The sequence below is a fragment of the Lacerta agilis genome, chromosome 17 (genome assembly GCF_009819535.1).
Source record: "Lacerta agilis isolate rLacAgi1 chromosome 17, rLacAgi1.pri, whole genome shotgun sequence".
Taxonomy (NCBI): domain Eukaryota; kingdom Metazoa; phylum Chordata; class Lepidosauria; order Squamata; family Lacertidae; genus Lacerta; species Lacerta agilis.
In genome coordinates, this window is record NC_046328.1 from 16,747,626 (window position 1) to 16,878,450 (window position 130,825).

General features: G+C 45.8%; 2 protein-coding genes across 3 annotated transcripts; one reads left to right on the forward strand and one right to left on the reverse strand.

Moving 5' to 3' along the window:
- Window positions 1–25,816: 25,816 nt before the first annotated feature.
- MORC2 (MORC family CW-type zinc finger 2) lies at window positions 25,817–81,729 on the forward strand. 2 transcript variants are annotated; one of them, XM_033174162.1, is made up of 26 exons: window positions 25,818–25,975; window positions 33,465–33,518; window positions 35,690–35,724; window positions 38,566–38,634; window positions 48,053–48,143; window positions 54,982–55,090; window positions 55,753–55,912; window positions 56,079–56,190; window positions 57,538–57,663; window positions 58,927–59,006; window positions 59,503–59,585; window positions 68,673–68,758; window positions 69,494–69,634; window positions 70,914–71,068; window positions 71,227–71,355; window positions 72,691–72,796; window positions 73,583–73,712; window positions 74,317–74,391; window positions 74,482–74,880; window positions 76,037–76,180; window positions 77,671–77,725; window positions 78,191–78,332; window positions 78,655–78,849; window positions 79,293–79,386; window positions 80,902–81,090; window positions 81,492–81,729. In XM_033174162.1, exons 1-26 carry the CDS (start codon window positions 25,908–25,910, stop codon window positions 81,558–81,560), a joined length of 3,096 nt encoding a protein of 1,031 aa, XP_033030053.1. In that variant the 5' UTR covers window positions 25,818–25,907; the 3' UTR covers window positions 81,561–81,729. The 2 variants fall into 2 exon arrangements, with proteins under 2 accessions (XP_033030054.1, XP_033030053.1); XM_033174163.1 differs by lacking the exon at window positions 57,538–57,663 and having other exon boundaries at window positions 25,817–25,975.
- Window positions 81,730–98,019: 16,290 nt separating this feature from the next.
- LOC117038913 (apelin receptor-like) lies at window positions 98,020–99,793 on the reverse strand. Its single transcript, XM_033135890.1, has one exon. It carries the CDS (start codon window positions 99,706–99,708, stop codon window positions 98,491–98,493), a length of 1,218 nt encoding a protein of 405 aa, XP_032991781.1. The 5' UTR covers window positions 99,709–99,793; the 3' UTR covers window positions 98,020–98,490.
- Window positions 99,794–130,825: the final 31,032 nt, after the last annotated feature.

The following is a 130,825-nucleotide window of genomic DNA, read 5'->3' on the forward strand; positions in this document are numbered from 1 at the left end:
ACTATAACAGCAGCCCTGTTTAGGAAAGTTTTTAATGTTTTATCTTTTATTGTGTTTTTAATATTCTGTTGGGAGCTGCCCAGAATGGCTGGGGTATAAATAAATTGTTGTTGTTGTTGTTGTTGTTGTTATGTAGCTGCATGAATGCTATGTCAGGGCAGGAAGTCCCCATCTAGTCACCCCATGGGCTGTTCAGTAGGGAGCAGCTGAAAGGACGGAAAGGCTTTGGTATTGTACAAAAGCCTGCAATAGCAGCTCACTCTTCTGCAAAAAGATCTCTTGCAGGACTGTTGAAGCAAGAGAGGGAAACTTGGTTCCTTTCAAACCTGTTACAAGCATCCACTTTGCAATTACAAGCAAGCAATTTTGGGACCGCAATTACATTTTGAAGTCTGAGGATTTGAAAAGCTATAAGGCTGGGCTTGCCGTTCACCTGTGCACTGACGTTATTGGCACTCTTCTTCTGCAATTACGGAGTTCTTTTCCCAGACAGATAATGGGTGTTGCAGAGATTTATTTATTTTTTAAACTAAACTTTGTAAAACGTGGAACTTGAGCGGAGTGACTAACAACTCAATGTTTGCTTCTCTTTTGGTGGGAACTAATTCTGTCCTTGTGGGTTGAGAGTGTGCAACTCTGTGTGGATCTAGCTCTGTGCACTATTTGAATTCGGCCCCTGTGAGTTTTCCAACTGGGTAATATGGCTCTCAGTTAAGGGAGAAAACATAAATCCTCACCTCACCTTGATATGAAATTCTATAAGAACTGCCTTGCTGGATCAATGTCAGAAGTGTGGGGATAGCCAGCAGATGGGACGACCAGTAATCCCGGAGTTCCTGCTCCCACTGGCCGTGAAAGGGTCCGCTGGCTATGATCTGAAGGTAGTTGTCGTGAGTTCTGGAGGTTACTGAAGATTCTGGAGGTTTCCGAATAGGAAAGATAGGCTAAACTAAGTAGTGGCCAAAACTTAGAAGGCCAAATAAACGTTTTGAAATAAAAGAAATAAAGACTAAGAGACTGCAGTCAATGGTGAAGAAGCTCTCAACTGCTCTGTGCGGCTTGGTTTCACTTTCGGTTTCTCTCTGGCTTGTCTCGCACTGATGTTCTCTCTGGCTTGTCTCGCGCGTTCTCCACACACGCTACAGAGAGCAGAGGCTATTTATTAGGAAGTCAAACATCATCATAACATTAACAACAACCAATCACAACGTTGTTTCTATGCTAGTTTCTGGGCGGGAAACTTTTAACTGACCATTAATGAAACTTAATTGGTGCACTCTGCTAACAGCGTGAAGGGATCCAGGCAGCAAACCTCTGCCGGATCTTCTTATCTTCCTTGCAATGTGCGGAAGATTACTTCAAAGAAAACAAGTGCAGGAGCACTTTAAAACATATTCGCACACAGAAGTATCACCTGGCCCAGTCCTCTGTCTCCAACAGTGTTCAGCCAGATGCCTCTCGGAACGTTGCAAGCAGAGTTAGCCACGTTCCAGTGCTTGTCCTCAGCATCTGCTAATGAGGAACATGGAAACTCTATTTTCATTTATCGCTGTTGGTGGTCATGGATAGAATCACAGAATTGTAGAGTAGGAAGGGACCCCAAGGGTCATCTAGTCCAACCCACTGCAATGCAGGAATCTCAGCTAAAGCATCCATGACAGGTGGCCATCCAACCTCTGCTTAAAAACCTCCAAGGAAGGAGAGTCCACAACCTCCCAAGGGAGACCATTCCACTTTGAACCGCTCTTACTATCATAAAGTTCTTCCTGATGTTCAGTTGGAATCTCCTTTCTTTTAATTTGAAGCCATTGGTTCGAGTCCTGTCCCCCAGAGCAGGAGAAAACAAGCTTGCTCTTATCTTCCATATGACAACCCTTGAGATATTTGAAGATGACTATCATAACTCCTCTCAGTCTCCTCTTTTCCGGGCTAAACATGCCCAGCTCCTTCAACATTTCCTCATAAGGCCTGGTTTTCAGAACCTGCCTTGATCATCTTGGTTGCCCTCCTCTGCACACATTCCAGCTTGTCAACATCCTTCTTAAATTGTGATGCCCAGAACTGGACACAGTATTCTAGGTGAGGTCTGACCAAGGCAAAAAAAAGGGGGGGGGGGTCCTATGACTTCCTTTGGTCTGGACACTATACTTCTATTGATGCAGCCTAGAATAGCATTAGCGCTCTCTCTCTCTCTCTCTCTCTCTTTCTCTTGCTCTCTCTCTCCCCGCCCCCCATGCACCATACTGTTGATAAAGGTAAAGGGACCCCTGACCATCAGGTCCAGTCGTGTCCAACTCTGGGGTTGCGGCGCTCATCTCGCTCTATAGGCCGAGGGAGCCGGCGTTTGTCCGCAGACAGCTTCCGGGTCATGTGGCCAGCATGACTAAGCCGCTTCTGGTGAACCATGGCAGCGCACGGAAACGCCATTTACCTTCCCACCGGAGCGGTCCCTATTTATCTACTTGCACTTTGAGGTGCTTTCGAACTGCTAGGTGGGCAGGAGATACTGTTGATAACCTAGCCTAAACAGTAATTTGCCTAATTCATTTGCAAGTTTCTGGACCTAACAAGGAGCATGGATCATCCAACCTCCAGGTTAACAACTTAATAGCTGAATAGCACTGGGGCTCACACTTGTCTGAAACATCATGTCCTTTGAGCTGGAAGCTTTTGAATTCTAATTCTCGAAGGGAGACCTGCCTGTACATGCAAGCCTGTCTATCTCAAATGCAGGGTGCACAGAGAAAGTTTGCATCCTCCAGAAGCCCCTGCAAAATACGACCCCTTCTCCTGTCACATGCATCCCATCCTGACGTTTTTTTTGCTAGTCAGGCAATACTTAGGAACTTGTTTTAATGCGCTGGGTCTGTAGCAGCCTTGCACCTAGTATGCGGCCATTCCTTTTGCTGATCCAAAGTGAGGAGCTCCACCTACTGGCTTAGCAGCCATGATGCAGTTCCCAACCATTCATTGCCACTGAGTTTAAGGGCATTTCCAGACTCCTGCTGGGTGGGATTCCATCACGTGATATTGTTAAAGGAATTCTAAGGTCTCAAATATAGAATAAATGTTGATGATTGCACAAGGTAAACATGGCTTTTTGATTGACCCCCAAGGCGTTCGGGAGCCGAGGTACGACTGTATAGAATAACTGTTGATAATTGCACAAGGTAAACACACATACGTAAGTATAAAAGCCACATGTCTAAAATAGTACAGGAGAGCAATCCAAAAACCATCTTGGCTCTCCTAAAGACTAAATATTTCCTCTGCCTCCTTAGTTCTCCTTGCCTGAGAACAGGTAGGCAGATAGCAAACAGGGGAAGTTCCTGAAGGGATTCCTCTCCTATATCTATGAACCTCCTCTGTTTTGTCATTACAAAATATAAAATCAAAAAATCAAAAAATCCTTCCAGTAGCACCTTAGAGACCAACTGGTAAGTTTGTTCTTAGTTGGTCATTGTTTGCCCAGATGCTCTGCATCCAGGGACGTCTGCTGGCATCCCCAATTGTCTTATCAAATGCTAATGTTTTGTGTAAACTGTGCCTGGAACAATGTAAAACTTGCTAAATCCTCAGGAATAGCACACCTTGCCCTGCCTGAGCCACAGCAACCCCACTTTATGTGAGATGTAATTTCTGACTGTTTGTAGAGAGGATGTCCTTCTCCACGCCAAAATGCAAACGCTTAAAAGAGATGTTTCTTCTGGGCTCTGGGTCTCTCTTGCCTCCTTGCTAGGAGGGGAGGGAACTCTGTTGCAACAGAAAAATAAAAGATCTGGCTTGCTTTCACTGCCTCCTGCCTCCATCTATTCATCTCTGACAGTTCATGGACTTAGGGGACTCAGTCCCTTGGGGAGTTGGGCAGCAAAAGCCAACCACCCCTATTTTTCCTATATCACTGGCAATTTCAGTCTGTGCAATTATAGTGAGTTGGGAGGTATTGCACAACAAACCCACTACCCTAAAGTATCAGACTATTTGCTATAAGGAAGGTGACAGGAAATTGCACTGGATAACACAAGAAGAGAAGAGCCCAGGTGGTCTAGAATCCTGTTCTCACAGTGGCCAACCAGATGCCATCGAGTGTGTTCTCCTCCTCCGTGTATTTGTCCAAAACACTGTTAAAGCCATCCAAGTTGGTGACCATCACTGCCTCCTGCAGTTCCACAGGTTAACTACGCATAAATGTACTTTTATCTGTCCTGAATCTTCCAACATTTGTTAGTTAAATATCCAGAGAACTGTTGTTCGCTGTCCCCTACATCTCAGAGACCCCAGTGGCTTCAACTAGAAGTAAAGAAACGTCATGGGAGGGGTATTTCCAGCTATCTCACCCTTTGCTCTTTGAAGCCTTCCAAGGAGCTGCTGCAGGAAAGGGACTGTGATCAGCATCCTTGGAGGGGTGTTCCTAGGACTAAGGTGAAACTGTGAAGCTCCCTTACTATTTTTGCTATTGGATGTTGCTTGCTGTTTAACACTGTGGAATACTGTCCCGGCAGAGAGTTAGTAGAGACCTCCTAGCTGCTAATCGTCAAACACATCTCTTGGGTGTGTGTGTGTGTGTGTGTGAGAGAGAGAGAGAGAGAGAGAGAGAGAGAGAGAGAGAATTTTAACATTACATCTCTTGTTGACTTTTTACACCAGGTATTTAATTTCCTTTATAGATTTTGTGATATTTTGTATTTTTTTCTACGGGATCAGATGTTGTGCGGGCCCTTGATATTTTATGAGAGTGGATAGTACAGTGGTACCTCGGGTTACATACGCTTCAGGTTACAGACTCCGCTGACCCAGAAATAACGCTTCAGGTTAAGAACTTTGCTTCAGGAAAAGAACAGAAATCGTGCTCTGGCATCGCAGCGGCAGCGGGAGGCCCCATTAGCTAAAGTGGTGCTTCAGGTTAAGAACAGTTTCATCTTAAGAACAGACCTCTGGAACGAATTAAGTACTTAACCAGAGGTACCACTGTATATAGATAATTTTATAAGTAAGTGATGATGAGGAACCTTTAGTGGCCCAAAAATGGGACATAACAGTGTGGGTCGGCTCATGCACACTCCACAAATATGTGGGGGGGGGGCAGGAGCACAACACCCCCCCCCCCACTAACAGGGATTTGTCTATAAATAAACAATAGCCAGCATCATCTATCCTGCCTGCATGCAATTCAGAGTAAATGTTCAATAAACAGGGTGATAAGGAAAATTCTGGGGTGGGAGACTACTCAACAGGGGTCCATGCGGTCAGTAAAAGAAGGACATTCCAGTCAAGTAATTTGGAGCAAAACAGTGGTCAGTAGACCATGCTATTTATTGTTGCGCAACAGGTCCCCACAGGAGTAAGCAGGGCTGGTGCTAGGGTTCTTTGCGCCCTAGGTGAGATCACCTTCTGGCGCCACCCCCCCCCCAATTGAAGGAAGGAAGGGTGAGAGAGGGGGGGAAGGAAGAAAGGAAGGGGGGAGAGAGAGAGAGAGAGAGAGAGAGAGAGAGAGAGAGAGAGAGAAGGAAGGAAGGAAGGAAGGAAGGAAGGAAGGAAGGAAGGAAGGAAGGAAGGAAGGAAGGGTGAGAGAGAGGGAAGGAAGGAAGGAAGGAAGGAAGGAAGGAAGGAAGGAAGGAAGGAAGAAGGGTGTGTGAGAGAGAGAGAAGGAAGGAAGGAAGGAAGGGTGAGATAGAGAGAGCGAGAGAGAGAGAGAGAGAGAGAGAGAGAGAAAGGGGGAAGGAAGGAAGGGGGGAGAGAGAGAGAGAGAGAGAGAGAGAGAGAGAGATTGAGAGAAAGAGAGAGAAGGAAGGAAGGGGTGACAGAGAGGGAGGAGTGAGGGAGTGAGGGAAGGAGGGAGGGAGGGAGGGAGGGAGGGAAGAGAGAGGGGGGAAGGAAGCCTGCTCTTGCAAGAGGCGGTGGCAGGATGAGCGCCCCCAAGGGAGCGTTTTCGGGGCGCTGATTGCATCACCACCTCTTGTAGGGGCAACCACATCTCCCTTCTCCCAGGCTCTTTGTAGGGTGGGCAGAAGGAAAGCGGCTCAGACAGAGCCCTCCCTTGCCGCTTGCCCCAAAGCAGCGGGGCTAGGCAGGAGCTAAGCGTCTCCTGCGCAGCCCTGCTGCTCCAAAGCAAACTGCAAGAGAGGTAAACGGAGCCCTCCTTCGAGGCTTTGAAGCAGCGAAGCTGGACAGGAGCATCTCCTGCTCAGCCCTGCTGCTCCAAAGCAAGCCGTGAGAGAGGGAAACAGAGCCCTCCCTCGCAGTTCGCCCCAAAGCAGCGGTGCTGGGCAGGAGCTAACCCGGCTGCTGCCCAGCCCCACTACTCTGCAGCTGGCGGCGGAGGGGGGCGGAGAAGCCCGATTTTGGGCTGCTCGCCACTCTGCCGCTGGCGGAAGGGGCAGAGAAGCCTGATTTTGGGCTGCTCCCCCCTCCCCTGCCACTCTGCCGCTTGCGGAGCGGTGTCGGGGTGCAGCGGGGCAGGCTGGCCAGTGCCCCCTCCATTTTGGCGCCCTAGGCAATTGCCTAGTTTGCCTAAATGGACACCTAAATGGAGTAAGGAACCCAGAGCATGGGGTGACATTGGCTTTTTAAACTTCCCACAATCTTCCAGAATACAGTTCGTACAGCATCATTGATAGATCATCTTTACATCACTGACATGTCACAAAGGGGAGGGGTAGACAGGGGTTACTGTGCTGGGCCCAGGGTTAATCCAAGAAACGAGATCCTGGTCTGGTCCAGAATCCAAAGGTTCAGCGAGGGGTCAGTCCAACAGAGCCAAGGCAGGACACGGGGCAGGAAACCAGTTGAGGACAGGTACAGGCTCTCAGGCAGGATCTGGCTTACAGCAATGTTGCTCCTGCAACCTGGGGCGGGGTCTGCCAGCCTTTTATCTTCGTCAGGGCAACGGCCGGTTCCAATCCCCTGGCGACTCACCTCCCTGTTTCGCCCGAAGGCGAGCACTCCTCCTGCGAGTACTCGGGTCTCTCCTTCTCTCAGACCTGAGTCTCTGCAGCTTGGGAGACGCTGGTGGGTTACTGGACCCTGGGGCCACCTCAGCCTCCCCTGACCTGACCAAATCGGTGGTGGAACAGCTGTAAGTGATGGCCCAGCTGAAGGCAACGAGGTAATCTCCGCATCTGGAGCCAGGACAGGCTCAGGCCCGTGACTCGGACCAGCTGGTGTTTGCTGCAGGGGGATCTGTGCAGATTGGGACTCTTCAGGATCAGGCCCCGGACGTGGCTCAGATGATGTCTGAGGCAGAGGATCCGGTGCAGACTGAGACTCCTCTGGTTCTGAGTCCGAGCCCGAGTCCCAGGCCATCACAGTAACAATAGCTCAACCTTGGCAAACATGTCCAGACAAGTCCTTGGTACGACATTAGCATAGGCAAAACATGTCCAGTGTTGTAAGAGTTTATGGGAATTATCCCGGTAAAGGGTCCGATTCTGGGTGGAATCCTGAACCCCAGCAGGACGTTGTTTGAAACCCCTGCTTGCATACAAATAACAGAGACCAGGCCAGAGCTCTAACGAAAAGCAAGGCGGCTAATTAAGCCTGATCAGTTTATTTTTAAAGTATAGAACTGTTGGCAACAGAGTTCTTGCTCACACGACAGACGATGGAGAAGAAGCCAGAACAAAAGAGCAGGCGAACTTTTATACACTTTTGACACAGTACAGAAAAGGGAAAATAGCATTACGTGGGTGATTTGACCAGGTGTCTGAAGGGAGGGGGTCCTTCTGGTGGAGAGTCACATTTAGATACAAAAGGTGTTTTCCAGGTGGTCCTTGTCCTTGGGAGTGTCCATTAATGATGATGTCCCTTCCCTGACAGGATTTTATTTTGTGTGCGCAAGGATACAGAGAGTCACAAAAAGTTTAACACACAGTTTGAGATACAAAGGTTACAAAGGAGAAAGGGGGGAGGGCTGTGGGGGTGCAGACACAGTTGTGTTTTTCATTTCTTCCATTAATAAGCCCCCCCCACACACACACACACAACACCAGGAACCTCTCAAGTACCCACCATCAAAGGACAATAGAGCTCCCTTTGCACATCCATAGCCTGGGACAAGTCCGGTGATGGGCTTTTGGAAACCAACTGCTCAGCAATTGTCACCCCTTGGCACTTCCCTGGGCAGGGTGTGTATACATGTCCTCACGCTTGGGGAGGTGGCAGGGAAAGGAGTCATTTTTCCAAAGGTCAAATGGCATTGGAATGGAGGCAATTGGCAAAGGGGTTGATTTCATATGATTTATAAAGCTAGGTATCTTCCCTGAGCTGTCAAGTCGAAAGGATACATTCAGGCAGCATAATATTTGTAACATTTAACAACTTTAAAGATCCACCCCCCCTGTACTTTCCGTAGAGTGGAAGCACTCTAAGAACATAAGATGGGCCCTGCTGGATTAGGCCAAAGGAGCACAGCTGTCAAGTTTCGGATTTGAAAATAAGGGATCACATGGAGTAACACATGACTGGAAAGGTTTGCAGTTCCACAAACATAGGTGTGCACTGCCTCGAAATAAAAAGAAATGAACAAAAGAAGGCTCACGGGGGGGGGGGGGGCATTGCTAAAAAAATTGTCAACTTTGTAACCAGAGGTTCAACTGAATAGAAGCTGAATCACATGCACCACAAGGGTCTCTGACGCGGCTCTCTCCTCGCTCCTCACACTCGGCGCGCGCTCAGCAGCCGGATGTTGAGGAACGTGGGGCAGGAAGTTTGGGAAGCGTGGCCTCTTTCCCTAGCATGGTCCTCCAGCTGCGCGGGCGGGGAGGTGGGTGGGTGGTGGACTCTCCTCCTCCTCTGGCTCCTCCTTCTCCCTCAGCGGCGCTCTAGAATTGCAGAGGGGGAGCAGCTCTGCTCTCCCCGGACTCCAACTCTCCTTCCCGGACACTCAGCTTGCCGCCCGGCCCTGGTTCCCCGTGCCACTGGCGCCACAGGGTAGAGATGTGCCTGGAGAGAGGAATATTCCCTTTGAAATAAGGGAAATTTAAGGGATATAAAAAATCAGGGATAGCAGCTTGGAATAAGGGAGTTTCCCGCAAAAAAGGGAGAATTGACAGCTATGCAAAGGAGGCTCATCTAATCCAGCATCCTGTTCTCATTGTGGCCAACGAGATGCCTCTTCTGGGAAGCCTGAAAGCAGAACCCGTGCGCATTAGCGGTGCTCTCCCTACTTGCGGCAACTAGTATTACTGCCTCTGACCATGGAGGCAGAGCATTGCCTCCATTGTGGCTAGTAGCAATTGGGTATTGCATACGTTGTTGGACTCCAACTCCCATCGTTCCCAAGCAGCATGCCCAGGAGTCAGGGATGATGGGAGCTGGAAGCTGAGCAAGATATGGAGAGCCACAGACATTCCCCAATCCTAGTCTAAAGGCTTAACTGCTTCTGACTTGGTATAAGACATCCTCCTGTGATTGGGGACAGGCCATATCTAGGTGGGAGAGCATCTGCTTTGCATGGAGAAGGGCCCAGGTTCAATCACCAATACATATCCAGGTAGGGCTGGAAATGTCCCCTTCCTGAAAACCCAGGAGAGCTGTTGCCAGTCACTGACCACTGAGCCAAGGGGACCAATGGCCTGACTTCCTGCTAATCCCACAATTTGTATATTGACAAGCTGGAATGTATACAGAGGAGAGTACCGTAAATAATATGATCAAGGGTCTAGAAGACAAGCCTTATGAGGACCAGTTGAAGGAGCTGGGTATGTTTAGCCTGGAGAAAAGGAGATTGAGAGGAGATATTGTTATAAGAAAAACGGCTCCCTTTCCAGAGCCCGCAAAGAGTCCTTAAGTGGGTTCCCTATCGGTAGGAGAAAATAACAGAGGCCAACCAGAGTATATTGAGAAGCAAAGTGACTAGTAAGCCTGATCTTTATTCAAGAAACTGTTGCAACAGGGTCCCCACTCACCACACGCAGGGGGGAGGAGAACCCTGAAAAATGGTGCGCAAGCCCTTATATAGAATTTTGAAATTGCCCACCATGTAGCCCAAGACCACCCCCAAAACATCATACATACATCACAGAAGGAGGCAGTCTACAACAGAAATCACAGTAGGTGGTCTAAAGCAGAAATTCTGTCTGCCAGGATACCTGGTAATGGTCACTGATTGCATTACCTGGGCTGTCTGTCCATTTATACACAAATATGCCCTTAAGACAGGATTTGCAAGCAAAAAGAGGATGGGAAGGCTTTCCCCATTTGCCCCCCCTTACTGCAGAAGAATATCTGAGGTCATTGGGACAGTCAAAATCGCTTCAGGATTGCTCTCCTGTACTATAGTTACAGACACTTCAGGTTACAGACACTTTGGGTTATAGACACTTCAGGTTACAGACACTTCGGGTTACAGACTCCGCTAACCCAGAAATAACGCTTCAGGTTAAGAACTTTGCTTCAGGATAAGAACAGAAATCGTGCTCTGGCAGTGCAGCGGCAGTGGGAGGCCCCATTAGCTAAAGTGGTGCTTCAGGTTAAGAACAGTTTCAGGTTAAGAACGGACCTCTGGAACGAATTAAGTACATAACCTGAGGTACCACTGTATTTCAGACACATGGTTCATATATTTAGATATGTGTGCATTTGTGAACATTTATTCTATATTTGGGACCTTAAAATTATTATAACAATATGATAGCCATCTTCAAATATCTGAAGAGCTGCCACATGGAAGAGGGAACAAGCTTGTTTCCCCCTGCTCTGGAGGGTAGAACTCAAACCAATGGCTTCAAGTTACAATAAATGAAATTCTGACTAAACACTACAATTCTATTATTCTATATATATATACGTTTCTTTGATTTCCTTCCTGCCATGCCACACCACTTCTAATCATCACTAACTCCACTTCTCCCTCCACTCTATAATGCAAGAACACAGCTCTGGAGAGCAACAATTGGCAAGTTCTATGTCTCTCTCTCCAGCTGTTGTTGTCATTGACCTCGGATGCATGATGAGCACAGCGCAGTGCACATGTGCTCAACCTTTTCTGCCTGTGTTGCAACTGAACATTGTCCTCCTTTTCTGGTTCCCCGTTCCCTCCCTTGCCTCTTCCCTCCATGCTCATAAATTTGCAGGCTGGAGAGGCAGCTGTGCCCAAGAAAGGAAGGGCAGCTTGGTGGTTCAAGGGGGCCAGAGGATGAAACTGGTCCAAGTTCGGCCCCCCTTCCTGCATCCTGAGACAACACAGGCCCAGCTGTCCACTCCAGACATCTTCCTGGCTCTGCTATGAAAGTTTGACAACCCCAAGCCAGCACCCCCTGCCCAGAGCAGACATCACCCCATGGACAACTGGTGTTACGCTGCAAGGGTTGGCTATGAGAACCTGACAAGGAGACAGTAGATAAGCTCCTTTCAGCAGAACGTGAAGTATGCAATAAACATCTATCTGTCTGCATCGGGGAGAGGAGGAAATTGCTTTTCTGAGAGGCAGCTGGGGTAAACATACAGGAGTCGTTCGCAGTTTATGAGGACAACCAATTATCTGGCCACCTCACCATGAAAAGGTTATTGTAGAGTTGGAAAATGTTCACAAAAGGGCAACCCAAATGGTCAAGGGAAAAGAGAGACTCCCCTACAAGGAAAGGTTGCAATGTTTGGGACTTTTGGTGGAGAGGTGACATGATAGAAGTTTATAAGATTATGCATGGCATGGAGAAAATGGATAGAGGAAAGCTTTTATCCTTGGACTCAGCTAGATTGGTAAAGAAAAAGCGTTTTATGACATCCCAAAGGATCAGAAAAGACTTTTTTATGTATGCGACAAAAAAAAATAAAAAAAAATATGTATGCGACAACAGCCACACAGATGTTACTAGCCCAGAGATGGAAAGAAGAAAGAGTCCCCACCAGAGAGGAATGGCAAACTAAGCTGTTGGCCTATGCTGAAATGGCAAAACTGACTGGAAAGCTCAGGAACCAAGAAGACAAAAACTTGAAGAAAGAATGGGGAAAATTTATAATTTATTTAGGAGGCCCCTGTAAGCAGAGGAAAACATCAGCAGGATTCTAATAACACTTGTAATGTAACAAATACTGCAGACAACATGGACAGATACAAACCATAGATAATGAAATAATATGCAGTTGAAAATGTTGACAATAGGACCCACGGAGGGGATGGTGGGAACTCCCAATATTCAGATAAATCTCTCTGTATGGATATGTATTTGGTATTGTTACAACTTTACATTTGTAAAATCAGATAAAAACGATTTCAAAAAAGAAAAGAAAAAGTGTTTTATATGTGTTGTATATGCGATACAGTACTGTGACACCAGATGTTGTTGTGGAATCCCATCTTTCCCTTCTGGATTTCCCTGTACAGTATGAGATTACAACGTGTTTAATTGAATCGCTTCTTTGGCATGTCTAGATCCAGCCCCTCTCTCACGACACCAGAATTCATGGGCATCCAATGACGCTGAATGTCAGACAAATAAAAGAAATGACTTGTTCACACAGCATATAGTTAATAGAACTCACTCCCATATTCTTCCCTCCTGCAGATATTCCAGCAGCTAGTATTCAGAAGCATTAGTGTCCCTGACTGTGGATGTAGAACACAGTCATTGATAGCTTTCTTCTCCATAAATTCATCCAATCCACGTTGATGGCCACCACTGCCTGCTGTTGGAGGGAGTTCTGTCCTTCAAGTACGGACTTCTTCTCCTTAGAGAACACACATGACATGTTGACATATCTGCATATTGCAAAGGGCTATGGGTATTTGTGAGGGCACACACTCAGTTGGCATGACCCATAGGCCATAAACTAGAGCACACCCAGTGTTCCTCCACTCTTGTGAATGCAAGCCAACTTTCAGGGATGTCCTCCCCACCACCACGACGGCTGTCCTCCATGAGAACCTCATCAGCACCTAGTAAAACTGGGACTCCTCCAAGCAGAGTTTGAAAGCCCCTGGAATGAACGAACATGCCCCTCAGCATGTGCAGAGTGCACTGTCCTCACCACTGAGGAGCCCCAAATGTCACAAGTTAAAATGCCTTTCAGATTCTGTTTCTAGACCAACTTGAGTCCATGTGTCTCCTTCCTCCTACTTAGGAATGAAGCCCTGGTTTCCTGGGATTAAGAACCTTCTTCAAAAAGTGCAGCTGTGCACAGCCCTCCTGTGGTTTTATTTCTTTTTGGGTGGTGGTGGAAATATTTGAAAATTTGGAACCGTCTAAAAAGAAATGGACATTCTCCAATAATCCAATGATTATATATATTCCACTGAAGCAAATGTATGCTTATGTTTCGGAGGCTGGAGTAACTCGTTTTGAAGCCATGACATCATCTGCCAAATTCCTCCAGGATCTCATCCAAAAAACACCATGAAGTCCCGATCTATGTTTCTCCAGTGTGGGTTTTATTTCATCTTTTTTTGGGGGGGGGGGGTTTGAGATGTGCTCTGCTCCTAAGGTTTCCTTCTAAGGAGAGATAATTTTGAAGTTTCAGTGTTTGTCAAAAAAAAAAAAAAAGATGAGAGAGAGAAGTCCGCATGCGTCGTTCTTTTCTTGTGACAGAGTACCATCTTCCATGCCGACTAGTCCAGTGTGCAACATACTGTAATAGCTTAGTGAGCCAATTCAAGTCTGCAGCTTTTTAAAAATCCCCTGTAACTCTCCCTTTAACAGCCGTTCTGGGTCTGCAGCAATTAACAGGGGATTCTGCTAGCAGAACCGGTGCTAGGGCTTCTTGCGCCCTAGGCGAACCACCTTCTGCCCCCCCCCCGCCAAAGCCTGTTTTAGCGGGAGGTGGGGGTGGTGGAGAGGCAAGCAGCAGTTTCTCCGCTGTAGCGGAGAGCTGCTGCTCGCCCGCCCTGCTACCCGCCGCTGCCGCCAAAGCCTGCTTTAGCGGGAGCAGGGGGTGATGGTGTAGGGGGCAAGCAGCACCTCTCTGCTACAGCGGAGAAGCTGCTGCTAGCCTGTCCCGCCCAAGCCTGGCCAGTGCCCCCTCCATTTTGGCGCCCTAGGCAATTGCCTAGTTCGCCTAAATGGACGCGCCGGCCCTGTCTGCTAGTCGCTTTTCCATTAGCAGCTTCTCCTGCTGATTTCTGCAGCTCAGAACTTGGCTCAAGACAAAGCAGAGCAATCTGGGTTTTCTTGATTTGGCATTCCTATCAGCAGACACTTATGGGTGAGGGAGAAGAGGCGCCTGTCTCCAATAGACCCTCCCTGTTTTGCTTTCTAGCAGCAAGTGGCTGGCCACTGAACTAGGAACACAGGGAGCTGTTTTATGCTGAGGGTTCATCCAGCTAGTGTACAGTGGTACCTCGGGTTACGTACTTAATTCGTTCCGGAGGTCTGTTCTTAACCTGAAACTGTTCTTAACCTGAAGCACCACTTTAGCTAATGGGGCCTCCCGCTGCCGCTGCGCCGCCAGGGCACGATTTCTGTTCTTATCCTGAAGCAAAGTTCTTAACCTGAAGCGTTATTTCTGGGTTAGCAGAGTACATAACCTGAAGCGTATGTAACCTGAAGCGTATGTAACCTGAGGTACCACTGTATTGTCTACACTGACTGGCAGCAAGTCTCCAGGTATTCAGGCAGGTGTGGTGTCTCTCCCAGCCCTTCCTGGAGGTGCCAGGGAGTGAACCTGGCCCTGAGGTGAGTTAAATGCCTCACTTACTTGAGCCATTTGGATTTGTTCAATTTTTGAAGGCACTTTTTGATACAAACTTTGAAAGACTGCGCCAGGAAAAAACCCATTATGGTGTTTTAGAGCAAAGGAAAAACCTTGTAATGTAAACCACAGCAAGAGACCACCACTGTTAAATGCCACATTTAGAACTTGAAGGAAAGCTGCGATTATACTACTCACTGAATGAGACTTCCTCTTGAGTAAATTGGGAAGAATGGAAGCAGGCCTACACCACTGGCTGTGATGAGCAATAAGCAACTTTCAACTCTTCTCCTTTAAGCTTTCCCCATTCCAGCTGGTCATTCTAAGAAAGTGTGACTAAGAATATCTGCCTCACTTTGATTTTGTTTCCCCCTCCTCCCTCCCAATCCCTTTTCCTTCTGTGTTGTCACTTAAATATTCTAAGACTGAAGACAGACACTAAATTTTTGATCTCCATTAAGTCGTTATCAGATCCCCTTTTAAGGGATGATAGACAAGGTAAAGGTAAAGGTAAAGGGACCCCTGACCATTAGGTCCAGTCGTGTCCGACTCTGGGGTTGCGGCGCTCATCTCGCTCTATAGGCCAAGGGAGCCGGCGTTTGTCCGCAGACAGCTTCCGGGTCATGTGGCCAGCATGACAAAGCTGCTTTCTGGCGAACCAGAGCAGCGCACGGAAACGCCGTTTACCTTCCCGCCAGAGCGGTCCCTATTTATCTACTTGCACTTTGATGTGCTTTCGAACTGCTAGGTGGGCAGGAGCTGGGACCGAACAACAGGAGCTCACCCCGTTGCAGGGATTCGAACCGCCGACCTTCTGATCAGCAAGCCCTAGACCCTGTGGTTTAACCCACAGCGCCACCTAGAAATACCTTAATACTGTATGTATTTAGGAACAGAGCATTAATGTGAAAAATGTGAAATATGTCACTGCTTTTGTTTAGGAAAGTTTAAATATATGAGATAGATGCCCTACTAGAATTTATCCTGGCTTTTCCCCTCCCCCAGCCCTATGCTTTTTTAATGCTCCTGCATTCATCATTATATCAAGGATGGTTTAGAAGAGATTGGTAAGTAATTTCCACTCTCCCTTCCCCAGGTGGGTGGGGTTTGTGGCACCGAGCGGGGGTCACCTGGGCGGGTGCCATCCACCAGCTTAGGTCGGCCCCTTTGACCCGCCCTCGGCCAGGTAGGGCAAATACAGCCAGCCAGGGGTGGGGTCAATGGCCAGTTAAGAGAAGCTGAGCCGTTCAGCCAGGCCCCTTTTGGTCCTTTTCTTACCAGGGGACCAGGGGAACTTCCAAGCTAAGGGCAAACAGAGCTGTAGAAATCTGGCTTCCCCAATCTATAAAGCACAATTCTATACCTTTCTATTCAACTGACTCTCAGGTAGCTGCTGAGGCTTACAGACTACGTGCAAATATAATTTTGAAGAAGAAATGTAATATATAAGATGAATTAGGAATGGCACTTGGGACATGCTTTGATACCATTGTTAGAGTATCTCTTTGTATTTTCTGTGTATAGATGAAAAAGAAAGTTTTTATTTTTTTATGTGGCCTACATTGCAACATAACCTGAATTCCTGGCTGGCCCTAACTGACATTTTCACTTGTTTCATCTTATTATAAATATAAAAAGGGGTAAATCAAACATTTGAAGCATAGATATAAATCCTGAACTATTTTCTTCTGCAGGCTGCACACTTTTCTTTTTATAACAGAGGACATAAATATTTTCTCAGTTTTTCAATAAACGGTTTAACTATGTCACTTTTCTTCCTAAGAAAAGGAAAATGGATCACAAGCAAGTTCCTTAAAATGGAAGTCTTAAAATGGCACTGGAAGCCTTTTTTCACACATTTTTAGAAGGGGACTATGTAAGTTACAAGATATGGTTATAGGTTATGGCTACAATTCATGATTTGTCTGAAGCAAGAGAAATCATAAGCCGGGGTTCAGACAACATCCTAAGTCAAACCATGGCTTAGCTCAAAGAAACATGATGGCAGCAGGATTGGAGGAGCAAAATTGCACCATCACCTCTCTTGGGAATCTGCACGTTCACACCAAGCCATGGTAACAAGCCAGGGGTTGTATCCAATGTTGCATTAAGATAGTCTCTTAATAGTAGATTCGTTCCACTGGCAAAATGATTGCACCAGCAGAACACTGTTGCACGAGAAAATGCATAAGCAGGTTGCTACTACTTTTGTTGTGCAATACAGTACTTCTTGCTATATGTTGCACAACGAATTTCTGCTAGCGCAACTGCTGCATTGGATTTCTAAGTGTGCAACGTTAGAACTCACTTGTCCACTAGTGCAACAGCCCTTGCAGACAGGGAATGTTGGAGGAGGCAGCCCAAAGCCTTCTGAACAGCATTGTGGTAAAGGAGGCAGGGCTGTTCTATTGACTGTTTAAGGACCAGTTCAGTTTGGCTCTCACTGGTGTGTTTCCATCCAGAGGCGTACCTAAGGAGTTGGCAAAACCAGCTTCTGCCATGGGCATAACCCTGGAGGGGTACAAAGATCACCTATCAGACTATGGCATGTATGACATACGGTATATGTGTATGGTGACACAGCAACACTGTGGTAGCGAGATCAAACATGGGAGAAGCTTCGTGCCCTTCTCATGCCACAACACAAAGGCATGCGGTAAAGTGGCTCCTTTGGGTGGCTGGGGGCAATGCTGATATAGCTCCTTGAAAAGGGTGAAAGGAATCTGGGTACATTTCTGTTTCCATCATCTATGTAAGAACTTTGAAGAGTTGGTGCTTTTCTTTTGTTATAAGAATTTTAAGGTCTCAAATACAGAATAAATATTAATAAATGCACACATATCTACATATATCAACTGTGTGTCTAAAATAGTACAGGAGGGCAACCATGAAGCCATTTTCACTCTGCCAATGACCTCAGATATTCCTCTGCAGTAAGGGAGGCAAATGGGGAAAGCCTTCCCATTGTCTTTTCGCTTACAAATCCTATCTTAAGGGCGTATTTGTGTATGAATAGGGAGGGCACAAGAAGATGGGGACAACAGAGGACCAGTACTTTGGCCACCTCATGAGAAGAGAAGACTCCCTGGAAAAGACCCTGATGTTGGGAAAGATGGAGGGCAGAAGGAGAAGGGGACGACAGAGGATGAGATGGTTGGACAGTGTTCTCAAAGCTACTAACATGAGTTTGACCAAACTGTGGAGGCAATGGAAGACAGGAGTGCCTGGCGTGCTCTGGTCCATGGGGTCATGAAGAGTCGGACACGACTAAACAACTAAACAACAATAAGGGTAAGTCTGTGACCTGGATTCAGGAACTATAGTATTAACCATCACATAATAATGGCCAAGCTGCCCAGGTAATGCAATCAATGACCATTATCGGGTATCCTGGCAGAGTAGACCACCTCCTATGATGTATGTATGATGATTGGGGGGTGGTGGTCTTTGGCTAAGGGGGTTGGGCAATGTCAAGTCTTCAAAGGTTCCTGCACGGTTTTGTTCAGGGTCTCTCCCTCCTTGGAAGGAGAGGACGGAACTCTGTTGCAACAGAAAAATAAACATCTGCCTTGCTTTCCACTGGATCCAGTCTCCATCCATTTTTCTCTGACCGATCGTGGACTTAGGGGACTCAAGAGTCCCATGGGGAGTTGGGCAGCAAAAGCCAAACCCCGATTTTTACATCACCTTCTCCCTCCTCACCTCTCTCTCTGTTGTGCCTATTGTAAGCCAAAGGATTCAGACCTTTTTTCCAACTGATCTGGAAGCTTGTTCTGGAACAGTAGGGTAAAAATGCTCTAAATAAAGATTACAATGATATTTTTTTATTACTCGAAGTACTGTTTATTTTAAAAATTCACTTATCTATTTGATTATGACATGTGTATGCTGGCCCATAATAAAGTTCTTTCAACATCTTACAATCAGTAAGTTAAAATAAACTCTAAATACAGAGAAATGCAAAACCATTAAAAAAGAGGAAAAACAAAAACTTGCTGCACCTCAAAAATTAATAAAAGCTAATAAAATCTTATCCCAGGTTGGCTTAGAATAATGTAAAACACAATAATATCAAGAACAAACAAAAGGAAAAAATAACAAAAATGGGAAAATAGAAAATGTTCTAACAGCCAATCATTTAAGATAGGAAATATTAAAATGTCCAAGATGAAAACTTCAACCAGGCCTATAAAAGACAGTAAAGTGGGTGTCCAGCAAGATTTAGTGAAGATCTCTCAAAAGTAGTGAGTTTAAGAGGCTGGTGAGCTATTGGAGAAATCCTTGCCCATTGGCCATGCAACATCAGGGGCAAAGGTTTTCCACACCTGGACAAGTGCCTTAATTCATAATCAGAATGTACAATGTCTCTAACATGCTGTAGCCAGATTGACATGGGCATCCTCAGGGTTGTGGCTGCAGACATTTTGTAAGATTACTTGGGTAAAACCTCTTTAGCTGCTGGTGGCTTGCTCTGTTCTTAAGAGCCCAATAAGCAACAAGATCTCATTGGGCCCAGCTGTGGCAGCATCTCAAACTACAGACACTGCCAGTGTTCCACAGCTGGGCTTAAAAACCACTTGGGCTCTTGAAAATCCTGGCCAACTCTGTTTGCCTTCAAACAAAACATTTACAAGCATATAAAAACTAAACATTTGAGGTTCTGATACCAAAGCTCTGAATCATGGAGGACAATTAAGATTTCTCCCAGACCCTAAATGGGGAAATTGTTTGGGCAGAGAAGTGCTGTTTGCTATGAATAACGTCCTGTTTAGCGTTGAGTAATTGCAGCCTCCCAAAGTGTGCACTCAACTTTACAGCCGGTGTGTGGATCATGCAGAAGTAGCCAAGGGTTTTAGGGCGTTACCTTCAATGCTCAATTTTAGGTGTAGAGTGCTGGATATTAGATACCAAAGAGATGAGAAGACTTTGACCAAAAGGTATAGCAATAATTTTTTTTTTAGTTTCGGATATCAGCAACAATTTGCAAGCATGCCAAGCTTTTGGAAAGGCAAAAGAGTGTCTCTCCCCCATCCCCCATGCTTGCTGGATTTTATTAATCTTAGGAACTCTAAACCACAGGGCTCACACTGGCTCTTGCAATGGAAAAAAAAAATTAAGAAATGGAGCCTCGGCATATGCTCTTCATAAATCTTTCACTCTCAACTCCCCCTCCTTCTCTAATTCCTATCCTAATAACTTGCGTAAGAGAGGAGGCCTGTCAGGGATGGGGTCCTCCTGTAAAGGGCAGGAGGGTAAATGTGCTCCCTCCTATACACACACACACACAGAGCGCTTGAGGTTTTTCTCTTGGTAATTCTGGAAATCCCAGTCGCTTTCCACTTTACTGCCACATTAAAAAATGCAGGGCTGAAGTGTCACAGATGAAAGCACAGAAAGGAACTCTCTTCTCCATCCCTGAAGTTCTTGCTCACCATTAGGAGAGTGATTTCCAACACAGGTATGGCCCTTTCCAATTGTAGTATTTTCCTGTGCAACCTGGAGGGCTCTACATTATCCCTGGGCTGTGTACACACCATAAACTTAATGCACATGACCCAAAGAATTCTGGGAAATGTAGTTTGCTGAGGGTATTGGAGATTGTAGCTCTGTGAGGGGTAAACTATAGTTCCCATGATTTTTTGGGGGGAAAGCCATGTGCATTAAATGGGTGTTGTGTTCCGAACCCTAATCTTGCTGGGGTAGAATGTCACAAAAATAAAGTTTTCATAGAAGCTGTGGTGCTGTTCTTTCAAACTGCGACAAGTGATATCTTGGTTCCGACTGAGTAACTGTAAATCCATTGTTCTATTGCAAGTGCAGTTTCTTTCCCCATTATTTGTTGAAAAGTCAGCCCTTAGGATTTCATTAATATACCTTAGATGATGCTTGGTAAAGGTACTTTTTATTTTTAAGAACAAGATAAGAACACAATTGATAATAAAAATTGGTTGTGTAGAAAACCAAAACTAAAAGCATGAGTCAGAATCCAGGAAAGATTGGGTAAACATTTATGCTTTTAAGAGGCATTTAAAGGTCATTAATATCTCAGCCTCTTGAATCAACCAAGGGAGGGCATTCTAGAGGGAGAGGGACTATGGAATGACAGGTCTCCTCAGAAAATCTTAAAATGCTGCTTGGTCAGTGTCGTTGTACCAAGGAAAGATTTTTGGGGCCTACAAAAAGTGACAGCAGATTGACTAGGAAAGGCAGAAGGCAGTCATCGTGGTAATGGCAGTTGGTGAAACAGAACCCGCCATCTTTCTTCGAAGATTTCAATTTGCTCAGCTTGATACTTCACCAGGATGTGGATGTCTGACAACAGTCCGTAGACTTATCGAAAAATGACAGGAGGGTGAAAAGCCATCAGTATAAACTGAATTTCTCAGTAGATGATGCTGTATCTTGAATTATGCAGTCATAATCCTGTCAGCCAACGGAAGCAGCTTTCAATCTCTGCTGTTGCCAGGCTAACTTTAAAGTACATTTTCTTGGAAACTTTTAACAGCTATGTTAACAATTCTTGTTCCTCTACCTATTGAATGTATAACTGAATGTCAATTATGAGATGGATGCTGAAATCTAGGCGTCGAGACACAAATCCCCTAACACCTTTCTGTAGCCAGAAATGAGCTTGGTCTACTTCCAATCAGACCCATCCAACTCATTTGGCATAGCTCTGTACAAGTTAGTATATTTCTCTGCAGATCACCCCAAAATACAGACTGGATGATAGCGTAGCTCCTCAAGGTACTAATGTACTGCATTCCTTCTGGTTGTATTTTGGGGTTCTACAAACAGCAGTTCTTACACACAAAACTTGTGTGGGTGTATTTTTTCCATAAGTCTTAAGCAACACCAGCTGCCAACACATACCCCCCTTCAGGAATGATTTGGGCATAAGCTGTAGAAGACACACACAATATCTAATAGATTTAAATCACGTGTACACACATGAACGTTTGAACTGTAGAATCTGTTTCACCTTCAGCAGCTAGAAATTTTGACTATCATCAAGGAGTCATCACATCATGCAGTCCCTGGACTGGTCTCTGCAATGTTCAAAACTCCCAAGGAATTTCATTAGCGCAAGCAGTTTCTGAGTTCTAAGCACAGTACTGTTTTGTTTTTTGGTCTTCAGAGGACTAGACCATGTGAAAAAGAAAATTTTTAGATGCAGTTCATTTTCATCTTTGTATTCTTGTTATTAAAAAGTGTGCTTAAGACATTCAGTTGTTGTGCCCATAACCTAAGCTTAAGGTGCCATTTAGCTCCTAGCTTTCATATCTGTTTCCAACACTGGGTGTCTGGAAACAGTGGCGAGATGAATGAGGAAAACAAAGGTGAGTTTCAATCCCGGGCAAAACAGAGGTACTGAGGATGTGTGGTTTCCTTGTCTGAGAAATTGGTAACTTGTCTATCCTGGATGGGGTTGCGCTCCCCCTGGAGGTTTGCAGGTTGGGTGTACTTCTGGATCCAGCTTTGACATTGGAGGCCCGGGTAGTTTCAGTGGCTAGTTGTACCAGTTATAGCTGGTAAAAGGTACAACAGCTATGGCCTTTCCTGGGTCAGGAAAGCTTGGTCACAGTAGTTCATGTAGGTTACTTCAAGATTGAATTACTGCAATGGACTCGTATCAGCTTCCCTAGCACTTAATCCAGAAGCGGTTGTGCAGAATGCTGCAGCATTAATTCTGACAGGATTGAGACTATGCCAACATATAACAGCTCTGTTCAGAGACCTGTAAAGGTAAAGGAACCCTTACAGTTGTCCACTTGCAGATGACTCGGGGGTTGCAGTGCTCATCTCGCTTTACAGGCTGAGGGAGCCGGCGTTTGTCTGCAGACAGTTTTTCCGGGTCATGTGGCCAGCATGACTTAGGCGCTTCTTTCACAATGGGACACAGAAACCAGAGCAGTGCACGAAAACATTGTTTACCTTTCCGCCGGAGCGTTACCTATTTATCTACTTGCACTTTTTGGTGTGCTTTCAAACTGCTAGGTTGGCAGGAGCTGGGACCAAGCAACGGGAGCTCACCCCGTCAACCTTCCAATCAGCAAGCCCGAGGCTCCACGGTTTAGACTACAGCACCACCTGCATCCCTTCAGAGACCTGTACCAGTTGCCAATTTGACAAATTCAAATTGTTACCAGTTGCCAAGTTCAAGTGTTACTATTAGTATATACAGCCCTTAACACCTTGGGACCAGTTTACTTGTGAGATCGACTTACCCCATATATGCCCCCCCAACTAATTCAAAATGCAGAAAGGGCTACAAGCTGTACAATAATACCCATTCCACATTCATAAGAAATCAGTCTTTATAATCCAGTTACAAGAATGCTTTATATGCCCTAAAGATAGAAATAGGTCCTATGCTTTGTATATGTTCTTAAGCTTAGCAATATTTTTAAATTACAGGCAACAACCGATTTACACAGGTTCAGTATCTGCACAACCTTGCACATCATGATGACCTGGAAGTGGCTGGAAAAGCAGATATAATGTCGGGCAGGAGTGTAGGTTTATGCATGTTCTGCCGTCTCACATTGACACAGAATGCAACCCCCACACATATTGGGGACTGCCTGTATTGAGTATTTTGATTTTCAGTCCCAGAGCTGTTCTCAAGGCAACTCAACATGGGTACTGTCAATAAATGTAAACAGTAATGACCTGAATAATGAAAAATAATCAGAGCATTAAAAGTGATTATAATCAAGAATTTCAATAAGCCTAAGAAAATAAAAAGGTCCTATGAAAGGTATCAGTGCCAGGCACGTCTCCCTAGAGATAGTATTCCAAGATTAGAACACAAGAAGCTGCAATGCTGAGTTCAACGAATAGACCAGAAACTAAATACGCTATTTGTTAGCAGATTAAACAAACTCTTAACTTGAAATCTAGTTCTTCACATACAGGTTCTCAGCCCACAAGCTTTAATTTCTTCACGAGGCCACCTGGAGTCTTTGCATATTCTTGGATATAAAATGTAAGGCTTCTTGGATAAACAGGTGTGTCGAATTCTTCTGCAGTCTTTTATGGGTGGTCCAGAAGTTCCGCAGTCATGCAGTCCATCAAGTGAGAGCCAGTTTTCAGTTCAAATTATTTTATTATATTGTACATCCTTGAATACACGGTTAGCCTTTTGTTCTTCCACAAGATCCAGAGCCTCAAGAATAAAACTGGATATAGGTCAATGATCTAATGTAGCTTATACCAACATTCTAAACATGTTTGACAGTGGTACATCTTATGCTAAATCTTTTTTAAAAATCATCCTATTTCTTCCTGTGATGTCTACACCACTGAAAAATATTTACTTACCTAGTCTTGCTACAAGCATATTTTCCAGCTTTTCCGAATGTATTATTTTGCCCCGAGTCATTCACACACCAAGTGATTTCTCCCTCCTTCTCTGAACTCTTTCAGCATGTATCTTTCCAATATATTTCAGGTACTCTCAAAGTGGTGAAAACAATTTGTTGTCAAATTCATTTGTAAAACATTCATTTCTCAATTTATTAAAAAACAAGAGGCAAAAAAAGTTTCTCTAACACAATTCTAACAAAAACAGGCAAAGGTATAAAATGTATTTTGAGCTAAAGTTCCACATCTACTCAACTTTTTTTATTTTTTGCTATTTAGCATTTCTACTATTAAACAGTGACACTTCTGACAGTTCTTAGCACAGACTCCAACCCAATACTGTATTTATTTCAATTAGCAGCAGATTCAACTCTCCGTACTTTTCCTATATGTCTCTTTTTAGCCATTTTGTAGTAAGATGCTGGCCGATTGTTCTGAACTATCGCTGTTCTCCTGAGAAAGGTTGGTGCCATTATCTAGTCGATATTTTGTTCCTTAAGTGGTCTGGAATACCTGACAAGCAGACGAAAACAACTCGAGAAAAAGCACACTATTTTAATTCAAAGGACGACACAGAAACAGATCGATATTTTAATGCCAAGTGCGACACGGGAACGTTAACCAAATACTATTCATCTGAACCTTAAGAGCACACAGAGTCCAATAAAAGGTGCTGAAATGCATCTTGAAAAAACCAATTCATCTTTAATGACATTTAATTAGGCAAGAAAAATATATGAACGCGAGTTTTTTTACACAAAACAACACACCCAGGGAAAGACTTAAGTACATCCACCCATCTAAAAATAAGGCATGAGGGGGGTGAACCCCCTGAGAGCAAGGAGGCGTTAATTGACGAGAGAAAGACGCGGCCGACGCCATTTTAAATCGGCGTCTTCTTCATGCAGCCGATTAGGAAAATGGCTTCTGGGCGAAGCAGCAAGCGGCGCGGCTTCGGAATGACGAGCACATGCGCCCTGGTCCGAGGGAGAGCGGGAGGAAAGGGGGAGAAGGAGGGTCCCAGTCGTCAATCAGGAGAAGGGGGAAGGGAAAAAGAGCGCGCGGTCGCACCTCGCTCGACTGACGATCCCGCGAACGCCGCATCAAGGCTTCTATGTACTGTACACTGCGTTGTCTGAAGAAAACCCCAGAATTTCCCAACGCGCACGCGCAGCAATCTAACGCCCCGCCTCTCCCCCAACGGTTTAAAACGGTCACGCGGGGGTAGGAGGGAAGGAGAGAAGAATGCGTCCGGAAACGGTGGGGGAGGGGAAGGGAAGCCGCTTTCTTTCACTACCTCACGCGGTGCAAACAGCGCCGTCGGGTCACGCAGCTCTCATCCGCTGTCGTTATATCTCTTCTCTCTACACTCCCCTCCCCTCTTTGTGTCGTGGGGCCAAGGCTTAATTGTCACGTGGGGCGGCGCCGCCCAATGGCGGAGAAGCGGCGACGGCTCGCTTCTCCGCCTTTCCCTCACCGCAGTGTGTGAGGGAAGGCGAAGCCGTGTAGCGAGGGAGAAGGCGGAGGAGGAGGGCGGGAGACGTGGTGAAGGAACAAAGGACGCGGCGCCTGTCGGCGGGTTCTCTTCGTAGGCATATTGTGATAAAGAAGAGAACGAACGAACGCGGGCGGAGGTTGACGGCCGTTGGCGGCGTCGGGAGAGAAAGGGGAACGAGCACGACGGAAGAAACTCCTCGCTTTCAGGGGCGAGCAAAAGGGGGAAAAGAAGAAAAATACGGGGGGGGCTGGGGGGAGTCATTGAGCGCGCTCGTGCGCGCGCCTGTCAATAGGCAAGCTTTCAAAAGCTTCGTTAGTGAAGAAAAGTGGTCAGAGCGATTGGGACACCTCAAGCTTGTTTTTCCCTCACACCTGGAAATTGGCGGGAGGGGTGTGGGCGGGGCGTCGTCTTTATCAGCATCATGGCGTTCAGCAATTACAGCAGCCTTCAGCGTGCTCAACTGACCTTCGAGTATCTGCACACCAACTCGTGAGTAGGAATGGAGGTTGTGGGGCTCGGTGTATCTGTAGGCGTTCTTTTTTTCACTGCTTCTTGCACGTTGGCAGCAGCTGCTAATCCAGAAAAAAATGAACCGGTAATTGGATTCCCTGGAAAGGAAGGAAAGCTGAGCATCGTCGCCTTTGGGAAGAAAGAAAAATACTGGAGAAAATTGAGCAAGGAAGGAACAGTGCGTGATATGCCAGTAAAAACAGGGGGCATTCAGTGAAACACAGATCGAAAATATGTTTACCCACAACTTGCCTGTGGAATTTTTGCTGCTCAGAAGAGCAACATACTGTTCGACGACGCTTGAAAAAGAATGCAGCAAAATTATGAAAAGCAAGAAGTGTTAGGAGCTGTTAGGAAAGATTGTATATTTGCATATTCTCTGCGTTTTAATTTGTTGGAATATTATAAGCTAGCAGCCTTGTCCCTGGCATTGTTCATGAATTCAAAGAAACCGGGAAGATTAATGCAATGTTGAAATGTTCTGCCACCTTGATTCAAAGTGGAGTCCATAGATTTAACTATTATAATATGCTTGTAAAAACGTTTGTCTAGACTAGATTTGGGGGCAATTTTCCTTCATTTTGACAATTGTACAAAAAGCTTGGCTGAATTTACCTTTTGATTTTCATGTCACAAATAGCCTTCTCACTGGTGACAAATACCATTTAATTAGAGAAGACTGTTAATAGTGACAGATAATCAGGGAGGGAATGGTACTATGGTACCAGCCAATATATGTCTCAGAAAATGGGCATCATTCAGCCTGCAGTATGATTTTGTCCAGTGCCTGTAACCCTGCTGGTTCTTCGATATTCCAGCAGGATTGGACTTCATTGCAGTAAGGCATGCAATAGGAAATTATTTGGTTTCTTCTTCACCACAGGGTTGTCTTTTGTTGGAACTGGAAGGTACAACACTACCCTTCCCCAAGTACAAGCTAGGTTCATCATAGTCTTGAGTCTGCAGCTTTTAAAATGCTTGCTATCTAATCTATAATATAGGAATGGAAGAAGATACAGCTAGCCCTTGAGAGACATCAATAACACATGGGCTGAAGAATGGCTGACATAATCATTCTCCCAGACTTTGCAGTGGCACTGTGATCTAAACCACTGAGCCTCTTGGGCTTACTGATTGGAAGGTTGGCTGTTTGAATCCCTGTGATGGAGTGAGCTCTCGTTGCTCTGTTCCAGCTCCTGCCAACCTAGCAGTTCGAAAGCACGCCAGTGCAAGTAGATAAATAGGTATCGCTGTGGCAGGAAGGTAAAAGGCATTTCTGTGCACTCTGGCTTCTGTCCCTGTCTTCTGTTGCGCCAGAAGCAGATTAGTCATGCTGGTCACATGACCCGGAAAGCTGTCTGTGGACAAACGCTGGCTCCCTTGGCCTGAAAGCGAGATGAGCGCCGCAACCCCATAGTCGCCTTTGACAGGACTTAACTGTCCAGGGGTCCTATACCTTATTTTACCTATAGTCTTGAATCTGCAGCTTTTAAAATTCTTGCTACCTATTCCCATAATATAGGAATGGAAGAAGATTCAATTTGCCCTTGAGAGAGATCAGCAGTCCATCGAGGGCACATGGGCTGAAGAATGGCTGACATCATCATTCTCCCAGTCTTTGCAGCTACCAGAGAGTCACTAGCTGGACTTGTGTGACATCAGCACCAGAGTGAGAGAAAGCGCTGCCCCCTTGGCAGCTGTAGCAACAGATCTCTGGCGGTTCACTGGGTTTGCCACTTGGCCCAAAAGAGAGATCAGCAGTACAGCTTGGACACGTGTGCTTATGTGAAGGCTGACATGACATCTTAATCACCCCAGCCCTTTGTTGGGACAACTGCTACCAAGAGAGAGCCCAGGAGCATATGGTTAACTTTCCAAATCCCCAGCATTTAGTAGCACCATGTTGATGGCATTTTCTACCTTTATTGTTTCTTGTAAGACACTAAATAATTCATTATTATTATTATTATTAAAAATGATTTTAAGCTGCTCTGGATACTTCACAGCCAGACGTGAGATAATAAACTGAAATACGTACAACAGGTTCAGCTATTTTAAGCACAGTTAAGTGTTTCCCTAGCTAGTTTGGAACCTGAATTTGAAAGTCTTGAATTTCCATTTTTTAAATGATAGAATTGAGCAAAGTTAATGGTATTGACTTAGTTTACCAGTTTATATGATGTGTATTATAATGGGACTGGGAACATCTGCATATCAACACTTTTACAGATTTTTAATAATCCAGATTATAGTGTACTTTGTACAGACTAGGATTCAATATGCACTTTGGTGTGCTGGCAGAGAATGAGTAGTTTGGTAAAATAGGTGACTTGAACTAACAAAATAATCCAAAGCACGGACGTTCCATCTATGAAAGCAACACTGTTTTGGAATGAAATTACAATTTTTCAATTTATAAGAAAACAGATAGCTTTTGCAGTATTGTGACAAAGTGACATATCAAATGGTACCTTAAGCCTTGGTTACAGTTGCCACAACAGAATGTTTAGTCACAATTTTTTAACATGCTTTTTAACAATTTAATCACACATTCTACCAATTGGAAGGCATTACAAAGGATAGAAATTTTGCTTTGTATTCAACAAAGGAATGAATCTCTGGTAGGCGAAATCACAATATTTATTTTACTCTCGCACTGCAACACCTGCCAGCTGGCTCGTGGTGCAGCCAGATGGTGAAGATGTCCGTCACCATACCTGTGACAAGACTTCTCAAATTGGTCGCAAGTAGACCATTCCCAGTCAAAATGTACCTGGTGACCAGGGAATTTTGAACACTGCTTAGAATTATAGAATTGTAGAGTTGGAATCTCAAATAGATCATACAGGACAGATGGTTATCCAACCTCTGTTTAAAAACCTCCAATGAAGGAGAGTTCACAACCTCCCAAGGGAGTCTGTTCCACTGTCGAACAGTTCTTACTGTTAAAAAGTTCTTCCTCATGTTTAGTTTGAATCTCCTTTCCTGTATCTTGAATCCACTGGTTTGGGTCCTACCCTCCAAAGTAGTAGAAAACAGGCTTGTTCCATCTTCCATGTGACAGTGCTTTACTTATTTGATACTGTATCTCATCTTAGTCTCCTCTTTACCAGGTTAAACATACCCAATTCCCTCATCCATTCCTCATAAGGCTTGGTTTCCAGACCCTTGATAATCTTGGTTGCCATCCGTTGCAATATCCTTAAATGATGGTGCACAGAACTGGATACAGTACTCCAGGTTTAGTCTGACCAAGACAGAACAGAGCAGTACTATTACATCCCTTGATCAGGAAACTATACTTCTGTTGATGCATCACACTGTTGACTGATGTTAAGCTTGTGGTCTAGTAACGTCCCTGAATCCTTTTCATATGTACTGGCAATACAGGTAAAATGGTAAAGGACCCCTGACAGTTAAGTACAGTCGTGAACGACTCTGGGGTTGCAGCGCTCATTTCGCTTTACTGGCCGAGGGAGCCAACGTTTGTCTGCAGACAGTTTTTCTGGGTCATGTGGCCAGCATGACTAAGCCGCTTCTGGTGAAACCAGAGCAGCGCACGGAAATGCCATTTACCTTCCCACCGGAGCAGTACATATTTGTTTACTCGCACTTTGATGTGCTTTCGAACTGCTAGGTTGGCAGGAGCAGGGACCGAGCAATGGGAGCTCACCCCATTGCGGGGATTCAAACTGCCGACCTTCCGACCAGCAAGCCCTAGGCTCAGTGGTTTAGACCACAGCACCACTCGTGTCCCAAGACGAGTATCTCCCATCTTATATTGGCTATCCCTCCTAGTCTGCTGTCATTGCAAGTTTGATTAGCATCTCAGTAGCTTCATCCAAGATGTTAAAAAGATGTTGAACGTGAACAGGTCCAGGGAAGAACCATGCAGCAGCCTGCTTAACACTTTTTCCCAGGATGATGAGGAAGCATTAGTGAGTACTCTATGTTCAGTCAGTCAACCAGCTGCAAATCTACTTAACAGTTACCTTGTCCAGTCCACATTTTACCAGCTTCTCCGCAAGAATATCCTGGGGGACTTCGTCAAAAGCCTTACTTAAATCAAGATTCACTTCATCCACAGCATTCCCCTGATCCAACAGGCTTGTAACATTATCAAAAAGAGAAATGAGATTTGTCTGGCAAAACTTTGTTTAGTCTTTTCTAAGTGCTCACAGATTAACTGTTGAACTACCTGTTATAGGATCTTTCCTGGTATCAAACTTAAGCTTACCCATTGGTAGTTACCTGGGTCTTCTCTTCTCCCCCCCCCCCTTTGAAGACGGGAACAAAGTTTACCCACCTCCAGTCCGCAGGGACTTCACTTGTTCTCCAAGAATGCTCAAAGATTATAGACAGAGGCTCTTATATCGCATCTGCAAACGCTTTTAGTACCCTTGGGTGCAGCTCATCAGGCCCTGGAAATCTGAATTTATTTAAAGTAGCTAAGTGTGCGTTTACCACCTCTTTTCCTATCTTGCACTTTAGCTTCTCCCTTGCATCATTATTCTGTTACTACCAGGTTGAGCACTGCTTTCCTTTTAGGTGAAGTCAGAAGCAAAGGAGGTATTGAGCAGTTCCGCCTTCTCTATCACATAATAGTATTTCTCCATTTTCTGCACTCAATGGATATACTACTTTATCTTACTTTGAATACGGCTGAAGAAATTATGATTGACCTCTCTTGCAAGCCTGAGTTCATTTTGAGCTTTGGTCCACCTGCAACTGTTGGCAACTTGTGTACACTCTTCCTTCATGATTTCTACTTCAATTTCTTATATATTCTCTTCTTACAACTTAAATCAGGTTTTTAAAAAGCACATCACCAGAAGGAAACAAGATTATTTCTGTAGTGCTATTGGGTTTCATGGTGATAAAAGCAAAATAATGTTGCTTTACAGATCTTACAATCTTGGTACTAACTGGATGGAAGTACAGCTCAAAGCATATATTGAAATTTCTTGAAGAGAATCAGGGAAATGAGAAATCATCCTCAGGAACACTGATAGGGAGAAATTGCCCAGGGTGTGATCCAGCAGGGAGGAAACCTAGCTGAGAACAGGCAGTAAAGGTCGATCTGAGATAATGACCTATCTGAGATACAGTAAAGATAATTAGGTCCATGTGCTTGTTTATTTATTTCACATTCAGGTTTGCATTATGCAAAACTCTGGGTAGAGGCATCTGCATTTGCACGTTGTTGAGTTACTGGAGTAGATGACACCTTGGTGCAAGTAGGGATGAGAAAGCAACAACTTCCCAACAGGCATGAACAGTATGTTCTTGTGGGACGCTAATCCTTTATCTTCAGTGGTGTGGATGTCATACCGGTAATTGAACCTAGCTGTACTGTTGCTCAAAGAGGTTTAATGTGCCTGTTGCTTGCTCATGGTCACCTTCATTTATCTCTGCTTTTAATTACTTTGATGTAAGCAAGTAATCGCTATTTGAGTCCTACAAGAAAATAGTTTATTAGAGAAAAGAGATCTTACTAGTTAGACACTAAATTCTGGATTTTAACCTGGAGACAGTAAAAACAAACATCACTTTATTGATGTAATATTTAAGGCTTGTTTTCACATATGATTTTGTGATTTTTAAAACAAAATAGTAAAAGTACTGGTCCTTTTGTTGCCAAATGTTGCAATCTATGCACAGTAACAGTACAGTGGTACCTTGGTTGTCGAACTTAATCAGTTCCGGCAGTCTGTTCGACTCCTGAAACTTCGAAAACCAAGGCATGGCTTCTGATTGGCTGCAGGAGTTTTCTGAACTCATTTGGAAGCTGCGTTGGATGTTAAACTTCCGAAAAATGTTTGCGGCGTTCGGGAGCCAATTTGTTCGCGAGCCAAGCCATTTGAGTACCAAGGTACTACTGTGTTAGTAGAAGCTAAAGGAGAGGGTGGTGGACTCTAAGGGGCAGAGATCAGCCAAATGAGGACTTCATGTTTCGTGTCAACAGAATGATTGCTGTCTTGAAGAGGAAAATTACAAAATTTGGAAGAAGAAGGAATAGAATGAAGTGTATTGGAAGACGGCATGGCTGAGTTAACACCTTGAATATGAGTATTAAACACTGCCAGGATTTGTTGCAGGTCCAACTTATTAATGCCAGTAGTATGTATGCTGGATATTAATGCCAGTAGTATGTATACTGTTGAACCTTCATGTTGTAGTTTGTCTTTCACTTGAAATAGTGTTACTCAACCGAGGCACATCTGGATAATTTCATCTTAACATGTGCTGATGGAGAGAAAATAATTGGAGAATTCCCATACCAATACCAGAATTTTGTGCATAGGCAAACGTGTTCAGACCTGACAAGATACTGAACTTTTCCTGAGAAATAAATTGCTTTCAGGACTCAAGAATTCTTGCTCTATAATACTTCAGAAATAAAAAATACCGTGGCAACTTTGAAGACAATGTATTGGAATTGCTGTACGCGTTTGGGTGGCCTAGATGAGAAGAAATGTCAAGAAAATAATGTTTTTGCTTGTTTATCATGTGTTATGAAACTAATATTTCAGCAGTCGAAAACTTCACATTTCCCTTTGTATTTAAATCCTGTAAGGTGATGCCAAACAGTCATAGAGTAAGCCCACTGAAAAAATTATTTCGGAGGGTCTAATGTAATTTTGACTTCGATATTGCTCTTTATTCTCTACTTATGAAGCATATTTGTGAATAATGATCTAATGTACTGAAAAGTTAATACAATTTAGTTCCAAGCAGGTCAGTGGAACTATTGTTTCAATTATTCTGACAAATATCTCAAAGCCAATAAACTAGTCAAACATCTTCAAAACGTTCATGCAACAATATATGCTCAGATGAACAGTTAAAGATGGTACAATCCTGGAAATCAACCTAGTGCACCCAGCATGGAGGATATGTGCAAATGTCAATAGTTCCAGTACAGATTCAACATTCTTTTTTAAAACGTTCTGGATTAGCAGCAGCTGCCAGCATGCATCACTAGATAGATGGAGCACCAAAAAGTTGTATTTTGTTGCGGAATTCCCATTTATTGAAAGCTGATCTATGAAATCGGAAGAGCTGCTTTCATGAAAAAAGCCTCTAATGTTGCATATGTTAAGAACTGATATCAATAATGCCTGATCACAAATTATCCATTACAAGCTGTGAAACTCCAGTTAACAATTTCCTCTTTTGGGGTGTGGAGACTATTGTTGTTTAACTGATACTCACGTTTTAATTTGCTATATTGGTAATAGGGTTGCAATGCCCCAAGCAGACTGTGGCCTTGAATATATAAAATTTGTTTTGTGTTGTTTGGTTCATATGGGCTGATTATTTTCTGATCTTTGCTTTGGGTAAGAATCTCTGTTACCAGTAAGAAGACTTAATTGTTCAGTTTGAAATATATAATTTTGTAGAAAAGGACAGTACCTGTATGTATAATAGTTCCCAAAGTAACCACTTGCTCTCTTTGACCTTGCAGAACCACACATGAATTCTTATTTGGGGCTCTTGCTGAGCTCGTAGATAATGCCAGGTATGTAGTCATAATCATAACTGCAATAGGTTCTTGTTACATTGTTTAACCATTTAACATAATTGAGAAAATGATGTGAATATAGGGCTTGCTAGGAAGATGGATGCTGTTTAATTGTGATTTTATTCAGCTTCGTGCAATAGATTTTCTACTTTGTCAGTGCTATTTTTACTTTACATTAGTTCTTTTAAACTAAAAAATGTGTTTGAAACTAGGAAGATAAGAACATAAGAATCACAATTGTAGAATTGGAAGTGATTCCAAGGGTCATCTAGTCCAACTCCCACAATCACAGCTAAAGAAGCTCTGACAGATGGCCATCCCACCTATATTCAGCAGTGTAAACCACACAAACAGAAGAGGCGGAGGCTGTGGATACATACTAACACTATGGATTTATTTTACATAAATCAGGACAAAGAAACACGTTGTCTCTCCTTGCCGTCTACTCAGAGAGAGAAAGAGAGTCAAAGCAAAAGCAATACAGTGGAAGTTTTGCTTATGCCAGCAAACTGTGCTGGAATGTAAACAGACATGTGACACGTAATAATCCCATGTCTGCAACTAAAGGTGGATTGGGAAATCCCAACAAGATGGCCATCCAACCTATGTTTAAAAATCGTCAATGAAGGAGAGTCCACCATCTTCCAAGGTAGACCATTCCAATGTTGATCAGCTCTCATCGACAGAAAGTTATTCCTAATGTTTAGTCTGAATCTTTCTTTGAATCTGTTGGTTGGGGTCCTACCCTCTGGAGCAACAGAAAACAAGCTTGCTCCATCTTCCATGTGACAGCCCTACAGATATTTGAAGATGGGTATCAATTTTCTCTTTGTCATGCTAAACATGCCCAACTCAACCAATTAAAGTAGAGCCCTACTAGATCAGACCATAGGACATCTAGCCCAGCATCGTTCCACCAGAGGACTATGGAAAGCTTGTTGCCACAAGCACGTCTGGGCATGGAATCTGTCCTATAAATATACAAAGGACTGAATAAAGGTTTGATACAACATAGTTCAGTTTCTCTATTTTATAGGGACAGCTGCTAAACAGAATGTACTCTCATGGAGCTAAAAAGACACAATAATAGAAAGCTACTTTTAAAATTATGAATTATGGTGCTGGAGGAGACTCTTGAGAGTCCTATGGACTGCAAGAAGATCAAATCTATCCATTCTGAAGCAAATCAGCCCTGAGTGCTCACTGGAAGGACAGATCCTGAAGCTGAGGCTCCAATACTTTGGCCACCTCATGAGAAGAGAAGACTCCCTGGAAAAGACCCTGATGTTGGGAAAGACTGAGGGTACAAGGAGAAGGGGACGACAGAGGACGAGATGGTTGGACAGTGTTCTTGAAGCTACCAACATGAGTGACCAAACTGCGGGAGGCAGTGGAAGACAGGAATGCTTGGTGTGCTCTGGTCCATGGGGTCACGAAGAGTCAGACATGACTAAATGACTAAACAACAACACTTCTAAAAAATCTGGAAAGGATACTACTAGCAACACCCATAGAGGGCATTTTAACCAATTTTGTTAGTAAGATATTAACCATTTAAGTTGCAATCCTATATCCACTGACCTGGGAATATGTCCCATTGACCTCAGCAGGGCTTGCTTTTGCATAATAAATTGTAATAATAATAATAGTAATAGAAGATATGGATAGGATTGTGCTGTTACATTGTGAAACTTCATATAAAAAGCATGCTAGCAAAATAACTGACAGAAATAGCTTGATATCTCTCTGTTTGATTCTAGTATATGATGAATACTGTGCCCTATGCACAGAACTGTTAAATGATCTTGCAGTTGTCTGTGCCTGTGTATGAGATCCGCCATTTTCATGGCAGGGCTGTTCATAAGATCCAGTCCAGATGGGACACCAATTTTATTTTTCATTTTTGTGCTGTATAGTGATCTAATAGTAATGTGTTTGATGAACTGTACACCTGCTTTTAAATCAATACTACATAGTATAGGCGGTGCTCATAGGGAAGAAATACATGAAAGCCTCCTTCCGGAGTATTGGCATTTCAACCATCTAAAGATTTTTATCCATGCTCTCAGTTGTTTCTGGAATTAGCACCCAGGCATGCTTTTCTACTATGATTGCATCATTTTCACTCCCCACTTTGAATGTTGATTTTAATGTCTGCTGTTTTATAGAGATGCTGATGCCACAAGAATAGATATCTTTCCTGGTAAGTTTTTTCTTTTCTACAGTTGCCATATTTGCTCATAAGCCTAGAGTATGACTGTGGAAAGGAGAAATGATAGATTTGTTACGTTGATAGCTACATGAAGTGTTTATGTGCTGATATAATGCCCTGACCAATGGGCCATTCCATTGTCACGGGTGGGACACTTGGACCATGGTTTTTGGTATTCACACGTGTAACAATGTAAATTACATAAAAATTAACAACCAAAATTTAAACTATGTTCTTAATAAGATACTGAACATTTTACTAATTTTTTATTATTTTTATAGATATTTTTGACAGTTTTATTAAATGTAGAAGTATTGTCACGGGTGGGACAAAAAAAGGACATGGAGCTTGAGATAAGTTTGATTTATGGAAAAACTCTGTGAGTTGGGAGGTGAATCAATGATAAACTCAGCATATCTGTTTAAATCAATGTTTATTGGTTACAACTATGCAATCAGAAATTAAGTTTAAGAAATTTAATGATACAAAATTAAGGAAAAAATGCTGTCACGGGTGGGACAATCGTCAGAAAACTTTTAACTTGGAACACTTCTGTGAAGACTACGTGGGTGGACTTTTGAAAAGAAGGTCCATAAACTACCGTATTTTTCGCTCCATAGGACGCTCCGGACCATAGGGCGCACCTCATTTTTAGAGGAGGAAACAAGAAAAAAAAATATTTTTCTGGTTTTCCTCCTCTAAAAGCCCTGTTTTGTTTTGTTTTTTGTTTTGTTTTTGAGGATCAGCTAAAAGTTTTGCAGCTTTTTTTGCAAAGGGAAAAGCCCTGGGGTTTTGGGTTGTTTTTTTTTTTTTTGGAGGATCAGCTAAAGGTTTTGCTGCTGTTTTTGCAAAGGCAAAAGGCCTTTTTTGAGAATCAGCTAAACGTTTTGCAGCTTTTTTTGCAAAGGGAAAAGCCCTAGGGTTTTTTTTTTTTTTTTTTGAGGATCAGCTAAAGGTTTTGCAGCTTTTTTTGCAAAGGGGGAAAAGCAAAGCTCCTTTTGCAAAGGGGGAAAAGCAAAGAGGAAAAGCCCCATTTTTATGGGGTTTAACTCACATTTCTGAAAAATCCTAAGGAAAGGGAGCCATTTCTACTGTTTTCAGACAGATAATCTAATCAGCCAGTCACATGTCCTGGGGAAACAAACAACCTCCCTCTGCAGCACATTCAACAAAGGAGGGCGGGGCTGAAAGGGAGCCGGGGACTCTTATCTCTCTCCCGATCTCTTGCTGATCAGCTGCTGAGCGGGTCCTTTCAACACTCCCTTTTCTCTTTGTAAAATAAAAAGCACAATTTGCTTTTGGCCCCCGGGCAATTCAGCTCCAGGGACCACCATTCGCTCCATAAGACGCACAGGTATTTCCCCTTGCTTTTTAGGAGGAAAAAAGTGCGTCTTATGGAGCAAAAAATACGGTAAACTTCTTTTGTCTTTAGCTTTAAAAAAATGGTTAGACTGCACGTTTGGAATCTTCCTCACCAAAGTCCAGTGCTCATCTAGCATTCTTATCAGGCTCATTTTTCATGGAATGGCCCCAATACCTTGGCCAAAAAAGAAAGGCATAATGGAAGAATTGTTTTCTTCTTTAGTAGTTCCTGATGTAAATATGCTGTTATATGTCCGGATAATAGGAAATAATTTATTAGCAGTTTACAACAAAATTAAGTAGCTCAGTTCTTTCTTTGTTTTAAAGCTGCATTACCATTTTAGGGTGTTGATACTGGTTCAAAGGGGAATAGCTGCAAGTTTGAAATATACTTCCTGGTAATGTAACAGTTCAGATCTGACTGTTGTCCAGGGTGCGGTATGCATGGGTAAAGTAAGTGAAAAGATCAGCAGATAATATTTTTTTTAATGGACCATGTTTTGAAAAGGCAAAGCACAAGATAATATTCAATCTTTTGTACTACTGTATTAAAATTTTCACTATGAAATGGCAGGGTTCCATGTTTGGGATCAAATAATTTAATGATTTGCAATTTTATTTTAGAGCATTGTTAAAAGGCTTTTCCTGCCCTACAGTTTGTGGATGCAGAACTGAGAAATTTTTTCTATCCTGTTCAACTCGTACTTGTTTTGCCATAAAAAGGATCTGTGCCCTGTTCTCATGTTACTCTTCCAGCATGAGAACAGCATCCATGTTATCTCAGGATATGGTCTGAAGACACGTAACACCAACACCTAGCCGAAGTTATGCAGGTGTGGGTGTTGTCAATGCCTGCATGGGTTACCACCTGGGACCTACATGTACACTTCTCTGCATTGAATTGCTAGCTTTGGGACATAAGTATCACATGGATCAGGCAACTGAGATGTCCACACCAGCATTGCTTATGGCTAGTGACCATCCTATTTAATTTTATTATTGAATATATGGACTTCGTTTTTATCCAACTAACTTACTCAGAGTAAATTCAGTGAGAGTAATGGGCCTAAGATAGTCATATCCATTAATTTCAATGAGCCTACTCTTGAGTATGATTAACATTGGGTGGAACACACAACTTCCTGTGCTTCATTACCAATCCAATGCAATTTTATATTTTCTTGGTTCTTCAAGTTTGGCACTTACTGAGCTCCACAGTTCCACTTGCCGTGACAAGTATTCCATCACCCATTAGAAAGGAGCTTTTTTCTCTATCTTGGACCTGGGAAAGGAGTAGGAATTGTTCTCCAGTTGTACTCTTGGAGTTGGAAGGGGATTTTGCCCTTGCTTGAAGATGCAGCTTGAGGTCAAGGATAAGCAGACGGGCAGGAACCATAGTTTTGGGCTCGGCTACCAAGGCTAGCCAAAAATGATGTACCTTTGACATTGGTAATATTTCTCTTTTTGTAGTACATCAAGAGAACTTGAGAGGTGGCTTCATGCTGTGTTTTTTGGATGACGGAGCAGGAATGGACTCAAGTAAGTGAAAAGAGAATGGAGAAAAACTGGAAATGTGAACCTTGAAGATACTATTTTACAGCTGTAACTATGATGATTAGGAAAAATTCATTCTACATTAACATACACTAGTGGCCAAAATTGTGGAAACCTTTTGGGAAAAGTGTATTTCCAAGATTTGATGGCTCATAACACCACCTTTTTTGAAGTAGTACCATAAAATTATATATCAGTGGAAAGATAATTTAATGAAGAATGTAATAAAACAAAGTTTGTTCAGTTTTCTGTATTCTGTCAAAAGTTATAGCCAAATAACCAGAAAAAGGAAGCACAACTTGCTTAGGTTGATATGCAGTAGCTGTCCTTCATTTGAATGTAGCCGATGAGCATGAGTGTTTAGAGAGCCAATCAGGTGTCATCTGGTTTTGCAATGATTCAATCTGATCACAGTAGGATTCAGCTATTGATGTTATGTGATTGCTATCAAGTTGGTTGGGTTTTTTGTGTTCTTTCATTTAGTGAGCTTGTAAAATTAATAAAATTAAATAAATGGCATAAAGAGTTGACTGGTCACCCAGAAAGTGATATAAAATAGTACTATTAAGTGAACAAGGCTACAGTTATGAAGAAATTAGAAGAAAAATTGGTGGAAACTTAACCAAAGGTGGCATTTCTGAATTTTTGAAGAGGTATAAGGAGACTCAATCACTACAAAATCAGACTGGTAAAGGCAGGAAAAGGTGCACAACAGCAAGTGACGATAGAAGAATTGAGAGACTGCCTACACGACAGAAGAAAATCATCTGGATGTATACAAGATGACATGGCACAATGTAATGTGAAGTTGAGTGCAAGGACTGTTCAGTGCAGACTGTAAGAATATTTTCTAAATGCTAGAATTCCAAGAAAAAAAGCTATTATCTCTCAAACAAAGGTTGAAAAGATTAAACTGGGCTAAAACCCATGTTAACTGAATAGTGGAACAACAGGGCTGTGTTATTAGGAATGATGAGACCAAAATCTCCTTGCTTGGTAGTGATGGCATGAAATATGTGAGAAGTATCAGAGAAGATTTACATCCTATTTGCATTACACCTATCGTGAAACACTCAGTGTTATGATCTGAGGTTGTATGAGAGCAAAAGGTGTGGGCAGAATTTGAGTCATTAATGAGAATGTAAATGCCCTAAAATACATATCCCAGACCTTAACCCAACTGAAAATCTATGGAGCCGACTAAAGAAACTTGTTAGTCAGAAGCAACCCAGCAATAAAACCCAATTAATAGAGGCAATAATTCAATCTTGGTTTCACATTATTACAGCTCATGGTTCACTCCATGAGAAGGCATTGTAAAGCTATAATTAAAGCTAAAGGTTACCCAACTAAGTATTAACTGATGTAGTGAGAATTTTTGTGTATCTCATTTTTTCTATGTGTTTCATGTTTATAACTGCTGTTGTAATATATAATCCTTCATAAAAGTTATTGCATTACAGTCTTCATTATCTTTCCATTGATATATAATTTTATGGTATTACTCCAAAAAAGTGGTGTTATGAGCCACCAGACCTTGGAAATACACTTTTCCCAAAAGGTTTCCACAATTTTGGCCACTAGTGTAGTTAGAAGGATGTGGGTGTAAGTTCATGCAAAGTAGCCTTCAAGTGATAATGTTTTGCTTTTTATTCTGAACAACTATCAACAAAACAGTAAAAGCAGTACAATAAAACATCATTTCCCAGAAGCACGAAAACAAAATTTCTGAATTCCGCTATTTAATTAGGCAATCTGATACTGCTTCCAGACGATCTTGAAGATTACGGAGATTCTTCAGAAGAAATTACTCTTGTGTCAGACACAGGAACCGAGCAACTAGTACAGTGCCTTTCACCTCTGTTGTTGTTTTTGCAGTTGGATTTAAAACTATGCCTACTTGATCTCTTGAGGGACATTAGACTATTAGAAGATCCCCACAGATCTTGTAGAATTCTGATGACTGAGTACTTGAACTTGCAGGGTTCAGAGGACTGAGAACACTAGCCGTTGTGTCTTTCATCATGGTATTTTTATCACATCCAGAAGAAAATCCAATTGCTGTTGGATTACCTGACAAATTCTGATCTACTTAAATATCTCACCTGTCAAACCAAGAGAAGTATGTTGCAATCAGAGTTGCAAACTTCGTTGCAGTCTCAGAGAAAATAAGAAAAAAGTAACAGCTAAATGCTGTTAGCTGGCAAGGTGTACATTTGCTTACCCACACATCAACTGGGTTTATGTACACTGCTTCCATATTTATTTTTGATCATGAAATAAGTAGAGTACAGCATTATGTCCAGATGTATGAGAACTATTTCACTGCAGATTGCAGGATGGCCTAGCTGCTTATGGCCTAGTTATTTAACTTCCAGGCATTTGTCTGGATCCTGTGCCACAAATTGGAGAAAAATGAATGTGTGAAAATACCCAGAAAGGTCCTCAATGGCTTCAGGTTGGTGGAGAATACAAGGTTGTTTGACAACTAATTTTTCTAAGTCTTTTAAACACCTTGCCAACTACACCAGTGTGGAATTTGGCCTGGAATCTGTATCAGCAGGAGCAGAGAGGCCTCCCAGCTGTCATCTTCTAGAATGGGTACTGTGAGCCTCAAACTATACACTCTGACAGATTATTAAAACTGAGGTTAACATTGAATATTACATTTGCAGCACTTCAGACTCCTTTTCTGGTTGGCACACTCCTTTTCTATTCAGTTGACATATTAAAACCTGCTATTCTCTTGTCCAGTCACTTCATCCGTGATAATGATGTCTTCACTATTGCCAGGTGTATACCGTTATATATATTCCTGCAAAGTCAATGCACTCATTTTATCAGAATACTACTGTGCCACGTTGGCTGCTGCAAACTCTTCGAATCTAGCATTGCCAATTGAGAGCAAAATACAAAAAAACAGCTAAGTTGTAGTGCAGTAGAAAGACTATTAACATCTGAAGAGTGTGACCTAGACCATGAGACTATTTAAACTTCCCATCTTCCCAGCATGTTTTCAAAGTGATCATGGACAAAATAGTAAAACTATGGCAGTATTAAAAATTAACTTTTGAAAATGTTAAAAATATAATAGAGTAAAGGTAAAGGACCCCTGACAGTGAAGTCCAGTCGTGAACGACTCAGGTTGTGGCACTCATCTCTCTTTACTGGCCGAGGGAGTCAACGTTTGTCCGCAGACAGTTTTTCTGGTTAATGTGGCCAGCATGACTATGCCGCTTCTGGCGAAACTAGAGCAGCACACGGAAATGCCGTTTACCTTCCTGCCGGAGCGGTACCTATTTATCTACTTGCACTTTGACGTGTTTTCGAACTGCTAGGTTGGCAGGAGCAGGGACCGAGCAACGGGAGCACACCCCGTTGCGGGGATTCGAACAGCTGACCTTTTGATCAGCAAGCCCTAGGCTCAGTGGTTTAGACCACCGCCACCTGCGTCCCTATATAATAGATTACTAAATACCGTAATAAATCCATTGAAAAAGTTGCTCTATCCCAACACAAATTCCACTTAACAGCAGCAAGTTTTATATTCTTGGGGGGGGGGGGACTGATAGCAATCTTCAAACATTAGTGAAAATGGTGGAATCCATCGACTACATCAAGTGATCTGATCGTGTCTCTTTCCTCAAGTCATATATAAGCCTGCTGGATGATGCTAATAGCTTATTAGTCCTGCATCCTGTTCTCACAGTGGCCAGCCAGGTGCCTGTAGGAAACCCTCAAGCAGGATATGTGTGGCTACCTTTGAAAGTCACTCTGAAACTACAATTAATCCAGAATGTGGCTGCCAGATTGGTGACTAGGAGTGGCTGCTGGGACCATTTGACACCAGTTTAAAATACCTACATTGGCTCACAGTTCAGTTCTGAGCACAATTCAATGCATTTGTGATGTCCTGAATGAATGAACGAATCTTTATTTGCATCAGCCATCGGCCATAGCAATAAAACAATACGATATACAAAGAATAGAAATAAAAAAATCAGTTATATAAAATACATTTTAGGGTTTTGAATCATTAGTCAAATAGTGGGTCTTATTCTGATTGCCCCAGCTAAAAACCTTGCAACCTTGGATGTCACCTGCTCATCTTGATCTGCCAAGAGAAAGGACCCTGGCAGTGGTTGGGTGACCCGGAATGGACAAGAGAGGTGATGACCTTTAAAGCCCTAAATTGCTTTGGCCCTGTATACCTGAAGGGAGCATCTGCACCCCCGTCATTCAGCCTGGACACTGAGGTCCAGTTCTGAGGGCCTTCTGGCAGTTCCCTCATTTCAAGAAGTGAAGTTACAGGGAACCAGGCAGAGGGCCTTCTCAATAGTGGTACCAACCCTTCGGAATGCCCTCCTGTCAGATGTCAAAGAATTAACCAATTATACAGCCTCCTGTAGACAGCTGAAGGCAGCTCTGTATCGGGAAGCATTTAATATTTAATGTATTGTGTCTCATATCCTGCTGGAAGCTGCCCAGAGTGGCTGGGGCAACCCAGTCAGATGGGCAGGGTACAAGTAATAAATAATAATTATTACTATTATTATGAATGCAGCTGTACTCTTCCCACCTGTGATTCCCAGCATCTGATATTCAGAGGTGCAATGCCTCTGGCAGTGGAGTTAGAACATCATGGCTAGTAGTTATTGATAGCCTCTGTGAATTTTTCTAATCCTCTTTTAAAGCCATCCAGGTTGGTGGATATCACAGCCTCCTGCAGGAGTGATTTCCATAGTTTAACTATGTACAGTACTGCTGTATTTTGTACCTTAGCTAGAAAAAAATGACTTGAATGACCTGCAATTTTGTATTTTATGATATAGTTGTACCTTGGATTTCAAATGCTTTAGCTACCAAACAAATTGGCTCCATTCAACCACAACTTCCAAAGTCTAGTTAAAGAAACATTGTAACTCCTACATGCTTAATTAAAGTGATGTAGAAGGATGTATAAATCAGTAGACTGACAGCACCTGGGTGAGATATGAAAGCTTGGAGCTAAATGGCACCTTAAACCTAGGTTATGGGAAAAACGGAATGTCTAGGTGCGCTTTTTTAATAACAAGAATACAAAGCTGAAAACGCATGAACTGCAGCTAAAATATTGTTTTCATTTTTCACATGGTCTAGTCCTTCCCCTGCCCACACCCTAATATTGTCTCTTCTCCAATCTGGAAGTGGGGAGGCAGAAAAAGGTCCTCCTTTCCTTCCACTCTGCAGTTTTAATCTGAAATCTTAGGTGCAGTATTGTGCCCAGAGCTCAGAAACTGCTTGCGCTAATGTTGTAAACTGTGCCTAGAACAGGGGTCAGCAACCTTTTCCAGCCGTGGGCCGGTCCACCATCCCTCAGACCATGTGGTGGACCGGACTATATTATGGGAAAAAATGAACGAGTTCCTATGCCCCACAAATAACCCAGAGATGCATTTTAAATAAAAGGACACATTCTACTCAGGCAAAAACACACTGATTCCCAGACTGTCCGCGGGCCGGATTTAGAAGGCGATTGGGCTTCATGCCTACCCCTGGCCTAGAACAATGGGAGTTTCAAACACTGGATCTTTCCCAGTGGCTTTGTGCAGATACTAAAGAGCAGTGGAGAGGGCTTTGACCTTTGCAGCATCACATGCCAGCTTCCCCATGACTTACCATGGCTCTCCAGTGATCAAACTCTTGAGTATAATAAACTGAAAGAATGAAACTTTCTGACCAAATGTTTGAAATGGTTGAGGAGCTACAGTGGTGTAATCCACTGTATCAAAAGCTATTATAAGATGAGAAAGAAGCATTATCCTTTTTCTCCAGTTTGATATGATTAATTAGACTACTATTCCTATCTCTGTTCCAAACATAGACCTAAAGTCACATCTGTGAAGGAAGTAGTTCTAAAACCTTACAAGCTCCATGTAATTACACCTTCAACCCCATGGAAAAAACATTGACCCTATGACCCATCAACTGTCAGACTGGAGCAAACCTTCAGTATGGGCACATTTCTGCCCCAGAGTTCAAGGTCTTGTAGGAATATCTCCAGGACAACCTGGAAAGGAGGTTTATGAGCCACGTATCTCCCCAGCCAGTGCATCTATATTCCCTAACTTATTCCCTAACTCTTTGCAGAGGGTTCCCAATAGTTTACTAAATTGACCTGGTATGAACCCTGGAAGTGGATAAATGGAAGACCATGTCTCACACCCTCTGCAACCATTTCAAGTAATTTACCTATGCATTGTTTCTGAAACTTTCCAGCACTTTGCCAACAATGTGGTTAGACTTTCTTGACTAGCTCGTGATGGCAAATGTAGATGATATATTGAGTTTCTGTGAGTAGCCTGAGGAAAATAGACAGCATGTCTGCTTAGTCTTGGAGTGACTATGTGAACACAAGCTTTCCCAGGGACCTTCAAATGGTTTAATGGAAAATGGTGTTCCTCCATGGATATACAAAGATCCTAGCAGTGTTTGGGGCTTTGCCAACTTCTTCTGCAGACTTGTTTTTATCACCTCCCATCTTATTTCAGCTTTCACTGTGCTTCTGAGAAAGCAGACCCTGTTGCAGGGGTGCAATATGCATTCAAAAAGCTGAAGGCTGTCTTCATCTCTGACCCCGTTCTGGTTCACCCTCACCCAAGTCAACCATTATAATAACAGCAGATGCATCCAGTCAGGTTGTGGGGGCCATTCTGTCCCAGCGCCAGAACCTCATATTTACATGCAGCATTTTATTTGCAGCAACAGGCCCCCACTGAAGAAAATGATGCTTCTAGGATTGGGAGCTACTGGCCATCAAGGCGGGATCTGATAACAGAAACGTATCATACATTTGGATCATAAAATGTACAAAACCTCAACAGGTCTATTTGTTATCCTCTTACACTTGGTAGTTGCAAACCAATACTGCAGGAAGAATGGCAAGGTTGATTATTATTATTTTTTAATCTTGAAAATATGGGCTCTGTTCCTGTGAATAGATCCTACTATCCTTAATGCTTACCCCTCCACGGAACCATCAATGTGGACTTCCCTCCCAGGCTGAGAGAGCCCTGCCAACTGATGCATATGCCATTTAGCATCTGATTGGTGTAGCAGCCGATGTTAATTGATCTCATGTCTATATAAGGGCTACTACCTGTTCCACCACCAGAGATACTACTTTCCTGAGTGTCCACTTAAGCTTGAGACCCTCCATGGCTACCATCTTGCTCCTGCTGGGACACTGTGCATTCCTGAGAAGCTCCTGACTTCTGGTGCCTATCCATATGAAAGGATGTAAAACACTATGTCTAGTTCTGTGATGTTGGTACCTGGAACAAGACCCCACACCAGAGACCCCAGGGTTTACCCCTTGGAGACTATGAGTCAACAACTCTTTGGCCTTCATTGTTAAACTCCTATCTTCATGAGGAAATGCTGGTGATCTTAATTGTGATGGATATGCAGCTCAAAATGGGGCATTTCATTCTAAATTGGGGTCTACTGTCTCGCCCCCTGACACACACACTGTAAACCAGGCATTCCACTTCTGTGAGCTTCCAGATAAATGTAATCTCAGACCACTGGTTTCAGTTCATCTCTTTGTTTCTGCAAGGCATTAATGGAGCTGCTGGAAATAATGTGGGTATGTCTGTCCATGGCATATCACCCATAAATCAGTCAGCAAACAGTGGATAAACCAATTCCTGGAGCAATATCTCTGCTGCTCCCTCAACTGTCATCAGGATGAATAGGTCTTCTTTTGTCATGCACAGAATTCACCTGTAACTACACCACTCGTGTATACCAGACCCCGTTTTATACCAGTTACGGATACCACCCCGGGGACCTTCCAACAATCCCCACTTTATCCTTGGTCCATGCTGCTGGAGTTGAACTCGTACATCTGTACAAGGTTCAGACAGCTGATCCAGCAACTGGACTTAATAATTTCTTGGAGTATAGGCAGCAACCATTTTAGGTACGTCCGATATGTGTGCCACTGCACACACGTGCATTGTACTGAATCCAGAAGTGACACAAAAATGTCACAAAAAGAGGTGGGGCACAGTCTTTTCAAGCTTTTTCAATGGTGTTTCATATAAATGCAATTTCACATAAATGGGTGGTGCCTTGGAACGTAACCCCCTGCATAAATTGGAAGTTGCCTGTATTGAATTTCAGAAAGGCTGGATGTTTTTGCACGTTTCCACCACATGTGGAGATATTTACCAGGTATGGGGCAGCCTCTCCAGCAATATGGTATGGCACTGGGATAGATCATTGCCAGATTCTTAGGTGTTAGGTACCGCCTATATATGAGTTTTAAGGTTAATTCTCTATTGCTTGCTGAAATAGACTTATTTTTATTTTTTGTCCAAAGTCTGTTCCATTGACCTGGGTCTGGTTCATAGCTGAAATCACATTCCCTTGGATGTTTTAGGATGAAGTAAACCCACTGATGCACTGACTAGAATTTTACAGATTGTGAATGTTATACCTGGGCCTTGTCCTGTGTATATTGTAATACTTTCAAATGAGGTTAGTGGTCTTGTGGCAGTCTTACTGTTAATTGGGTTAGACATAAAACTGGATTTGGTGAATTAGCAGCCGAGGGGTTTGTAAATTTACTAGTTTAGTCTGTATTTCTTGGTCTGATAGTGGTGTATTTCTGTTATAAAAGTGACTTAACTGATATAGTAGGGCTGCTATACGTCCGGAATTTTAGCCGGGATTCGTCTGTCGAAAATGGCGTCTGAGTGGAATTTTCACAAATTGTCTGAAATTCCCTCCTAGACGTCTCATAATTTGCCTCCTAAATTATATACCTCACAATCCACAAGCAAAAAAAAGATATCCGCAATAGTAACCTTACCTATACCATCATTAATCCTGATGAGGAAACCTTTTAAGATAGCTCTATCTCCCCAGAAGAAATTGACAATGTTTTTAAAAAACTGAAACTACGTAAAGCTTCAGGACCAGATGGCTGCTCTCATTGGTGAAAGCTTATATCTAACCCCCGAAGGCACCTCCTGGAGGGTGACAGGCACCCTCCTTGTTGAACTAAAAGTTGTTGACTTTCTTTTTTCCAGAAGGCATTTTAAGGCAGTGTTTAGATTTAAGTTTGGTTTTATGATTATTTTTATTTTTCTGTAAGGCTATGCTTCATATATATGCCGCTTAAAAATGCTAACAACCAAGCTGTACATAAGTGCCTTGAATGAATGAATGAATAATCCCATACAAAGTAGACCCATTGAAATTATTGGACCTAAATTGTTCATGTCCATTAATTTCAGTGGGTCTATTCAGTGTAGGACTAGCATTGGCTGCAACCTGTATATTATGACATGGAAGTAAAGAAAATTAGGGAGACACATATTTTAAGTAACAACCCCCCTGTTTCTGTTGTTTTTAGATGATGCTGCAAGTGTGATTCAGTTTGGTAAATCTGCTAAACGGTCACCAGAATCTACTCAGATCGGACAGTATGGGAATGGCTTGAAATCGTAGGTATTTGGACCCCAACCTCCTGAAACCTTTTGGTTTGGCTAAGGAGGTATAAGAAGCAAGAAAAATAGAGTTTTGCTTTTGCAAATCATTCAGGATTTTTGCATTGACTTGGCTTGCTTCCTAGCACTACTTATATCCTTTGTGTATGTCCTTTAACCTTATTTCAGAAATCAAGTTTAAGTTGTAGACCAACAGCATTCCATGTTTTTATTCTCTCAAGGCAATTTTGTATAAGACAAGACACACACCCCCATACCCTTAGCACTTTATAGGTAATAATCAAACTAAGATCCTACGAAACACTGGGTGATCCCACCCAGCAGTTGCTGCATGTTAAGTGGGGACAATATAGGAATATGTGGGCACATCTCCTGATTCTCCCAGTGTGTGCGGGCAGCGAAGCCATTGTACAGCACAACTTTAAAGAGCAACTCATACAAAAAGCAATCTTCTGGTCTGGCTAAGAAGAATTTGATTGTCTTCTGTATCAGATAGTCCTTGTAGATTTTCATGAACAAGCATGTGTCTACTCCCAGTTGGCTGTCTGTAGCTACAAACATTGGAACAGAAATTACTTGAATACAGCCTGAAATCCTGATTTCGTATGAAAACTATTGTTGCATGCCACCCCAATCTCAGAGCGGTGCAAGATTCCAGGGGATCCAGGTGCTTACCCGGAGTTTGTGTTTTCTTTTGGGAATGAAGCACAGTGGAAACTGAGATGGTCTTTATGATATATGGTTTGTTCACATATACCTATATACAACCTGAGCCTGATGGAGGGGCTCACTGTATTAACACCCCAAAGTGTCTTCTTTCTCCCATAGCTGCAGCCTTGGATTCAAGCAGAAATCGGCCATGGCACACTCTCTCTATTTCCTGTCTGCAGCTTTCTCCCTCTAGGTCACAAACTCTGACCTCAAACTTTGTCCTTCTAGCTATCTAAGAGCTGGAGGAGGGTCCCCCTCCCATTTGTAATCTGGCACAGAGCCCCCTCTCTTTTGCTCTCTTAATAGTAATCACCCAGGTGATTGCCTCAACACAGGGATCTAGCCTGACTTACATTCTAACATTTGGGGGGGGGCGGGTTATAGCTGGCTGGCACCCACAAACTCATAACAGTATATTTCAGCCAGGTATGCCAGGAGTTTGTTGGCAATTACACTCAGGTACGTTGCTCATGAATCAAGCAATAGAGTTTGAGCAAAAATCAGCTGACTTGGGACTGAGTAATGGCTCCCTTGAGGCAACTGACGCTTGACACTATAGACATTAATAAAGACAGAAATCACAGGAACCAGTCTCTGCTGAACAAACAAGTTGCAGACGGAATTATTCTAATTATCTTGCTCATGTCTTTGTGTGATGTGAGTGATTAATGAGATGAGACCTGCTAAATCCTTTGGAGTGTCTTATGAAACCATTTCATCACCATCATTATTTTTTTACTGAGAATTTGTATTGCAGATAAGAGTTAAGCAGCAACTGTTGGTAAGGTTTCTGCTGAGTCTTCTATGCCATTGCATCTGAAAGCAAAAGAAAATGCACAGTGTGAGTTCTTGAGGGAACAAGTAACTTCAGCCAAGGAGGATTTAATGCCCTTGGGGACTGAACCCTGAATCCAAATGAACTGTGCCCTTTCCCAAACTTAGAATCATAGAATCTTAAGAGTTGGAAGGGATCCAAAGGTCATCTAGTCCAACCCTCTGCAATCTCAGCTAAAGCATCCATGACAGATGGCCATTCAACCTTCTGGCAAGCCATCTTCAAATTTTATTTTATCTATTAAATTTGTATATCATTCTTCATCCAAAGATCTCAACCTCCATGGGGAGAGCATTCCACAAAGGGGAGCTGCTGAAGAAAAGGTGTATTCTCGTGTTGCCACCATCCAGATTTCTCATGAAGGAAGCACACAAAGAAGGACCCAAGCTGATATTTGCAGGGTCTGATTCAGTTCATATGGGGAGGAGCAGTCCTTAAGGTATTGTGGCTCTGTTCAGTTTAAGGCTTTATAGTTCAAAACCAGCTCTTTGAATTGGGCCCAGAAACTAATTGGCAGCCAGTGCAGTCAGGCCAGGATTGGTGCGATATGCTTAAATTATCTTGCCCTGGTGAGCAACCTGGCCACTGAATTCTGCACCAACTGAAATTTCTGTATCGTGTGCAGAGGCAGCCCAATGCATAAATTGCATAATCTAACCTAGTGGTTACCAGAGCATAGACAACAGAAGTTAGGCTATCCCTGTCCAGGTAGGAGTGCAGCTGGGCCATCGGCTGAAGTTTATGGAAGGCACTTGGCGCCACTGAAGCCACCTGAGCCTCAAGCAACAGCAAAGGATCCAGATGTTCTCACAATCTGCGTACCTGCTCCTTCAAAGGGAGTGTGACACCATCAAGAGCAGGCAACCTCTCCACCCACTTATCTGGTCTTATCTGGATTGAGCTTCAGTTTGTTGGCTCTCATCTAGTTCATTACCAAGGCAAGACAACAGTCCAGCATATCCACTGTCACACCTGCAGATGTAAAGGAGATGTAGAGCTGTGTGTCATCAGCATATTTTTGACAACGTATTCCAAAACGCCAGATAACCTCAGCAGTTTCATGTAGAGGGAATAAAATTGAACCCTAAGGAACTCTATGTTGAAGCTTCCACGGAGGTGAAGAGCACTCCCGAAGCATCTCCCTCTGGAAATGGCCATCCAAGTAAGACTGGAGCCACTGCAAAGCAGTGCCAGCCATTCCTGACTCCGACAGCTATTTGAGAAGGATAGCATGGTTAGTGGCATCAAGCCGCTGAGAGGTCGAGGAGCATTAACAGGGACACATTTCCCCTGTCTCCCAATAGAGCTCATCATACAGGGCGACCAAAGGAGTTTCTGTGCCAAAACCGGGACTAAACCCCAATTGAAAAGGTTCCCAACTTGTCCCCCCTCCCTAAGCTCTGGAATATACCAGGGAGCCAAGTGGGCTCCACAAAGCAGGAGAGGGCACTGGATTTGCACATTTATCCAAATACAGTCATACCTTGGGTTACAGATGCTTCAGGTTGTGCGTTTTCAGGTTGTGCCAGAACGGGTTACTTCTGAATTTCGTTGCTCGTGCTTTGCGCATGCGCAGAAGTGTTGAATCTCAACCTGCGCATGCGCAGATGAGGCGCTGCGGGTTGCGAATGTGCCTCCCGCACGGATCACGTTCGCAACCCGAGCATCCACTGTGAAACCAGGAAGTATTGCTTCCTGCATGTCATCAGTGGGATTTCATAGTCTGGAGACGGCGAAATCTAAACTCATGGTGGTAAACAAGTTTGTCTGAGAAAAAGTTACAAGCTGGTTTGTTGGAGTTACATCTAAAAGCTCATGCTGTCATGTGATCCCATGACAGTTGATACCCAAAATCTATAGTGGGTAGAGAGCACCATTAATACCTGTTGGCAGACCTTGCAGCTTTGGTGAATTAGATTGAAGTAATCAGTTGAAGTAATGACAAGTTCTTAAAGAAATGGGAGTGCCTGATCACCTCATCTGTCTCCTGAGAAATCTCTACGTGGGACAAGAAGCTACAATTAGAACTGGATATGGAACAACTGATTGGTTCAAAATTGGGAAAGTATGACAAGGCTGTATATTGTCTCCCTGCTTATTTAACTTATATGCAAAATTCATCATGCGAAAGGCTGGACTGGATGAATCCCAAGCCGGAGTTAAGATTGCTGGAAGAAATATCAACAGCCTCAAATATGCAGATGACACAACTTTGATGGTAGAAAGTGAGGAGGAATTAAAGAACCTCTTAATGAGGGTGAAAGAGGAGAGTGTAAAATAGGTCTGAAGCTCAACATAAAAAAAACTTAGACCATGGCCACTGGTCCCATCACCACCTGGCAAATAGAAGGGGAAGAAATTGAGGCAGTGAGAGATTTTACTTTCTTGGGCTCCATGATCACTGCAGATGGTGACAGCAGTCAAGAATTAAAACTCCTGCTCCTTGGGAGAAAACTGATGACAAACCTAGACAGCATCTTAAAAAGCAGAGACATCACCTTGCCGACAAAGGTCCGTATAGTTAAAGCTATGGTTTTTCCAGTAGTGATCTATGGAAGCTGGACCATAAAGAAGGCTGATTGCTGACTAATTGATGCTTTTGAGTTATAGTGCTGGAGGAGACTCTTAAGAGTCCCATGGACTGCAAGAAGATCAGACCTATCCATTCTTAAGTGCTCATTGGAAGGACAGATCCTGAAGCTGAGGCTCCAATACTTTGGCCACCTCATGAGAAGAGAAGACTCCCTGGAAAAGACCCTGATGTTGGGAAAGATGGAGGGCAGAAGGAGAAGGGGATGACAGAGGATGGGATGGTTGGACAGTGTTCTCAAAGCTACTAACATGAGTTTGACCAGACTGCAGGAGGCAGTGTAAGACAGGAATGCCTGGCATGGTCTGGTCCATGGGGTCACAAAGAGTCGGACACGACTAAATGACTAAACAACAATCACTTGGAGCTTCTGGAGTTCTAATGCTTTATTCATGCAGGAACTATTATAGGATGAGTTAAGATAGAAAAATAGCAGACATCTTTTCTGGAGAGAACAACAAGCAAAATTGCTAAGCTTTTAGGGTGGAGTTAACTTAGAGAAGTTACAAGTAAGTGCTGGCTGGGTTGTTACACAAACAGTGCCCTCTAGTGGTTTAAAGCTACATGCACCAACTAGAAGTTTTAAAGTAGGTAATGTATTCGCTTTCCTCCAACAATATTAGGTGTTTCCTGTGGTCTATCTCCTTGGATTTTCACAAAATGCATAATAATAGTTGCAGAATATTTATAAAGTTACAGCTCTAGATGGAGATCTAGTTTCTTTCCAATTCTTCCAAAGGAAGATGTCCTTGTTCATGGCCTCGCAGAAAACTCTTATAGCAAATATGGACAAACTGGACAGTTCAACAAACTAAAACAATAAAACTATCCATAAAACTCTAAAAGCAATGAAACAATTTATCAGATAGACAATTCACTGGGTTGACCTTAAAGCCTTCATAAACAAAAAATGTCTTCAGTAGGTACCTAAACATCTTCACTCAAGGCATCTTTCTGATTTTTTCTGGTAATTTGTTCCAGTGAGCTAGACTTGCAACACTAAAAGCCCAGTTTCTAACACAGGCTAAGTGTGCCTGTGGGCAACCCTTTCACATGCATGATTTACAGAATATGGGCTCCATTTTGTACTTTAAACTGGCATCAACTCGGGTTGTCATTAGCTCTTCTCTCCTTCAGAATGATCTTGTGATGAAAGACAACCCCAAGTCTTCACAGGATAGCCTGTCTATGAACTTGTAGAAATGGAACAAAAGGAAAGAGCTGAGACAAATAGAAACTTACTTGTCACTAAGCTGCCTCATACCGAATCAAACCATTGATCATCTAGCAAACACATCATTGTCTATGGTGGCAGTAGCACCTCTCCAGAGTTCCAGATGAGGATATTTCCCAGCCCTACCTGGAGATGCTGATTGTTGAATTTGAGACTGTCTATAAGCAAAGCATGTTTACCATTGAGCCACAGCTCCCTCTTCAAAAGGACTAGGGCAACAAATTGTGTGTTGAAATCTAAGTTTCTTGTCAACAAGAAGTTTCACTTCTGAAACTAAGTAGGAGAGCATTCCTCTGTTGTGCATTTATATATTTTACTCCATAGCTACATGTAATCAAACTGCCATGGACACTCCGAGGCACAGAAGCTACTTGAACTCTGGTATATGGGAAGAATCTGGATTATGGTGTCTACTCTGTTATTTTACACCTTCATATAATTATTACTGATGAATTTTAATGCCAGAGTAGGACAGGACAATTGGGTTATTTGTAGGAAAAGTCTTATCCATTGAAAAATGGGTGCCATATTTTGAAACATCAGTTGGAAGTATGACATATTTTCAATGCTGTCATGCATTAGAAATATTTTTTTAAAATTTTCATATTGGAAGTGTGAGAGTGTGTGAGCTTTCAGGGTTAAAGCACAGCAGATGTGTGTCGCAGCTAAAATGCCGGTGGTCATGGAGGTTTTTTCATCTCATGACTGCTGGCTGCGTCGTTAACTAGAACGTTAACCCACACAGGAAGTAACACACCAAAAGCAAAATAGTCTCAGAAGTAAGCAAATGTGTCTCTACCAACTAGGGTTTCAAGCTTTATTAATGATGTAACTACATATCAGAAGTCCTATAAACAGGAAATGTGGCAGAAAGTTTGGTGGTATTATTCACGCAAGTGCCCAGATTATGAATGTGTTGCATTACAATTTATACAACAGAGGTGCTTATTGGATGTGAAGTATCACTCAATTTAGTTAGGGGGTTGCTGGTTTTTGCTGTGCCGTTATGAACAAGTCAGTATCTTGGTCACACCGGAGTATGACTTAAGTGTCGGGTACTTGCTTCAAGTTGGAACAGTAAACAAGTTTACATCTTTGGTTATCAGAAAAAAATGCTCTTTATTAGGACACGGATAGCAGAGTATTTTAATGTTGCTACTAAGCTGTACAGTGGTACCTTGGTTTGCAACTGTTTTGGATTACAACCGTTTTGGATTACAACTACTTCAAACTTGGAAGTGCATGTCCCCCCCTTTTTTATTGCAACCCCTTTTTTAATTGCAACCCCCCCTTTTTTTGAGGCCCCATTTCGGTTTACAACTGGACCTCCGGAATGGATTATGGTTGTAAACAAAGGTACCACTGTACTCCGCTTCTGCTTCAAATCTGTGATTAGCTATAATAAGTGTATTGATCTTGAGTAAGACTTGTTGGTATGTACCTTAACACTGAAATCTCCCCATAGGGGTTCCATGCGTATTGGCAAGGATTTTATCCTCTTCACGAAGAAGGAGAACAGTCTCACTTGTCTCTTCTTGTCTCGCACATTTCATGAGGAAGAAGGAATTGATGAGGTTTGCAAACATTTTGTGACTTTTAGAAATCAAACAGTATATACAACCGTATTAACTTAAGCCATGCTCTTAAATATGAGGTCCTTCCTCCGTTGTTTTTTTTTTTTTTTTTTTACTATTTTACACTATCTTAAATTTGTTTCAACTTTTTGCAATATACAAATTACTGCTACTACTACCAAGATTATTAGCCAGGTGAATCAATAATGGAAAATCTTGGAGTTTCTTGAAAGCTTGTTGGAGATGACCTTCATTAGACGCTCATTAGTTTTGGATTGTCTACTGCAGAGATGAGGAAGCATTTTCAGCCCAAAGGCCACATACTTTCTGGGAAACCTGAGGCCCACATGTCAAAAGCAGGCAGCACATTTAATATGAATTTTACCTTTGTGCAATAGGGTAGTTTCTACGTTGTCTCTCAATACATCCCTTTCTGCCCTCAGCCCAGGCAAGCCAAAAGCATCATCCAAGTTCAAGGACACATTCCAGCTAGCCAAAACATTCAAGGATCCAAAGCAGGGTTGATTAGCCCTTGGCGGGGTGGAGTGCCTTTTTAGTGGAGGATTAGTTTTATAAATTGGGATCTTTTAGAAGCTGCAACCTTACTGAATAACTTTGAAAGTATCCATTTCAAGTCTTATTTTTTTCTTTTTAAATGGTAGGTAATTGTTCCACTGCCCACCTGGAATGCTCATACTGGGGAACCCTGGACAGACAACATGGAGAAATTCTCCATTGAGACTGAACTAATTTACAAGTATTCTCCCTTTAAATCAGAGCAGGAAATAATGGAACAGTTTAACAAGATCTCTGGGGACAAAGGTGAGAATATAATCTTCATAAGGTCAGAGATTTGTGCCCCAAAAGGCACTATATATGCCAAATTTGATGCTTGTGTATATGATAAGAGCCTGATGCTTATGGGTTTTTCTTACCCAAAGAAGGAACAGGTATGACAGAGTTAATATTGTTGTATCTGATGCCTCAGGAACTCTGGTGATAATCTTCAACCTCAAACTGATGGATAATGGTGAACCTGAGCTGGATGTGACCTCAGATCCCCGAGACATCCAGATGGCTGAAACACCACCTGAGGGAACGTAAGCTTGATGCAACCTAAGCTTCATATCTAAGACAGTTTCTAGGAAGCAAACTACTTCATAGGGAAGGGCATCCCTTGCTTGTAGTAGCTGAATTATTTTTGTGCTTTGGTGGAAGTAGAGGTTCTCTGTCTTCATTTACCATATTTTTCGCTCCATAAGATGCACTTTTTTCCTCCTAAAAAGTAAGGGGAAATATCTGCGTCTTATGGAGCGAATGGTGGTCCCTGGAGCTGAATTCCCCAGGGGCCAAAAGAGGATCATGCTTTTTATTTTACAAAGAGAAAAGGGGGTGTTGAAAGGACCCCACTCAGCAGCTGATCAGCATGGAGGAGATTGTGGGTTAAAATGACTCAGATATAGGAAGTAGAATTTTACGGGCTTGTGAGCACTCTGAGACACGGGGGAGTCACGGCTGGCTCTTGAGGAATGTTTAAATTCAAGGCTGTTTCTAGCTGACACAATCTAAAATTGAGACACTGGTCAATCACAGGTTTCACTTGAGAAACAGAAAGTTGGGAATGTGTGGATGTTGACACATGGAATGTAGTCTTAAAGCCATATCCACATTTAATCCTCTTTCAAGGAAAGCTAACTTCGGAGTTCTCTTAACGGGCTTCCTGAAGAATCCTACCAAGTTTGGCTGCATGTATTAGGTTTCTGTTGTTTGTAGTCGCCCTGTCTCTCCCTCAAGTTCTCTCTCACACACAGAAAACTTAAAAGAGTCAGGGACTCACCTCTCAGTTTGCACTAACTGTGGCAAAATCAGAAATGGAGGGGGGTGGTGGAACATCATGGTTTCTCCGATGCCTGCCCTGAAGTAAGACCAATAATTTCACAGCAACCTTCAGAATAAGGGCAGAAGCCATGATAGAGATTCTCGTGGCTTCCAACTTCCTTCAAAGGCGCTACAAACACAGAGGTAGGACCATGTCACTCTCCAAACACCTCTGGGGAAATGAAGACAGACTCACTTAGCTTTGAGTTAGGTGGGGAGAAGAGCGTAAGGGCTGTCATGTTCAGCCCAAACCAAATTGATTGGGTGAAGATGTATGTCCTTTGATTGGGTGAAGAAGTACATCCTTACCTGGGTTTAACTGGGTTGCCCTGACTCTTTTTGCATCCTAGGGATGTGTGAAGAATCTTGGTCTCCTTTTCTACACACGATGATGATCAGCCAGTGAATGGGTAGAAGGCTGCTCTTAAGGGCTGGGGTTGGCTTTCTGCCTCCTTTGACATCCTGTCAGGGATTATTTAGCTGTGATTCGTGCATTGCAGGGGGTTGGACTACATGACCCTTGGGGTCCCTTCCAACTATATGATTCTATTATTTTCTTCTTCTTTCAGGAAGCCAGAACGTCGTTCCTTCCGTGCTTATGCTGCTGTGCTCTACATTGATCCCAGAATGAGAATATTTATCCATGGACACAAAGTGCAAACTAAGCGTCTTTCCTGCTGCTTATTCAAGCCTAGGTATGAGTCATAGCCAAGGATTTACTTTATGAGGGGACTGTTTGTGCCTGCGTGCCACAGTTAGCAGCAGGGTGAAAAAGTTGCATAGGGCTTGTCCACACTTACCTTTTGCCCCACTTTCCAGGCACAGGTCTGTGCTTTAAATCTGTGTCAGCACTCCCCCCTCCCCCTCCTCTCTTTCTCTGGAACAAACAACAGTTTGGGTTTTCAGAGGATTGCTGTTCTCTCTGATTAAGTAGTAAGGAGCGGGTTTTCATGGGGAAAGTGCAGGGACAAAAAATAGTGCTCGGACACAGAGCTTTAAAGCATAGACCTGTGCCTAGAAATATGGCACAAAAAGAAGACTGAATGAGCTCAGAATGAACAGTGTCATTTGGCCCCTGCACAGCACCTCATCTTTTCCAAATGTAGGATCATTGGTCTTGCCCTCTTCCACCTGTGGGAAGATGCTGGCTTTGCCTCTGTGTGTGGAATGCACAGGCTGAGGGAGGTGGTGTGCTTTGTTTTACAAACCTTCTAGAAGGCTCTTCCTGTGGCCTGGAGAGACTGTTCTTACATGTAAGGCTGCATAAAATGTCCATTCAAAGGACATTACAAAATCTAGAGCCCACACCGCCTTGCTTACAACTAAAATCATATAACTACTTAGTTTATTCAACAAATAAACTTGATCCAGGGCTCCCAGTTTGTCAAAGTTTCATAGTTATTTACCTCCAGCACCCCCCATGACTCCCTTGCCTCTTAGCACCCCCCAAGGTAACACCCCTCGAGGGGGAGCGTACCACCCACTTTGGGAATCACTAAATTACGGTATCCCGATGAAGGACTTGCTGCCTAAAGTTCTCCAGGCATATCCAACTCCCAAGAGACTGTGATCTACCCCCAGTATAAAAAACTGGCAGTGATCTACCCATTGTCATTGGAGGGAGGTGGAGTGTGCATGGGGTGGATGGATTGCGCAGAATTGTTGAGCTTTTTTTAGGAGGGAAGTGCCCAGAGTTGAGCAGCTTTTTGGGGGGAGGATTGCACAGAGGTTTTTTTTAGTTTTTTCCACATAACTTTTTGTACACAATAAGGATCTTGTGATCTACCAGGATCAGCTGGGGATCTACCAGTAGATCACGATCTACTTGGTTGGACATCCCTGAATACAATAAAAGTGATATTTTTATCTGACTTCAGCGACTTTGGGTCAATAGTTCTATCTAAAGATTGCTGTTTAACACAATGTTTTCTCTCTCCTGCCTCTGCCCCCTCTGGCAGGATGTACAAATATACTTCCAAGCGGTTCAAGACCAGAGCGGAGCAGGAAGTGAAGAAAACAGAGCATCTGGCTCGGATTGGTGAGTTCCAGGGCTGGGTGAGTCAGCCCACCCACTTGCTGCCTCAGAGTTCTGATAGCCTAAGTGATTCCAGTCCAGTTCTGCTCTTTGTGTTCTTTAAGGAATTTTTCAGTTAATCCGGAATCAGATGGGCACCTACAAACACACACACATCGGTCTTTACCTTTGTCAGGTCATTCCATTAAGCTGAATGCACACGTATCCTGTCTATTTTCTGAACCGGGTTCCCTAGGTCAGCTCATGGATATCATTGGAGTTGTGCAAAGGGCCATTTGCAAAGTGATAGCCTGGTCCCAAAATGGTCAAGTCTTCATATAACTGTAATTGACATACGTGCCATTGCAAGTAGAGGTAGTTTCTTGTTTCTACTGTGTAGATTCTTGCTTTTTTCTGATAAACTACATCAAATACAACTTCTCCGAGAGCCTGGGTTATTGTTTTGTTTTGTTTTTGCAGTTCTGTTTGCATTGATTCTACTGTCTGTTTGTGTTTTCAGCTGAAGAAAAGGCTCGGGAAGCTGAGAGCAAAGCCCGTGCTTTGGAGCTACGCTTGGGAGGGGACCTCACTAGGGAATCCAGGGTAAGATCTGTCTGGTGGTTGATTTGAATTCCTAGTGTTCAATAAGGACTAGGGCACATTTCCTTGAGCTAAGCAGGACTGCTGCCAGTGAATGCAAGAGGCTGAAGGAATGGTGTCTGCTTAGGCTCTCAAAACAGTTCAAGTGTCTGTACTAGCAGGTGACAGTCAGTATTTCTGCTGGTTGTACTCCTCCTCTGCAGGAGTTAAGAAGCCCCTACAAGTTGTGCCTATGCTCTAAATTGATGTGTGGAGATGAGAGGCTGAATAGGATTTCACCAATTCACCTCTGCATTTATGGCTCATGTAGGTAATAATTGCATAATTCCCCTTTACTTCCATAGAGTTTCTTCTTTTGGAGAAGATTCATTTCAGAAGATTCACAGATCAGAATCACATAGAATCACAGAATGAGGAGCATAGATTTACTGCTTGTGAATCTGTGAAAATAGTACAGGCACAATTAAAAAACAAACAAACCAGCAAAAATAATGATAATTTATTATTTATGCCCCGCCCATCTGGCTGGGTTTCCCCAGCCACTCTGGGCGGCTCCTAACAGAATATTAAAAGCACAATAAAACATTAAACAGGACTTCCTTCAGATGTCTTCTAGAAGTCAGATAGTTGTTTATTTCCTTGACATCTGATGGAAGGGCGTTCCATAGGGCGGGTGCCACTACCGAGAAGGCCCTTTGCCTGGTTCCCTGTAGCTTCACTTCTCGCAGCAAGGGAACTGCCAGAAGGCCCTCAGAGCTGGATCTCAGTGTTCGGTCTGAACGATGGGGGTGGAGACGCTCCTTCATGTATACTGGACCAAAGCCGTTTAGGACTTTAAAGGTCAACACCAACACTTTGAATTGTGCTTGGAAATGTACTGGGAGCCAATGTATGTCTTTCAAGACTGGTGTTATATGGTCTCGGCGGCCACAACCAGTCACCAGTCTAGCTGCCACGTTTTGGATTAGTTGTAGTTTCCGGGCCACCTTCAAGGGTAGCCCCACATAGAGCGCATTGCAGTAGTCCAAGTGGGAGATAACCAGGGCATGCACCACTTTGGCAAGACAGTCTGCAGGCAGGTAGGGTCTTAACTTGCGTACCAGATTGAGCTGGTAAGACAGTTGCCCTGGACACAGAATTAACCTGCGCCTTCATGGACAGCTGCGAGCCCAAAATGACTTCCAGGCTGGCACCTGGTCCTCCAGAGGCACAGTTACCCCATTCAGGACCAGGGAGTCCTCCACACTTGCCCACTCCCTGTCCCCCCAAAACAGTACTTCTGTCTTGTCAGGATTCAACCTCAGTCTGTTTACTGCCATCTATCCTCCAACCACCTGCAGACACTCATACAGGACCTTCACCGCCTTCACTTGTTCTGATTTAAAAGAGAGGTAGAGCTGAGTATCATCCGCATACGGATGAATACCCAGCCCAAAGCCCCTGATTATCTCTCCCAGCAGCTCATATAGATGTTATCTGCATGGCAGATAAAGCAAAAACAGAAAAAGAGACAAATAAATAAGATAATGCGTGAAGGGAAGATATTAGATACGGAAGAAAAAATAAACAAGGGTTTTGTAAATTATTTTGCTAAACTATATAGAAAAGGATTGGAAACGGAGCAAGAAATAATGCAATATCTAAAGGGAAACAAATGGAAAATTAGATTAATGAAACAGAAAACCTTTGAATCGGCAAACAAATGTGGAAAATTACTTGCTTGGCAGCTAAAGAAAAGACAGAAATTAAATACCATCACAAATATAAAGATAAAGGACAAAAGTGTGGAGAATCCAGAGATTAGAAAATGTTTTCAGAAATTTTACAAACAATTGTACAAAGAGGAGAAACAAGAGGAAGGCATCATAGAACATATCTTGGAAAAGAATGATTTGCATAAAATCCCAGAAGAAAAGACTACAATACTCAACCACCCTATTACAGGTCAAGAGATAGAAGAGGCAATTAATAAAATGCAAATGGGTAAGGCCCCAGGACCAGACGGACTAACTGCAAAATACTATAAGACTCTGAAGGACTGGTTGGTACAACCATTAATGGACGTTTGCAATGGAATGCTAGGGGGAGGTAGGGCGCCGGACTCATGGAAAGAAGCATATATCACATTGATATTAAAACCCGAAACAGACAACCCAGATGAAGAATTACCGACCAATATCACTTCTAAATGTGGATTACAAATTTTTTGCGAATGTCTTGGCCACAAGGTTAAAAAGAATCTTGAAGGAATATATCCACAAAGATCAAGCAGGTTTTTTACCTGGTAGACATATGAATAGCAATACAAGGAAAATTGTGGATATATTGGAAAGACTGGAAAAGAAGATAAATACAGAAGCTGTATTGATGTTTATAGATGCTGAGAAGGCCTTTGACAACATTTCTTGGAGTTTTATGAAGAAGAATTTGGAAAAGATGGAGGTCGATCAGAGATTCCTGAATGGCATAAATGCCATTTATAATGAACAAAAAGCTAAAATTATAATAAACAATGTGATATCTGAAGAAATTAGAATAGAAAAAGGAACGAGACAAGGATGCCCTATCTCCCCCCTACTCTTTATAACAGTCCTGGAGGTCTTACTGAATATGATTAGAAAAGAACAGCTGATAAAAGGGATCAGGGTGGGAGAGAATGAATATAAATTGAGAGCCTTTGCGGATGATCTAGTGCTGTCCTTACAAGACCCAGAGACCAGTGTCGTTAAAGCATTGGAGATAATAGAATCATTTGGACACGTAGCAGGATTTTAGTTGAATAAAGGAATAACTAAAGTTTTAACCAAAAACCTATCAATTATGCAGGTACAGAAGCTACAAGCTCTAACTGGACTTAATTTTGTTAACAAGGTTAACTATCTGGGAGTAAACCTGACTCCTAAGAATCTGAACCTGTTCAAAGACAATTATGAGAAACTGTGGAGTGAGATCAAAAGAGATTTGGATATATGGACAAGATTGAAATTGTATTTGATGGGCAGAATTGCGGTTATCAAGATGAACGTATTGCCAAAGATGCTGTTTTTATTCCAAGTCCTTCCGATTATTGATAAGCTAGATTGTTTTAAAAGGTGGCAGAAGGACTTATGTAAGGACGTTCAGTGGTTGCTCATGAGAAAGTAGTCGAACGCAGAACTTCTAAAAACTAAGTTCTTTATTGTGCAGATATTTACAGTGGAGCAAAAGTTCAAACGTCCATCTCATCCCTCTGCAGAGTCTGGGAATGAACCCTTCCGGTTCTTGGTCCAGCAAAAGAGGCGCGGGATTCTAACCCCCAGCCTCCCCCTTCCACGTCTTTCCTCTCTGCGAACTCGGGGCGCGGGAAACTGTCCCTGTTCCCCGCTTTCCCCTTGGTGCTCAGGCTCTGCGATCCCTTCACAGCCCCTGCACCGACTTCCTGCCTCCAACTCCCCCTCCCCACTGGAGGAATGGTCGCTTCCTCCACAGTAGGGGGAAGACGAACTGCTGAACAACGGGGGTGGTTCCCTGTACTGCAAACGGTCCTAGGATGCTACCGACCTTGGGGAGGGGGGTTTCCTGACATCCACCCCCCTCAAAGCCCCCCTCCTCCCCTGAGGCCTGGGGCTCCAGTTCATTCATCCCTCCCCCATCTTGCGCTGCTCGCTCATTCTCCCCCAAACGTAGAGGCGACGCTGGGAAACCTCTAAACTCCTCCTCCCCCTCCTCGTCCGCGGGGGCGAAGATGTCCTGGAAACCCACCGGCATTCTACCCTCTGCCTCCCCTTCTCTTCGCTTGGTACCTAAAAGAATTGCGTCATCCCACTCCAACTCCTCTTCATCGCTATCCTGCCCCCCTCCCGAACGGAATCCCCAGAACTCTTCTTCACTCTCATCCGTGGGGGCAAAAACCTCCTCCCACGTTTCCCTTACTGGCCTGGGCTTATGCGGGAACAATGCATGAAACTCATGCACCAAGTACTCCTCCGAAATCGTGTCCGCTGGCACCCATGCGTTCTCGGACTCCGGCTGCCCTTCCCACGCTACCAGATACTCCAGATCCCCCCCCTTTCCATCTGGAATCGAGGATCTCTGTGGCCTCATTGTAGAACTCCTCCTCTTGTAGGGGTGGAGGCGGCACCTCCTCCTCTACCTCCCCATGGAAACGACTCCCCTGCCTATACTTGGACAGGAGTGAACGATGGAACACAGGATGAATTCGCATGGTCTCTGGCAACCTTAAGCGAAACGTGACCAGATTCACCTGTTGCATCACCTCAAAAGGCCCCAGCCTCTGATGCACCAGTTTCTTGCAACCCCCCTTGAGGGGCAGACCCTGTGACGAGAGCTACACCTTATCACCCACCTGAATGCTCTCTCCTTCCCTCCTATGCTGGTCGGCACCCCTCTTGTAGGCTTCCTTGGCCTGCTCCATTTCCCCAGCCAGCTCCTGTGCAGCTGGCACCTCCAGGACCACCTCTTCCCTCCCCGGAAAGGCTCGAGGGTGCCGCCCATAGTTAGCCATAAAAGGGCTCATCCCGGTGGTGACATGTTCTGCGTTGTTATACGCGAACTCTGCTAGTGGCAACTTGTCCACCCAGTCGCTTTGTCTCTGGTTCACATACCAACGCGGGTACTGCTGCAACACCCCATTGGCCCTCTCCGCCTGACCATTGGTCTGAGGATGTCTGGCCGTGGACAGCGCCATCTCCACCTGCAGCAAGTCCATGAGCTTGCGCCAAAATCGCGAGGTGAACTGCTGCCCACGGTCCGAAATTACCCTCGACGGCAGGCCATGCAGACGGAACACGTGCTTCAGGAACAACTTGGCCGTTTCCTCCGCGGACACTGCCCTCGGGCATGCCACGAAGTGACACATTTTGGTGAATAAGTCCACCACCACCAAGACTGCCATCTGACCTTGCGAACGTGGCAGATCCGTGATAAAATCCACTGAGACCGCCTCCCAAGGTCCCTTGGGTGTGGGTAGAGGTTCCAGTAGCCCCGCCGGTACCGCCCTCTCCCCCTTGGCCTGCTGACACATGTTACACCCCTGCACATACTCCTTGAAATTCTCCCTCACCCCTGGCCACCAAAAATCCCTCGTGACCAGGTCCATGGTCTTCCGCTGACCAAAGTGCCCCGCTGTGGGTGTGTCGTGCATCTGCCTAAGTATCTTGGCCCTCAACCCCCCATCTGGGACGTACAGCGCTCCCTTGCGGAAAAGCAACCCCTCCTTCTCGACAAAGTCCCCACCTGGGTTGCCCACTCTGAGTGCTTGCAGTTGTTTGCAGGCAAACTCGCTGTCTCTGGTCAGCCTGACAATTTCCCCTTTAAGGTCCAAGATCCCCCCGCAAGGCCACTGCTGCTGCCCAAAGATGTGTCTCGGCTCCGGAGCCCCCTCGTCCGCCAAGTACTCGGGCTTCCTCGACAGGGCATCTGCCCTGACGTTCTGCTCCCCCGGGATGTACTGGATCTTGAAGTGAAATCCTGCAAAAAATCCTGCGGTGTCCTGTTGCAACAGCACTGCACCAATCACACGATCCGAAGCGTCAGTCTCCACCCGAAGAGGCGCTCGCGTGTCCACATGCACCAGCTGCTTTTCAGACGCGAAGAACACTGGACTTCCTCCAACGGCCCGAGACTCGTATGAAACCTTGCTGTAGGTTCTTGTCGATGAACTCCTTGAGGTCCGCCATCTCCTGGTCGGACATGGCATAGAACTTGCCCGTAGGCAACCTCGCTCCGGGAACCAGATTGATCTGGCAATCGTAGGGCCTGTGAGGTGGCAAGCGATCCGCCTCCCTTTCGCTGAACACCTCTGCGAAGTCGGCATATATTTCCGGCGCCCCTCCTGCCTCGCTCGCCAGGGCCGCTGCCGCCAACACCTTTCTGTTCTCACCGCTTCTCCCGCCCAAACAATGCTCCACGCAGTGGGCAGACCCGAAGGCTAGAGATCTCTGATGCCAGGCCACCACGGAGTCATGCTGGTTGAGCCAACTCATACCCAACACAATGGGTGGTCCCACCAACGTGGTGACATGGAACGCGATGACTTCAGCATGCCCCACTATTTTCATGCGCATTGGGGGTGTCTGATGGGTGATTCCCCCCCCCAGCAACTTCCTGCCATCAATGGTCGTGACCTGTAAGGGAAAGTCCAAAGGGAGCAAATGCAGCTGGTGCTCCATAGCGAAGTCTCTGCTAAAGAAGTTCGCACTTGCCCCCGAGTCCAACAAGGCCTGCACTTCCAAGGGGTAGCCATTGGGGAGCTCTAGCGTGACTGACCACGATGCTGGGCCTGGGTGATTCCGGTCGGGGCACCTCTACTGCTGCTCCGCCTGGCTGCTGGCCCCTCCTTTCTCCAGCCAGGCTGCCTCATTTCCCTGCGGTTCCACCTTCCCCTGCTCGGGTTGCACAGTGCCCGCCATGCCCTGCCAACCCCTCCTCTGGGGGCACGACCTCGCAAAATGGCCTGGCTGGGAGCACACAGCATTTGAGGCCACTCTTAGGGGTTTTGCCCTCCGCCTTGCGAACAGTGCCAAGTCCCGGCGTCTGTTTGACGGGGGGGCCCCAATCTCCATTGGTTCCGGCTGCTGCTGCTGCACTCTGGGCACGTAGCCAAAACTGCCTGGAATGCGGTTGCCAAGGCAACACTCTCCTCTGTGCAATGCTTTCGCACGGGCCCTCTCCTCCAGTCTCACTCCCACGGCCAGATAGCTGCGTGCCAGTTCGTTCATGTCCTTGGCCCGGGGGCAGCGCGCCAGCTCATCCTTTACTTCCTTGTTGAGCCCCCCCACGAACATCGCCTGGCTCTGCTCCGATAAAAGGTCCCAATTCAATCTATGAATTAGCATTGAGAATTTTGACCAATAATCTCTCACCATCATCGACCCCTGCTTGAGCGCTAACAGCTCCTGCTGCGCCACATCCTTCTGAACCGATGAGGTGAACATCGTATCCATCGCCTCAAAAAACTTCTTTATGTCCTCCAGGGCATCGTTCCCCGAGGCTATCAACGGGCGGACCCACTCCCTGGCTCCCGCCTCCAGATGCGTAATAACAAAGGCCACCCTCTGCCTGTCATGGGTGAATTCCTCATCTTGCAGCTTCAGGGCATACATTTCAGTTTTGAAGTTCAAATAGTCCCCCGGGTTCCCGCCAAATCTGCTCACCAGTGCCCCCAGCTTACGTCCCACGGGGCCCGCACGCGCGTCCTGGTCCTGCTGCCGCCGCTCCTCCAAGCGCGCGCTGAGCCTCTCCGTGTGTGCCTCCAGCTCCTCATTGCGTTTTGTGAGAGCTGCGATCTGCTGCGCTGCCGCTATCAGCCGTTCCCGATCGCTGGCTCCGGCCCCCGTTGCACCATCTTCCGAACTCATGGCTCCTCTCCGGGGTCTTCTGAGTCCCTCACAAGCAACCTGCAGAGATTCCCGGACTGCTGTAAGACGTTCAGTGGTTGCTCATGAGAAAGTCGAACGCAGAATTTCTAAAAACTAAGTTCTTTATTGTGCAGCTATTTACAGTGGAGCAAAGGTTCAAACGTCCATCTCCTCCCTCTGCAGAGTCCGGGAATGAACCCTTCCGGTTCTTGGTCCAGCAAAGAGGCGCGGGATTCTAAACCCCCGCCTCCCCCTTCCATGTCTTTCCTGTCTGTGAACTCGGGGCGCGGGAAACTGTCCCTGTTCCCCGCTTTCCCCTTGGTGCTCAGGCTCTGCGATCCCTTCAAAGCATGGGGGAGAGAACAGAACCTTGAGGTACCCCACAAGTGAGAGTTCAGGGGTCTGGACACTCATTCCCCAACACTACTTTCTCAACCTGGCCCTGGAGGAAGGAGCGGAACTACTGTATAACAGTGCCCCCAGTTCCTCTAGCCGATCCAGAAGGATGTCATGGTTGATGGTATCAAAGGCCGCTGAGAGATCCAGTAGAACTAGGAAACAGTTTTCACCTTTGTCCCTAGCCTGCCAGAGATCATCGACCAGTGCAACCAAGGCAATTTCAGTCCCATGATGAGGCCTGAATCCCGATTGGAAGGTGTCCAAACACTCTCCCACCCTAGCCTTGCTCCGACGGTGGAGTCTACCTCTTTCCAAATCTGAGTGACTTTATCCGCAAAAAAAACTTTGCAAAATCATTGCAAGGGATATTGGGGTTCTTACCAGGCCCTGATGGCAAAGGTGTTTCTGTTAGATGCGAACCACCTGAAAGAGTCTCCTGCTGCTGTTTTCTGTAGATGTAAAGTCCTCTTCACCGTCACTATCACCATTTGGTAGGCTTCGTTGAGCTTTAACGCATGTCTGGTATGATTCAGAATGAGTTTTCCGCCACTGGCGCTCTAGCTGTCTCAGTTATTGTTTCATCGCCCTCAGCTCTGGGGAAAACCACAGGGCTGTCCGAACTCCATGCGTTTGGAGAGGGTGCTTCGGAACCAGACAGTTGATAGCCCTGGTTAACACTACATTCCAGCGGGCCACCAGGGAATAAGCTGAAACGCCATCAACATGGGATAAAACATCCCCTACCACTCTCTGGAAACCATTTGGATCCATTGAGTGGCGGGGCGGACCATCCAAATCTGTCCCACCGCCCTGCAGAGGGGAAGGGTTACGGAGAAGTCCAATTGCACCAGGAATGATCTGACCATGGCACTTCTTTTGATTCACTTTTACTTAGTGTCAGATCACCCACATCCATAGAGGTGAACACCAGATCTAAGGCATGACTGTGACTATGAGTTGGGCCAAACTTATTCAGGAACAGCCCCATGGAGCCCACACTTTCCACGAAGTCCCAAGTGGCCCCTTGTAAGGTTGTGTTGGCATGGATGTTAAAATCCCCTAGGACAACCAAACTAGGTATCTCCAGGAGATCATCCGCCATGACCTGAAGCTGCTCGGGCAGGGAATCCTTGGTGCAGCGTGGAGGTTGGTACACCAAAAGGTGTAAGAATATAGTTAGCATAAATAAATAAGATTCTGTCTCACTGCTACCATTGTAGAATGCTTTTTTAGGGCCACCAAGAAGAAGCTTTGTGTATAAAAACACAAACTTTAGGTAGTACTTCAGTGTTCAAGATTGCGTAACCATTTTAAGAGTGCTTCACATCCACAGGTCATGCTGCGCCAAGCCCAGGACGTGGCGATAACCATGCGTAGAGAGGCAGATGTTAAGAAGATGATCAGGGAGGCAAAGCAGCGGTGAGTGGCAGAGCTCCAGTTCTTCCATGCCTCTTCCTTTGTTTCCCTGTTGATAATCGACCCTCAAGGATCTTGCAGTTTTGAAGGTGTATCCATTTGAAGGGTTCTTCAGCCCCCCCCCCCGTAAAATATTTGAGGAGACTGGGGGCCCCCAAAGTTGATGGGAATTGCCATACAAATGGTGTGTGTGCCCCATGTCACATGATCAATTATGCAGGGAGAGCCCCCCCCCAATAGTTTATTTAAGCTGGCACCCCTGCTTTCCAAATTCATTGTTTTAAAAAGGTTTTAATTAGGTGTGGACAGTTCTGGATTTGACCAAAGTTGAAGAATACTGTTCTTGGCAATCCGGAGATCACACTGGGTGTAACTGCTTTTAGAGCTTTTAATTGTTTTTGGAATTTGTAACTGATCTAGAATGTTTTTGCTTTGTTTTCAAGAGGAAGGGCAGGATATAAATTCAATAAATACTAATATCAAGAATTCAGCAAAAAAGTCAGAATTTTTGTCATGTGCGGACCCTCATTCGTTGTACACTCACCTTTTTCTCGTCCATACAGTTTCAATCCTGTTTCCCCCCACTTTCCAATAAGTACCGACAATACACTCTTTATTTGTTGGAAGCATTTGACATGTGATCCCTACCCGGGCACTGGGAAATATATTGGCTGTTCTGTGCTTTGCCGATGGATTTCCAGCCTTACTTGCTGTCTTTTCTCTACATCTTTGTCGCAGAGCCCTCAAGGAGCCAAAGGAGCTGAACTTCATCTTTGGCGTGAACATTGAGCAGCGGCATTTGGATGGGATGTTTATCTATAACTGCAGCCGACTGATTAAGATGTATGAGAAGGTGGGCCCGCAGCTGGAGGGTGGCATGTGAGTTTCTTGCAGAGACCTAGTTAGTTCTTGCCTTAATGACAGGTAAAGTGAATCGGTCTGTTTCCTCCTGTGTTATGTGAGTCTTGATCAGCCCCACCCCCACCCTCCTCTTCCACTTGGTGTATTCTGTACTTTAAAAGAAAATGGAGCTGCGGCAAATCAAGTTCTGCAAGTTGTATAAATTGTGCAACTTCAGCTCATTGCACAGTTATTTTGCATGCTTTATTCAGTTCTTATTATCTTAAGAATATAAGAATAGCCTGTTGGATCAGGCCACCTAGTCCAGCATCCTGTTCTCACTGTGGCCAATCAGATGCCTCTTCTGGAAAGCCCCAGAGCAGAAATATATGTTCCAGGGATATGGAGAAAACACTTTCTCTAATTCCCTCTGGTTGCATATGAATGGTTAAATATATTGCGAGGAATAATCCATTGTTAGTTTTGCATGTATTCCCTGAGTTGCATCTTCTAAATTGTTAAAGGTCCCCTCAACCACAAGTTGAAACTTCAAGGAAACAGAGACTTCAGGTAGTGAACTGTATTGTTCATAAGAACAGGAGGCAAACTGAGTTGAACATGGTGCCAAACTGATCCTAATTACAATTTGACAGAGAGCCTTTGCTCTGCACAGTACACAGATGATCTTGTCGGGGTGACACTGTTAGATTAGATAACCTGTTTCCAGCAGAACATCACAGGGAACCATCTGTCCATGTTGCACAGAGATGCATGTGCAACTCATGATTACTAGAAACAAATGCATGTTGTTCGTGGCACAGCATTAACTGAAACCTTCATCTGTGGACAGATTTCACAGCTGCTGTAGCAGCCAGTTTTGTTCATTCGTTGGGACCCTATTTGCTGGAGCCTTTTAATTACATCAAGCCTTTTCATTTCAAACATAAGAAGGGCCTGCTGTATAAGGCCAAGGTCCCATCTAGTTCAGCATCCAGTTCTCACCCAGATTGTGTGGGAAACCGGCAAGCAGGACCCAACCACAAGAGCACTCCTGCGGTTTCCAACAACTGGTATTCAGAAGCATGTTTGCCTCTGACCTTGGAGGCACAGCATAGCTGTTGTGGCTGGTAGCTATCAGTAGCCTTCACCTCCATGAGTTATTCCATCCTTGATATTTAGTTAAACCCGCTCTGTCTGCCCTACACTGAACCAGGTTCATGTTTGCTGTAGTGGGAAGGAAGGAGCCTGTCTTCCGACTGTCCTTCTCAGTTGGGTTGCTGCCTGCAAGCTTATCACTGTTGTGTTTCCTTCCGCTCAGGGCATGCGGTGGTGTTGTTGGAGTAGTTGATGTCCCCTACCTGGTTTTGGAGCCGACACATAACAAGCAGGACTTTGCCGATGCCAAGGAGTATCGGCACTTACTAAAGGCAATGGGAGAACATTTGGCACAGTACTGGAAGGATGTTGAGATTGGTAAGCCGCTCTTGCAATCTAGTGGGAAGTTGGGCATGGAAGGGGAATGCTAGGCACAGGGAAGGGACAATGGATAGTTATTGCATCATGTGTGTATGTGTGTGTTTGCTTGCTCATCTTGATGTTTCGTTTCATTTTTCAAAAAAACAACCCTCTAGCTCAGAAAGGTATAAGCAAGTTCTGGGATGACTTTGGCTATTTATCTGCTAACTGGAACCAGCCTCCATCAAATGAATTGCGTTACAAGCGGCGGAGAGCCATGGAGATCCCCACCACCATTCAGTGCGGTACGTTTGGTAGTGCTGAGTTTCCAGCATTCCAGGATTGGAAAGGTGTTTGCAGGGAGTTGAAGCCCCAGCAGTGGCTTAGGCGGCAAAACAACCAAAAATATACAGTGGTACCTCGCAAGACGAATGCCTCGCACAACGAAAAACTCGCTAGACGAAAGGCATTTGCTAACGAAAGGGTGACTCACAGGACGAATTTTTCTGTGGTCATGCTTCGCAAGACGAAAATTTCAATACATTCCTATGGGAATTAAATTCCTATGCATTCCTATGGTCGTGCTTCGCAAGACGAATTTTTCGCAATACGAAACGACTCGCAGAACGAATTAATTTCGTCTTGCGAGGCACCACTGTAGTGATAAAAGGCTAGATTGACACCATGCATATGCAAATCCTGGGAACTGACTTTTTAATTGTGCTGGGAACTTGGGGGGGGGGGTTCCACCCCTCTCTTGATGTTATTTTTTCCGGGGGGGGGGGGAACAAAGAAACAATAGACATATCATTGTCATTATTACTTCACCCCTTCAGTCATCATCCAAGTCCCTTCTTTGAGTGCTCTCTCCGCAGGAGGTTTGGAAGCTGGCAACATAAGAGTGGTGGCTTCCCGCTTGTGGAACACGCTCACCAGGGAGACTAGCCTGGAGCCACCATTGCATATCTTTAGGCACCAGACAAAAGCATTTGTTTTCCACTAGGCCTTTGGCTTTTAATTAACTGTGGCTTCCTATAGTGGGTGGGATGTTTTTAATGTACAGTAATACCTCCACTAACATCCGCCTTGTCTAGTATCCATTCCAGCGAACATCCACAGCAAACCCAGAAGTACCGGAACAGGTCACTTCCGGGTTTGCCGCTCGCGCGTGCGCAGAAGCACTAAATTGCACTATGTGCAGAAGCACAAACGTGCAGACACGGCACTTTGTCCTGTGTCCTTTTCGGCTAGCAGCCGGGGCTCCGGAACAGATCCCGGCCATAAAACGAGGTACAACTGTAGTTCTTTTTTTAAAAAAAATATTTGTCTTAGATTTTTAAAATGCTGGCTTAAATGTATGTACGTGTTTGTTTCTTATTTAAAATATTGTAAGTCACTTTGAGTTGCTGTGGCAAAAGCAACTAATAAATTTAATAAATAATCCAAAATTTATAAATCATCCCAAGGTGATTTACAATATAATCACATGGAATAAAACAGTTGCCTAAAAAAAACAGTTAAAACAATTACATATTTGTTCACATTACCAAGTCCTTGCTTGCAGGCCCTGGGTGCAGAGTGGGTTTCTTTCATCTGGCTTTGCAATTTGCTAACGGCATGATTTGTCCTTGTGTCAATAGACTTGTGTCTGAAATGGCGGACCCTCCCCTTCCAGCTCAGCTCTGTGGAGCAGGAAAACCCAGACACCTGGGTTTGTGCCATGAACCCCAGCCCTGATCAGGACAGGTGAGGATGTGTTATGAAGCTCTCTGAGCCCTCTTAATTTAGTAATCAGCACAGCAGTCTGTAAGAGCTAGCTTGTAACTGTGCAATAGTTGGGGTCCATATTTGACAGAGCCATATGTTTTCCCATCTTTGCCATAGGTTTTTTTTTTTTTTAATAAACCCAGGCCATTTAAAATAACTCACATTCTTGTAATCTGATCTTCTCAATCTGTTATCTGGGCTTTCTTGTGTATCTGCATTTATTAGTCATTACATTTCTTCTGCTCCCAGAAAGAACTGTTTTACCCTGCTTACCATTGTTCTGAAATTTGTATTTTTTATTATAAAGTAATCATTTTGTATTTTCTGTAAGCCATCGAGAGAACCTATGTTTTAATGCTGCCATGTAAATAAAGTCAAGGGAGAAAGACATGGGAGACCATAGAAATCATTCAGGTGAGAGATGCAATGGAGCCCATAAGCAGGACCTGGGCTCAACAGCAACTTCCCTCCTGTGGTTTCCTGCAGCTGGATTTCAGAAGCAGTTGCTGCCTGTGGAGGCAGAGTGTAGCCCATCAGGGTTATGAGATGTTTTACAGGCTTGACAACTTGAGCCTACACCTTTTTTTCTTCTTGTCCTTTCATTCATTACAGAGAGGAGCCTGTATGGTGTGGAAGTTTAGCCTCTGGACAGAGCAGGCGTTTCCCAAACTTGCTCTGGGTTGTTTTTTTTTACTTGCACTCATGTTTACATTCTTCCTTCACCTTACTAAAGTCTTCCTGCTGTCTTTTTCTTCTCCCTGGCAGGTGTGAAACTCCTGAACTGAAGCAGAAGGTTCCCCTGTGTGTGCTGCGGAAAGAGAAGTCTCAGGAGGAAAAGCAGAAAGAGCTGTCAGAGAAAATTCGCCAGCAGCAAGAGAAGCTGGAGGCGCTGCAGGCAAGTCTGGACACTGGGGCCCCCGATCTGCAGTCTCTCTCATTCTTCGCCAGTGACGCTGTATATTCAGTTGTCTCTTTCAAGTGAGCTTCTTGTTGGAATGCATTCAGGTCGTGGCAGGGTCAAAGAATTACAGCCACTAACCACTAGGATATTATATGGGCAGCCAATGATCCCCCCCCCCCAGGATCTTGATGTGCTTTTGTGACCCCACCCCCAAATTTGAACTGGAAATTCTCCATTCATTAATAATTTTTGTTTCAGCCCTACATAGCAGCAAGTGTTGTGCTTTGCATATGTAAACTGAGCCAGTAACAGATAGAACTTGTGTTGTCTTGAAGGTAGCACGATTTCCCATATTAACTCTCACATTCTGCTACTGGTGTTGCATGTGTGTGCAGAGCAGCCCCTTAGTTTGTAGCAATCTCAGTCTGAAAAGCGTTGCCCCACCTCACCTAGTGGGGTTTCACTGAGTCATCAGGCACTTATTACAATTTCTCAGGGATGAAGAGGGTCTGTGAGGTTTGCTAAGGGAGTAGGTTTCAAGCCAGCAGTGGCTGTTCTTACTGAACACAATGTCTTTGTTCCATCTGCTCTGCTCCAGAAAACGACTCCAATACGTTCCCAAGCTGACCTGCGGAAACTGCCCTTGGAAGTCACCACCCGTCCAGCACTAGAGGTGAGTGCCACCCCTTCTATTGCTGCCTGTACACCAGCTCTCCACATTTAGCCTGAGCTGACTTTGCCTTTTCTCTCCTCCTTCTTACAGAATTCAGACCCGCTGAGCAGGCCACAGCGGCCACGCTCTCCCCCTCTGCCAGATGTGCTTCGAAATGCTCCCAGCAAGCCTCCTGCCCCACTGACCACTTCCAGGTCCACTGGCCAGCAAAATAAGGGGCCCCCACCTCGGCCAGCCTTCAGCAGCTCTAAGCTACAGAGTTCGGTCTCCAGGGAAGAAGCCAGGCTTTCCAAGACGCAGGATCACGTGGTGGTGACACCTGGGAGGTCCACATCCACCTCTGTCAGGCCTGCCTCCAAGCCTGCAGCAAGTGGCAGGGTGCCCCCTGCGCCTCTTCAGAACTCCAAGAGCCACCACAGAGCCCCCAGCCCAAGACCTGCAAAGGGACAGCTGTCGCTGAAGAAATCAGCTGTTGTGAAGCACCCCCAGGTGAGACACACACCTCCTCTGTAAAAACCAATCAGATGCATTTATTATTACAGTGGTACCCTGCAAGACGAATGCCTCGCACAACGAAAAACTCACAAAACGAAAGAGTTTTGCGAGTTTTTAGTTGACTCGCGAGACGAAATCGTCTATGGCTGTTTTTTGCAAGACGAATTTGTCTGGCGAGGTACCACTGTAAGCCGGCACCGGGCCGCGTGGAACCGCGTTTTAAAGCTGCAGCGAGCGAACAGCAGCGCTGCTGTTTGCTCGCTGCAGCCTTAAAACGTGGCGCGGCTCCGGTGCCGGTCAGGAGAGGCGGCACCGGATCGCGCCCGCCCATCCAAGATGCCGGGCGCGATCCGACTCCACCCCCCCGACCTGCACCGGAGCGCGCGGCGCCGCGTTTTAAAGCTGCAGCGAGCGAACAGCAGCACTGCTGTTCGCTCGCTGCAGCCTTAAAACGTGGCGCCGATCCAAGATGGACGTGATCGGACAACACCCCTCCCGACCGGAGCCGAAAGGTAAGCCTTTACAGCTCCCTGTATGGCGCGGCGCCACGTTTTAAAGCTGCAGCGGGCGAACAGCAACGCTGCTGTTCGCTCGCTGCAGCCTTAAAACGCGGCACCGCGCGGCTCCGGTGCCGGTCGGAAGGGGCCCCCGGACTTTTTCCCCATAGGAACGCATTAATTAAATTTTAATGTGTTCCTATGGGAAACGGTGCCTCGCAAGACGAAATTTCCGCAAGACGAAAAGTCTTGCAGAATGAATTAATTTCGTCTTGCGAGGCACCACTGTGCAGTCAATGGCCAGCATTAAGAAACCAGGATAAGAAACACATAGGTGTCCCTTCAGGGCATCTGGCTACTTTGAGAAAAGGACTTGATGGGCCCCCTTTAGCCCGATCCAGCAGGGTTCTTCTTATGTTTGCTTTGTGGAAGGTCTCACATTTAATCTCCAGCATCTCTGGTTAATTGCCTCTGCCTGAAACCCTGGAGAGCTGCTTCCAAGTCTGAGCTTGATGGGTTCAGAATCAACATAATGCCCCTTCCTGCCTTCACGTAGCTGTGTTGTGCCTCTGCCTTTTGGAAATGCAACTGCATGGTCCATGGAGCAATGCATCTTTCTTGTGGTGGTTGAGTACATGTCTTAATCTCTGTAGGCTTCAGGTTCCCAGAAGAGAAGCATTAGCTCAATAGAGGATGAATTGGAAGAGGAAATTGGGCCAAGAAAAGAGAAGAGGAAGCATGGGCGACACGTGATGGTGAAAGAAGAGAAGAAAGACGCCAACGAGGTGGAGGTGGAAGTGAGTGAGAAGTTTGCAAGTCTGATTTTGCCATTCAGAATCCCTTAAAGTTGCTGTTCTTCGTCCCTGTTCCATCCTCTCTGGAACTTTTGCCAAAATATGGATATCTATATTTTGGTGAAGTCAGTGAGTGAAAACTGTAGTCTCTGGACAGACAGTTCTGACAGTCAGATCCAAGAATTTCTCAATGAATTTCCTCTTTTCTTCCACTGTTCTGATTCTTTGTTTCTTTCCTTGGTACTTGAATGAGAGGCCTTGTGGGTATTCCCAACAAAAAAAGATCTTCTTCTTTCTCAGGGAGGCCGCGAGGTCTTGATAAGGTTTCTGAGGTTCCAAAAAGAGCTTGGGAATTTCTTTAAACAATATAACTGATTGATTTTGGATTCTGAGGCCTTTAGCATAGTGCAAACTCAATATTTTGTCTCTTCTTCCTTTACTTTAAAAATCACCATGCAGTCATTAACAATTTTAGAATCCTTTTTCCCTTTAACTCCCAGTCTGAAGGCACTGGTGATCCAACTGGCCAATTCTTCTTTTTTCAAATCCCAATAACTCGCCATTTCTTTAATCAAACACTCTTTCAAATTGTCAGTCTCAATCAAAGGGACAAATCTTAAGTGAGTCTCAAATTGTAAAGAAGAATACCCCCCCCCTTCCCTGCAAGAGGGGGAAGCTTGTAAATAAGCCTTGGGAAGCTTCAAAAAGATACACAGTCTTTAGGTTCGGGCTAATGGCGACTGCTGTCCAATTTTCCCAGTGGAAGAGATCGACTTCAGTTTTTAAAATCTCTTCCTAAGCCTGATTCTTGCCAATTTCTTTTTATATCCAATCTGAAGATTTTACTCACAATTTTTGGCTGTCTTTTGCAACGGAAATTTGGCTGCTAGCATCCAGAGGACACGAAGTTTCACGTATTGAAGTAAGTGATGGATTCCTCAGTGCCAGAAAACTCCAACCCCTCTCTTGGCACACTCAAAAGAGCATTTACCAGGGAGAGGGGTTGGAGTTTTCTGGCACTGAGGAATCCATCACTTCCTTCAATACGGTTCTCCAGGTCCCCAAAACGCTCTATTTGGGATTTTTTGGGGAGTCCGTAGTGCTTTTGTGGTCCCCCCCCCCCCAGCCTTCAAACGCTAAAAAACTCTCAGCTGAGAGTTTTTCCATCCTCCATAATGGCATGGCCAACCGGAAGTCTTTTTTTTTATTATTTCCTGATAAGGCCATCAGTGGCTACTAGCTTCTGTCCACAGTTAGAGGATGACTGCTCTAGTCTTTTGTTCTAGGTGGCAAATGGCTGCAAGGCTATTGTGCTTAAGCAATATATTAACATTTTCCTCCATAAGTACTGCTTATCCCTAGCCCAGAAACTTGAGTGCAAATGAAAATGCCCGCAGATAGTTTTTTGCTGAATTCTAAAGCTAGCTTTTTGTTGGGTCTTCTTTTAGTTAGTAAAGTACTCTATGCTGAGTCTCTATTAACTCTGCTTTCAGCTCACAGACAGCGGAGGGGAAGAAGAATTGGCAGAACTGAAGAGGGCACAGAAAGGTAAGAAATAAGTCACTTGGTCTCTGCACCTACTTGACTCTTCCAGGGGAGTAAAATGGTGCATGTATTGAACACCATGATGACTGCAGGTTTGGGGCAGATATGTTCTACTTCAATTAAGATTATAGTCCAGGTTAAAAAACCATCTGGCCTCAAATGCAGCCGCTGTGACTAACCCTTAAACCTGCATGATAATGAATGGGACCAAGCTATATCGCTTTTTGGCACATTAAGCGATGTAATTTCCATGGGATGCAGTTTCTGGATTAAACAAAGAGATTTGAACCTCAGTCCTGTTTAAAAGCAGTTCTACCATACTCCCTAGTTTATTTTTGTGCCTGTTGTCCCATAATAAGGACACGTTGAGAGTGGTCTCTGACCAGACCTTAATGGGATGCCAGAATATTTGCTTGCTTTGAAAACAGATGCTTAATGCAAGACTTTCCACCCTTCTGTGCCTCTCAGATAAAGGACTCCACGTGGAAGTCCGAGTGAACAAGGAGTGGTTCACGGGCCGAGTTACAGCTGTGGAGGTGGGCAAGAAAGGTGTCCGCTGGAAAGTGAAGTTTGACTATGTCCCGACAGATACCACCCCAAGAGATCGCTGGTAATTTTTTTGTGTGTAGAATCATAGAATTGTAGCGGTGGAAGGGACAACAAGGGCCATCTGGACCAGCCCCCTGCAATGTATGAATCTCTGCTATATTGGGATGCAGGGGCTGTGGTAGCTGCTGCCACTAGCACAGTGTATAGACAGGGAAAGGGAGATGAATGCCAGCCAGTATTGGTCATCACCATGTAAAGCAAATCTTTGGTACCCAGGGAATGGCTGTCAGCACATCAGTTCGCCATGGGGAGGCAGCAAAGACTCTTACTCGGGTCTTTAGAATGGCAAGGATTCCTTGTGATGTGTCTGTTGCTCCCTTCAGGGTCGAGAGAAGCAGCGAGGATCTTCGACTCATGAAGCCTCCCTCACCAGAACTGCAAACTCCAGACACTCGAAAGCAACAGAAGGAAGACCTTGTGCCCAAGCCCTCTACCTCGGAGTGCGTCCTGTCTGAGCCGGACACCACCGCTTCCAGCAACAGCCATGAGACTGTAGACTTACTAGCTCAATCTCTCCGGTGAGCCTCTTTGCTAAGCAGCTTTATAGATGCCAGCTTAATTTTGGACTCCTGCTTTTGCTTTTAACACCCTGTTGTCAGTGTGAAGTTCTTACTGTATCTGACCTGTTACCTGCTGTGAAGTTTCTTTTGTTGGGTCAGAGAAAATGCCCAAAGTATTAATATTCTGTGCCTGAGCAATCTAAACTCCGCAGCCTGTGCCAATGCAAATTGGGCAACTTTGCATAATTTATTCTGCCTTTGTTGTGGTTCCACCAGGCATTGCCCCCACCATCTTTGGAAGCATATCTTCAGAATCACATGGAGTAGAAACTTGCTGTATTAATGAAAAGGGAGGCAGGAAGAATAAGCTGTTCAAGAAGATGAGCTCTGTACTCTGTAAAATATTCTGTGTTCTCCAAATTGTAATGCTCTTCTTAGCATGCTTGTTTTTGTTTGGGCAGGAATTGCTTGCGGTACTTCTTGCCCCCAAATTTCCCCATCTCCAAGAATGACCTGAGTGCCATGAATTCAGAAGAGTTGGCAGCTTTCCCTCTGGTAAGTCCTGTGCTTACAGTGGAGGCAAGACCTGAGCTGGTCGCTGCTCTTGCCACATTCTTAGCTTCTGCACCAGTAGTTCCCTGTGGGGGGGGGGGCACAGCCCACTTGGTTCCATGAACTCATCTCCAGTGCCCCCTACCCAACCCTATTAAAAAGCATTCAGAATAGCAGTTTGCACGACCCACCGAGGAAGATAATCACAAAATAAAATCCAGCAAAGAATAGTTACACATTCTTGCTGTTGAAAACATCAGGAAGGAAATTTATAGCATAAAATATCCACACATAACTCAGCTTACCAGATATGCACAAACCTTCACCTACCACAGATGTACAGTAACTATTTTACTGTATATGAAAACCAATAGCTATTGCAAATAATTGGCTGTCTTCTGACTTGTGATAATACAGAATTGTAAATATAAATAGCTTTGAAAGTGATGAGCAATAAAACTTTAAATACGAAGCAAGGAAGGTGTTTGCTCTAGACTCTAGCCTGGTCAATTGCAAATAAGCATTCAGTGCACTTAGGGGGAGCACCTTCAGCACCCCCATGCCTCCCCGTTGTCTCATTAGCACCCACCTAGGTTAACCTCTCCAGGGGGTGGTACCACCACTTCAAGAACCATTCCTCTATACTTTGCCAGCTGCCAGTTTTTAGAGAGGCAGATTGCTACCCTTTTAACTCAGTGTTGCACTGGCTTTAGGGAGACATTTTCTGGAGTCAGTGGTTATGATACCACCATCCATAATTGTAACTTTTTATAATGTATATAAAGTTCCTAAATTAGGAGCCAAACCCTCAAATTATAATTTGAAAGAGCCACAAAGGGGAGAGAAAAGGGTTGCCTGACACCTTTTGTGCAAGCGTTTAAGATAAATGAGACCCATTTGGGATGTGAACAGCTCTTGTCCTTTTCCAGACACTTTTTAGCCAGCAGAGGGCAGCAGACTGCAGGGGTGGAAGACAGATCTTACTTAATAGCAAAAGCAGAGGCTTCCACTGTCAAATTGACAGTTTAACTCCAATTATTTTATTTTATTTTGCCTTCTTGCAAACATGGATATTATTTTAAGAGAAAGAAAGAAAGACAGACACATAATTTTGCAGCAAAAGATTGCAGCGTATCTACATCCTCAGACAGGAGCCTTGTGGCACTCTTCAGGGTGAGGGAAGGAAACAGACTTTGGCTACATTCACACTGTTACTCCTCTTCACAGACCTACATTTCCCAGAGTTCTCTGTGAAGACATAGTGATTGTTAAAGCACTCTAGGAATTGTACCTCTCCGAGGGGAACATGGCTCTCCTCACAACTCTCAGCACCCTTTAACAAACTACAGTTCCCAGGATGCTTTGGGGGAAAGCCATGACTCTTTAAAGTGGTATGATACTGCTTTAGATGTATGGTGTGAATGTGGCCTCCCACTGCATAAGGACATTCTGCAACAATACATGTGGCTTTTCTTGAAGCTCCTAGAACCAGCTCTCTTGTTTCTTGCCTCCCTGCAGAAAGAATATTTCGAGCAGTACGAGAAGGGGCTGAAAAACTTATGCAACTCCTACCAGACTCAAGCTAACGCCCAGGCCAAAGCCTCTGAGGAGAAGCTTCACATCCAAGAACAGAAGCTCATGGAGACAAAAGAGAAACTCCAGAAGCTAAGGACTAACATAGTAGCACTGCTCCAAAAAGTCCAAGAGGTGAGTGAGGCCCCAGCCAGAATTGCAAAAAACTGGACATGTTTTTTTCATTATAACTTTTTTATTTAAATGTAAATTATCCAATAACTTTGGTTGCATCTACTCTGCTGTACAGAACACATATTTATATTGCTATTCTACATATTTTCTTGTTATTACCCCTTCCTTCTGGCTATAAGGAAATATAAGAAATTTGTTTCCATGCTCATAATCACAAATATACAACAGACAGAATCTTGCAGATTCTGCAGAATCTCAAAAATCTGAGCATATTTTTAACCTGGTGTCCTCCAGATGTTTTCAGCTACGACTCACATCATCCCCAGCTAGCAAGCAGTCACCCTGCAGTATCAAATGCTTTCTCATAGGCATTGAACCATATTTCCCTTTGCTGTTTTCAGGACATTGATTTCAATACAGATGATGAACTGGATGCATACATTGAGGACTTGATCACGAGGGGAGACTGACCAGCCAATCAGATTCCAACACCCGTGTGAAGTCGGTTGCCCGGGAAATCCCAGAGTGATGTGTAGAGAAGTGTGGCCGAGGACATTAGACACTGTATTGTATTAGTGTGCATTGGAGTACGACTTGTTCTTAAGCCCTTTTTTTAAAAAAACATATGTAACAGAAGTGCTGTTGAAGGTTATTAGCCTTTTGTTTATAAATATTTTGGAAAAAACAACAACCTGTAGTAGTAGTAGTAGTAGTAGTAGTAGTAATAATAATAATAATAATAGCACAAAACCCAATGCATTGCTTGGTGCAAAGGACTGGTCTGTGGCCTCTGTTAAGCTTAAGATATGTGGTGGGTTGTGCTTGTTACGAAGAAGTACAGTGGAGCTTATAAAATGTGCTGCTGGCACAAGGGCAACCCTGCCACTTTGTCACCTGTGGGTGTCTCTTTACAGGAAGAAGCTACAAACTACAAGCCTCACAGCCAGAAAGTATTCCTTGTGCAGTAGTGGGAGAGCAAACCTCTGCTGACAGAGGGTGTGTAGCTCAACCCAAAAAAGGGCTTGGGGCTGAGCGTCACTAGGTCTTTAAACTTGTGCTGATACCATGGAGACATTGATCAGCGTTAAACCCTAGGTACTGTATCATACCATCTTCAGCATGGCAGCAATAAGCTTGAATGAGCAGATTGTCTCTTTTAGGATGCCTTAAGGGAGTGGGGTCCTAACAAATTTTCAGGGAGCCTTTAACACTCTTCTGTGTATTACAGGGAGAAAGAGCTCCTGCCACCTTAGTTCTCTGATCATAAAGAGGGGCCACAGCTCAGCAGTAGAGTTCGTGCATATGGTCCTGGTATCTTCAGGGAGTAACCCAGGGTTTACCGTATTTTTCGCTCCATAAGACACACTTTTTCCCTCCTAAAAATGAAAGGAAAATGTCTAGGCGTCTTATGGAGCGAAGGCACTGGACGGCAGAGGGATCCCTTGAGTGGAGGGATGCCACTGCTGCCGGAGCCATGGCTCCCAGCGGCAGGGGAGGGGCGAGCAGCCCGAAATCGGACTTCTCCGCACCCCTCCGCCGCCGCGAGCAGTTGGGCTGGGCAGCAGCCACTTAGCTCCTGCCCAGCCCCGCTGCTTTGGGGCGAGCGGCGAGGGAGGGCTCCGTCTGGGCCACTTTCCCTCCGCTCGCCCCACAGGGAGAAGGGAGGCGTGGTTGCTCCTGTGAGAGGTGGTGACGGGATCAGTGCCCCGAAAGCGCTCCTTTCGGGGTGCTCATCCTACCGCCTCCTCTCGCAAGAGCAGTCTTCCTCCCCCCCTTTCTCTCTCTCTCTCTCCCTCCCTTCTCTCTCTCACACCACCCCTTCCTTCCTTCCTTCTCTCTCTTCCTTCCCCTCTCTTTCCCTCTCACCCCTTCCTCCCTTCCTTCACTCTCTCTCTTCCCTCCCTCCCTCCCTCCCTCCTTCTTTTCCTCTTTCTTCCTCTCCTTCTTTCCTTGTCTCTCTTTCTTTCACTCTCACCCCTTCCTTCCTTCCTTCCTTCCTTCCTTCCTTCCTTCCTTCCTTCCCTCCCTCCCTCTCTCTCTCTCTCTTTCTCTCACCCCTTCCTTCCTTCCTTCCTTCCTTCTCCCTCTTTCTTTCACTCTGTCACTCCTGAACGCATCGGAGGTGGGGGGCAGCAGTGGAGGGATGCTGCTGGTTGCTCCCCGCCAACCCCATTTGCCAAAGCAGGCTTGTTTTTGCTATGGGGTTGGCGGGGAAGAACCAGCAGTATCCCTCCGCACCCCCTCCCAGCCTTTTAGAGGAGGAAAACCAGAAAAATATTTTTTCCTGGTTTTCCTCCTCTAAAAACTAGGTGCGCCCTATGGTTTGGTGCGCCCTATGGAGCGAAAAATATGGTAAGTCCTTGGGGAAACTGCTGCTCCTGCATCAAGTGGCCCGCTTGCAAATCGGCTGTTTCCACATTGTTGAGTCTGAAACCCAAGCGCTTTGCTAGATTACCAGTTCTCTCAGGTACTACTCTGTCCTTTAAAAGAATGTAACCAGTTCTGTCCTTTATAAGAAGAGATAAGACCAAAAGCATTAGCTAGAGCACAGTTGCATTAATAAAGCTGGCATTTGCAGCATCACTTCAAGAAAGATTTTATGGGGTTGCTGAATGATCACACAGGTCAGTGTGTTATTCTCACAGTGAAATGGATCTCTCAGAAAGGGTTGCTGGAATGATGTCTTCCAGCACTTGGCAATTTCCAATAGTTTGGGGTGGTGGTGTTTTTTAAGAAGCTACTGTTCCAACCCATTAAAAAAAAACTGGACAAGGAGGCCTTTTGCAGTCTAAACACAGCTGACTGTGCAGTCTCTCAATAAGAGCAGAGCTCAATAGAATTTAGGGAAAATTTGGGACTCAAAATATACTCTCCCCTTTTTTCTGCCATTTCTCTTTCTTGAAAAAAATAAAATAAACTTCAATATCAAGCCAAAAAAACAGGAAAAGAGGCTCTGTCTCTGAGGACTCCCCAGCAAGTGTACTAGCGTGTTAAACTGAGCTGACCCTTGCAGCTGCTGCAAGCATCTAAGAAAGGTTAGGAAAAAATAATCTCTTCCCCAGTTTTGATTAAGACAGTGACAACACTTTGCAGCCATTCCCAGAGGGGCCATCCCCGAGAAGGGAAGTGGGCCCTCCTCCACCCACCCCTTTTTTTCTATAGAACTATGCAGAGAGACTTCAACCTCCAGACGGATGCTTCCTGCAGAGCAGCCGATTCAATCATGCTGTTAAGGTGGACGAAAACAAGACCCTCACCTGTGCCCCATACTAAATAAGGAAAATGTTTGAAGTGATTGAGGGTTGGCTTGCCTTGAAGCAGGTGGGCTTGGGGAAGTGGAGAGGAAATAAACAGCTTGTGTGTGCAAAGTGATAGGGAGACATGAAATCATGCAGTGCTACAGCTGTCTTTCCAGAAAAAAAGATAAACAGCAACTCCTGCTTTGTTTTTTCCCAAGGAGGAACAGGGAGCTCCCATAGGTTCACGTCAGCAGAGAATTACTCGTTATTCATTAGTTTATACAGTGGTACCTTGGGTTACAGATGCTTCAGGTTACAGACGCTTCAGGTTACAGACGCTTCAGGTTACAGACTCCGCTAACCCAGAAATAGTACCTCGGGTTAAGAACTTTGCTTCAGGATGAGAACAGAAATCGCGTGGTGGCGCAGCGGCAGCAGGAGGCCCCATTAGCTAAAGTGGTACCTCAGGTTAAGAACAGTTTCAGGTTAAGAACGGACCTCCAGAATGAATTAAGTTCTTAACCCGAGATACCACTGTATACTGCTTAAATGCCAGGTGGCTTCTGAGCAGTTTTTGTCAAAGAATCAGCATTGGACAGGACTCTGAAGTTCATTTACTCCAACCTCCTGCAATACAGTGGTACCTTGGTAGTCGGAACGGCTTGGCTCCCGAACAAATCGGCTCCCAAATGCCGCAAACCTGGATGTGAGTGTTCTGGTTTGCGAACATTTTTTGAAAGCCGAATGTCCAAGAGGGCTTCTGATTGAGTGCAGGAAGCTCCTGCAGCCAATTGGAAGCTGCACCTTGGTTTTTGAACTGTTTCGGGAGTCAAACAGACTCTCAGAATGGATTAAATTCTAGAACCAAGGTACCACTGTACAGGAATACACAGCTGTCCCATACAGGGATCAAACCTGCAACCTTGGTCTTATCAGAGTCACGCTCTAGCCAACTGAGCTATCTATAAAATGAATTCTGAGATCCATGCACATTTGAAATACCCAATAACCATTTTGTCAGCATTAAAACATCCTTAATTTTAAAAGCATTACAATTAAATAATATCAGAAGTGCAAGGGCAGGCTTCCCTAAACAGATGCGTCTTCAGGAGCCAGTGACATGCAAATACGGATGGAGGTGGTGTATTTCAGCAGGGAGGGCATTCCAGCCACACTTTAGCCACCAATGAAGACCCAGTTCTTGGTTACCGCAGACTGATAATATCAGGCTGTGGTAGAACTAACTGGGTTCTGTCAGATGGTCATAGTGCCCTTGTGGACTAGTTCCACAAATCTTTTTTTTTTTAAGTGCAAACTATTTCTGATGTTATATCAGGGCCTAGCTATGACTTGCATCGTGAGGTGGTGATGCTTAGCCAGAATTTCGGTACATAGTTATATTTTAATTCACTGGGTCATGGGCATGATTATAATTTGTCATTTTGTTTATATATACTTCTGTCTCACCTCCTTTCATGGACCTCAAAAGCGATGCAGAGAGGTTTACCGGCCCATTCCACCCTGGACACTCATCAGAGGCTTCAACAAGTGGGGAATGTCTTGTACTGTCTTCCACCTGGGCCCTCAAATATTGCAAAGAGCTGCTCAAGAAACAGACTGGAGACTTGATTCCTATCTAATACATACCAGACAAAAGGAATGACACATGGAGAAGAAAGGCAGGCTTTAGACAGGTGTCCTTTACAATATGACCCGCTGCAATGCCTGCAGTGGGAGTCTCCCAGTTGGTCCCGCTCAGACTGGGGTGCAAAGCCCGTACAGTGAGGGGGGGAAGTATTTGATCCCCTACTAAATTTGCCCATTTGCCTCTGATGAAGAAATGACCAGTCCATAATTTTAATGGTAGGTTTATTGTAGCTGTGAGAGAGAGAATAACAACAGGAAAACCCCCAGAAACCCAGAAGACAAAAGTCAGAGATTGATGTACATTATAATGAGTGAAATAAGTATTTGATCCCCCTATCAAGCAGCCAGATGTCAGGCTACCTGGTATCTTCACTGTATGTAAGGAGCTGAGATTAGAAGCACCTGCTGTAAGGGAGAGGTGTTACCTGTAATCCCAGCTCGGTACAGTACCTGTACAAAAAACACCTGTCAACAGAAGCAATCAATCCAGCAGATTCCAAAGTAGCCACCATGACCAAGACCAAAGAGCTGTCCAAGGATGTCAGGGACAAGATTGTAGACCTGCACAAGGCTGGACTGGGCTACAAGACTATTGCCAAGCAGCTTGGTGAGAAGGTGACAACAGTTGGTGCAATAATTCACAAATGGAAGAGAAACAAAAACTGTCAACCACCCTCAGTCTGGGGCTCCATGCAAGATCTCATCTCGTGGAGTTGCAATGATCAGGAGAACAGTGATGAAGCAGCCCAGAACTACACGGGGGGAACTTGTCAGTGATCTCAGGGCAGCTGGGACTAGTCACCATGAAAACAGATGGTAACACGCTACACCGTGAAGGACTGAGATCTTGCAGAGGCCACAAGGTCCCCTTGCTCAAGACAATACATGTACAGGCCAGCCTGCAGTTTGCCAATGCACATCTGAATGACCCAGAGGAGAACTGGGTGAAAGTGTTGTGGTCAGATGAGACCAAAATCGAGCTCTTTGGCATCAACTCAACTGGCTGTGTTTGGAGGAGGAGGAATGCTGCCTATGACCCCAAGAACACCATCCCCACCATCAAACATGGAGGGGGACATATTATGCTTTGGAGGTGTTTTTCTGCTAAGGGGACAGGACACCTTCACCGCATCGAAGGGACGATGGACGGGATCATGTATCGTCAAATTTGGGTGAGCACTTCCTTCCCTCAGCCAGTGCATTGAAAATGGGTTGAGGATGGGTATTCCAGCATGACAATGACCCAAAACACACAGCCAAGACAACAAAGGAGTGGCTCAAGAAGAAGCACATTAAGGTCCTGGAGTGGCCTGGCAAGTCTCCAGACCTTAATCCCATCGGAAATCTGGAGGGAGCTGAAGGTTCGAGCAGCTACACATCAGCCTCGAAATCTTACTGACTTGGAGAGGATCTGCAAAGAGGAGTGGGACAAAATACCTCCTGAGATGTGTGCAAACCTAGTGGCCACCTACAAGAAACGTCTGACCTCTGTAATTGCCAACAAGGGTTTTGCCACCAAGTACTAAGTCATCTTTTACAAAGGAATCAAATACTTATTTCACTCATTATAATGCACATCGATCTCTGACTTTTGTCTTCTGGGTTTCTGGGGGTTTTCCTGTTGTTATTCTGTCTCTCATAGCTACAATAAACCTACCATTAAAATTATGGACTGCTCATTTCTTCGTCACAGGGCAAACGGGCAAATTTAGCAGGGAATCAAATACTTCCCCCCCCCCCTCACTATATGTACCTTCACACCCCTATTGCAGCAACCAGGTAGGGAAAGCCATTGATGGGGTCAAAGGGGGGTGAAGGAAATAGAAGTACTTACTTTGCAAAATTCATATCCCATCCTTCAGCCCTTGAAAATGCCCTCATGCAGATCCATCAGAAATGTTACTTCATGCCTACTCTATAAATCCTTCCTTCTGTATGGAACAGTGTTAACCTAACACTTGAACGGTGCTTCTATTATTTATTATTTTATTTTCCCAGGAACGACAAAAGTACAGCAGTTACATTCGCAGCATGTTAAAGATCACGGATCAGAGCAAACCAGAAGATAAGGATGAGAATAAGGATTTGCAAAACAAGGCTTTAGTGCAGGTGTGGGGAACCTTTGGCCTCCCATCACCCCCAGAAAGCATGGCCAAACCGCAGCCTCTGGACAGCCAGGCATTGCCCACACCTGCTTTGGTTGGTCATGAGAAAGGGGTGATATTGGAGAGATTTAACCAGTGGGAACTTAGATCAGAGGTGCAATAAAGCATGGCAAACTGCTTTCACTGAAAGAAGAAGAGCCTGCCGGATCAGGCCAGTGGCTCTTCTAGTCCAGCATCGTTTTCTCACAGTGGCCACCCAGACATCCGCAGGACACCTGCAAGCAGAACTTAATGCCCAAGGGCAGGGAGGAAAACATGGGACCCAATTACAGCCGCTTGCTCCAGTTTTATTATTTGTACAGATGGGAGTATGAGCAACTGAGGAGCCATGCAATTAGCTGAGACTGTAGGTAGCTGCATCTGCCTATAAAGACCATCCCAACTGCCAGCGCTGCAAGCTGAAAGACAAATGCACAATCTCTAGTTGATTGATTCCCTTTTGTAGGCTTCCCCAGCTGGGCCTTGCTGCCAAGACACACATGCACACTCACTCTCTCCTATCAACATCACTACCCTATTATACAGTGGCTGCTCTGTGCTGGCAAGGAGGTGCAGCTGCTAAGAACAGCCCTTGAACTGATGAAATAGCCCCCCCCCCCACCTCCTATTGATAAGACGGGCAAATAAAGCCATTTATTGTCCACAAATGGCAAAGTCCCTCAGAACCTGAGCTCAGCAGCAGCAGCCTCTTCTGAAGGTAATTCTCCCCACCAACCACCCCGCTTTCTGCTCCAAGCTGCCCCCATCACCACAGCAACCTCCAGTGAAGCTGGAGGTATCTGCCTCCTGCCAGACATCTGGGCTGGCCGTGTCATTGAGGTTCCTTGCAGAGATAAGCAAAGATTTATTCCGTTTTCTTACCGACCCCTCCTCCCCGCTCTGCAGCTGTCTGGGACCCTGGGCTTTTCTTCCACCGGCAAGAAAGCCTCAGCTGCTGATGTTTTCAACCATGCCAGGAGGGGATGGAGCTGTGCAGCCCCCCCTTACCCAAACCAGATTTCCTACTTCATTTTGGACACTGGCGCCTTGTTGCAGCCCCTTTAAATTCTGGCGTTCCACCTCAGCTCCCTTGGGAAGATGCAGCTCAAAGGAGACAAGAGGCATGCAGGTGTGTCATAGGGCAGGGTTCCCAGGGATGCAGCATCAGAGGCCTGTTCAGAGCTCTCTTCATGACATACAAGGGAATGCTTGAATGTCTCAATAAACATTTGTTTTCTATCATGTAGGTATGAATGAATTTTAAAATGTTTACCAAAAAAAAAAAAGGTCTGTGGTGGCCAATGGAATGCACAGCGATCTTAATGTGGCTTTGCAACATTAAAGGGACCCCTGACCGTTAGGTCCATTTGCGGACGACTCTGGGGTTGTGGTGCTCATCTCGCTTTATTGGCCGAGGGAGCCGTCGTATAGCTTCCGGGTCATGTGGCCAGCATGACTAAGTTGCTTCTGGCAAACCAGAGCAGCGCACAGAAATGCCGTTTATCTTCCCACCGGAGCGGTACCTATTTATCTACTTGCACATTGACGTGCTTTCAAACTGCTAGGTTGGCAGGAGCAGGGACTGAGCAACGGGAGCTCTTCCAGGTGCGGGGATTTGAACCGCTGACCTGATCAGCAAGCCCTAGGCTCTGTGGTTTAACCCACAGTGCCACCCACATCCCATTGCAACATCATTAGTTGTGCAGTATAGTTAGTTCCATAATGTCGTAATTCTCAACGTGATGTCGGGACGGTGAGACAAACGGCGTTTTTGGAGTAAGATGAATGCAGCAGAAAGGAAAAGGTGCTGCATGTGACAGGTACAGGACAGAATGGGATACAGTCAGAGCCGTCTCATCCATTGGGGCTGGTGGCGCGGCGCACCAGGGCGCAATGGCCTGGAGGGCGCCTCCGCCCTCCAGCCCCGCTGGCAGCGCCTGCCGGCAGCGCCCTCTAACTCCCGGCAAGGGAGCTGGCCGGCCACGCCACGCCCTCTGGCTGCCCAGCAGAGCACAGGAGCTCTGCACGCCCTTCCAGCGCTTCCGGGACGGGAGGCGAGGGCAGCCGGCTCGCGCTCCCGCGTGCAGCCGAATGGCGCGGCGCAGCCGGGCAGCTCGCGCTCCGCGCGCAGCCGCCCGCCCGCCCGATGCAGCGCGAGCTGCCCAGCCGCGCCGCGCTGTCCAGCTGCGCGCGGGAGCGCGAGCCGGCCGCCCTCGCCTCCCATCCCGGAAGCGCTGGAAGGGCGCGCAGAGCCCCGCGCCGCTCCAGCGCCACCCCCCTCCCAAGGGGCGGCAAGCGCGGGAGGGAGGCGGCGGAGAGGCGGCATGGCGGGGGCGCCGGAGGGATAGCCACGCCAGGGCGGCAGATCCCCTTAAGACGGCTCTGGATACAGTGGCAGCACTGCCCATGATTTGGTTGTACGCAAGCAGACAGGCAGGTGGGAACAGCTGGTGGGGCAGCATCCCATCCACCACAATGGACCAGCCTCCACTGCTGAATTTACACCTCCCAACACAAAAAATCCCTTCACTTAACTTAGAAAAGTTGCATGCCGGGGAAGAAAGGTGTCTTCCCTGACATGCTAGCTTTCAGTGTGCAGGATGTTACCTGCCCACAGTCTGAAACCCAAACAGGTTTCCCTGTGGACATTGGGCAAGTTGCCGCCCCCCGAGCCTCGTATCTACCACAATCTCTTACACCCCAACGAGTCTCAAAAGCTCCTTTGTGGGTTTGGAGGGACCTGGCTGTCCCACCAGTTTCAACACTCCCCTTCTCAGCCTGCTTCTAACCAGGCCTTAGCACACACACACCCCAGTTGTTACCCTACTGTAATTCCCCTCATTTGGAACCCATTTGCTCCCTTTGGCAGGAGTGAAAGTGTTGACACCAAACTTCCCCTCCTTCCTGCAAGCTTGCAAATGCACACTTTGTTCCTTGATCAAGAGCATCTGGAGCTGACTGGTCCATCCAACCCAGTGCTGTCTTCTCTGACTGGCAGTTGCAAAGTATTGGGCAAAGCTCAGTGGTAGAGCATCAGACAGATGGCCTTAGGTACAACCCCTAAGGGCATCTCCAGGTAAGGCTGAGGTGGGAGGGGAAGACTCCTGCCTGAAACAGATCTGCTGCCAGTCAGTGTTGGCAATATTGAGGTAGATGGACCAATCACTTGATTTGTTACGGGAGGCTTCCTTTGTAACAACTTCAAGGGGGCTAGCCTGTAGCAAAATCATAAAAGAATCTTCTGGCACCTCTGAGCGGAGGTCCCAATAGGCTGTAGCTTCACATACACACATGCAGTGCTTTTTTCGGGGAGGGGGGTGTAGGGGTACGCATACTCCTAAACATTTTGTGAATATTTGTACTTTTGTCCATTTACTGTATTTATTTCCCCCGATTTGAACTAAAATTGTGATTTTCTTTAGTCAAAATGAGAGTAACCCTGAAAAAAAATTTTTTAAGCACTGCACACGTGTAGTTGCTTTGAAACAACGCCAGATTTTGCCTACCTGGTGCCCTCCTGATACAACTCCCATCAGCCCCAGCCATTGCAGCCATACGATGCTGGGGCTGATGGAAGTTACAGTCTAAAACATCTGGAGGGCGCCAGGTTGGCAAAGGTTGCTGTCCGTCATGTTTGCACTCTGAAAATACATAAAGGTCAAGGACCCTTGGATGGTTAAGTCCAGTCAAAGGCAACTATGGTTTGAGACACTCATCTTGCTTTCAGGCCGTGGGAGCTGGTGTTTGTCTGCAGACAGCTTTCTGTGTCATGTGGCCAGCATGACTAAACCGCTTCTGGTGCAATGGGACACCATGACGGAAACCAGAGCGCATGGAAACGCGGTTTACCTTCCCGCCGCAGTGGGACCTATTTCTCTACTTGCACTGGGGTGCTTTCAAACTGCTAGGTTTGCAAGAGTGGGACAGAGCAATGGGAGATAACCCCGTCACATGGATTTGAACCACTGATGATCGGCAAGCTCAAGAGGCTCAGTGGTTTAGAGACCACAGCGCCACCTGTGTCCCTGTTAAAATACATACAGTACTGCCTATTCAAAAACAATACAAATAAAGACAAATTGTTACTGGTTAGAGCTGAGACAGAGGGCTGCTTTGGGGGGGGAGTGGGAGGGGACCTGACAAATGGGCAGTGGTGGGTGTGGAAGTGATGCTCTGATCTTAGGTAGCAAAGGTGTTAATAGGCACTGGAGGGGTGCTTGAGAGTGACAATCTAAGATCAGTGACTTGAATTATCCTCCCCTATGCCTCCTCAATGAGTAAAGAAAACAGAGGGCAGGGAGGGCAAACAGATAAGGCAGAGGAGGAAGGGAAAGCTTGTCTTCATCCCCTGCCCACCTCCCCACAGGAGTGCAGGGAGGAAGGATTTGGAGCTGATGGGGAAACATGATGCAGGTTTTATGTAATTACAGACAGGGTAGATCAGCCTTCCCCAACTTGGTGCTCTCCAAGTGTTTTGGACTACTGTTCCAATCAGCCCCTTGAAACAGGAGCGCAGCAAGCAGGAGGGAGGGTATATACTGCAACACTTTGCTGCAGGCCACCACTTGCAAACACAGTGTAAGGGAAAGAGAACCAGCCACATCAAATCTGGTCTCTTTCACACATACACAGCTGTTTGCAGTGGGCGTCTAAAACATCTGTAGGTTTGGGAAAGGTGCTCTCTATATCAGTAGCCCCCCAGGTGCCCCCCCCCCCAGCATCCCTCACAATGTCACAAGAACGCTAAGGCCAGATTATTTGATTGTGCAGAGTTGTAGCAAATCGTATTCCGTCCCATGCAGGTTTCATCCTTGAAAACTTCCCTTTCCACTTGGAAGGCCTTTGTTAGATAGCCAAATTTGCCTGTGGCCAAATATTTGCTCTTCATGCATGCTGCAAACTGCAGCATAGGAATGCTGGAAGGTTACATATTTTGAGATGTACTACCTACATTGACCAGCAGTGGCTCTCCAGGATTTCAGACAGGGGGTCCCTCCCAGCCCTACCTGGAGAATTGAACCTGCAACCTTCTACATGCAAGGCAGATGCTGCTGCACTGAACTATGCGATGTGCGTTAAACTACAGAGCCTAGGGCTTGCTGATCAGAAGGTTGGTGGCTTGAATCCCTGTGACTGAGCTCCCATTGCTCGGTCCCTGCTCCTCCCCACCTAGCAATTCGAAATCACGCAGTGCAAGTAGATAAATAGGTACCGCTCCAGCGGGAAGGTAAACAACATTTCCGTGAGCTGCTCTGGTTCACCAGAAGCGGCTTAGTCATGCTGGCCACATGATGTGGAAGCTGTCTGCGGACAAACGCCGGCTCCCTTGGCCAGTAAAGCAAGATTAGTGCCGCAACTCCAGAGTCATCCACGACTGGAAAGTGTGGATTAGGTAGATTCAGCTTTAAATGTGAATTGAATCCAACTTCTCCCTCCCCCATCCCTACCTGGTTCTATCTTGGATGGTGCATTCCTTAGTCTGGGTGGGGGACTCTCCTGCCTCCACTTCCCAGAGTTTTCTTAGCCCTAGATTGGCTAAGACATGGGAAACCAATCTCTTTCTTTTCACACAAGAAAGTGACACGGCCCCCAAATCCCTGGGGAAGAGGCTCCCTCCTTCACACCTTCTCAGAGACAGCAGGCTTTGGACTGATTTTCGGGGAGCAATTGGTGAGCTGTTAACAAAACAGATTGCATTCAATTTGCAGGCTTTGAAAAGGGTGTGGAGGCAGTCTTGCCTTCCCTTAGCATTTCTCCACCTCTCACACAACCAAATTTGTTTACGATCTGAGCTGCAAACCTTGAAAAGCAAAAAACAACAACCCCTGAACACCTGAAACCGTGACATTCTTTTCATTAAAGATCTACTAACTTGGGGATGAGGCATTTATGGTCCTAGAGATGCTATTGGACTCCGAGCAGCCAGCATGGCCAATGCTTAGGGCTGATGGGAGTTGTTGTCCAACAACAGCCAGAGAGCACCAGGTTCCCCCTCCATCCACACTAGAATCAAAGGTGGGGAGCCTTTGGTCCAGGGGCCAAATCGGCCCCCCAGGCCTCTCTATTTTCCCTTCGGATTCTGCCCAGGCCACACCTTTCACTGGCCCTGCCTCACACCCTTTAGTGTTTTTGCCTGGCTGGAATGGTTCCTTGAAGTCTGATCATGCCTCTTGCTTACCAGGGTGGGGAAAAGCATTTTACCAACAAAGGTAAAATTTACATTTGATGCCCCACCCACTTTTGCCTCTGTCTCCACCCCTCTCCACAACGGCACTTGTTTCCTAGAAAGGAATGTGCCTCTTGGTCTGAAAAAGATTTCCCACCAATTTTTATTTATTACATTTATATGCCACTTTTTTTCCTCCCAGGAGCTGAAGATGGCATGCACGGCTCTCCTCCTCTGCATTTCATCCTCACAACAACCCTGTGAGGTAGGTTAGGCTGAGAGATGGTGATCTACCCAAGGTCAACCAGGGAACTTTGTAGCTGAGTGGGGATTTGACCCCTGGTCTCCCAGGTCCTAGTCCAACACTCTAACCACTACACCACATTGTGTGCTTGCTTTTCTTTAAATCAGGTGACTAAACCGTGGCTCTTCAGATGCTCCTGGGCTTCAGCTCACATCATCTCTGACCACTGGGCATGCTAACAGGTGATGGAGGGCCACAAGTTCCCTATCTCTGGATTTGATTTGACCAGTGGCAGAGTCTGCAAACTCCCTCTTTCAAATGTGGTTGATTGAATGAAGCACTTTGGACCCTTCTGGGCACAATACATGTTCTCTGCCGTTGAGTGACAGCCTTTCCCAGGCACTGGACACCAGTAGGTGGGCATTAAGCAGCCTTCCCCAACCTGGAGCCCTCCATACATTTTGGACAACTGCCATTCTCACCACCTCTGATCAATAAACATGCCGGCCGGGGTGGATGGGAGTTGTAGTCCAAAACATATGGAGGGCATTAGCTTGCAGGAAGACTGGCATAAAGAGTGACAGCAGCCCATCAGGACCTTGGAACTAGCTCTGAGGCAGGAGAAATAAGGGGCAAGCAGCCAGCATAGAGCAGTCATTCCAAAGTGGGCAGTGCCACCCCCTTTGGGGCAGAGGGATTATCGTTTGTGTGCATGTGTGCAAGGTAGCAGGGGACCGCTGGAAGTGTCAATGACTATTAGGCTTTGGAAGCTGGTACCACTGGATCCAAGGGACGCGGGTGGCGCTGTGGTCTAAACCACAGAGCCTAGGGCGGGGGTCAGCAACCTGCGGCTCCGGAGCCGCATGCGGCTCTCTGACAGGTCTCCCGCGGCTCCGGCATGCCCCCTTTCAATGCCCTTTCAATAATAATTAAATGGTTATCGGCAAAAAAGGGCCAAAAAAACCATGAATAATCCGCATCAACGTTGAACAGCTGGGCGGTCTTTCTCAGCCCTCTTGGGGTTCCCGAGGACAGACCCAAGATTGATGTCCACCTTGACCACTCCCAGAGAGAGGAAGCGACTTCTTCACACCAATAAGCGTGTGGGGAGGGCTGAGCTTTTACCACCTCGGCGTGCCGATTGGCAGGACAGATCGCCCGCCTTGGCGCATAGGCTCGGAGCCGGGGCCTTACCGCCGAGGTAGCCACTGAGGATGAAGGCGGGAGGCAGGCACGGGAGAGCGACGCTTCGTCCGGCCAATGAGCCACCGGGATGCCTGTTCCTGTTTGAGGGGAACGTGCCAATGAGGGTGGCGTTAGGGCGGGGAGAAGAAGGAGCTGGGCTTTGCGAGTTATCGAGAGAGAGAGAGAGAGAGAGAGAGAGAGAGAGAGAGAGAGAAAAGAGTCGGGATAATAAAGGCAGCGGGAGGTGGTGGCGGTGATTGGAGCGGCCCCTGTTCTGAGCGGCCCCTGTCGGGCGGAATCCTTTTCAAAGCGGCCGCGCGGAGGGCAGAGCAGGCGGGCCAGGCGTCGCCATGACGGGAGGGCGGTGATGGTCGCCGACAGGATGAAGTAGAGCTGCTTTGGGGCGGCGGCGGCGAAAACGTCCGGGCTGCTTCTGAAACCTCCGCCAACCGGTGCTTCGCCAGCGCTCGCTGCGGGCGGTGTACATGCTCAACGATGGCCCCAAGGGCGGCTCGGGGGCCCGGAGCCCCGAGGCCGGCACGCTGCAGTGCCTGGCGCGATTCCCCCCCCCCTCAAACCTGTTTTTTGCTTTTTGGCTTTTTGCCTTGCTCTCCCACCCCCCCTTTTCTTCCTCCCCCCCTTTTTTAATCCAAGGGGAGAAATCCCATTTTTAAAACAAACAAACAAACGAAAAACAAACAAACACCCCCCACAGCTGCTGCAGCCACTCTATTTGAATTTTTATTATTACCCTTTTCTCCCTCTATCCCCCCTTTTTCTTTTCTCTTCCCCTTTTGTTTTTGTTTTCAAAAAAAGGAAAAAGAAAAAGATTTCCCCCCTTTATTTTTATATTTTAAACTACTACATATTTTTAATAGATATCCTCCCCACCCCACCCCACCCCCAATTTATATTTTTCCACCCCACTTTTCCATTCCCACCCCCCTTTTTCTTTCTTTATTAGTTCGCTTGCCAACCTATCTTAGAGGGGGAAGCCCTCTCTCCCACCCACCACCCCCCCAAAACAACTTTGAGCTGAACCCCAAAAAACGGGGGTAGATCACTGCTGAAAGTAGATCACAGTTTCTTGGGAGTTGGCCACCCCTGGTATAAGATATGTAACTAGAATAAAAAATTTAAAAAACCAAGCAAATAATTGTAATAACTACTGTAATAAAGCACTGCTATAATTATATATAATTTCCCTAAAATTTTGGTTTCATTTGCCTTTCCGTGCTGAAATGTCACAACCTGAATGACCATGGCTTGCCCCCCCCCCCCAGTTTTGATCCTGGGTACGCCCCTGAGTCAATGCAGAAAAGTAAGAACTTATTCTTGTTGTTTTTACTAATTATACTTTGCATTGGCTCCTATACGTTATTTATTATTATTGCATTAAGGTAAGAAACAATATATGCAGCATTATATTTGTTTTAAATGTCACAATGGTTTTGCGGCTCCCAGTTGTTGTTTTTTCCTTTGGAAACGGGTCCAAGTGGCTCTTTGTGTCTTAAAGGTTGCAGACCCCTGTCCTAGCCCTATCCAGGAATGTGCCACTGAGGATCTGCAACCTTGTGCATGCAAAGCAGATGCTCCATCACTAAGCTACAGCCCTTTCCGGACCCTCAGTCCAGTACACAACATCAACTGAGCTCAAATTCCTCGAGGGTTTTTCCACTGCCCCTAGCCCGTACCTTCCCAGTTTCCTTGTTTTTTAAAAAAAGTTTTAATCAGATGCGGATGACCAAAGCAGGATCGCCAGGGAGGTAGGGGCTTTCTTGGAGACAGACACACATACATACACGCACGCGCGCACACAGGACCAAGAGACCAGCTCATTTCTTTGTTTTTAAATTGTTTGGTTTGTTTCATTTTGTATTTTGCATTTTGATGTTGTGAACTGCCCTGGATCTTTGGTACGCAAGGGCGACATACAAATTTAACAAATAATATTAATAGTATTTTGAAGTCTCTCTGTAATCAAAGGGATACATAGCACGCGGTGGATTTAAACTACGTACGCTTGAAAATTAGGGTTTTCGTTTGAAAAATCCCCTAAGGCGCAAAACTATCTGGATTGAAATATTTCCTTTTCACTTAGCCTGAAATGGGTTTGGGTTGCTGCTGTGTGAGTGTATGTTTTAAGGACCTCCCACCAGCACCTTTCTCTGTACATCAGCCCAGAGTATCTCTTTTGGTCCGACAAACTCTCTCTCACTCATTCCTTGTCAAGCGTAGCTCAGTCACTCTCAGTCACTACGCGCAAGTTTTTAGGCAAGAAGGAGGGAAAAAAAGAACCAGGTTGGGTTTTTTCCTGAGGAAACAACAACAAAAAGTATTTATTGATTACAAAGGTCAGAAGGGGAGTCACCCGCCAGAGGGACCTGCCCAATCCGGGGGAATTCTCAGGTCTTGGTGGTGATGAAGAACTGTCCGACCTACTCAGATAGCACCAAAGCGCCAGTGTCCGGCTTAGAAGAAGGGGGGGGGAGAGAGAGAGAGAGAGAAAGCGACGGGGAAGGGGTGACATAGCAGTGTCCTGAATCGCCCCAGCCCGTCGGCCGAGAAAGACGCGATGCCCAAGTGCTATCGCTGGAGAGGGGCGCCTGGCCGTCGGAAGTCCCAGGTTGCGCGCAGGCGCCTCGTCCAAAAGCGCGCTTCTCGCTTGCCGGCTCGTGGAGCTGAAAGCCGCCCTTGCCGCCGCCATCAGACGGGACTGGAGAGCACGGAGGAGCCGTCTCAGCGGCTGCCTCGCTCTCCTCCTCGCCTCTTTCTTCACACCTTGGTGCCCAAGGAGGGCAGTTCAGACTTCTGGGTCTGCCCGCTGAGGGTGGAGGAGACGGAGCCGGCCTGGGCGCGCAGGGCCCGGCGCAGGCCGAGCAGGAGGAGACACTGGGCGCGGAAGCGGCTGTCGAAGAAGGCGTAGAGGAAAGGGTTGAGGCAGCTGTTGATGTAAGCCAGGCAGGTGGCGTAGGGGTGCAGGCGAGGGATGAGTTCCAGACACCAGCAGGGCAGGTGCAGCACCCCCACCCAGGAGAGCACGTAGAGGTTCTTGAGCAGGTGGAAAGGGAACCAGCAGGCAGCGAAGACGGCCACCAGGGTGACGATGATGCGCAGCAGGCGTCGGCGCTGGCGGCCCTCCTCCTTGCGCACGTGCTGCTGGAAGTGGCGGCTGACGGTGGCGCCGATGCAGCAGTAGCAGAGTGTCATGAGCAGCAGCGGCAGCACGAAGCCCAGCGCCGTCGTGGAAAGGCTCAGCGCCGCCATCCAGTATTCTTTTTCCCGCGGGCTGGACGCCACGCTGCTGAAATCCATGTCGCACTCGACGGCAGCGGCAGCCGTAGCTGCAGCAGCAGAGGCAGAGGCGTTGCCGTCGGTCTGGTGGGGTGGAAGGCGCGTACGCGTGTTGCGCAGCAAGAGCGCGGGCAGCGCCAAGAGCCCGGCCAGCAGCCAGACGGCGACCAGCGAGAGCAGCGTGGAGGTGCGCGGGCGCGTCGAGGCGGGCCGCCCGACGGAGCGCGGCAGGGCGTGCACGATGGCCAGGTAGCGCTCAAAGCTGAGGCAGCCCAGGCAGAAGGCAGACGCGAACATGTTGAGCAGCACCAGGTAGCTGCTCAGCTTGCACAGCGCAGAGCCGAAGGGCCAGTGGAAGCGCAGCGCCGTGTAGGCGGCCCAGAGGGGCAGCGTCACCACGAAAGCAAGGTCGGCGAGCGCCAGGTTGCCGATGTACGTGTCCGCCGAGCGCCGCTTCGCCGGCGGACCGCGCCACACGGTGAAGATCACCAGGCCGTTCCCCGACAGGCCCAGAACGAAGACCAGCATGTAGAGGACGGGCAGCAGCGAGAAGGAGACCTCCCAGTCCGTTTCGGCCTCTTCCCAGGCGCACTGCAGCTCCAGGAAGCTGCCGTTCCAGGCCCCCGACGGCTCCTCCTCATACTCGTAGTACTGGTCCGCCGCCAGCGGGTAATCGAGAGGCTGCTGGTGGCGCTCCATGGCGCAGGCAGCCAACCGGCCCGACGGCAGGCGTGAAGGGTCTCGTCTTCCGACGGCTGGCACCAGCGGCTTTCTCCTCCGACAGCTGTCCTCTGGCTAGGGGAAGCTATTAAAGAGCGGCAAAGTGGGTGGGCGTAGGAGGAGGGGGTGGCTTGAGGAGACGCCGCCCTCTCGCTGCGCGCCCGCCGGGGCAGAGCCAGCCCCTCCCGTCGGGGTTTGAGCGAGTAGTGGGTAGACGGAGCCAGCCTGGGATTTTGAGATGAGTTTTTGCTTGCCTGCTTCGTCAGGGACAGCCAGCACATCAGCCCCAGCGAAAGGATTTGCTGTAATGGGCGGCAGCCATCCACCAGAGCCCCTTCTCCCAGGTGACAGGTCTTTTATAGGGGAGAATGCCCCTATCCATCTTGCCTCTCTTACCGTTGCAGGAAGCTGCCTTACAGTGAGTCAGGCAGATTGGTCTATCTCAGGGCTAGCCAACTTCCAAGAGACTGTGATCTACTCACAGAGTTCAAAACTGGCAGTGATCTACCTCCTTTTGGGGGGTTCAGGTCGAGGTTGTTCAGCTTTCTTAAGGAAGGAAAGCCATCCATGTTTTGGGGGGTTCGGGTCAAAGTTGAGCTTCTTTTTTTTTAGGAGGGCAAAGATGTATAGCTTTTTTAGGGGAGCCAAAGTTGCTGAGCTTCTTTGGGGGGAGCTGGTGATCTACCAGTGATCTACCACAGACGTCCAGTGATCTACCAGTAGATCACGATCTACCTGTTGGTCATGCCTGGTCTATCTAGTAATTTGTAAGCCGAGACTGGCATTGGGTTTCAGGTGAGGAGTCTTCAGGGCCCTACCTGGAGATGCCCAGGACTGAGCCCTGGGACCGTTTCTATGCAAGGCAGGTGTTCTGACCCTGAGCTACAGCTTCCCCTAAAAATGAAGCAAGATCCCACAGTCACCATAGGATTAAAGGCTGGTTTAAATAAGAACCTAGGAAACTGCCTTCGAACAAGTCAAACTGCTGGTCCATCTAGCTCAGTATTGTTGGCACTGACTGGCAGCAGCTATCCAACAGGGAGTCTCTCTCCCAGCGCTACTTAGAGATCTGAGGGACTAAGGCAGCCTCCCAATGTTCCTATGGCAATTTATGGGACAAACCTCCCTTTCCAGCTGCTTTGAAATAGGTGCACACTCTTGGACACAGTTCCCATTCATTTTCGCAAGGAAGCCTTCCTGGCTCGTGAGCCTTGTCCATTAGTGAAGAGAGAGAAGGGGGGGGGGGCTCTGCTTGGGGAGGTTTCTACATTGGGCAACAAAGTGTGCATCTGGGCGCTGAACAGCCTCGTTGCCATTGCTGCCCCCTCCCCCTTCCCAAAAGAAAGAAGACGATTCAGCGTCGGAATAAGAGACGCTGCTGTTTCGCCTTCATGTGGGAATATTCCAGACCGGATGCTTTGCCAGGGGAGCGCAATGGGTGCTCAGAGGCTCCTGCTTCCCATGAGAACAGCCACCAAAGATTGCAAACCCTTCTCTTTCTCTCTCACTTGCAAAAAAGTAGCATCACGAATGCCTTTCATCAGCATCATAGGGATGTGCTCACAGCGATGCACAGCTGCGGGCTTCAGAATTGTGTGCGTGCAGGCACATGGCCACACCAGAGGGGAGTATTGGGGGTGCTCCTCCCCGATGCCCATTGCTATGCTCACCACCCCAGATGGATAGGGTGACAGGGAGGGAGGGGGTGTCTTTGCAATCCTATCCAGAAGTTGCTCTCTCTTTTGACAGAGAGTCAAGAGCTTCCCAAACTCAAATTATGGATAGTGGTACATGCACAATAAGGGTCTGTTTGCACCATTCCAGTTTGCATTTTGAGCTACATGGGAATACAGGAAGCTGTTTATACTGAGTTGGACAACTGGTCCATCTAGTTCTGTACTGTCTGCACTGACTGGCAGCAGCTCTCCAGGGTTTCAGGCAGGGGACATTGCAATTTATATTCCAGCCCCCCACTCCCATGGATTCCCAAGCAGCAAACAGATACACAATTTAAAAATAAAGTGGGGGGAAAGAATCTAAAACAGATTTAAACATTCTAAAAACAGATTAAAATTAAAAGCAATTGCCGTTAAAAGCATCCTTCTAGCCAATGATCTTGAGGTATTCTTCAGCTACCAAATGCACTTGGATAAACAGGAATGTTTTCAAATTCCCTCTGAGAATGGAGGCAGGCAGGCACATCTCACTAGGGAGGGTGTCTGAGCAGTTTACAAGTGCAAAACCCATTCTAAAAATTAAAATGCTCAATGAAACAATGGCATGATAAAAGGATAGTAATTAAGCCAGTTACAACAGCAATTAAAACTGTTGTTGTCATAGTTTATTTACATACTGCTTTTGGGCCAAAAATCCCCCAAAGCAGTGAATAGCATATGAAAACATCAGCAAATACCCCCCCCCCAATACTAAAGAATATGAAATGGTACAAAATGGCTATAGAGACTTCTACCCCCAATCTTTCATTGGGTACTGGGGGCAGAGGAAAAGAATTGCCAGGGAGGGTGGTCACTGCCCTCTTTTTCCCTCTGGGGTCTTCATGAGCTGAGAAAGTTCATGAGTTGGTGCCAAATGTATTTCTCTGTTTTCCTTTGGACAACATCAGTGAGGCCAAGGGGGGGGGGTCTTGTCATCTGGGCAGCCCAGGACCTCCATTACACACTGCCCAGGCTTGCGCCCCGGGGAGGTCACCTTGGTCTGCTAGTGCAGCGGTTTGACTTCACCCCCAGAAGTACACTCTATTGTCTCTTGAGATGGATGCCAACAATGTTCTCCAGGATTGCAGGCAGGAATCATTCTCCTACATGGAGACAAGTGCCACAAATTGAACCTGAGACCTTCTGCACGCAAAGCAAGGGTTCTGTCAGAGACACCATAGGAAGCTGCCTATTCATTCATTCATTCATTCAGGCTTTATTGGCATAATTTAGACAATAAGATAATAAAGGAGAAAGAAAGAAAAATCTATAAAACACTGGTAGTATCAAACTGGTACCACCATTAAATAAAATTAAGAAATTTTAAATTTGACTTTAAAAATCTTGGCTAAATATCCTGAAACAAACTCAGTAGTTTTAGAAGCTGCCTTATACTGGCTGTAGTTGTCCATGATTTCAGATTGGGAACCTTTTCTATCTCTAGCTGGAGATGCTGCTGGGGCTTGAACCCGGGGCTTCCTGCATGCAGAACAAATGCTCTGCCAATGAGCTACTGCCCTTCCCAAACTCTGGGGACTTTTCACAACCAGCTTTGTAACCATCCCATTTATTCCTGCTCCTTTCACAGCAGCCGAACTTGCACGTGTGATCCAGCTTCTCTCCAGGGAGGAAAAAAGGATTGGGTTTTCTCCCTTCTGCAGATCAAGCTGCAATCCATGTCCCAAGAAAATGCAAACACACACTCTTGGCAGGCCAGAGATGCTTCAGCCTTCCATTTGACCGGGGCAGCGTAACCTGGCACAAAACAGAGGAGGTTGTATTGTTCGTGTTGATAAACAGTGGGTCGCCCATTGGATCTGAGGCCAGGGAAGGTGGGCAACCCTGGGGTCTCCTCCGAGACAATTCCTGGAAGGGCTGGTTTGTTTAAAGAAGATAAACAGACGGGCTTTCTGCCAGCGAGGCCATCCCACTGAGGTCGTGAGTTCCTTGGATGTTGGGGAGAGCCATTAGAGACAAGGGAAGATGCTGCTGTCACTGCCCAGGACTGGCCTCACATCATCTGAGAGTTCAAGCAAAACAAGAACCCCAGGGGGTTCATCCTGCTTCTCATCCAAAATCCTTCCTTTGGAGCTGAGCCAGGAATGGGGAACGTTGTTTTTTTTGAGCAACCTTCTAGTAGGGCTAGAAGCCAAAGGGGGCAGAGCAGCAAGTGTAAATTTCACCTGTGTGTGGCGGGCTGGTTTCTACACAATGTAGGGACAAGTGTGGTGCTCTGGTCTAAACCACTGAGCCTCTTGAGCTTGCCAATTGGAAGGTTGGCGGTTTGAATCCCCGTCATGACGAAATGAGCTCCTGTTGCTCTGTCTCAGCTCCTGCCAACCTAGCAGTTCGAAAGCATGCCAGTGCAAGTAGATAAATAGGTACCGCTGCAGCAGGAAGGTAAACAGCGTTTCCATGCTCTCTGGTTTCCGTCACGGTGTCCTGTTGCACCAGAAGTGGTTTAGTCATGCTGGCCACATGACCCAGAAAGCTGTCTGTGGACAAACACCGGCTTCCTCAGCCTGAAAGCTAGATGAGCGCTGCAACCCCATAGTCGTCTTTGACTGGACTTAGCCATCCAGGGCTCCTTTACCTTTCTACCTTTACCTCTACACAATATCACCCACACCAATCTCCAACCTCCATCCAGACAAGCAGGAATCATGATCAGAGTTCAAAGTCTTTCCCCAGCAAGCAAAAACACTCAGGAGGCACAACAGGACCAGTGAGGGACATGGCTTGGGCAAGGTTTTGAGGGCCAGAGAGAAAAGATTCAAGGGCCATATTTTGCCCAAGGTTCTGCCCCTGAACTGTGACATACAGGATATGTCTTATTCCTTCTTGGTAGAATCACTGTAAACACCTTTGATACCATTAAGATTCCCCCCCCCCCCAGTACTTCATTTCATATTTGTAAAATAACGTACATATGGAACTAAATACGTGGGCGTTATGTTCCAAAGTACGAACATTTAAGTGAAATTGCATATATGTGAAACACTGTTGATAAAACCTGCAAACACCCCGTTCCACCCATTTTTGTGATGTTTTTTGTGACATCTCCGGGTCGCTTCCAGGTTTGGTGCAGTCATGCACATACGGTATTGAACATGTGTAAATCAGGAGGTTAGCTGTATATGGAAATTTTACTGATGTTTTCACTTTCCCTGTAATATCCCCACCCCAGGAAAATGTACCAGTTTGTACAAATATGGACTGTAGATCGACTTAAGAAGCAGTCATGAAACCTTTTGTGCTCAAGACATACAGAGGAAACAAGGCTCGCTCTTGGTCCAAGCTGCCCCCCCCACAGCAAAGGATCTTGCCTGTCCCACGATGCCACACTCTCACTTCCACGACTCTTCCTCTGCCCTCTCTTCTGGTTTGATATGGTGGAATTTTAGGGGTCATGACAGCTCCATGGCTCGGGTTTCTGGGCCTGCTGAATACCTTACAGCACTGGGCAACTGTCCTACAGCGCTGAATACTGGCGGCCCATCTATTCCTCCAGCCTTGGTTTTCCTGTCTGTACAATGGGAATAACTAAAAGTTGCCAGAGGGGGCAGCTGCACCCCCCAAGGCAACACCTTTATATTTATTAAACTAGTAACACTGGTCCATTTACCAGCTTTGCTGATAACCTGGTCCCTGACCTGCACATCTCCTGTTGCTTGGGCCAGGCTTACTCTGCAAAGGGAATCAAGGAGGGTGCTGAAATCACCCCTCCTGGAGTCCAGAGCACAGCCTTCTCCAGCTCATTCTTGAGATTCCCTTAGGCTGGTCTGACTCCTGCATTCAGATGTGTGGGTGTTTGTGTTTGCATGCACACACCAACATTCATTTTGCAAAGCAGGAGAACTGTTTTGTGGGCAGTGGAATGCAAATCCTACTTGACTTTTCCATGACCTTTTAAATTGCTCAGAAGCAGTACTGCCTTCTATTAAAGGTCCTCTTCCATGGTGAAGAGAGATACTGGAAGCTTCTGAACATTCTGCGATGTCTCTCAGTTGACCCCTTTGACCATGGGAGAGCCAGCAAATACCCCAACCATCTTCAAGGTAGCATCAGTTCCCCAGAAGTCTCTTCCACTCCCAACTGCAAAAATTAAAATTAGAATAGACCCTTTGCTTTTTCAGGTAGGTTTGAAACTGTCCCAGGCTGTCCCATTTCCACCATCCCATTCAAGCAGGTGGGTTCTGCTAGGAAACACCAGGCAGCTGAACAATGGAAGATTCATGATGGACAAAATTAAGGGCTTCTTCATGCAGCACACAGATAAACGATGGAATCTGTTCTCAGTAGAAATAGTGATAGCTACCAGATAAATTTTGGTATCTGAGGCAAACCAAGACCATATAACACCGGTCCTGAAAGACCTACATTGGCACCCAGTACGTTTCTGAGCACAATTCAAGGTGTTGGTGCTGACCTTTAAAGCCCTAAACGGCCTCGGCCCAGTATACCTGAAAGAGCGTCTCCACCCCCATCATTCAGCCCGGACACTGAGGTCCAGTTCCGAGGGCCTTCTGGCGGTTCCCTCACTGTGAGAAGCGAGGTTACAGGGAACCAGACAGAGGGCCTTCTTGGTAGTGGTGCCCTCCCTGTGGAACTCCCTCCTGTCAGATGTCAAGGAAATAAACAACTATCTGACTTTTAGAAGACATCTGCAGGCAGCCCTGTTTAGGCAAGTTTTTAATGTTTGATATTTTATTGTGCTTTTAATTATGTTGGGAGCCACCAAGAGTGGCTGGGGAAACCCGACTGGATGGGCGGGGTATAAATAATAATTGTTGTTGTTGTTGTTGTTGTTGTTGTTGTTGTTGACCACAAAATGGCACTCACCAAGGAAAAGGGAGTGAATGAAGATCTACATTGAGAACAAGGGGGCAATCAAATCAACCTTAACCAACCGTTGAAGTGTCCATTGTGGCAGGGAAAGGAGCCTGCTCTGAATCATGCCTAGTAGGTGCAGAGCCCTACCTAGTAGGTGCAGAGCCCTGCCTAGTAGGTGCAGAGCCCTACCTACAGAGGGCAGCCCCTGCCATTTCCTCCCTGGGGCTGGGAGGAGACCTGCAGCATCTCCTGTTCACCAAGAGGCTGCTGTAGAGGTGGCATGAGTTGCCGAGGAGGAGGTAGATCCAACCTCTGAGGAGCACATCACAGCAGCAGCGGGCGATGCATTTGTTGGAAGCCAGATCTGCTGCCCCCTAGGAATCCTACAGCCCAAGGAAGTCATCTCACCTTGCCTCATGAGTGGGCTGGCCCTGGCTACCAGCTTGGATGGCTTTAAAAGAGGATTGGACAAATTCATGGAGGATGAACCTATCAGTAGCTACCAGGCATGATGGCTATCTTCTCCCTCCACTTTCAGAGGCCTCTGCACACCAGTATCTGAGGACCACAAGCGCGGAAAGCTGCTGTTCCGCTCAGGTCCTGCTTGTGGGCTTTCTGAGGCAACTGGTTGGCCACCGGGAGAACAGGATGCTGGACTAAACGGGTCTTTGGCCTAATCCAGCAGGCTCTTTGTATATTCCATAGCCATAAAAGGACACATTGTTAGCAATTAATTAATTGTGCAAAAGCCTGGAAGTAGCAGTCCGTTCCCACACCCTACTATTTCCGTTACGATAGGGCTGGACGGAAGGCACTTGGCAACATGACCGCCAGACCTGATGAGCTTTTTGTGAGGATACATATTGCTGTGTTGACTGAAGCATTTGCTGCTGGTGCTCCCAGAAGCAACATGATGGCGGTGGTTCCTTCCCTAAGAAATAGCAGTTGGAAGCATGTGTGTGCATACACACTCACCCACTTCACTTTTTAACTTCCAGGATATTCATTTGTTTTATTATTTATGTGTTCAGCTTATATCCAGTTCTTCCTCCCAAAGAATACCAGGGTGGCAAACACATCACACATTTTCCAGTACATTTTCCCCTCACTTTCCTAACTGCAAAAAGCAGTTGTATTAAAGTAGATTTGTTGTGCTTTAACCCACTTTAATTGCCTCAACCTCAATTTCTAGCACCTGCTTAACTCCTTCCTGCAAAATATCATCTGCCTGGAGGGGACCTCAGGCTGTGCTTTTCTTCCAAGGTTGTTGCAGCACACAGTATCCTGGCCATTGTAGGAATATATGATAGTCATTTTCAAATATCTGCAGGGCTGTGCCATGGAAGATGGAGCAAGCTTTTTTTCTGGTTTGGGGAGGACCCCAACCAATGGATTCAAATGACAAGAAATGAGATTCTGACCAAACCTTAGGAAGAACTTTCTGATGGTAAGCACTGGATGCTTCTTCATTGAAGGTTTTTAAGTAGAGGGTGGATGGCCATCTGTGAGGGATTCTGCATTGCAGGGGGTTGGACTAGATGATCATTGGGTCCGTTCCAACTCTATGATTCTATGATTTTATAGAACACCGATACTTAGTAGATCAGATCACTGTGATGTTCTATTTGACGTAATTCCAAAAAAGGTCTCCATTTAAGTCTAAGACAGGGGAAGGGCCTCAGTCTGGTTCCCCTGAATGCCTTACCTTTCAACCACCTTAAGGATGGTCTGCTTAAACATCTTTCCCCATTGACTGCCATCTCCTTCATTTTGTTTGAAGGACCCTCCTTTTCTAAGGAGTCACCTGCCCTCCAGCAGGTAGCAATCAGAATGATAGCAATCTCCATCACTATCCAGGTGTGAAACCTTTCCTGCCCTCTTCCCCCTGGGCATTTTTGTTTTGTTTTCAAAGCATATAATCTCTGGCAAATACCTGCATGCCATTGACTTCCCCATCCTCCTTTTCAAGAAGGGCCTCCTGGTCTTAATTGATGCCTAGCTGAAGGGAAGGCAGTAATTTCAGTAATTTCACCGACATTCATTTCCTAGGCAGAAAGTACCATCCCTTAAGGGCAGAGCTGGGGAGCCATCCAGGAGGGTTACCTGCTGAAGGGGGTGATAGAATGAATAGCAGGTGCCTACAAAAATGCAGCAGGATCTATCCCAAGAGCCAGTTGTTTTGAATCTAGATCTGGACATGTCTGTTATTGATTCTTAGTGGTTTGCACCATTTGGAAACTTAATTCCAGTATCTCTTAGTGTGCTTTTATTTTAGAAATTCAGCACCAGTCAGCAGCATTATTAAAGGTAAAGGGACCCCTGATCATTAGGTCCAGTCGTGTCCGACTCTGGGGTTGCGGTGCTCATCTCGCTTTACTGGCCGAGGGAGCCGGCATACAGCTTCCGTGTCACGTGGCCAGCATGACTAAGCTGCTTCTGGCGAACCAGAGCAGCGCACGGAAACGCTGTTTACCTTCCTGCCGGAGCAGTACCTATTTATCTACTTGCACTTTGACGTGCTTTTGAACTGCTAGGTGGGCAGGAGCTGGGACTGAGTAATGGGAGCTCACCCCATCATGGGGATTTGAACCGCCAACCTTCTGATCAGCAAGCCCTAGGCTCTGTGGTTTAACCCACAGCGCCACCTGCGTCTTAGTGTGCTTTTATTTTAGAAATTCAGCACCAGGCAAGCAGCATTATTAGGATCACCCAAAAGGTCCCAGAGTCGTCGCTAAGCTTTTGAGTGCTTCAGAAGCCTTCTTCATCATGCTGCATGTCCTGAAGTTCTGGAGAACTTTGCTCACTGTTTTGAGAAGATAAGCCTTCCTGCTGTATCAGGCCCAAGGCTTATCTAGTCCAGCCACACTCTCTCCAAGAAGCTGCTCAAACATCTGATCGGCATTCTGTACTCCAAACAGAAGCTAATAAAGGAGGAACTCTCTGTACTGGACAACTCTATTAGGATTCACCCAGCTTGGCAGGAGTTCCACAAGGAAAAGCAAACCATTTACCACTCTCAACTGGAGCTACTGAAAAAACAAAAAAACTCTCTAACCTTTCCAACCTACAGGCTACCAATCAAAACAACAAGATCAACAATATTGTCAATCTCTCACAGCAAACACTCAGCCCAGCTGAGGAATCAATCCCTTCATGTGGACTAATACCCCTCCCCACTCCCTCACTATATTTAAGGATCTGGTGACTTCTGTTTCAGTGTATCTGAAGAAGTGTGCATGCACATGAAAGCTCATACCAAGAACAAACTTAGTTGGTCTCTAAGGTGCTACTGGAAGGAATTTTTTATTTTGTTTTGACTAGTCCAGCTAGTAAGGACAACTGAACAACCCTCATTAAGAACCTTGATGGATCAGGATAATGGCTCATCTAGACCAGCATCTGGTTCTTTTCTGAGCAGCCCACAAGCAGGACACAAACACCACAGCCACTCTCCCTACTATTATTATTATTATTATTATTATTATTATTATTATTATTATCATTAATGTGTACCCCGCCCATCTGGCTGGTATTCAGAGGCATATTGCCTCCGACAGCGGAGGGAGAACATAGACATCATGGCTAGTAGCCATTGATAGACTTCATTCGTCTTTAAAATCCTATTTTAAAGCCATCTGAGTTGGTGCAGTTTTGATTGCTCCTCACGTAGGTTTTGCCCTTTGGTGGATTTTGATGTTTTCCTAACAGACCAGCAGGGTGTTGGCAGAGTAGCTAAACTGCAGCTAGGAAGCCAAATCCTGTGCAATACTGACTCATTTCTTGAAATTAAAGCAATGTCCAAACAACCTGTTGATATATTCAAAAGCTTTTGCTTGCAGAACATATGGCCAAAGAAGAATATATGCAAATTCTTCACATTCACATGCTTGTCCAAGCACGGGCTTAGTTTTTCATAGTCGAAGATTACAGTTTCTTCCTTAAACATTCAGACAAACTGTGTCTTTTTTCCAATACTTACACTCAGTGCTTGTTTTCTGGGGGTACACAGGGGTATGCATACCCTTAAACATTTTGTGAATCTAAGTTTGGCCTCATTGAGGGGCAGTATTTCAATATGAGTAGGAAAATGAGAGTACCCCTAAACGTTTTTTTTTTGGGGGGGGACACTGCTTACACTCAGCCTTAGGTCCATTACTCAGCCAGGCCATGCAGCTCCTTCTGAAAGGTTTCCACTTTCTCCTAGCAGCAAACTTCTCCTTACTGCTTCTTTGGGAGAACATCAACTTCTGTACTTCTTTCTGTCACATATATTCACACAGAAACATAATCATTCCTCCCCTCTATTGCATTTAGAGAGAGTTATCTGATATTGTGCAGCTCTTCTTCAGTGTTCAGGGAGATGCAGCAGTTGCAGTCAAGTCACTCACACACAAAACAGCCAACCAGCCAACCAACCAACCAACCAACCAGTCTTTATTGCAGTCAAAGACCAATGAGTCACACACAAAACAAAATGGAAAATGTAAGAAGCTGCCAGGATTGCCATATGTCCTCTTTTTCCAGGACATGTCCTCTTTTTCATGGGTAGAGTCATCATAAAGGTAAAGGTAAAGGGACCCCTGACCATTAGGTCCAGTCGCGGACGACTCTGGGGTTGCGGCGCTCATCTCACTCTATAGGCCGAGGGAGCCGGTGTACAGCTTCCGGGTCATGTGGCCAGCATGACTAAGCCACTTCTGGCGAACCAGAGCAGCACACGGAAACACTGTTTACCTACCCACTGGAGCGGTACCTATTTATCTACTTGCACTTGACGTGCTTTTGAACTGCTAGGTTGGCAGGAGCAGGGACCAAACAATGGGAGCTCACCCCGTCGCAGGGATTTGAACCACCAACCTTTTGATCGGCAAGCTCTAGGCTCTGTGGTTTAGACCACCGCGCCACCCACGTCCCCAGAGTCATCATAGTGATCCATAATTAAAAGTAGAATTCGGCAAATGTGTCCTCTTTTTGGCTCTTCGAAACAAGGCGACCCTAAAATACCTCCCATGTGACTAGAGTTCACCAATCACACAAGAGTCACTGGGGAACATTCCAGAATTAAAAACACAGTAATGCATTTAAGCATTCCTAATTTCAGTGAATTAAATCACTATACTCAACACAGGGGGCTCCCAATACTTTTTGGAGAGCTGTGAGTGTTGTACTAGGAGTGTCTGAGGTGCCTAACATCCACCTCTGATGGCACCCAAACTCTGCCCCATGAAGATTCTTCCTCCCGTCTTCTGAATGCAAGTTTGAAACTGCACACAGCTCTGATCCTAAAAAGGAGAGTGGAACTTGGGAAGCAGCTCATTTGTGTTTCTGATGGTGGGGAAATGAATAGAAAGATACAAGGGGTCTTGGATTCAAACGCTCCTGTAAAAGGCAGTCCCCATTTGTGCTGCCTTTGAAATAAGCGCCTCTGTAAGGCATTTGGGGGAGTCTGTTTGGCAGGACAGAGCCCCACGCTTGCTGCTGGTGGATCTTCTCCCCTCCTTTATAGGGATCTGATTTCAAAGAGAGTTTGCCCAGGACCATCAGCTGCTTTTCCATCCCTCCTAATCTGCTTTATGATGCAGAGATGGAGCAATGAGATTAGCAAAATAAGACTCTGGTTACTTGAGATGGTTTTAAGCAGGGTTATCGGCGCTGAAGTAACATTTCAAGGCTTAACCAGAGTATTTTAGTTGGTTTACCACATTTATATCTCAACCTTTTTCTCCAAGGAGCTCAAGGTGGTGTAAATGCTTCTCCACCTCCTCATTTCAATCCCCACAACAACAACCCTGTGAGGTAGGTTAGGCTGAAATGCAGGTCATTCATTGAGCTTCATGGCCGAGTGGGAGGATTCGAACCCTGGCCTCCCACGTCCTATTCTGACACACTAATCACTACACCACACTTCCTTTCATGGTAATGTTCAGAACCATGGTTTGGACCTCCAGACCAATAAAGTGCTGAGTATGGACAAAGTTTTTCTTCCTCTTTGCTTATAATTATACTGTACCCCCACTTTGTACATTTAAGTCAGCCTCTGCCAATCTTCAGGCTTCCTGAGGTTTTGGACTACAAGTCCCATCAGCTCCAACCTTGTTAGTGAAACTTATATTTTAGCTCAGTATTGTCTGCACTAACTGGCAGCAGCTCTACAGGATTTGAGAAAGGGGTCTTTTCACGCCCTACCTGGACCCTCTTAGGGATTGAGCCCATTAAATTCTGTATGCAAAGCAGATGTTTTTCTCCACTGAGCTATGCCCCTTCCCTGCATCTATCAGTGCTTGTCATCTCATTATACGAGACACTACAGCTGCCTGAGAGTTAGTGGTGGAGCTAATCCTTTTTCAAAGCCATCCAAATTGGTGGACATCACTACCTCTCTCTGGAGAAAATGCCAGAGTTTAACCAGGCGCTAAGTGAAGAAGTCTTTCGTTTTGTTTGTTTTGGCTCTTCCAACATCAAATGATGTCCCTGTTGAGTTCTGGTATTCCAAGAGAGGGAGGGAAATCTCCCTGTTCACTTTCTAGCAGACAGTAAAAACCAGCAGGCTTTCTGAGAGTGGGGTGCTGATAAAGCAGAAGGGACCCCCCCTTTTTTTCTTTCTGAAAGAGCTTCATTGTGATAGTCGGCATTCTCCTTAGCCAGTACATTTGTAAGGCGCTCCAGTTCCCTGTGTCTTTTCAATGGATATTTTTAAATTTATTTTTAAGATTGCACAAATGTTTCCAGTTCTGGGTGTATGCAAACTCCTAGATATTCCAGTTACAGGTAGGTAGCCGTGTTGGTCTGCCATAGTCAAAACAAAATAAAAAAATAAAAAAATAAAAAAATTCCTTCCAGTAGCACCTTAGAGACCAACTGAGTTTGTTCTTGGTATGAGCTTTCGTGTGCATGCACACTTCTTCAGATACACTGAAACAGAAGTCACCAGACCCTTATATATAGTGAGGGAGTGGGGAGGGGTATTACTCAGAAGGGTGGTGGGAATGGGTGGTTGGCTGATAGGTGTGGAAAACCTGCTGACGACTGTTAACGACTGCAATTGGTCTTACAGGAAAAAGCAAGGGGTGAGATGGCTAAAAATAGCTTTGTCATGTATAATGAGATAAGAATCCAATGTCTTTGTTCAGACCAGGTCTCTCCGTGGTGTTAAGTTTGGTAATGAGTTGCAATTCAGCAGCTTCTCTTTCCAGTCTATTTCTGAAATTCCTTTGTAATAAGACAGCTACTTTGAGGATCACCCATTCATTCCCACCAGCCAATCACCCATTCAAACCACCCTTCTGAGTAATACCTCTCCCCACTCTTCTCACTATATTTAAGGGTCTGGTGACTTCTGTTTCAGTGTATATGAAGAAGTGTGCATGCACACGAAAGCTCATACCAAGAACAAACTTAGTTGGTCTCTAAGGTGCTACTGGAAGGATTTTCGACTTACTTTCCATGGATTAAAAAAGAAAAATCCCCCACTGCTCCCCCAAAGCTTTATCTGTCAGAACAGGTAACAAACAAGAGATGAACATAAAATAGTTAAAACATCCGGTGCAGTGATATAGGATGGGAGACATCTGGCTTGACAGCAGTATACATGTAAAAGGGAACTAGACTGCAAGCTCAACAACAGTCCGATGAAGCAGCGAAAAAGCATTTCTAGGCTACGTTGACAGACGTAGAGTGTCCAGATCAAGGAAAATAATAGTACTACTTTATTCTGCCTTGGTCAGACCCCCATCTGGAGTCCTGTGTCCAGTTCTGGACACCACAATTCAAGAAAGATATTGATAGAGTCCTTTTTGTTGGGGAAAATTCAGACGGAAATTCCCAGGTGTCAAAAAAAGGCTTATTTATGTATGCCACTATGGCGGCCCATGTTCTGTTAGCCCCTAAATGGAAAATGAGCGACTAAAGAAGAATGACAACTTAATCTGATGGAATATGTGCAGCTTGCGGATGTAACATATAGAATAAGAGAACAAGAAGAACGTACATTTAAAGAAGATTGGAAAATGTTTATTGAATATATGGAGGGAAATTGTGTACACTTGAAAATGTTGGCAGCATTAAGATAAATTCAACGGGGCAAGCAAGTTTTGATGGATGTAATAATGGATTACTGAAAGGTTTAGTTTATGTAAAATATGCAGGGATTTATGATATGCAAAATGAACCATGGAAAGAGAAGAAGGGAAGTCACTGACATTTTAAGGGTTTTTAAACGAATATTCTAAATTGTAAAACAGGAAATTTGATAATAAATTATACACAAGAAGGATATTGATAATGCTTGAGTTGGGGCATTGCTTAGAGGTTTTGGTTTGAGTGGGGTACGTTGGTGTGATTGATATTATTTATTTGCATCTTCATTTTAAAAACTTATGATTTATATGCAAATCGTTTAATGTGGCTGTGCACTTTTTGATGTTTTATTTATTGTTCATGACTACTTTGGGTTATGTTTGTAACCATGTGATATCCCCCCTCCCCCCCGTTTTGTAAACTGCCTTGAGCATGGTTTGAACTGTGAAAAGGTGGCATACAAATGAAATTATTTATGCTTGTATGAATGTGTTCAGGGAAGGGTGACCAAGATCATCATCATAAAACGTTTTATTGACATCACATACAAACATCCATAGCAAATCAATACAGAATTACCACCTCCCCAGTGTCACAGAACATTTAAGGTGACCAAGATGAGAGAGGGTCTGGAAACCGAGCCTTATGGTCAACAGTTGAGTGAGTTGGGCATGTTTAGCATGGAGAAGACAAAGCTGAGAGGTGATATGATAGCCAACTTCAGAAATTTAATGGGCTGCCACATGGAAGATTGAGCAAGCTTTTTTCTGCTGCTCCAGAGAGGAAGTCCTGAACCAATGGAATCAATTGATGAGAAAGGAGATTCTGACTAAATATTTGTAATAACTTTCTGATGGTAAGAGCTGTTTGATGGTGGAACAGACTCCCTCAGAAGGTGGTGGACTCCCTTTCATTGGAGGTTTTAAACTGAGGTCGAATTCTTTGAACTGAGGGATTCTTTAGCTGTGATTCCTGCATTGCAGGGCGTGGACTAGATTACCTTTGGAAGCACTTCCAAACTCTACAATTCTATGATTCTATCAGCACTTTCCATTAATGTTAATCCCTGGTGTTAAACTCTGGTTCCTTTAATTTTGCATATTAAATGCCACCCATGCAGATTTTACTTTCATTAATTTTATAATCAGGCACATTTACTGAATGGTCTTTATGGTTGACAAGAAGAAAGTTGAAGGCCATCTCTTGATGTCCCCCCCCTTCTCCCCTTTTCTGCCTCTACTTTCCTCACACAAGGGTTAAATCCACACCATTCATTCCCCCAAAGAATACTGGGAGCTATAATTTCTCAAGGGTGCTTGGAATTGTAGCTCTGTGAGGGGTAAAGTACAGTTCCCAAGATTCCTTGTGTTTTAATCGTCCCTTCAATTTGCGAATGTAACGCTCTCTCAGAGAAGCTTGTGCAAGGAGCTCTGGTAAACGTCATCATTTGTGTGGTTTGATCCAACAGCCCAACCCTTTGGGAGATTATCTGAAGGCTGGAATTAACTGGGAAAAGGAGTTCTGGTCAATTTCACTATTGTCAAGTAGGTGTGTTTTGTTTTTAATCTCAAAGCTCAGTTCTTGCAAATTTATCTCGCCTGATCTCTTAATTGCAGGTCAGATGGCTTAGGAAACCTTCCTGCAAAAATAAACACATTCTGAAGCAATTTTGTTCCATTTAGGAACATGAGCAAGCCGCTCTGCTCCGAGTCAGACCATTCATCCATCTGGCTCTGCGTTGCCTTCACTGGTTGGCAGCAGCTGTTCCAGGATCTCTGAGAGAGACATTCCAAGCCCAACTGGGAGATCCTGAAGACTGGACCCAGGACCTGCATGCAAAGCAGATGCTCTGCTACTGACCTCAGCAATAATCCCTAAATGGTACTCCCCCTTTGCTGGTCCCTAAACATATCAAGCCTTTGGAGCTGGAGTCAGTCAGGTCCTGTCCTTCCAGGTCATGTGGAAATAGGCCAAGTATATAGCTGCTGCTGCTTCTTCTTCTTCTTCTTCTTCTTCTTCTTCTTCTTCTTCTTCTTCTTCTTCTTCTTCTTCTTCTTCTTCTTCTTCTTCTTCTCAGTCATAGCTGAGTAAGATTGTCTTCCATGAACACAGTCTTAACAGTGAGTCCGTAAGTGACTGTGGAGGCCAATTCTGGATCCACACATCCTTCCACAGTGGGGACATAGGTTTCCATGTGGGAGTTGATCATGGTGAGGATTTTCCAAGCATGCCTTCCTCTTAGCTTGTTTTCCCCTTTTGTCCTGAGTTTGAGCATCTTCAAAGCCCATGGCACCTTTGGTAAAGGCTGTTCTCCAATAGGAGCACTCGTAGGCCAGTGTTTCGCAGTTGTCAGTGTTTATACTACATTTTTATATATTTGCCTTGAGAGAGTCTTTAAACTTCTTTTGTTGACCCCCAGCATTACGCTTTCCATTTTTAAGTTCGGAATAGAGTACTGGTAGTTGCTTTAGAAGACGATAATCAGGCATCCAAACAACATGACCAGTCCAACGAAGTTGACATCAGTTGCTGAATGCTTGTGCCTGGGTCAGTCTAATTTTTCTGGTTGTTGGGAATGATGTGATATACAGTATCTGCATTGCAAAAGCTGGAGAAGGTTTAAAAGAGAGCTGCATTTCAGTTTGGGTATTGTTTCGGGAAGCGACAAGGAGATTCGCTTTCAAATTTATTCTCCCCCCCCCCCCAATACTTGCCTCCTTGAAGACTAATAATAATAATAATAATAATAATTTTACCTATTGAATTTATATCCTGCCTTTGCTTCCCAAAGAACCCTGGGTGGCATATACCATTTAAAAACCACAAACAAAGCCAAAACATTCTAAAACAATTAAAACATTCTAAAAGCAATTAGAAACAAAGACATCCATCCATCCAATGATCTTGAGGTTTCCAGAAATAGTATTCTTCAGCCAACAGATGCACCTGGGTAAACAAGAACATCTTCAAATTCCTCCAGGAAGTTAATAATGATGGACATCCCTCAGCAGGGAGGGCATTTCACAACTGGAAAACCACCACTAAAAAGGCCATGTCAGGGCCAATCCCAGCTCAACGTTTTATAATTGGATGCAGGGCAAATAAAAGGATGCAACGTAAAATTATTAGACCAGAACCAGAGAGTCCCTTCAAAAAAATGAGTTATAGCTTGCTGGTGGGTGAAATGTTTTATCTTCCCTATGAGGAAAGGTTGCAGCATTTTGGGATTTTCAGTTTAGCAAAAAGGCGAGTAAGAGGTGACATGAGAGAGATTTATAAAATGATGCACAGCATGGAGAAAGCGGATAGAGAATTTTTGTTTTCCCTCCCTCTTAACACTAGAACTCGGGGGCATCCAAGGAAGCTGAATGTTGGAAGATTCAGGACAGATCAAAGAAAGGACTTCTTTTGAACTGTGGAACTCACTGCCACAGGAGGTTAGGTGATTGCCACCAACTTGGATGGCTTTAAAAGAGGACTGGGCAAATTCATCAGGAAGGCTATCCAATCCATGGCTACTAGCAATGATGGTTCTGCTCTGCCTCCATAGTTTGAGGCAACGATGCTTGCTGGAAACCGCAGGAGGGGAAAGGGCTCTTGTGTTGGGGTGTTGCTTGAGGGTTGCCCACAGGCATCTGTTTGTGAAGAGAGCATGCTGGACTAGATGGGCCACTGGCCTGATCCAGCAGGCTCTTATGTAAATTTGTCCCTCTACGTGAGTCAGAGATTTGCCCGTGTGTTTTCCTACAAATGCCCCTTGCTGGTTCATATCCTAGGCTTCCTCCTTTGCCTTCCACAGAGAGTTCGCTGATCGCAGGGTCTTCCTCTGACTGCGATGTCCCATTTTTATCCCTGATTGCTTCTTTTTCCAAGGGCATCTTCCTAAGGACGGAGGAGCGGAAAGTGGCGATAGCCAGGCTCTTTCCTGTTTGCTGGGCTGCAGCCGACGGGGACCGTGACCCACTTGGCCTCTGCATCAAGGTGACTCCAGCACAGCAGCCAAAACAGTCTCCGTCTTGGTGCAAAACATCCCTCCCACCCCCACCTGAAAGGAAGATGACCTCCCATTAAAACAATGCTCTTTCCCAGCAGGAGTTTGCTCACCTCCTTCTAATGATACAGTAGGGATACTGAGGCCCAGGGCCTTTTATTTGCTATTGTTTTATTTATCAATATCCCAACCTTCCTCCCCAAGGAGCCCAGGATGGCAAACAGATTTAAAAAATAAAAACAGCTCAAAGCTATTAAAGGAAATTACATTTTTAAAAAAAAATCCATCTGTCCAGTCATCTCGAGGTTGCCAGAACAGCATTTTTTGGCCACCAAATGCACATGGGTAAAATGCGTTCATATTCCATCCTCAAATATCTGAAGGTGTATCATGTGGGACGTGGAGCAAGCTTGTCTTCTGCTGCTCCAGAGGGGAGGACCAGAACTGATGGGTTCAAATGACAAGAAAGGAGAACCTGACTGAACTTTAGGGAGAACTTTCTGGTGGCAAAAGCCATTTGGTAGTGGGACGGACTCCCTCAGAAGATGGTGGACTCTCTCCTTCGTTGGAGGTTTTTAAGCAGAGGCTGGGTGGCCTTCTGTCAAGGATTCATTAGTTGAGATTCTTGCACTGTGGGTCTAGTCCATGAGCCTTGGGGGTCCCCTCCAATGCTATGATTCTAGGACTCTTCCTGGAATTGTAATACAGTGGTACCTCGGGTTACAGACGCTTCAGGTTACAGACTCCACTAGCCCAGAAATAGTACTTCGGGTTAAGAACTTTGCTTCAGGATGAGAACAGAAATCGCACGGCAGCAGTGGGAGGCCCCATTAGCTAAAATGGTACCTCAGGTTAAGAACAGTTTCAGGTTAAGAACGGACCTCCAGAACGAATCAAGTTCTTAACCCGAGGTACCACTGTAATGCTGGAAGCAGGCAAATCACTTGCTGCCCAGATGACATGGCCTGACCTCAGGCAAGAGCAGGGGGCGAGGAATTTGTGAGTGTGTATGTGTGACCATGTTTACATGAAGGGAAGTATTATATACAGTGGTACCTCAGTTTTCAAATGTTTCCGTTGACAAACATTTCGGTTTTCGAACGCCATAAACCCAGAAGCAGTGCTTTTCCCCCTGAGGGTATGCAGGGGTACGCATACCCCTAAACATTTTGTGAATCTAAGTTTGGCTTCATTGAGGGGCAGTATTTCAATGAGTAGGAAAATGAGAGTACCCCTAAACATTTTTTTTTGGGGGGGGAAGCACTGCCCACAAGTAAATGCTTTGGTTTTCGAACATGCCTCGGAAGTCGAACAGGCCACACGGCTTCTGCTGAGTGCAAGATCCTGAGGTCTGGCTGTCAGCTACTGAATTCTCGGTTTTTGAACGTTTCAGAATTCAAACGGTCTTCCGGAACGGATTATGTTCGAAAACCGAGGCACCACTGTACTTCCAACTCTCTGAACCTCTCTCTGTCTGTCTGTCTGTCTGTCCGTCCGTCCATCCATCCATCCATCCATCCATCCAATCTGTGACAGGGAAAGTATTTCGCCCAGAATGTATTTTGTGCTCATAACTACTGCTTTTGTCTCCAACCGTATAAGACTTGGGACCCTGCTCTGGAAGCTAGGACTCAAACCAATGGCTTCAAGTTACAAGAAAGGAAACATAAAACCCAGGAGAAACTTTCTGACTGTAAGAGCTGTTCAGCAGCGGAGGCTGTGAATTCTCATTCACTGGAGGTTTTTAACACAGAGGTCGGATGGTCATCTGTCATGGGTGCTTTAGCTAAGATTCGTGCATTGTTGGGGGCTGGACTAGATGACCCTTGGGGCCCCTTCCAACTCTCGCAATTCTACGATCCTATGCTTCCATGAATGTGACATTTAAAACACCCACAAGCACAAGCACACCTTACAGCACTTTCATTCATTAATATCAAACATGAGACTCTTGAAGTGAGACGAGTTGAAAAATACCCCTGAGTGTGTGCAGACTGCATTTCCAACACCACCGAACCCTCCATCCCGAGTGCAGCACAAATCATTAGGTGTGGGATTTGGTATCCCAAGAAAAGCAGGTTACTATTCCTCATGAGGTAGAGGTAATGCCTGATGAAGACTCCAGAATGGGCAGGGGTGGCGTTGCCGGCCAGGGCTGACATGAGCTGTAGCCAGAAACTTTCTGGTGGGTCTCAGACTGTGGGAGGCTGCTCTGCTCCCTCCAGCACTCAGCTCTTATTCCGAGGAGTGCTCTGCTTTTTTTCTGGCCTCCCCCAGGAATTCCAGGGGAGGATGTGAGTGAGTGACACCGAACATTGGCTGATCCCTAGATGGCCGTGTTTATCAGCAGACCCAAATAGCCAGCTGTTTGCCTGATGTCTAGAAACACTCCCCCCCACCCCCACCCCCACCGCTGCCAAAGCAAAATGGAGCTGGGAATGGAGCTGGGAGAGGTTCCCATGAGTGGATCTGCTCCCCGAGCCTGCCAGGTGAGAGAGTCGGCCTTGTTTAGCATCATCTTGGCATTTTTAACTCCCTGGTCCAAGCCAACAAAAGCTACTGATGTTCAGGATGGCAGGAGCAGAGTAGGGGTCTGGGAAGGGCAGGGGCAGGGGGAGCCCGGCACCCTAGACAGCAGACACACAAACGTGACTTTTCAGAGGCTGACAAAGCCCATTTTCAATCTGTTGGTGGGAAGTCAAAATGTGGGAATTATTTTTGCAAAGCCGATGGAGCTGGGAGGCATCGGATGGCATGTTGACGAAGAGGGCCGCGAGGGAGCAAAAAAGTCAGTTCAGTTCAGTTTGCACGTCGACACAGACCTGCATAATTCCCACTACCCGAAAATGATATGCGTGTTGAAATCTGCGCTTCTCGGAATTTTGCAAGGCTACCCAAAACAGCGTTTGCAATAAATGCATGCGTTAGAGGAAAGTGTGCATAGATATGTATAGATCAGCGAAAATAACATGCGAAAGGCATTGCATTAGGGGGAATTGCCTGCCCCAAGAGGGTGTTTTCAAGGCAAAATTGTGCTTGAGCTGCCCCGAAGTGTCTTCCTGCCTAAGATGAATGGGGAGCGGGAGGTAAATTTGACTGCTCTACTTCTAATTGCAAACGTTTTTGGGGGCAGATAAAAGGAACTGAATCAATGCTCCTAGCCAAGGAAGGAGTAGAGGGAAAGAGACACAGGTTAGATACTCAGAGAGAATAACAGGATCAAGCACACCCACCTCTGTTGCTTCCTTCCATTGTGTAATGAAGGGGGGGTTAAGGAGAGGATGGAGCTGCACAAACACTTAAGATGCTTCCTTTGGACTTCCAGCCAATGTCCTTAAAAAAAATGGCTATGACAAGCAGGAACATCAGCTTAGCTCCAGAACTCTATTCTCCTAAGCCAGGCGCTGCTGACTTCAACTAGTATGCAAAAAGCATAGCATTTAATTTTTCACAGTGAATGTCAAACATCAGGATCAAACAGGGACTTCTTGGGACTGGTCAACCCCTTCATTCCCAAAGGAGGCCACCCTGAGTATTTTTCCACTGCTTTTTCAAAAGCTGGGGGTGCAGTGGCCTTTATTTACCTTGGTATGTGCAGCTGGGAACAGGCTGGTTTATGATTTCTTTCTGATTTTTTTTTAAATTAAAAAATAATATTATTTGGCTTTGCATGGTTTGTAAATCGAAATGGATCCTGTGGCAGAATAAAATGTAGCCTTTGGGTGAGATCCAGCTAAATCATAGAGAATATCTAACAAAATCACTGGGGCTGCATCTATACAGCTATTAAAAAACGCTCTGAAAAAAAACAATTTTAAAGCTCACAATGGAAAATTTCATCATTCTGATTTCAGCTCTACATCGCCATCTGGTGCCACAGTGTTATAATGCATTTATAACATTTTATTTTTGCGAATGTAGCTGAGTCCTGGGGTTGTAATACTTTAGATCCATCTATTTCATAGAATAGCAGAGTGGGAAGGGACACAAAGGGCAATCGAGCCCAACCCCCTGCATTGCAGGAATCCCAGCAAGGTGGCCATCCAACCTCAGTTTAAAACCTCCAATGAAGGGGAGTCCACCACCTTCTGAGGAAGTCCATTCCACTGTGTCAAACAGCTCCTAACACCAGAAAGTTCTTCCAAATATTTAGTCAGAATCTCCTTCCTTGAAGTTTGAATCCATTGTTTCAGGCCTTCCCCTCTGGAGCAGCAGAAAACAAGCTTGCTTCAGATACTGTATTTAAAAATGGCTCTCATAACATCTCTCTGTCTCCTCTTCTCCAGAATAAACATACCCAACTACTTCAACTGTTCCTCATAAGGCTTGGTTTCTAGGCCCTTGATCATCTTGATTGCCCTCCTCTGCACACGTTCCAGCTTGTCAATAACCACCTTAAATTGTAATGCCCAGAACTGGACTCCAGATGGGGTCTGACCAAAGCAATAGAGAGCAGTGTTGTTACATCTTTTGACATGGACACTTGACTTCTGTTGATGCAGCCTCAAATAGCATAAACTTTTTTCTCTCCCCCCCCCTTTTTTCTTTTTTGCTGCTGCTGCTGCATCACACTGTTGACTCATGTTCAGTTTATGGTCTACTGAGACCTCCAGATCCTTTTCACATGTACTTCTGGCAAGCCAGGTGTCCCCCACCTTTTATCTGTGCAGTTGCTTATTCCTGGCTAAGTGTAGAACCTTACATCTGTCCCTGTTGAAATTCGTTTTGTTAGTTTGGGTCTAGTTCAGGTGTCCCCAAACTAAGGCCTGCGGGCCGGATGCGGCCCAATCGCCTTCTAAATGCAGTCCACAGACAGTCCGGGAATCAGAGTGTTTTCACATGAGTAGAATGTGTCCTTTTATTTAAAATGCATCTCTGGGTTACTTGTGGGGCATAGGAATTCGTTCATTTCCCCCCCCCAAAAAAAATAGTCCGGCCCCCCCACAAGGTCTGAGGGACAGTGGACCGGCCCCCTGCTGAAAAAGTTTGCTGACCCATGGTCTAGTTTGCCAGCCCCTGATTTCAACAAGTCTACTTTGGAGTCTAACAGTGTGTTTATAATTACAGGTAGGTAGCCATGTTGGTCTGCCATAGACACAACAAAATTTAAAAAAATCCTTCCAGTAGCACCTTAGAGACCAACTAAGTTTGTTATTGGTATGAGCTTTCGTGTGCATGCACACTTCTTCACACTTTATAAAACCGTCAATGGGACACAGGTGGCGCTGTGGTCTAAACCACTGAGACTCTTGGGTTTGCTGATCAGAAGGTCAGCAGTTTGAAACCCGATGACAGGGTGAGCTCCCGATGCTCTGTCCCAGTTCCTGCCAACCTAGCAGTTCGAAAGCATGGCAGTGCAAGTAGATAAATACCAGTAGATACAGCTGCGGTGGGAAGGCAAACGGCGTTTCCGAGTGCTCTGGCGTTCGTCACTGTGTCCCGTTGCACCAGAAGTGGTTTAGTCATGCTGGCCACATGACCCAGAAAGTTGTCTGTGGACAAACACCGGCTCCCTCGGCCTGAAAGCGAGATGAGTGCCGCAACCCATAGTTGCCTTTGACTGGACTTAACCACCCAGGGGTCCTTTACCTTTACCTTTTACCAAAACCATCAGAAGTGCTGAAATGAAGCAAATACTCTGCAAATAGTTTGCAAACGCCTTAAATTGTAATGCTTGAATTCGGGGGCGAGGGGAGGGCGTATTTTCTGCTTCATCCCTTAGCCCAATACTTTTAACAACCTCTTGCTGAGGAATAAACCTCTCCTGCTCCCTCATAAACTTGTTACTTTTCTTGAATTTCCTCCCTGGTTTTTACACCACCATTGTCTACAATAGATGCTTGCAAATTGGCAACTCTAGAACAATTGTTCCTTTCATCCTGGAGCGAAACAGCAAGGCTCACTCCATCTCCATCTCCTCAATGCCCCTTCCCAAAGGACACCCCCCCCAGTCCTTACCCCCCCCCTTTCCCCAACCACTGATGGAAGAGTCTCCAGGGATAGGTCCATAACCTTGCAGAAGACTCTCAGGAAATGCCTGTGATTGATTCTGAAACACCAGCTGCTTTCCTCCCCTGAAAACCCTCAACTCAGCACTGGAAGCCTCAAGGGCACATCATAAGAGGCAGCCCCCACCCCAAAGAGAACCCTTCTCTGACTAGTATTTACTGAGGTAATCAATAAAACGGTGTTTTGGCAGGTGGTCTTAAAAGTGTGTCAACTGCAGATTCCAAGGCTCAGCGGCAGAATCATAGAATCATAAAATCGTAGACTTGGAAGGGACCCTGGGGGTCATCTAGTCCAACCCCTTGCAATACGGGAATCTCAACTAAAGCAAAACCTCCAAAGAAGGAGAGGCCACAACTTCCTAAGCTACTACAGACCCCACCTGACTTCTTCAGAGCCCTCCTCTCCTCTTCAGCCCCATTGCACACACAGCTAGCCAGCAACCCTCTCCTCTGCTCTGCTGACCTCTGGCATCAGGGGCTAGCCCTACCGTGAGACAGAGAGAGAAGGTGCCTCAGGAGGCCCAGGAGGCAGGCAGGCGTGTGTGTGTGTGTGTGTGTGTGTGTTGCTGAGGTGCAGTACAGGATGCTAGTGTAAGATCCATCTCCTAGTCCATAGCTGTCAACCTTTCCCTTTTTTGCGGGAAATTCCCTTATTATAGCATTGGGAAACAGCAGGGAGGGTTGACAGCTATGTATATAACAGGGAGGGTCTGGTTCAGCTTTTGCCTGTGGTATAACGGGAGGTGCCATCATTCCCTTTGCCTCAGGTGGCAAAATGTCTTGAGCCGGCCTTGGCTGGCCCTCAGGCTGCCCCCAAAGTGCTTTGGGGGCCAGGAGAGGAGTGGGACTGACAATTCTCTCGGTGGTATTGTCCCATCACTTCAGTGGAGGGATTTAAAGTAACAGTCCCTTTGCAAAACCCAAAGGGCACGTGAGCTGGATAGAGCAAACCAAATGAGAAATGCACTCTGCACACACTCAGGGGTAATCTCCCCTTTCCTCGATTTGTCCCCGAGAGCTGAACCCGTCGAAGTTCCCTTATTATGGAATGCTGCAAAGGAGGAAAAGGTCTGGCTCTCCCTTACTTTCTTCTTGTCAACAAGCCCTTTCCCCTGATTATTTATAGCTTAAGCGGCTGGGAAAATTGTGCTGAGTTTTCTCCTTTCCCCCAAATGCTTCTTGGCCCAGAGCAGCTCCGGTCAACAACAGGAGGGAGGGGTGGTGTGCCCAGGCGCGTTGGGAATCAACTCAGGGCTAAGCAGCAGTACTAAATAGGAAGCAGATTGGGGGTCCACCCAGGGTTTAAAATAGCATTGATAAAAGCTAATTGGATGGACTCGAGGCACAGTCCTGGGAAGGCTGTATTTTCTTTTTGATTAGCACATGTGCTCCATCAAGGAGCAAAACCTGCACCCCACTCTACTCTCCCCCCCCCCCCCCATGGGGCGTCTTCCGTGGTCATAACACAGCACACCAGGATCTAATGAAAGAAAAATTATCAGTTCCTGGAAGCCACATGAGTGGGAACTGTTGCTCTAAGGCCAGAGTCGTCCTTAAGGGCTTCCAATTAAGGTTTCTGGGTGGCCACTGTGAGAACAGGATGCTGGATTAGACGGGCCATTGGCCTGATCCAGCAGGGCTGCTCTTACGGTCTCATGTTAAAATATATATCAATACCTCTCATGTGAAGTGGCCAGGGGTCTAGTCCAAGGGACATGTGAACCCAGATGCTTAATGGATGAAGGCAGTGATTCTGCATGCGCTTCCCTGGGGAGTAATCCCATTGAACATAATGGAACTTACTTCTGAGCAAGGTTGAATGAAATCTGCCAATTTCAGAACTGCAAAGTTGGAAGGGGTCCTGAGGGTCAACTAGTCCTGCGATGCAGGAATCTTTCATCCAAAGTGGGGCTCAAACCACGACCCTGAGATGAAGAGTCTCATGCTCTGCCGACAGAGCTATCCCAGAGTCTCCCAGTTTCTCATTTTCCATTGCTTAAGCCACATTCTCCACATTTTTGCATCAATTTCTGTGCGCACGTTTGAAATTCATTGGCATTTCAGCACACATTTTATCAGTCTTGTAATTTGCTGTTTTGCACGTAACTTCCCTGGAGCAGAATGCCATTTGGGATGTTGTTTTCACTGATGTGTGAGTTTTTAAATGCACACTGTCTCCTAACGTATGTATATTTGCGCACATTCATTTGGTTGGAAAAGCTGTATCATAAAATTTGGAGAAGTGCAGGTTCCCAAAGATAACTGTGTTTTGGTGCACAAACTGCTTTTGGTAGTGTGAATTTGGCAGGTTCGTAATAAAAATGTGGGCTGAAACAAACCTTTGCAAGGCAAGAAACTTCTGTTATATAAATGAGGCAAAACTGCCAGGAAATTACTCCTCCAGGAAAATTGGAAGAGGTGGGTCTCTTATTTGCACCATAATAAAGCCATACACACTCTCCTGTGACTGCTGTCTGGGCACTTCCCCACACCTGGTTTATCTAACATGCGGGCAGAAGGTGTATAATTTTGGAAGCTGCCATAAACTGCTCCTTAGCAAGGAATCTCTTCTGATTACTGCCCCTTCATGGACAAAGGGGAAAGACGACTCTTCAGCTGAAAAGGATAGAGTGCCATCATCTGGTAGAAAGTGGCATTGCTTGGATAGATGTGGGACTAGATTAAAAACCTAGCCCCACCTGAGATTCCACCTGCCGGCCCTCACCTTTAAGCACCAAAGAAACTTGTCTCCAACAGAGACTTGCCTTTATGCCCGGGGTGGAGGTCCTCAAGTGCCAGGACTGGATATGGCCCTCCAAACCCCACTATCAGGCCCTCAGGGACTTTGCCCAGACCATGCCCCCAAAGTACTGGCAGTTGTCAGCAAATTGTCCTTAAATGCACTAGCTGGCTAGAAAGGTGGGTGTCTGAGCATGCACAGAGAGCCTCCCGCTCCCCATCCAGTTAACAGCAGCCAACCATTGCTGGAATGCAATGGGTGTCTGCAAACCTAGAAGGGTGCATCGCTTACTTAACAGCAACTCACTGTTGTGGAACATTCTGTGACCTCCACAGTTGTCGGTCATGATGCAATTCACCCACAGGACACTTTTTTTTTTTTAAATCCCCACCCCAGCATTTTGATTTATTCATTCACTTTGAATATCAATGTTGGTTCAGGATCACATGAGGCACTTCCGCAGGCAAACCCACCCCCAAAGATGAAAGGTCCCCGTCTGAGCTGGTGTACAATCGCAACACAAATGGTCGGGTGTCATAACCACGGGGTGCTAGAGTAGAAACAAAAGGGGGGGCAGGAGGGAGGAGCCTAGGAGTCATTTTGGACTCACAGCTGTCCATGGAGGCACAGGTCAATTCTGTGTCCAGGGCAGCTGTCTACCAGCTCCATCTGGTACACACACAGACCCTACCTCCCCTCAGACTGTCTCGCCAGAGTGGTGCATTCTCTGGTTATCTCCTGCTTGGACTACTGCAATGTGCTCTACGTGGGGCTACCTTTGAAGGTGACCCAGAAACTACAGCTAATCCAGAATGCAGCAGCTAGACTGGTGACCAGGAGTGGCCACCGAGACCATATCACACCAGCCCTGAAAGACCTACACTGGCTCCCAGTACGTTTCCAAGCACAATTCAAAGTGTTGGTGCTGACCTTTAAAGCCTTAAACAGCCTCGGCTCAGTATACCTGAAGGAGTGTCTCCACCCCCATCGTTCAGCCCGGACAGTGATATCCAACTCCGAGGGCCTTCTGGCAGTTCCCTCACTGCGAGAAGTGAAGCTACAAGAAACCAGGCAGAGGGCCTTCTCAGTAGTGGCACCCACCCTGTGGAACGCCCTCCCATCAGATGTCAAGGAAATAAACAACTATCTGACTTTTAAGAGACATTTGAATGCAGCCCTGTTTAGGGAAGTTTTTACTGTTTGATGTTTGATCGTGTTTTTAATATTCTGTTGGGAGCTGCCCAGTGGCAGGGAAAACCCAGCCGGATGGGTGGGGTATGTATGTATGTATGCATGAATAAATAAATAAATAAATATTTCAGTATCCAGATCAAGGCTACTGAATCTCTCCAGCCGAGTCTCTTGTTGGCTGTTCCTCCCTTTTCTCCATTGCTTGAGGTGGCAGCTGTGTTGCATTGAGAGGTGGGTGGGGTGGGATCTGAGCACCAGGGTAACCCAATTATAGTGTGCTGTGGCAGAGAAAAGCCCTGGGGTCCTTAGAATCATAGAATCGCAGAACTGGAAAGGACCCCATGGATCATCTAGTCCAACCCCCTGCAATACAGGACTATACCCAACATGGGGCTCAAACCCACGACTCTCAGATTAAGACTCTTGTGCTTTGTCCACATCCCTCATGCATGAGGTCTCAAATAAGACAGGGGTGGGGAACCATAGGCTCTCCAGTTCTCTCCGGCCCTTGGGATGCTCCCCAGATCGTACCTCCTCCTCAAGTCTTCCTCAAGTGCTTTTTCCTGGCTGGGATGATTCCTTGACCTGGGATCCTCTCTCTTGTTCATTTGGCTGGCTGGAGGATGGAGGAGATGTGTGCATTGAAACCTCTGGCTTCTGATGTAGCCCACTGCAGATAGGTAAAGGCCACACCCATTTCCCCACCCACTTTTGTCTCTGGCCTCGCCCACCACTGGCATGTGGCCCCCAGAAGGTTCCCTGTGAGGGAATGTGGCCCTCAGACCAAAAAACAACAACAACCTTCCCCGCCACTCCCTGCAACAAGGAAGTGAGCCCTGGCAGAGCAGCTTCTGCGATAAACAGGGTATCTATGGCAACCGGCCTACCTCTGCCTTGCCACAGTCTCACTTCTGATTATCAGGCCGCTTGTAAAGACATAAGAGCCCTTTGAGGAAGAAAACGCTGGCACCTCTGCACCCCAAATAGTATCGCACCCCCTTCCCTTCCCACCCTTAAAAAAATTGCATATTTCATGACACATTATCCAAACACAATTCAACATTAAAATACTCGTTTAAGTAAGAAAATAGCAGCCTCGGGTGGATTTCACGGAAACTCACAAGGACAGCAAGACAGCATCAACCAGGAGGAGATTAAAAACAATGCTGGAGGTTGCCAGTTTGGAATAAGAGGATCTGTCACAGAACTGGGCCGTGTAAGCGAAGTCCCAGGGTAGCTACATTGCTGCGTTTTTGATTCAATGTGCAGACACCATCAGCGCTCGGGTATTGTCCTAACTACAGAGCCCACCCCTCCAAGCCACCATGGGACGTGGCTATGAAAGGAGGCAGAGACAGGCCACCAAATTTGGCCCAGTCATCTGGGATGCCTTCCTCCGCAAGACACACTGAACAAGGCAGGGGCTGTGCAAAAGTCTTCTGTTCGCGTACAGGAAAACATCCCAGGCAACAGAGATTTTAATTTTCAGGCGCTTATTTGGATTTCCCAAAGCAAGAACCTCACAACGTGCAGATCACTCCAAGCAAGGACCTCTCTGTGCCAATGCTCAAAAGGAACAGCACTGAAGTCAAAGCAAGGAAGTTTTAGGCGAAAGCTTCTTGGGTGGCAAAAGGGAGAGCTGGAGAGAAAATGCCCAACCGGCTTAAATCCGAGCGTCGGGGAAACTGAGGCTCAGAGCAACTGTAACGATGCAGAGATTCTGAGAGGAGAGGGTGGGTGTCTGTTCCTTGCCGTTTCCAAATTCTGATGGGGGAAAACCTGCAAGTCTTCTTTGGGGCAGGTGCAAGAGCACACCCTCAAGGGGCTATTTTGCTTTCTCATGTAGGTATTCTCAGTCTGCACTTCGAATACAACCCCCTACTCCCAGCCCAGCAATAAGCTTTTGGCCAACAGTTTGAAGCGTCTGCCTGGGAGCCGGGAGGGTGTTTTTTTCTGGGTGCAAAGCAGGTTGAGACAGATGGGATGAATAAGCAGGGTGCCAGATCTATAAAGAAACCAACTATCAGCGGCCTTGTCTCCCAAGAAGAGCCTGGCAAAAATAAATAAATCACATCTCGCACTACGGTGATGCTAAATTAACCATTAGAGGCTGTGAACGCAGAGACTTCATCCAACCTGGTGCCCTTCAGGCGGTTTGGGGGACTACAACTCCCATCAGCCCCGGCCAATGCAGCTGTTTTGGACTACAACTCCCATCAGCCCTGGTCAATGTGGCAGTTTTGGACTACGGCTCCCAACAGCCCCAGTCAATGTGTCCGCTTTGGACTACGACTCCCATCAGCCCCAGCTGACAGGGCTGTTTTCAACTACAACTCCCATCAACCCCAGCTCACACAACTAACTGTGCAGGCTGGGACTGATGGGACTTGTAGTCCCAAACACCTAGAGGCCACCATGCTGCTGGTCCATGTGGAAGCAAGAGCCTCTGCCACTTCCTTCAACGCATCGCTCCCGTTTATAGCTCAGCTCGGGGCAGCGCTGCCTTCACGTATTCCAAAGAGGCCTCACCCACAGAATTTCC

What these genes read in the sequence shown, in the direction of transcription:
- MORC2 (XM_033174162.1), top strand. Translation starts at nt 25,908, where the DNA reads ATGGCGTTCAGCAATTACAGCAGCCTTCAGCGTGCTCAACTGACCTTC. An exon ending in CCAACGAGGTGGAGGTGGAA is followed by an intron (nt 76,181 to 77,670) that starts GTGAGTGAGAAG and finishes CTCTGCTTTCAG; the next exon opens with CTCACAGACAGCGGAGGGGA. An exon ending in TTACTAGCTCAATCTCTCCG is followed by an intron (nt 78,850 to 79,292) that starts GTGAGCCTCTTT and finishes TTGTTTGGGCAG; the next exon opens with GAATTGCTTGCGGTACTTCT.
- LOC117038913 (XM_033135890.1), bottom strand. Translation starts at nt 99,708, where the DNA reads ATGGAGCGCCACCAGCAGCCTCTCGATTACCCGCTGGCGGCGGACCAG.